Here is a 103,280-nt window from a genome sequence, read left to right as displayed (position 1 = left end):
GCCCAAATATTTGTCTGTTCCTTGTGCTGACTGAAAACTGTTGCCATGAATGTTTGTGTTATTTGAGTGGAGAACGGGGTATTAAACATTATTTTGGGCAATATTTATTGACAAATTCTTTAAAAAAGTACCTCTTTGTAATACGGCGAAGTGTATTAATTTTGTTCCTGTGCACAACTATATTGTTCATCCTAAAGAGGGTGGCCCAGTCGTCTAAGGCGCCGCGATTCGCTGTGCAGAGTTGCGTCCCTTGAGCACGCCAGAAACCTATGATTGTGGGTTCAAATCCCGGTTCGCCCCGATTATGTTTCTAGGTTTGTCAGTACCATACCCGTTCTCGTGGGTTTCACCGAAGTGGTAAACGTCTGAAACCTGCATCACTTCGGGCTTTCCTCCCACATTAAACTGACACGCCGCGATATAACTGGAATACTGTTAAAAGCGGCGTTAAACCCAACCCAACTTGGACGCAACTCTGCACAGCGAATCGCGGCGCCTTAGACTTCCCAATTCAAAAGGAAGAAGAACCATAAAAAAAGACTCTAAAATGCAACGATTTTCTGATATTTACACCATGACAGATACGGTGCTCCTTTGTAACATTGATGAGGCCAATAAAATTGCTTGTTTGTCGTTTAACGCCGCACTCAGCAATATTCCAGCTATATGACGGCGGTCTGAAAATAATCGAGTCTAGACTAGACAATCCAGTGACGGGACTCAACCCCAAAAATTCTAGAATCTATACTTTACTAAGGAAGTGTTATCCCAAATATAACATTTGTTACATTTGACCACTTTCTCAATGGCACACTGTTACCGTGAGCAGACATTGGGCTGACGCGCCCTCATAAAGCTGAAGTACTGAAACCGTTAAACCCAACACCCGCATAATAATATTATTAGTTATGGTGTCTTTATTTGCCGTGTACGGGGTCAAAGGGAGACTACTCTTCAAACCTCAGAGGCCAAACCTTGTTGATAATTTTAACTTTATAATCTTATTATGCGGGTGTTGGGTTGTTGGGTTGTTGGGTGTTGGAAAATCCAAAATGGCTGTGACTGACCGGATACGGTCTCATATTAGGTCAGTAACAACCATCTTTGATTTTTACTGACGGTATACGGGCTCATACAGGGTCAGTAGTTCTGCTCTCCGATTGGTCAATCTCACTTTGAGGCATACTAAAAAACGAAATGCAACACTGTACTTTGGCAGCATGAACCTATCTGTACAGTGAGTGAGTGAGTACGGTTTTACGCCGCTTTTAGCAATATTCCAGCAATATCACGGCGGGGGACACCAGAAATGGGCTTCACACATTTTACCCGTGTCGGGAATCGAACCCGAAGTCTTCGGCGTGACGAGCAAACGCTTCAATCACTAGGCTACCCGACCGCCCCTGTACAGCATAATGTCGTTGTGACACACACTAAATCAACAAGTATAATATCAACGCATTTAATAAAAATTTTATGAAAACATGAGCAGAAAGGGAAAGATTTCTTCTCACCGTTTGTACAATGTATTTAGATGTAGTTTGAGTGTGAACATTACACATATCTGTATTTAGAAGATGTCATTGGGGTAAAAAAAATATTGTTTGTTTGTTGTTTAGCAGACACCTCAGCAATAGTCCAGCTAAACGACAGCGTGCTGTAAATAATCAAGTGTAAACCAGATAATATAATCCAGTTATTGACACCATGAGCAACAGGGATGCGATGACATGCATATACGAAGTCAACATTCCCATGTTTTGGCCTCTTACGACAAGCATAGATGGCTGAGGGCCAAGCCCAACCCGGATGTTGACGGGTCGGTAAGGAAAAGTACAGGCGTAGGTACAAAAGGTATTCACCACTCCTACATGTAATTTCACATGAAAAGCCTAGTCGGAAAGAAACCTAATCTTACATATGGGAATATATAGTCTCTCGTCATAAAACTGCTCTCTTTAGGTTTTTCTATTTATTATCATAATTATTATTATTTTTATTATTATTATTATTTCTATTGTTGTTGTTGTTGTTGTTGTTATTATTATTATTATTATTATTATTATTATAACAATAACAATTATTATTATTATTATTATTATTATTATCAAACCATTACGATGATGTCACGATTTCGTTCTTCCCGTTGATTCTGACCCAGGAATCCACTGGCAATTCTGAACATACAGGGGCGGTCGGGTAGCCTAGTGGTTAAAGCGTTAGCTCCTCACGCCGAAGACCCGGGTTCGATTCCCGACATGGGTACAATGTGTGAAGCCCATTTCTGGTGTCCCCCGCCGTGATATTGCTGGAATATTGCTAAAAGCGGCGTAAAACCATGCTCACTCACTCACTCTGAACATACAACAAATGACGATCATTGTGCAAAGTTAGAGATAAATTTTTCATCAACCATATAACTTGTCTCAAGACAGAGAAATCACTCGAATCTGTTCATTCCGAAAGAAGATTCAACATATTTTTTTGATTCGCCACTATAATAGTGAGTGAGTGAGTGAGTATGGTTTTACGCCGCTTTTAGCAATATTCCAGCATTAACACAGTGGGGGACACCAGAAATGGGCTTCACATATTTTACCCATGTCGGGAATCGAACCAGGGTCTTCGGCGTGACGAGCGAACGCTTTAACCACTAGGCTACTCGACCACCCTACTATAATACAAGACAGGTTATCCAAGTGAGTGAGTGAGTGAGCAAGTCGGGTATAACATATGGTTTTATCTGATCGCCATTAAAAAGAGCGTTACATTCATTCACTAACTCATTCATTCCAATAAGCAATGTTGTATTATTCATGAATCATGTGTCATTTTGTTTGTTCTTGTGAATAACTGCGATCTGTCTTGGTGACCTGATCACATGGGCCTTCTGTCTGGATGAACTGATCATATGGGCCACATGCCCTAGTAAACTCACACATGGGCTAGTGATCTGATCACAAAGGCTATCTGTCCTAGTGAGTTGATCACAAAGGCCATCTGCCCTAGTAAACTGATCACATGGGCCATCTGTCTTAGTGAGCTGACAACATGAGCTGTCTGGTTTCATGAGCTGACCACAGAGCTATCTGTACTGGCGAGCTGAACACATGGTGTGCCTGTTCCAGTAAGATGATCACATGGGTTATTTGTCTTGGTGAGCTGACCACATGGTCTATCTGCCCCAGTAAGCTGACCACATGGTCCATCTGCCCCAGTAAGCTGACCACATGGTCTATCTGCCCCAGTAAGCTGACCACATGGTCTATCTGCCCCAGTAAGCTGACCACATGGGCTATCTGCCCCAGTAAGCTGACCACATGGTCTATCTGCCCCAGTAAGCTGACCACATGGTCTATCTGCCCAAGTAAGCTGACCACATGGTCCATCTGCCCCAGTAACCTGACCACATGGTCTATCTGCCCAAGTAAGCTGACCACATGGTCTATCTGCCCCAGTAAGCTGACCACATGGGCTATCTGTCTTGGTGAGCTGACCACCAAGACAAAACTACAAACTACACACTGTACAGCAATAAATAACAAACTGTTAATGAGATCATAGAAAAATTATTTTATTGATATCAGCTTTTAAATGAGACATTCCACGTACCTTTAAAACTTCAGTACATTAGTATGAGACAATATATATTACCGTGCACCGTACTTATGTTCCTATGTACAACATAATAACAATCAATAATGATAATACCATTTGGAAATATATGACACCTGCAAGAGCAGTTGCTTTTTTTACAAATAAAAGTCATGTAGAAGTCAACATCTTCTAAGCACCTTTTGATGGCCGAACAATCCCTCGTGTCCAACATAACAATGATGTTAAACAATAAGGGTTGAGTGAGAAATGATGACAGACCACTTGGCAAGAACTCTAGCTCTAACAAGCTATACACTAAAACGTCGCGATTATAATCTCAGAAGGTTTGACACCTGTGCCACTTCGGGTACGAGTCCCAGATTTATCTGATACGGACAACTGTAAATGAAATACTGTTCAAAACGGTGTATTAAACCAACTACCAGATATGCCAATACTAACAGGAATCGGTTCAAGTTCACTCTGGATTTCTAGTGCAATTTCTAGTGTAACAGGAAACGCGTTGCTATCCTCCCACAGTCTCTGACTACAGTTCCCAAGGGTACAGTTGCCACGGAATCGATTCAGCCAAATTGTCACTCACCCATTTACTCAATCTCTACAATCTCTCATTCAATGCAGTAAATGATCTGGAAGACGATGTTTGACAAACATGAAACCAAGTTTACCTTCTTGGCGATCACAGCACCCCGTCCGTGTGTTTAAGACCGGGCACTTATGGTTACAATATATCGAGTGAACAATGTACCCATCTTGAGTCAAAAGCCAAGTCTTGACATCAGCTATCAATATACCCGAAACCTGTACCTCGAAGGTCAAAATACACGAGTACACCAATACTCGATACATAATTGTGTATTCCAATGGAATGCACACGTGATTTGATGAATGAAACACAATGACATTTCCATTATCGAAGGTCGCATAACGATGGTCGAAATACACATGTTTCTCAAAGGTTGAAATGTAGATTTACATCTCGATATACACATGTTTCTCAAAGGTTGAATTGTAGATTTACATCTCGATATACACATGTTTCTCAAAGGTTGAAATGTAGATTTACATCTCGATATGCACATGTTTCTCAAAGGTTGAAATGTAGATTTACATCGCCTTATACACGTTTCTCAAAGGTTGAAATGTAGATTTACATCTCGATATACACATGTTTCTCAAAGGTTGAAATGTAGATATCGATATACACGTTTCTCAAAGGTTGAAATGTAGATTTACATCGCCATATACACGTTTCTCAAAGGTTGAAATGTAGATTTACATCTCGATATACACATGTTTCTCAAAGGTTGAAATGTAGATATCGATATACACGTTTCTCAAAGGTTGAAATGTAGATTTACATCGCCATATACACGTTTCTCAAAGGTTGAAATGTAGATTTACATCTCGATATACACATGTTTCTCAAAGGTTGAAATGTAGATTTACATCTCGCTATACACATGTTTCTCAAAGGTTGAAATGTAGATTTACAACTCGATATACACATGTTTCTCAAAGGTTGAAATGTAGATTTACATCTCAATATACGTGTAGAACGATATTCCATACACACGCGTATCTCAATGGTCGAAGTAAGCAAGTACAGAACAAGGACGAAAAGCAAAGAAAAATGGTCAAAAGGCATCTATAAAGTTGAAATAGGATATGAACTTGTATCCTATGAAAATTATTGACACTCATCTCGATAGCCGTTATACATACGAAACTTGATGGTCAATATGCACACAAAATCTTCAATTACCTATTGTATTATATCCCCATTCTATTACTATCGTCCCGTGAAGATCCGGCTTAGAATTGCCTTCAGAAACCCATGCTTGGCCACCGAGCAGATCTGGGTTAGGACTGGTCTTCAGCAACCCATGCTTGTCGTAAGAGGCGACTAACGGGATCGGGTGGTCAGGCTGACGTATTTGATCCATGTCATCGTATTCCAAATGCTTGGATGATGCTCATGATGTCAATCACTGGTTCCGACTCGTGTACTTACAGACCGCCGACATATAGATGGAATATTCCGGAGTGTGGCGTTAAATAAAGAGAGATGGGGATTCATCGTATCCAAGTAACGTAGATCGATGTTCGCGATTTTAGCCACGTGATTTATATATATCTGTAATATTGGAGTGCGGCGTTAAGCAACAACCAATGTATGCCTGTTCTTATAGATACCCAGGACCCATTCGCCCCGAAAGGGTTGTTTCAGAATTGAAGTGAAATCACTATCTTCTTCACCATCTCGCAACTAAGCTATGCATTTCTCTCGCTCATGGAGACAATATGACTGTATAGCTATTTAGCGCCCTTTAGCGTCATTCAAACCCAAGCAATGGTAATGCCAGGGTCGAAGGTATCTAATATAATAGAATGCAAATACAATATATTTGATAGTTGAGGGTGGATTGCCGATATCCGCGTACATTTTGTGATCATAACGTCCCTTCACTGTTCCCTCAACACGAAAAACCATTACGTCACGAAGGCCTCACTGATGACGTCAAGACGACCTTACTGATGACGTAACCAATGACCTCACTGATGACGTCATCGACAACCTCAAAATATCAAGAAAGCAACCGAATTAATAAAAACTATGAGATAGCTGAAGCACCACAAGCTTGACCTATGAGGCAGCTCTGATTCCACCACTGCCAGCTTGGCTCATCAACTTGGCCGCATACCTGTGTATCTGTCTCACATCTGCGTTAATATTATTGTCCATGTGATAGCGCAGCGCCCGTTCATAAAAATTGGCGTACGTGTACGGTTCCAACCAGCCATTGTTCTCTAAAACATAACGGCCTTGGTCATCAAATAACTTTGGCGCTGGACATCCATAATGGTCAAACTGGCCGGACCACCGAGTGACCGGTTGACCAGTTTGAACCTGGATTTTCATATCGTGAAGCTTGTTGCATAAAAAACATTGGAAGCCATGAAAATAAGAACGGATAGGTTTGCCATTCCCCCAGTCTCGTTTCCTCAGCTCCTCTTTCAATACTGGATTTGTGACACCTGTCTGTTTGAAGTCCAAGAACTTCATGTACTCCACATCATTGCTGTCAAGGGAAGTAATCAGATCTGCTACTTCTCGAACTGACTGATAGTCCCGGATATCGATGATTGCGTGGTCCGTAGGTGCCATGTCCTGGATACAAAATAGCATATCTTATAAAATTCAGAAACTCCATTTCGTTAATATTATGACCACTACTGAAAAACGCCCGCCATTTTAAAAATATTATCAAAGTAAATCCGTATATCGCGATCAATAATCTTGAATGTGATGTTAAACCACATTTCACCTCACCTCGACTCGCTTTGGTGAAATCTATGCGCACAGGTATGGTGCTGACACGCATTAAAACATAACCTTGATGCGAACTCACGGTTTAAAGGTTTCATGCACGCCTAAGCCTAGGGACGTAACTCAGCTGACTGCGGCGCCTTAATTTTAGACGACTGGGCTGAGAACGCATGAAGTTAGTAACACACAAAAGACACAAAGGCACTGTTCTTCGCCAGAATACTCTTTAGTACGGGAAGTGTATCTTTTAAAAAATGAGAGGAAAGTATAAACACAGTGAGGTCTATATCATTTTCAATAAATTTACAACCATCATTATGGTAACATAGCATTTGGTTAAGCACATGACGGTTATTCTGTTTACGAAATACACTCAACAATAGTTAAAACCAGATGATAGTGCCAGCAGAAACCATTTCTTTTTTATGATCTGCACGCATATCTGTCATAAGTTTTTTTCCACGACAAAAGCCCCGTTCCTTTTTAAATGACACGATAAAGCCTAAACCCCATATTTATGTCACTACCAATTCAAAAATATCAACATTCGAATATCTATTGTTTTCAGTTTCTTGTCATGGAAAAGGTCACATAATGATGATATGCATCTTCATAAAGTGTTTAATGACTGGTTTCACAGATGCAGTCTTTTCGCAAATATTTTGTTAACATTTTTTTTTAAATACTGAAATTTATTAACTCCGTGAGACGGATCTAGTTACGAACACAGCCTCCTAAAGTTTCATTATAGCTGGTTCGGACAAGGGGTCGAATATTAATGTTAACTGACGGACATCGGGCATTTCGCCATGCCATGAGCTCTTTTGGGCCATGGTGAGCTGAAAATATTATTTCACCTTAATTTTAGATGATCCAAAAGCAATGGGAACAACCCCGAGTCGTAGTGGTCTCCAGAACTTTTCTGTGATGTAATCGTCACAGACGGCGTTTTCAAAGGCGAAGGCAAACTTGTACTGCGCTATAAGTTTGAAGAAACCATCTGACATCATAGGTCCCATGCCCTTCAATGTTTTGAAAGTCAGGTTACTGCAACATACAATTACGACAGTGAAAGTCAGATTAATTAAACGTACAGTTACGACAGTAAAAGTCAGATTACTGCAGCATACAGTTACGACAGTAAAAGTCAGATTACTGCAGCATACAGTTACGACAGTAAAAGTCAGATTACTGCAGCATACAGTTACGACAGTAAAAGTCCGTTTACTGCAACTTACAGTTACGACAGGAAACGTCAGATTACTAAAACATACAGTTACAACAGTAAAAGTCAGATTACTTAAACATACAGTTACGACAGTAACAGTCAGTTTACTTAAACATACAGTTACAACAGTAACAGTCAGATTACTTAAACATACAGTTACGATAGTAAAAGTCAGATTACTTAAACATACAGTTACGACAGTAAAAGTCAGATTACTTAAACATACAGTTACAATAGTAAAAGTCAGATTACTTAAACATACAGTTACGACAGTGAAAGTCCGTTTACTGCAGCATACAGTTACGACAGTAAAAGTCCGTTTACTGCAACTTACAGTTACGACAGGAAACGTCAGATTACTAAAACATACAGTTACAACAGTAAAAGTCAGATTACTTAAACATACAGTTACGACAGTAACAGTCAGTTTACTTAAACATACAGTTACAACAGTAACAGTCAGATTACTTAAACATACAGTTACGATAGTAAAAGTCAGATTACTTAAACATACAGTTACGACAGTAAAAGTCATATTACTGCAGCATACAGTTACGACAGTAAAAGTCCGTTTACTGCAACTTACAGTTACGACAGGAAACGTCAGATTACTTAAACATACAGTTACAATAGTAAAAGTCAGATTACTTAAACATACAGTTACGACAGTGAAAGTCATATTACTTAAACATACAGTTACAATAGTAAAAGTCAGATTACTTAAACATACAGTTACGACAGTGAAAGTCAGATTACTGCAGCATACAGTTACGACAGTAAAAGTCATATTACTGTAACATACAGTTACGACAGTGAAAGTCCGTTTACTGCAACTTACAGTTACGACAGGAAACGTCAGATTACTAAAACATACAGTTACAACAGTAAAAGTCAGATTACTTAAACATACAGTTACAATAGTAAAAGTCAGATTACTTAAACATACAGTTACGACAGTGAAAGTCAGATTACTGCAGCATAGAGTTACGATAGTAAAAGTCATATTACTGTAACATACAGTTACGGCAGTGAAAGTCAGATTACTGCAGCATACAGTTACGACAGTAAAAGTCATATTACTGTAACATACAGTTACGACAGTGAAAGTCCGTTTACTGCAACTTACAGTTACGACAGGAAACGTCAGATTACTAAAACATACAGTTACGACAGTAAAAGTCAGATTACTTAAACATACAGTTACAATAGTAAAAGTCAGATTACTTAAACATACAGTTACGACAGTAAAAGTCAGATTACCTAAACATACAGTTACGACAGTAAAAGTCAGATTACTTAAACATACAGTTACGACAGTGAAATAACGGATGTCGACGCATCTCCAAGGCAGGACATGTTATCTTGACTGGAGATTCCATACAGGTTTCTTTTATTGTATCTGCAGCTGGTGGTCTTACTGCAGCTTCATAAAATCATGAAATACAATCACAGCTGCCCCAGGAACACGTGCCTGGCTGAAGGGTCGTTGATAGCTATGGTTCAATGAACGACAAAGAACGTTATGTTATATCATAAACTCTATGACTGAATGGACGTTGAAAACTATGACTGAATGGACGTTGAACACCATGACTGAATGGACGTTGAACACTATGACTTAATGGACGTTGAACACTATGACCGAATGGACGTTGAACACTATGACTGAATGGACGTTGAACACTATGACTGAATGGGCGTTGCACACTATGACCAAATGGACGTTGCACACTATGACTGAACGGACGTTGAACACTGTGACTGAATGGACGTTGAACACTATGACTGATTTCACGTTAAATACTATGACTACAAGGACATTAAACACTATGACTACAAGGACGTTATACACTATGACCACAAGGACGTTGAACACTATGACTGAATGGACGTTGAACACTATGACTACATGGACGTTGCACACTATGACTGAATGGCCGTTGAACACCATGACTGAATGGACGTTGCACACTATGACTGAATGGACGTTGCACACTGTGACTGAATGGACGTTGAACACCATGACTGAATGGACGTTGAACACTATGACTAAATAGACGTTGAACACTATGACTGAATGGACGTTGAACACTATGACTGAATGGACGTTGAACACTATGACTGAATGGACGTTAAACACTATGACTACAAGTACGTAAACACTATGACTGAATTGGCGTTGCACACTATGACTACAAGGACGTAAACTATGACCACAAGGACGTTAAACACTATGACCAAAAGGACGTTAAACACTATGACTACATGGACGTTGCACACTATGACTGAATGGCCGTTGAACACCATGACTGAATGGACGTTGCACACTATGACTGAATGGACGTTGCACACTGTGACTGAATGGACGTTGAACACCATGACTGAATGGACGTTGAACACTATGACTAAATAGACGTTGAACACTATGACTGAATGGACGTTGAACACTATGACTGAATGGACGTTGAACACTATGACTGAATGGACGTTAAACACTATGACTACAAGTACGTAAACACTATGACTGAATTGGCGTTGCACACTATGACTACAAGGACGTAAACACTATGACCACAAGGACGTTAAACACTATGACCAAAAGGACGTTAAACACTATGACTGAATTCACGTTAAACACTATGACTACGAGGACATTAAACACTATGACTACAAGGACGTTATACACTATGACCACAAGGACGTTGAGCACGATGACTGAATGGACGTTGAACACTATGACAGGATGGAGTGCAAAATCTGAAAGGACGTTGGATGTGACAATTAGTTGACGTTGAATACCTACTTTGAAGGGAAATCCTTGTTATGCTCACAGTCACTGTAGGAGTCTATTTTTATGAACTGATTCAGCAGTCTCATGTAGTGGCTGCGGTCGGAGGCTGTGTGGCAGTCCATGTGGACGAACACCACAGGAGCCAGACCTTCCCTTCTCAGGCGGTTCTTCTCTGCGATGGACACCATGTACTGGGTGTCGGTCAAAGCCCGCTCATCCTGCAAGTTACGATGATTATTGAACATGAAAAGAGATTGAACACTTTACTGATAGCAACTTTATTGTTGGTCATAACGTTTCCAGGATGCTTCCTGTCCTCATTTAAGACTCCTATAATTCCGAAAATACCCAATATGTTAGGCCAGACAAACCAGTGCTTTGTAGCAAATACAGTGATCTGCGCCGTTGTCCCTGATTTTTGTAATCACGAACAAGACTTCAGTGAGTATAATTTTAATAAAGTGTATCATGGTTATTTTCGAATTACATATTATGGTGTGTTTTTCTGATTGCCCTCTTTTTCACCAGGGGCGGTCGGGTAGCCTAGTGGTTAAAGCGTTAGCTCCTCACGCCGAAGACCCGGGTTCGATTCCAGACATGGGTAAAATGTGTGAAGCCCATTTCTGGTGGCCCCCGCCGTGATATTGCTGGAATATTGCTAAAAGCGGCGTAAAACCATACTCACTCACTCACTCACTCACTCACTCTTATTCACCAAACTTAAATGGTCTCGGTTGACAAAAGTATCAGTTAGGTTCGTCAGAATAACAACAGGCCTGTGGTAAAAAATTATCTAGAAGTAACACGATTTTCGCAGCTTTACCCGGGTTTGACTTTTTCTATAGGAGACCGGGGCTATCGCCCATTTCCAGTGTTGATGAATCGGACAATTTGAGTGTAAAGTCGGACCAATCACTTAGGTACTTGAAATTGAACGTATCCACAGGCGGCAGAGTAAATTGACTTCATAGGTAAACTGGCATAGCCAAGCCTTTATATGAATCTGTGCTTTGGTTCAAGGGCTGTTTGTTGGTTTGTTCTTAAAGCTGCAATCAGCCATATTCCAGCTATATGGGGGCGATCTGTATGTGATGGAGTCTGGACCAGATAATCCAGTTACGGATATTAAGATTAGTGAGTGAGTGAGTATGGTTTTACGCCGCTTTGAGCAATATTCCAGCAATATCACGGCGGAGGACACCAGAAATGAGCTTCACACATTGTACCCATGTCGGGAATCGAACCCGGGTCATCGGCGTGACGAGCGAACGCTTTAACCACTAGGCTACCCGACCGCCCCGGATATTAAGAGTAACGTCCAACACCGGCAGGGTTCAAGTAGTCAACCAAATGCAAGTCATCGATCCATTTAGTCGCCTGTTAAGATAACCATTGCTGGGAGCCTATTCCAAACCGGAATCCCCACGTTGTGTTTGAAGGGAACGTTGATGCCAGCTGTGCTATTCGGCAACAAAGATGAATAATTGTTCTAGTGTCAATATTTTATCCAGAAACAGTTTGGTTCTCTTGTATACTTACGGGGAGCCACATGGTAGGGAAGGAGTAATGTGACTGTCGCTTGAAGGTTGCCGTCAGATTAAAAATAGACATGGCGGATTTAGCGGAAAACAACCAATCATTATTCTTTGGGGATTCTTCGTGTAGAACAGACCATAGATGCCCCGGCTTTCGGGGTACGGGTAGACCTTCGGAGCCAAAGTCAGTTCCATAAAAAAGGATGCCCTGGGAAAAGGAGATTCATGATGTGACCTTATATAAAATCTCATTCGTGTTATTTCACCTAATCACGACCCTAACAATCGTCTTGAAATTTCATTTCAGTCTAATTTTTTTTTATTCCTTTCTATTCAGGCGAGTTCCATTTCGAAGATGTGTTATTTATATGGAACTTGATTTTCAACTTTCGAATGCCTTAAAGAATATAACAATACTTATATAGATAGCACTACTTTAATTGTTGAGATGCCGACCGCGGTCTAGTCGATAGAGCGCGTCACAGCAAAAGACGTTAAACGTTGATATTTGTTGTTACCCTGCCTGCACTCGTCATTTAGAGGATAAAACAAGGACCTGCCGGCTGCGAGTCAGTATAATGTTTCTGAGTGGGTAATCGTGTTAAACTGTGGCATGGTATCTGAGTGGGCTAGTACTATGGTTTTGTTATAAATCAGAGAATAATAGTCCTGTTATATGAATTACAAATGAAATTACCATATAGTCGTGTTTTTTCCACTCTTCGTGATCTTTTACCATCAAACATTTGCGAAGCCCGCATATAATACTGACATCTTGGACTCCTCCTAGAGGATGCCACGAAAGTATCACTGGCACCTCATCGACAAAAGACGGCACACCTTGCTTCACCAGAGGTTGGGCAGGCTGAGATTCACCTTGACGCAGACCAGGATTAGATTCCTCAAGCCGCGGTATTATTTGGTTCATGATCACTTGTGGCAAAACGGGCTGTTTTTCCTCGTTTACTTGGCCAAGACCGGGAACTGCTTTAGGCTGAACAGGATTAAGATTCTGCCCATGTTGTTCAACTTGGTTCATTTGAGGCAGAGCTGGTTGAGGCGCAGCGTTCAGCTGGCCTATGTCTGGCACGGCATTAGGTTGACCAGGATTAACATTCTGTAGCAGGGCAGGTTGAGGTGCTGCGTTCAGCTGGCCTATATTAGCAGCTGCATTTGGTTGACCAGGATTAACATTCTGTGGCAGGGCAGGTTGAGGTGCCGCGTTCATCTGAACTATATTAGCAGCTGCATTAGGTTGACCAGGATTAACATTCTGTGGCAGGGCAGGTTGAGGTGCCGCGTTCATCTGAACTATATTAGCAGCTGCATTAGGTTGACCAGGATTAACATTCTGTGGCCGGAAAGGTTGAGGTGCCGCGTTCATCTGGCCTATATTAGCAGCTGCATTAAGTTGACCAGGATTAACATTCTGTGGCAGAGCAGGTTGAGGTGCCGCCTTCAGCTGGCCTAGGTCGTGTCCTGCTTGAGCCTGACCAGGATTAACATTCTGCTCCTGTGCCAGAGCAGGCTGAGGAGCCCCGTTTATCTGATCTTGTTTGGGTCCTGTCTTTAGTTCCAATTGGCTCATTTGAGGCAAGGCAGGTTCAGGTGCCCAATTTCGCTGGCCTTGATCGGCAATGGCTTGAGGTTGACCAGGATTAAAATTCTGCCCCTGTTGTTCAAAGTTATTCATCTGAGGCAGGACAGGTTGGAGTGCCTCGTCCATGTGGTCTTGGTCAGGGCGTTTATGCTTCCTAGGTAATCTCCAAGATGAATCTAGAAAGACAGTGGGACTGGTGACTGTAAAGATAGTTCATGCTTTGCCATTTTGCCATTAGTGTCATCTGTTGTCAGTTGTCGCATAGAATTGATAGATTGTTGTGCATCTTCTTCGAAGCATCAACGAACAATCGGTTCAAAGTGTTCATGACATCGCCTAAACGGACATCCAAGTAAGCCTGTGAACTGCTACGACAGTTTATGAGAAGAGTGAGTGAGTTGGTCTTAACGCCGCTTCGAACAGTAATCGAGTTATATCACGGCGTGTCAGCTTAATTTGGGAGGTGAGCCCGAAGTGATGCAGGTCTCAAACGGGTACCACTTTGGTGAAACTCACGAGCACGGGTATGGTGCTGACAAACCTTGAAACATAATCAGGGTGAGCCGGGATTCGAACCCACGGCGTCCCCAAGGGACGTAACTCTTAAAAAGCGTTGCGGCGCCTTAGACAACTGGGCTAACCGGTACCCCGTTTATGAGAAGATGCGCCAATACGTAGGGACAGTCACTCGTCGTACTGGCTGCACTTACTCCCACTAGGAATAACACTATTACACATGGACTTTTTTAGAGTACCATATCTACACGTACCTTGTTTCCAGCTCAGGAACTTGTATTTTAGCAGGCCGCTTTGTCTTTCCCCATGCTGTTTTAGAGATAACAGAGCTGAAACATAAACCCATTATATTTAAGTTAATTAATGTTGTTTGGTTTGGTACCGGGATTCGAACCCATGATCATAATGTTTCGGCACGCCTTAAAAACGCGACTCTGCGAAACGACTTATTGCGCCTCATGCGACTGGGCACCGAACGTTTTGTTTGTTTGTTTGTTTGTTTGTTGAATAAATGTTGTTCCCATGCCCCCCCCCCCCCCCCCTTCCGCACGACGGAATGTATATAGTCGGGATTCGAACCCATGATCATAATGTACCACTTCGATGAAACCCACAAGCACAGGTATGGTGCTGACAAACCTAGAAACATAATCAGGGCGAACCGGGATTCGAACACATGATGTAAATGGTTCGGCACGCCTTTAGAACGCAACTCTACACAGCGAATTATGGCGCCTTATGCGACTGGTCACCGTACGTTTTGTCTGTTTGTTGTGTAACACCCCGCTAGTCCAACTATGTGACGTCGGCCTGTGACTAATCGAGTCTGGAACAGACAATCCAGTGATTGACATCATGAGCATCGATCCCCGCAATGGGGATACGATGACACGCATCAACCAAGTCAGCGAGCCTGACCACCCGATCCCGTTTTGTCTTACGACGAGCATGGCTTGCTGAAGACCAATTCTGTCCCGGTTTATCACAAGGGCGGCTCTCGCGCCAATCATGGGTTACCTCGGAACCACCTCTTTGAGGGATCCACATTTGGATCGCCATTAGAATTGGTCATGATTCCATGTGCAAAGCTGGGATCTGTCTTGTCTTTGAACAGTTAGTGCTTCAAAACATACACTCCTTTTCCCTGGAAGATGAGCTAAACAATATGTTCCGACCCATAAAACAATATTATGGAACTGCGAGCATGTCCAGTGAACGAGTTACTGTTTTGTGAAAAGCCTGAATATATTTTTCAAGCATGTTCGGGGTTAGACTTTTTCCGTTTTTAAAATACCAGCCCCTGACCCCCTGGTATAAAATTATCGTCCTTCAGGGGGTAGCCTAGATATACATAGCTTTAAAAACATAGAAAATATAACACGAGTAATTTTGTCTTGGCCATAAATGACACACTTCATGATGCACCAATGGCAATTCTCACCCGAATGAAAAGTCCTGTTATCCTCTCTGAAGCTCCATACAGTGACGCACATGATAGCGAGCCCTACAAGGCAGAGGAACAACCTGAAAAAGAGGACAAAGAAGATGACCTGTCGTTCAGTTGTGACGTACGAATACTTTTCTAATACCTATAGCGTATTGCCCGTTCGCACTTAAATCACCATATACTACCGTTAATACCTTATTGCGGCCTGTGCACTAATATTATTAGTTAATGTCCAAATATTTCGCTGAATATTGAATATTGACAGTTGACGTTAAGACACAACATGATTTATTACCATATATAGATTTTGGACTCTGTATACATAATAACGTCATACTAATGCGTTTCAAAGCTTTAATGAGTTTGGTTCCGATCCCAGAATTGTGCTTAAGTTAGAACCTCCAATCAAAATTCACCGATTGAAACAGACAGAAGGATAACAAATATCATTTTTTGAAAAAAATGACCACTCTGAAAAAAAAGGTGACAAAGCAGGAGATAGATTTCACAATTTGTTTGTCTGTTCATTTGAATAAGAAATAAGACAACTGCTTAATAAATATTACTACATTAAATAAATAATTAAGAGCATATTTAAAATGAATTTGATTTTTAATAGCTCAACATTTGGAACATTACGAAATGGTCTGTAAATAATGATTATGATAAAGAATATTTCTAAATATTTCTAACAAATATGTTCAAATTTCTAAAATTGCAGGTTTCAGACGTTTAACACTTCGGTGAAACCCACGAGCACGGGTATGGTGCTGACAAACCTAGAAACATAATTGGGGCGAAACAGGATTCGAACCCACAATCATAGGTTTCTGGCGTGCCCAAGAGACGCAACTCTGCACAGCGAATCGCGGCGCCTTAGACGACTGGGCCACCCGTGCCCCCTTCAACGACTGAGAAAGTCCTATTGTATGATAATAAACTTCACGGTGATGCGGCCGTTTCATTCAAAGTGAGTGAGTGAGTGAGTGAATATTGCTTAACGCCGCATCAGCAATTTTGCAGCTATTCGCGGCGATTCATTCAAAGTAGACTATTTCCAAATTCATGACAGAATAGTTTTTGACATATTTTTATTTTATTTTGTTATTGATGGGTGTGTTATGGTGTTGAGGAGGAGTGAGTGAGTATGGTATACGCCGCTCTTACCAATATTCCAGCAATATCACACGGGGGACACCAGAGTGAGTGAGTGAGTTTGGTTTAACGCCGCTTTTAGCCATATTCCAGCAATATCACGGCGGGGGACACCATAAATTGGCTTCACACATTGTACCCATGTCGGGAATCGAACCAGGGTCTTCGGTGTGACGAGCGAACGCTTTAACCACTAGACTACTCGACCGCCCCGTGTTGGGGAGTAGATATGGATGGGTGGTGGAAATGAAGGAGAGAGAGAGAGAGAGAGAGAGAGGGGGGGAGGGAGAGAGGGGGGGGGGGGAGAGAGAGAGAGAGAGAGAGAGAGAGAGAGAGAGAGAGAGAGAGGGAGGAGGGGCAGATCCGGATATTCAATTCCACAAGAGCGTATCAATGTCAAGTTGACAACCTTCTATAAGCAATACTAATTCAGGCCCGATAAGGCGTCGGAACAACATGTCATCAACTGTGTGTTCGGATAGGCAGGCTGTTGTTTGGGTCTGCTATCACCTATAGACGCCAGAGCGCCCCCTCCCCCCCAAACGCAAGTCAAGTAACGCAATGTTGATAAAGGCTCGTGTGACTCTCATGTCTGTATGTGACACTTTCAGCTTCAGCGGTCACACACAAATGACTTGTCATAAAATACACCACACTGCTGTGCTTTTGTGATTTAAAAGCCTATGTCATGTTGCGCATGACTGACCATAGCGGCTCTTTATAGACACAGATGTTCAAGTGCAGCTTAATCACCTACAGCTGGTTGTGCAACTTCTCCTGATATACCAAAACTAAAGGATGCACTAAAGAGGCGACCCGGGGGTATTTCGGGCTAGAGTAAAGGTCCCCAGCAGACCTAAGCTTGTCGTAAGAGGCGAACAAAATAGCCCGGATGGTCGCGCTCGGTGCCGTGCAGGTTGATAGCGATATCATACAATCTATATGCATCTCATTTGCGTAGATCGATGTTAATGATGTCAGTCATTGTATTATCTTGTTCAGATTCGATAATTGACACACCGCCGTCTGTCAAGGTGTATTTTCACTCACGACACTGAAACAGTGTGAAAGACTGAGAAAGTTGAGCAAAGTGATATTTTCATTGCAGTGAGTGAGTTGGGTTTAACGCCGCATTTAACAGTATTCCAGTTATATCACGGCGTGTCAGTTAAATGTGGGAGGAAAGCCCCAAGTGATGCAGGTCTCAGGCGTTTACCCCTTCGGTGAAATCCACGAGCACGGGTGTGGTGCTGACAAACCTAGAAACATAATCCGGGCGAACCGGGATTCGAACCCACAATCATAGGTTTTGGGCGTGCCCAAGGGACGCAACTCTGCACAGCGAATTGCGGTGCCTTAGACGACTGGGCCACCCGTGCCCCCTTCATTGCAGTGAACATAACAAGTCTTTGAAAGGCATTTAGAAGTGATACACATAAGGAAAAGTATATGCTAACTCCATCAGATGAATTAAGATGAAGGAGTTACCATATACTCTGAAACGTTGTGTTCCTGATAACAAAGACGGTAACATCCATAAATTATTTTCCTTATGTGAACATAACACTTGATATTTCACTGCAGTAAACATAACACTGTGACGGAGCTATTGTTCACTCCGAGATATGTTCACTCGTCGACCCCTATTTCCCCAATTAGTATCACGGGCTTCCTCATAGAATCGGGGCCGGGCAAACCAGACACGATGACACGCCATCAGTCGTGTGACGCGGTCCGTACCTCCCGATCCAATTTAAAACAAGTCTCCAAAAAGCAATAGGGTGCTGGGGACCTCATAGTCTGTCTTACAGACCCCAAGGGGCGGTCGGGTACTCTAGTGGTTAAAGCGTTCGCTCGTTACGCCGAAGACCCGGGTTCGATTCCCGACATGGGTACAATGTGTGAAGCCCATTTCTGGTGTCCCCCGCCGTAATATTGCTGGAATATTGCTAAAAGCGGCGTAAAACCATACTCACTCACTCACTCACTCTTACAGACCCTGATACAAATATATCAAATACAGCCCATGCAAGTCTATAATGTTTGGCAAGTCTAGATTACTGCAATATCTGAACATGAAGAGAGTCTCTGGGCTACTTTTTATCATATTTTTATTAAGATAATTTAACTACTGTTTTTACTGTACGATATGTTTATTTTAGAGACAAGATGTTAGTCTAGGGGCCTCTCCACAAAGTATTGACCGACTCCAGTGAAGCCAACCCTGCAAGGGACGCTTGCTAACCAGTCAACCGGTGAATGTTGGTGACTCCAGCGGGATTGCATTCCTGGCCACTGGTGTCATCTCTCACTCGTCTCACACATTCGTGACCAACTCGTGTTAATCCGGGACAAGCCGAATAGCGACTCGTGCCCCTCTCATATCCATTTTTGCAACCGGGTCCCGTCTTAGCGCAAACGGGCATACCTAAAACAGTTGTCAACTCGTTGCGTAATGGTTCACATATATATTTCCCCATATATCATATATATTTCAGATGCAATTTAAAGCACATCTGGACATGCGGAATTATATAGTATGATTGAACACATTTAACTGTGTCTTGGGTATATTTTAGATGCAAGACATATGTAAAATCAAAAAAATATTTCTGAGGGATTCTTTGATGAACAACTTGAAATCAAACGCGCATTCTGATTGGTTTGTCGTATTTTCGCACATAACCTTCATCGATAGGGGGCGAGTCTTCTTGCAGGTTACGGAAAGGGGCGAGTGGTGACGAATGTCGTCTTACAGTGAAGTCAGTGCTATGCTGTTTATTCTCAGTACATACCAGCGTAGGACGATTGAGCAGACTGCTGATGAGTCTGACTTGTCCGGTCGGTACTGGTCCCGACCTTATTTAAAGGACACTTAGTTCCACGTGGACGATTTCATTGTGAACTCCAGATAGCTGCGTTTTATGGTGAAGAATATGCACGCAACGGTTGAACGAGGAGGTGAGTGATGCTTTTAAAATCTACTCAGCCATGAGGGGCGGAATTCTGACGCTGACAATAAACTCGAGATACAAGTTCACACACGGGTGCACGATCTGGTTTTATAAAACGGAACCATTGAAATCCCACGGAATAGGAATTTTGATGTCTAGGGACCGACATTCACATGTGGGCGTAGGGTGGCGGTGGGATGGCGGAGTTGTTTTGTTTTCTATGAAGATAATTTTTAGACCGTCTAATGAAGGCACGGGTTTAATCATTCTTCACATGGCTACACTGTGTAAAGACCCTGTCTGGTGTCCCTCGACGTGATATTGCAGGCATATTACTAAAAGCGGCGTAAAATTACACTCACTCCCTCTGCCATTTCATGTAATCAATTAAACAGCTGATTTCAAGAACAGTGAGTGGGTGAGTTGGCATGGTTTGACGCGGCATTTAGCAATATTACAGCCATATCACAGCTGGGGACGCCAGAAATAGGCTGCACACAATGTACCCATGTGGAGAATCAAACCCGGGTCTTTGGTGTGACGAGCGAACGCCTCAACCACGAAGCTACCCCACCGCCCCGATTTCAAGAGAAACACCATACTCCAGCTCAACAACCGTACTTCATACTAGTAATAAGATAACTCCAAGCGGAATACATATCAAATAGTGCCATTAACCGCATATTAAGGTCAGATAGTATAAGCTAACACGTCAAACCATTTGAAAGTTTATCAGAAACTGTTGCCGAAATCCTTTGTTCGCGTCACGTTCGTAGCAAAGTTGTATTTACTTTATGTCGGTGAATGTGCCGCACTCTGACGATCATGTTCTACAGGGAAAGGCGCTTGAATTGGATGTTCACAATGTTCAAGCCAGTTTGTTGTGACACCAGATTTTGTTGTCGATGTAAACATGAATGGAATAATTACAATAATGTCAGTTACGGAATTGGATGTAGCTTCAAGTATTGATATAAATAAACGGATTGCTTTGTTGCTGCATGGACCAGCCAAACACAACTAATGGGAGGCAGCTGTTTTTCACAACGCCGATCTATATGTGTCTATGCAGCATGAGCATCGAAGCATTGGTGAGTGAGTGAGTGAGTTTGTTTTAACGCCGCTTTTAACAGTAATTCAGTTATATCGCGGCGTGTCAGCTTAATTTTGGAGGAAAGCACGAAGTGATGCAGGTCTCAGACGTTTACCACTTCGGTGAAACCCACGAGCACGGGTATGGTGCTGACAAACCTAGAAACATAATCGGGGCGAACCGGGATTCGAACACATGTCACAATCATTGGTTTCTGGCGTGCCCAAGGGACGCAACTCTGCACGGCGAATCGCGGCGCCTTGAACGACTTGGCCACCCGTGCCCCCGCATCGAAGCATCGAACTGGTTTGGGGCATGATGAGCCAACGTTTTAATCACTGGGCTACCTCGATCTTGAACAACGTTAAGCGATTACGTTTATAAGAACATAAGATCCGGATTTGATTTATTTTATTTATATATATATATATATCGAAATCCGAAGGTCTTCGGCTTGACGAGCTAAGACTTTAATCAGGATATGGTACTAAAAATAATGTAGATTCCCAATTTAACGCCAGTTTTGTCTTTTAGTTTTCCTTACATGTCAGGCGACAAACACTTTTTTAATGCAAATTGTGAGTCGGGGTGCTACCGGTAGGGCATGCCATACTTGCTCTTTTCGCGAACACTCGGTGTCTTCATTGATTTTCAGGTATCCATTCATATAAGTTTCACCGCTGTTTTGCCTTTTGCGCCGAATGGAGTCTGCTTCGGTGGATAATCGAGACTGGTTATTCTCAGGCGTTGGCTATTTATATTTAATTCTACATATTACATATAGGGATACTTCGAATAACCACGGGGCTATATGGGTTTACAATAAATTGACGAACTAGGTCAGCACCGAACAAGTATACATATTCAACAACGTTGACACATATTCAGCAAATTGACCTATATTTTTTTATGTCATGTAACGAGTATAATACAATCATTTGTTTATATCGATGTTCGGTTATTGTTTCTCAATATGCAGTTTTGAAAAATATTCCATCTCCGCCGCTTTTTAAAGGTGCCTATTGTGGCGTGTATCACATTGCGCTATACAAGGGCTATCCTAGTAATACAATCATTCGGGGCCGACCAGAGTAATGCAAACATACCCCACACCCTTTTCTGAACACCAAGCGACGGGCAGGCGCAATTCACAGATTTGAAACGACACGCTCAGTAGTTTGAAACGAAGACTCGACTTACTGCTATGACACTGCAATGACATTTAATGAAAACATTGGGCGATGGAAATGTGTTCGACGTACCGCCCCCTGTTATTATCCAGGGTGTTTACGCAGAGGGTGTTGATTAACAACTACTACATATATCGCTGCTGTGTATGTATGAATGAGAGATATGTGACTGGACGTGTTTTTGTGCGCTTATTGTTACAAAATACGAGGACGCTGATTTCATTTAGGTTTATGATTGCATAATTCGTAAATTATATTTCATAACGATAAGCAAAAATATAGCTCGGAAAAGCCTTTTTTGACATTTAAATATATATCCAAATGTACTCTTGATGTAACTCTTGTACATGTATACTTAATACCCCAACTGTAATTCAATTTGTATGCAAACTATTCTAATCTTACAGACAGATATGTCATTGTATTGGAATATAATGCATTCTCGTACATATTTTCTATGGTCCAATAAAATCCTTTAACAATTACGTGTTGAAGTTTATGCAGTAAATATATATAATTATTTATATTTACTCGGTGACGGTCGGTAATAGGGAATGTAAATTTATGTTTATCTGGAATATCTTGAAATTACGTTATTATAAGTCCGGATTGCCTCCGTCAAGTTTGAGATTACAAAAAATCGATTATTAAATGTTATTACAGTAAATCATTCCCATTTGCATATCGATCTAGAACACGTGATCTCTAGTGATCTTGATATATATTCCAGTTATATCACAGCAAGTCAGCTTAATGTGGAGGAAAGAACGAAGTGATACAGGTCTCAGACGTTACCTGATCTTGAAACACCTTTAGTAAATAGTGTGTAAATTCTGTCTGTAATTTAATTACCGGTTAAAATGAAGCTAGGAAGATTGACTCTGTTTTGAAAGCTTGCAGTGATTTTAACCAAATGAATATAGCTGAGTTGTGGGTGTTTCAAATCTACTGGTATATATTGGCGTATATCACCATACAATATATGTAAATATAAGTATTGATGATATTATATCTATTATCGCAGCAGCGAATAAGGAAACAACCCTTATATTATATATTCAGAGTTCAGGCTCCAAATAACATACGAGGTCAGAGCTTCAGATAAGTTGCGCATTTGCGTAAAATACCCCCAGAACATATTCAAAACCCAATTTCTTTCAATCAACTTGCGTACAGAAACGCATGCATTGAATGCTAAACTCAAATGTATAAAAGACACCTCGCGTAAATTACCAATGAAGCTTTTTCAGCATACGTACAAAGGAGCTAATTTCCGAAACACAATTACGAGCTAATTCACTTTCCGGGTCAAGCCTATCTATTTATACATCTACAACATTATTTCATTTCTTTTTTTAAATCTTAAACTGTTCACTAATTCTAGGAAAAACACAATAGATTGATGAATAGATGAGTGAAAAAATATTGGTTACCCAAAGAAAAATGTAATAACCCAATAAAAATTGAAACCCTAGGGGGTAAAAACTCAATTGCTCAAAATGTTATCTGGAGCTCTGTACACATCCTACGCTAATTTTTCTCTTTAAGCGACGGGAATTCCATACGAATGCCGAGACGGCTCTTTTATGGAGTGAACACGACGTATAATACCGACCAACGTACGTATTAACTTCTTTTAGCCTGTTTTTTGTACAAAACAGGTTTTTCCACTTCCGTGTAACTACATCCCAATCTAATCAACTGTATACCATTGCCTCATATATATGCCTGTCAACAATATCCCGTACATCACATCACGCTTGATAATGGTGTTGAAACCTACACCGAAACGTGGCTCCCACTGTTGCTCAAAGTTGTTCATCCATATATCTTTTCCTTACTTACGACGTACGCATTGTCAAATATGTAATGCAAACTTGGCAATTGTATACACGCTCCAAACATTATCACGACGTAGAATACATCATGCATGAGGCACGTGTGAGATGTTATAAAATGATAATGCTCTCGCGTATAGATAGTCTTATGGTTAGGGTGCTCGGTTCGAGTGTCTTCTGTCTGCAGGGACAGAATTTGTATTATCATTCAGCATAGCACTGCGCTACCTAAGGAGGCTCCTGTTCACAGCGAGGCGAGAATTTCAATCTTAAAAAATAGATTCTTGTACACAGCATTATATCTAAATTTGGGACGCAACGTAACAAGCTCGTTATGGGCGTGGCAAGCATACACGGAAGCTGTGACAGAGTGTGTATGAGATGGAGCGAGAGGGGTGGGAATTGTGAAGTGGTTGGACCACATTACATAAAAGATACAGGACTATACTTTTTCTCAAAGAAATAAATCCAATCCGTCTTTAGATCCGCGTTAGCTACTATGTCCATAATTCTGTCATATCGTTTGCGTTTGAATATGAGCGATATTTGAATTAGAATCACCATGTGGTTTAAAGGTTTTGTGTTTGCATAATCAAATATTGATTGATGATAAGCAAGCTGCTTAGCATCAGACTGAGTTATCGATTGTAGAGAAGACACCCCAACAAAAGAATCGTCCACAAATACACGTCTTATGTAATAACGACAGGATCCGTGTCGCGTTACTAAGGCGTTCCATGACGAGTTGTACAGATCAAACTCATAGAATGACTTACCTGCTCTTGAAGAAGCGAGAGTATCTCGCCATACACCTGTAGGCCATCCTCTGGCATCCCGCCATGCCCTTATGTTCGGCTAAAACTAAACGTGTTTTCCCAGGTCGCTGCCTTGCCTACCTTCCCTCCTCGGTATACCGCGCCTACCACGATATGTCAACGCAACCTGTCGCGTTATGACGAATCAGTGTACTTTATCGCTTTTTTTCAATAGCCTTACTGGACAGAAGGCATACTGTCGGGTGACTTTTATGTATCTCTTCTTTTATATCGTATGAATGCGTAGACGGGAAGAAAAACTTTCGGCGTTTGATAATAATGAGAACTATGGACGATTTTGAATAGATGGTAGGGGGTCCACATAAAGCGCATGTTCCCGCTCACCGATATAAAACGAGTCACAGTCCAACGAGGTTGATGATTACCCTGGCTTCGTTAAGTAAAATGGGGGTAGGAACTTTACTTTCATAGAAATAAACTATTGACTTCGAACGACTCCTAAGTTAAGATGAAAACGTGTTCACACTGGGTGAAAATGTGGGACTGTGTGGCAAGACATTGTTCATCCATCTGTGGCGAAGTCCACATAATATAATTCGTGTTTCTCATCACCGACCAACCTTGAACAACGCCCCCAACCTGAAGTTTTACATATGTTCTGGGTGCTGAAGTCGGTTCCGGTTACAAATTCGTCGTTATTTTCCTTTCCGAAGTTGCACTTTTGATGAAACCCGCCCTGACCACTAATACCAACGAAGGCCTCCCTTCTTCATTACTGTCAATTAATACAATTGTCAAGTGTGGTAGTGTAATACACACCAGACCTACCTACCCATGTACTTTAAGTGTTGAGAAACGAGTAGGTGACCTTAACATGGGCTGCTCTTATTAAGGTTATTTGTTTGTTTGTTTGTTGTTTAATGCCGCACTCAGCAATATTCCAGCTATATGAGGGCGGTCTGTAAATAATCGAGTCTGGATTAGACAATCCAGTTATTGAGATCATGAGCATCGATCCACGCCATTGGGACACGATGACATGAATCAACCAAGTCAGCGAGCCTGACCACCCAAACCCTTTAGTCGCCTCTTACGACAAGCATAGTCGCCTTTTACGGCAAGCGCGAGTTGCTAAACACCTATTCAACACTGGAATTTATTTAAGATGGCCTAGATTGTATGGCATTATTTCCCACGGGGTATGGATAGTCTCTACCGTTCCAAATGGTTATCCCATTGAAGCGAGATATAGAAAATTATTTTGATTTGTCGTACAGCCCGAAGCTGTCATTCGGAAAAACCCGTGTTAAACTTTTCGAGGTCGCATGATAAGAAAAACACATTCCGACTGATCTGGGGCCCGTTCCACAAAGCGATCTTAGCGCTAGGATGATCGTAACTCCCGTACTTTAACACAGGCTTACGACAGTCGTAGCACTAAGATCGCTTTGTGTAACAGGCCCCTGGTAATCGGCGCTGATTGGTCGGATGAAAGGTCGTTCTGACCAGACCCGTAAGGGGATGTCCTCAGATCCTTGATTAGCGGGAGCGAGAACTAACATCTGATCATAATGAGACTGGGTGCAATGGGGTTCAATGTTGCGCTCTAGATTATTGCACTGATATAGCGACGTGCTATGAGATACCATGCCACAGTTGACCATGGACACTCCACTTCGACACAGTCCTTGTCCCAACCTCTTAATTCCCTAGCGCCGGCAGGGTAACAAGTATTATTTTCAACGACTTTTGGTTTGACGCAAACCACCGACCTTCATTCTCCGGGCCACTCTAAACCCACAAGACCAAGGAGGCGGTCTCGCTGCAAGCCAGACCCAGGTCGAATTATGGTTGGTAAGCATGGTCTACATCTATCACAGTATTGGTTCCAATGGGAGTTATTCATCTGTGGATGTTCGTATATGTTATCATAGTTGCACAAGAAGGAAAATAAAAACAGCTTCTAACCTTACAACCTGGAAACGAAAAAAACAAAGTTTTTAACTATTTATGCAGTTTAAACAAATATACCGAAACGTTATTAATAATCTCTACGCCCAGTTGTATCATGTAGCTTAACATGTCAATAACGTATGTTACAACTGTCAGATATTTTAGATTTGTGTGTCAGGATCCATAAGCGAGGATTTAATTCGGCCATAAAGAATTGATCATCCCCACATCCAAAACTCGCCGAGGACTTGTTTTGTTAAGAATTCGAATATTTTATAACATGTATGTATCTAACAGCCCCCTGCTTGTTCTATGTAATTGAAACACAAAATATCTTAGTTCTTCCTAATCAATTGGTATAGTAGTGAGTTAGTGAGTTTCGTTTAACGCCGCTTTTAACAGTATTCCAGTTATATCGCGGCGTATCAGCTTAATGTGGGAGTAAAGCCCGACGTGAGCAGGTGGTAGTCGTTTACCACTTCAGTGAAACCCACGAGTACGGGTATAGTGCTGACAAACCTAGAAAAATAATCGGTGCGAACCGGGATTCGAACCCACAATCATAGGTTTCTGGCGTGCCCAAGGGACGCAACTCTGCACAGCTAATCGCGGCGCCTTAGACAACTGGGCAACCGTGCCCACAATTGGTATAGTAGCCATTTCTTATCGACCGTCCGTTGGACCCGTGAAGCCCCAGGTTAGAATTGGTCTTCATGCAACCCATGCTTGTCGAAAGAGGTGACTTACAGGATCGGGTATTCAGACTGACGCGGTTGATGCATGTCAGCGTATTCCAAATGCGTGGATGATGTTCATGATGGCAATCACTGGCTCATACTCGAGTATTTACAGATCGCCGACATATAGATGGAATGTTCCTGAGTGTTGCGGTTAAAAAAAGAGAGGGGGATAACCCTGAGAATTATGTTATATTTGTCTAATCCAGCAAACAAGAATGTCCCCAAGCTGTATCAAGTAGTATCTACATAAACAATACTATAATGTTTGTTCATAAGAGCCCACAGCTCCAGATAAAATTTTGAGCAATTGAGTTTTTACTCTAGGGTTTCTATTTTTATTGGGTTATAACATTTTTCATTGGGTAACCAATATTTTTTCACTCATCTATTCATCAATCTATTGTTTTTTCCCCAAAATTAGTGAACATTTTAAGATTTAAAAAAAAATGAAATATTATTTTAGATGTATAAATAAATAGGCTTGACCCGGAAAGTAAATAAGCTTGTTATTGTGTTTCGGAAATTAACTCCTTTGTACGTATGCTGAAAAAGCTTCATTGGTAATTTACTCGACGTGTTTATATAATTTGAGTTTTGCATTGAACGCATGCGTTTCTGTACGCAAGTTAATTGAAAACAATTGGGTTTTGAATATGTTCTGGGGGTATTTTACGCAAATACGCAGCTTATCTGTAGCTCTGAAGAGCTCCTTTTATTTAACAAATTTGTTATTTCCAAAATCAATACAACATGGTATTATTCTTATATCTCAAAAAGAGATTAAGTATGCGGGACCTTCACCTGAAACACCGCAACCGGTTCATTCAAATGGTTGTCCGTCTTGAACCGGTTTAGTTGGAAGTGGCCTCTCGATCGGTCCGAGTTGTGGAGCACCGGTCTCTGATTGGATGTCCAGCGAAAGACATAAAACTGGTACCGGTGTGTGCCTCTTGGTGGATGTGGGCCACGGTAATCTGGATGTGCAACAAAAATATTTCTGTACATCAATCAGGCTATTATACTTTATGTCTTGTGTGAACATTACCTTGTATAAACATCAATTAATCACATGTGTATATATATAACCTTCCTACTTCAAATTTCTGTTCGACTCCTGAATATCCGGAGTAGAACAGTTCTTCAGCAACCCATGCATGCCGTAAGAGGCGACTATGCTTGTCGTAAGAGGCGACTAACAGGATCGGTTGGTCAGGCTCGCTGACTTGGTTGATGCATGTCATCGTATCCCAAGCTCATGGTATCAATCGCTGGGATCTCTGGTCCAGACTCGATTATTTACCGTCTATATAGGAATATTGTCGAGTGCGGTGTCAAACAAACCTCTGCCTTTGTTCATGATGATATTTATGGTAACGTGACTATTAACATTCTGGCGCCTCATACGGCAGGTTTGGTTGTATATTCTCAAGGAGGCTGAGAATTAAATTAAAACGCGCGGTGATCCATAGACCCGTGCGATAATGTAGAGTTTTGTGCACGTTTTAAAGGGCGGATCTGGCATTAAAAACAATCATTATTATTATTACTGTTATTAGTAGAGCGATACGTATATAGGTTTCAAAAATACTTACGAACGAGTTCTTGCGACGGCTTCAAAACGCCATTCGTCTGCGAAACATAATAAGTGAAATGTGGATTAATTTTTCAACTTCTGGTTACCAGATACTTGACCCGTGAAGATCCGGGGTAGAATAGATCTTCAGCAACTCAACTGCTTGCTATAAAAGGCGACTATGCTTGTCATAAGAAGCGACTAAAGGGATCGGGTGGTCAGGCTAGCTGACTTGGTTGATGCATGTCATCGTATGCTCATGAGGTCAATCACAGGATTGTCGATTATTTACAGACCGCCGTCATATAGCTGGAATATTGCTTAATGCGGCGTTAAACAACAAATAAACAAACAAATCAGATACTGCTGGGCTGCATTCAAAGTCTTTGTAAATATTACACAGACGCATTTTCACATCCAGATACTACAGGCATAGACGTCCATGGAGGAGATAATATACGAGAAACACTGTGCATGGTCAAGAACGAACGTGTATAAAATCGCCTAACTTAAATTCTTCAATTTTGTAGTAAAGTTTGTAACCAAAGCAAATAGGAGCCATATTCATCTGTCGGAGTGAGGTTTATCTATTTGATTTCAGTAAAGATATTACGGACTACGAATTCATAAACCTTATATTATTGCGTAACTGACATGTGAGGTGTAAAACAAACTTCCACTTAGTAACCTACACCGAAACGTTGCTCTTAATTGTAATAAAGAAGTTGTTCATCCATAAATCTTATCCTTACTTAGTAGTCCAACTTCTAAATGCCTATCAAAGAAGAAACTTTCACTTACCTGTTTAACGACAGCGGCGTAGTGGAGGTAGTTGCTGCCGTCGGAGCTGGCGCACGGGTAGGGAGCATCTGGGTCCGCGAACACAAGGACGTAACTTTCACCCTGACAACAAACGGATACATAAAGCACGTAAATACATAAAGGTGGGGTGGGGGCCGAATAAATGTGGTTTGGTTCCGATAAGGTGCTGACCAACCCCGTGAGGATCCCGGGTGACAATATAGGTCCCCAGCAACCTATGCTTGTCTGGCCTTGAAGATCCCGGTTAGAATAGAACTGTAGCAACCCATGCTTATCGTAAGAGCCGACTGAATGGATCAGGTGGTCAGGCTCGGTGACTTGTTTGACAGCATTTCTTTGTATCCCAATTGTGTGGAATGCGGTATGGTTAGGATCACATCAAGTACAGTAAACTACGGTTATAACGAACACGCTTATAACGAACTGACGGATATAACGAACTTACTTTTTGGGTCCCGACTATTAGCTGTTATTATACTGTATATATGCTTATAACGAACTACGGTTATAACGAACTAAAATAAGTAGTCCCTTTGAGTTCGTTATAACCGTACTTTACTGTATGTGTTAAATACCACAAAATTTTCACAAAGAAATATTAATTGCCAAGTCAAATCACTACACGTGCACCGTTGTAATCGTTATTGCCTCATGTGTCAGATACCCTTTAATCTGGGAGCCATATTAAAATATAACCGACAACAGCATACAAATCCAACAGTGATTCACATGGTAGATCAAAAGGTCAATACTCACTTCCCTCCCTTGTTTGAACTCTATACGTGGCACACTGGTAACGTCTCCGATATGCAGAAGAGTGTTACATGCGATCTGCTGCCCGGAGTAGTAAACATCCAACTTGGGGGGTGATGGGTTTGTGCAGAGGATATTGTCAACGTTACAGTCCGCGATGAGGCCTTCCGACCCGTCAAGCAGCTGCAGGAAGCAGACGACAAGAAGTCCTGTCGCGTACATATTGGAAGCCCAGGACAATGTTCCCACGTGGACTTTATCTGTTGAGGTAGATTTCTTATCAGTATCAGGAAAAGGAGCGACTTCGGACGTATTCATAAATATAACTTATATTAAGTAATTATTCACGTCAGCTGTCGTTTTCACCAATTTGTATTAGCTTCAAAATCGGATAATTTTCTTATTCACTTATGTATTGTACGTACATTCGTTAAACAATCACCGATTTTTCATACAATGACTATGCTTCAAGGAATCCGTGAAGATCCGGGTTACAATACTCTTTCAGCAAGCCATGCTTGCCGTAAATGGCGACTACGCTTGTCGTAAGAGACGAGTAATGAGATTGGGTGCTCCGTCTCGCTGACTTAGCACTTGCATGCTATCGTATCCCAGTAGTGGGGATCGATGCTCATGATATCAATCACTGGATTGTCTGGGCCAGACATCCGTCGAATAGCCGAGTGCCGCGTTAAACAACAAACAAACAAACTATGCTTCAACGTGTGGGGTGCGTACACCCCCTTCTGGATCAGCGCAGTGCCTGAAGTAATGAGGACACACATATGAATAACAAATATACGATATTCCTATTTTATGTCAGAACATTTTCTGATTTTTTTCACAATTATCAAATGTGACAACTTGCCTCAATTTTTCGTTCTCAAGATCAAACTGCCAGGGTCTTCACCGGGTGTTGGCGAAGTTATGACGTAATAGGTCCACGTGCTGCACGTGATGATTGTGCACGACGTGTTAAAAAGATTGCGGTTTCTTTCACCTGAGGCATTTTCCGTAATACATCATTAAGTTTAACTTGGTAACTAAACTCCTCCTTAGAATAGGTCATCACCAATCCATGTTTTCCGTTAGAAGCGGCTAACGGGACCGGTTGGTCAGGCTCGCTGACAAGGTTGATGCATGTCATCGTATCCCATTTGCCTGGATCGATGCTCATGATACCAATCACTGGAATTTCTGGTCCAGACTCGATCATTTACAGACCGCCGTCTACATTGGAATATTGCTGGGTGCGGCGTTAAACAACAAACAAACAAACAAACAAACAAAACATGGGGTTCATGGGGTTAAAAATACTTCCTTTCCTCCCTTGCTTGAACTTTATACGTGGCACATCTCCGATACGGAGACGAGTGTAGCGTTGATCTTGTGACCGGAGTAGTGAATGCCCAACTTGGGAGGGGATCGGTTGGTGCAGAGGGTATTGTCCATTTTACAAACCTGTACTTCTTTTATCTCCTCAATGCCGAGAGCCAGGCAGGGTAACGTCTTTTTGTATGACGCGGACAGGGAATCGAACCACCGACCTTCCGCTCTCCCAACTAAACCGACCCGTGAAGATCGGGGGTAGAATAGGTCTTCAGCAACCCATTCTTGCGGTAAAGTGCGACTGTGCTTGTCGTAAAAGGCGACTAACGGGATCGGGTGGTCAGGCCCGCTGACTTGGTTGATGCATATCATCGATCACAATTGCGTGGATCGATGCTCATGATATCAACCACTGGATTGACTGGTCCAGGCTCGATTATTTACAGACCGCCGTCATAAAGCTGGAATATTGCTGAGTGCGGCGTAAAACAACAAACGTAGGACTTCGGCCAGTTCTATATAGTTGTTGATATGTGGTTTGTTTCTTTGTTGTTTAACGCCGCACTCAACAATAGTCCAACTGTATGACGGCGGTCTGTAAATCATGTGCATCGATATGATGACATGAATCAACCAAATCAGCGAGCCTGACCACCCGATCCCGTTAGTCGACTCTTACGGCAAGCATGGGTGGCTGGAGACCTATTCTAACCTGATCTTCACGGATCTTGATCTGTGGTTATTCGAATACAAAAACTAAATGTTTCATCTGTTTATTCATGTATTGCTAAAACACATAGACCGATATTTAAGATTTGTGTGACAGGATACATAAGACAGGATTAATTGTGCACAGATCCCAAACTTTATTAAGAATTACGATTACATAACTTTGAAGTTTACAATAGCCAACTGTGCAGAGTTGCGCCCCTTGTGCATGCCAGAAACCTATGATCGCCCTGATTATGTTTCTAGGTTTGTCGGCACCATACCCGTGCTCGTGGGTTTCACCGAAGTGGTAAACGTCTGAGACCTGCAACACTTTGGGCTTTCCTCCCACATTAAGCTGACACGCCGTGAAATGACTGGAATACTGTTAAAAGCTGCGTTAAACTTAACTCACCCACTACAATATCCAACTGCTTGTGCTACTTATTTTAGTACAATACATCTTAATTCGTCCAAATCAGTTGGTATAGTAGCCATTAGCTGACTGAGAATTGTTTTACTGCTTGACTGCTGCAATACTGCTACTATATTCTTCCCAGTCAATGGGTATAGTAGCTATTTCTTATCCACCGTTAGCCATTTTATTATCCTGAAGCTCCGGGTTATAAATGGTCTTCATCAACCCATGCTTGGCAGCTAACGGGTAGATGGTCAGGCTGACTTGGTTGACGCATGTCATCGTACCGAAATTGAGTAGATCGATGCTCATGATGTTAATCACTGGACTGTCTGGACCAGACTCGATTATTTACAGATCGCCTTCATATAGCTGAAATATTGTTGTGTGGGGCGTTAAATAACAGAGAGGGGATCACCCTGAGAGCTATGTACATTTGCCTAATCCAGCAAACAGAAATGTCCCCAAACAGTATCTACAAAAACAATAATATTATGTATGTTCGTAAGGGAGCTTTTTATTTGTGCTTTCCATAATCAATACAACATGGAAATAGCCCAACATGGTGTTAAGTGTGCGGGACCTTCAGCTGAAACACCGCAACCGGTTTTTTCAAATGGTTTTCCTTCTTGAACCGCTTCAAATTGAAGTGGCCTCTCGACTTGTCCGAATTGTGGAGCACTGGTTTCTTGCAGGATTTCCAGCGAAATACATAAAACTGGTACCGGTGTGTGCCTTTTGGTGGATGTGGGCCACGGTAATCTAGATGTGCGACACAAATATTGTATTTCAGTTACAAGCATATCAACCATCTTCCCGAGGCAAGGGCTTTAACTGACTATACAAGTCCACCCTTGCCGAACTAGGCTGGAGTTCCGGAGTTACACTTTAACTTGACTATGTATAGTCCAATCAAAACCGCGTAAAAGAACTAGACATCCGGTTCGTAAACAACATAGATTTCTGTCGGTTGAAGGATTTGCAAAGCATGTGAACCGCCAACTGGGTGTCGACAGATATTTGGCAAATCAAGGTGCTCAAGTTATCTGATGCACTCCGCGAGGTAAGACCCGTTTTATTTCTAGATAGATCTTGACTCTAGATCTGATGGTCTTGACAGGGCGCTGCCTTTTTGTTTGAAGCAATTTGAAATCTGATTGGTCAATATGATCGACATGGAAGGGACATCACTCGTAAGAGCCACTTGTAGTGCTACGATCGAGCCAGGAAATTCCAGCCTAGTTCGGAAAGGGTGGAAACTGGTCTTTTATAGACAGTTAACGCCCTTGCCTCGGGAAGATAATAACAACACGTCTTTATAACATTTGACAACAAGTGCGCGATACACACGCTTATGTTCATTATTATATATACCAGTCAAAAGAAGTTAAGGCCACCCGATTATTTCATATTACTGTGATTAATCCGTCATGAAAATATCGGGTGGTCCTTCACTTCTTTTAAGTAGGATAAAATGCAATTATCACTGTTGATAGTTAAATGCGCATCTTTGCACGAAATATGCCTCTGTTCATGCTGAAATGGTGACTGTTAACCATCTAGCGCCTCATAAGGCAGATTTGGTGTTGAGCGAGTGAGTTGGATTTAACGCCGCTTTTAACAGTAATCCGGCCCCGTCATGTCACAGGGCTACTGTTTGTTTGGTTTGGTTTGTTTGTTGTTTAACGCCGCACTCAGCAATATTCCAGCTATATGACGGCGGTCTGTAAATAATCGAGTCTGGACCAGACAATCCAGTGATTGACATTACGAGCATCGATCCACGCATTTGGGATCGATGACATGCATCAACCAAGTCAGCGAGCCTGACCACCCGATCCCGTTAGTCGCCTTTTACAACAAGCAAAGTCGCATTTTACGGCAAGCATGGGTTGCTGAAGACCTATTCTACCCCGGAATCTTCACGGGTCCACAGGGCTACTGCTTAATGTAGGAAGAAAGCCCTAAGTGATGCAGGTCTCAGACATTTACCACGCTACCGAAACCCGCGAGCACAGGTACGGTGCCGACAAACCTAGAAACATAATCGGGTCGAAACGGGAACAAACAATTTCAGGTTTCTGGCGTGCCCAAGCGACGCAACTCTGCACAGCGAATTGCGGTGCCTTTGAAGACAGGGCCACCCGTGCCCCCATTGGTTGTATTTTCCCCATGAGGTTGAGAATTAAATTCGAGCGCACGCTGAGCAGATCCATTCATGGGCGATATTAAAGCAATATGTATACTAGTATATATCTCATTAATACTTACGAACTAGTACTTTCGAAGGCTTCAATTCGCCATTCCTCTGAAAACAATTAAGTGAAGCGTGGATAAAATCTCAACTACTAGTTACTATCGTCTGTTAGTCTGCATTCATGGTCATACATAACATTACACAGACGTAGTATGACACTCGGATGCTGCAGCAACAGATCTAGATTGCCATGGAGGAGAGGAGAGAATCGTCACGCCTTGGTTAAGGACGAACGTTTAAAAAATTCCTAATCAGAAGTAAAAGCACACCCTTTATTGGAAATTGTACTTAACATACACCATGAAGCCCAAGGCAGCTATGAGTCAAAGTCACTTGTTGCAGTGGAGTTTCTTCACAAATTGATTTTTTTCAACACGGTTACCTATTTCAATAACGAAAAAACGGTATACAGGTCCTTGAATTCATTTTTTTTTTATTTCACTGTGCCAAATTTTAACGAGATGTCTAAAAACAAACTTCTACTTACCTTTTTAACCACAGCGGCGTAGTGGAGGTAGTTGCTATCGTGGGATTTGGCGCCCGGGTGGGGAGCATCTGGGTCAACGAACACAAGGACGTAACGTCTCCCCTGACAACAAACATATTCATGAAAGTGTCAATTCTCTCATATGGTGCGTTTAGTTAGAATACAAGACAATATGAACACAGTTAACCAACACCATTACTTACACTACCGCTGCCATGAGTGTGTGACGTTCACGTATTGTAACCAAACTATTTGACCAACATGTTGCTAATGGATTTACGTTTTCAGGATTTTTAGTTGTCGACGTGCCTCGAGGGGTATTAGGTGTGACGTCATGGCTGTGCGCGAGTCTATGTTCCCCTACCCGTAACATGATCATCCGAGTTCAGTGTTCACTCCTTAAATTCATTCAAATTATGACCCCTAGGTATGTTTAGCACAGGGACATGATCTTACCCAAAAGGAAAATAACTATGCCATGTAGAGGAAAACGGAGTGAGTAGGGTTTTACATCGTCGTTTGGAACCGACAATGGCCATTTGATATTCTCTACAGCTACAAAAGCAGATATTTTTTATGCGATTTTTGTGGTAGGCAATTTCCTTTTTGTAAATGTCTGAAGCATTGATTTTTAATTATTTTAAAAGAAATTTGCGGGGTTGACCAACCAACAAACAAACACAGACTAAATGATAATGGGAATATCTCAGTGTCAAGTCTAGACTGGGTCTAGAAGGAGATTTTAGGACGCTTCATGTGGTTTGGTTAGGATCAAATCTTGAATGAGGCTTTACATACATATATATATATATATATATATATATATATATATACCATAAGAAACATTCTCACAGAAATAATGGTTGCCAAGTGAAATCGATCAAAACGAAACGGGAGCAATATTGAAATACAACCACTACAGCGTTAAAAAACAAAATTCATTCACCCACACGTGTCCATGGCATATTTTTGTATGGTAGTTCATTAGATAAATACTCACTTTCCTTCCCTGCTTGAACTTTATACGTGGCACCTTGGAAACGTCTCCGATATGTAGACGAGCGTTACAAGCAAGCTTGTGCCCGGAGTAGTAAATGCCCAACTTGGGAGGGGATCGTTTGGTGCAGAGGGTATTGTCAACTTTACGATGGGCGTCCGACCCGCCAACTAGCTGCAGGAAGCAGACGACAAGAAGTCCTGTTGCGTACATCTCAGAAGTCCGGGCCAATGACCTCACGTGGACATGATCTGTTGACGAAAATGTCATCAGTACCAGACAAAGACGCAGTGGTAAATGCCACTGTACGTGAACGTACTATTCATAAATATGATTTATATATAGTTACTGTAATTTTTCTAGTCAGCTGTCGCTTTCACCAATTTGTATAATATATGATTGTCTATTAGCTTCAAGATAACTTTTATTTACTGATATAGAGTATCCCCGTGTTATGGGCTTTCGGACGCTTAAGAAACATTCGTAGTTTGCTCTTTAATCACGTTAACAACTGTTAAACATCTCAACCACTTATAAAAGACAATTTTCTCTTAAAAAAACAAGCCATCGTCTGAGTATTTACAAAATCTGTGTGATGCTACATCCCCCGTTATAGCGCGAGTAATAATGACGTCCGAAAACCCATGATCCGACGATACGTACATTCCTTAACTCTCTGGATGCCGAGTTTTTAACTGAAAAGTTAGGGTTGTGCGAGAATTGCACTCACGCGGCACTGGATCTACCGCCGGTTATAACATTACGCAGAGATGTAAAATATTAAATTTCCTATCTGATGGTGGAAATTTAACTTCAAATTTTAAATCGGTTCGAAAAAAAGACATTGCTAAGTGTTGTCCGAGAATTTATTCAGTTCGCCGCTTTTTATTGTACACTGAAATACTGTGCGACGATTTTTTTTTAAATTAGCTGTTTTACAGAAACTGAGCGAAAAAATACTGCCTTATATCTGAATGCCATAAATATATATCCAAAGGATTCATATGCTTATGTATAACGTAATACATTCAATGTCAGAGAGGTTACACACGTACAAAGACAAGGGGGCATAACTCCGCTATACTTAGCACTAGTTTATTGTAACTCAGGTCACTTGGTAAGAATTAGCCGTGGATAAGGACAATATACTTTCGTGGTGATTTGTTCACGAGGAAGCAAACTATTCCAATACAAATATCTATATTGAAACTACATACGTTTAGGTATAAACAAACCCATCAGAAATGATGAAATCGTTCTTCATAAAAGAGGAAGTAAAAGCAAAACGGATGGCCCTATCTAAACCTCAACTCTAACCCTAATTCCAACATTCTCCTGATTGTGCAAGTGTAATTTGACTAATGTTGCACCATTCTATTTGACATTATGGCATTGACCACGTCGGAGAAGGATGACAATGGTATTTTGATTAATAATCTCCCCTACTTTTCGTTCATGGTATGGAAAATCTCAATGTATAAAACGGAATTTGACGCTTTTTGGACACCATAAAATGACTGCTATACAATGTAAAATAATTCTTGAATATATAAACAATTAGACAGTTTACCGTGTACCTTAATTGGACAAGACACGCACCTGTTTTGTATCAATTTTACGCAATCAAATACCAAACAGAATATTTAAAAACAACCAAAATTATATTCAATGTTGGAAATGTATTTGTTCATGATTATGTAATTTATTCTCTTCATCTCGTCTGAGAATCACACAATAAAAGATGCGAAGACTGTTCCTTTGGTATAGTTTTATCAGGAGCATCGTATGTGGCTCGACCAACGGGGTAATGACACGGTTTATATTTTTTTAAATTTTCAAAATTCTTGGAAAAATGAAGTAAACAGTTCAAAATCCTGGGATCACAATATTTGAATAAAAGGTTCACCCACTGATTATATAATACCAAACGAGAGGAATTATTCGAAATTTGTTTGTGACTATAACGCGCACCTGGCGTACGTGTCGTTATAGGTATCACCTTTCTCTATATGAATAACGCAATAAAAAACAATTCCAAGACCAAGACAATTCTTCTAACATTGTGGACATATTTTAACAAAATATATTATCCATTTTGTTAAAGTAATATATTCAGTTGTAGTTATAAAATAAAATGAAACGGCCGTTCATGAACCTGTTTTGTTCTTTTTATGAAATTACAATACCGTATTGACTATTACACTCCAAAAGAATAGGTACATGCTGCAGTTACATTTACATTTCAACTTCTAACACTCGTCTAAAGGAAACAATATCGTATACGACACTATCAACTTATCAATTTCTTATGTTAACAATGTTCAAACAAACAGGTGATTATCTCAGAGGTTCATACATTTTGTGGTCAAAATCTACGTATGATATCACATTGAGCACTGATAAATATCCATAGTGAAGTTAATGGTGTGAAAAAGTGGATAAAAATTTTATGCAAAATCAACATCATGATTGAAACTGTCCACAGCAGGATACAATGATCGTGTGTACTTTCATTCAAGGACCTTTACCTCAAAGGTACAAATATGTACAACAATGTTGACGCATGACATCACTACCGACTTTTACAAAATGGCGTGTTCACTGACAACAGTTCGCGGGAATTTGCGAGGGGACTTTCGTTGATTGAGGGATCTTATTTACATAAATGTGACATGTAAGTAATCAAAAACATTCCGACAATGTGTGTACTGTTATTTGTTGTTATATTGTTCACGGAAACCAAGAGAAATAGTCAGAAATTCCGATAAATACCGTTGTCGTTGTGCGTGATTTTGCGTCAGTCATGGCGTCACGCAGTACGAAAACTTTGTCTATTTCTGTTCAATTTGTCAAGTCATTGCAATGTTTCTATTTTTTAATGCCTTAGTTCTTCCTACGATTCTCTGCCTATGCATATTCTGAAAATGTTGAGCCAATGTATGCAACAAATAGACAAATGGATAGATCTAGCTCAAAATAGGAAAAAATGCTACACTGTGTAAAATCTGAATTTTGCATCGTTTACATTTCAAACAAGTGCAGTTTCCGAGAACAGCGTTCGTTTTCAAACCTCATAAATTTTGCTTGATTTCATCTAAACACTTTGTATTGGTGACAAAGACCATTTGTCATTTGATTCTAAAACGTATGAGGAATTCACGGATGTATGTATCGCAGCTGAGTTTGATATATAGATAGATATCTACGTGATGTTACAGGCGTTTCATAACCGGTGTGCGGAAACGTGATTTTGTAAACACTATCCAATATAGCGGAAAGTTCACTTCGGCGTTCCTGTTTGCGTATTTTCCAAAACATTCTAAACGATTCTAGGGTTATCGGCTACGTTTTGGAATGATCATTGGTGATTTCATAAAAGACAGATACCCGTGATCACTAATATGCTATTTTTGAAAATCATTTCTCCGAGTAAATATCCGAAATTTAGATTTCAAAACATGCTGTAAATAACGCCGTGATTGGTGATTCAGTAATGTGTAAAAAATGGCGACATTTACGATGTACCTAATGTTCAGAGGTCATTTTCAGATATTGCTTAGCCTAAAATGCCAGTCGACGATATCACAAAAAAGGAAATTTCCAACATCTTTAAAAAATGTGAAGTGTATCTGTGTACGTGATGTATTTTGAATGTTATTAGACTTCAAAGTGAGGGTTGAAGAGGAGGTACATATATATGTCCCTCTGGCATCCAGGGGGTAAACAATCACCAGTATTTCACACAAGCACTATGCTTCAACGAAAGAGGGGTGGGGTGGGAGTTGGCATCCTTGCACGTACGAGGCCATATCTACGAGGTTTTTGCGAGTTTGTTTATTATTATAAATAGTTACATGCTCTTGTGGTTCACATTATTTCATTATTCCTTTTCACCATGACACGGGCACCAAACCTGAACAATTCTGAATGACGACGGATGTTTTGATACTTCACACGAACCCATTGTTGACAGCTCCGAGCCTCGGATGTGTGCACGACATATCCCACCCCTCTCTATAACGCGACAAATCACGATCAATATGGCTCCTCGAAAACGTAGATACTTGACGACTGGTCATAACATTTCACTGTACATGTTTCTGTACGTGTAACTTTATATCCCATACAATGAATGTATTAAACACGAACCGGCGGCGGACGGACAATTATTGCAATACGAACAATGATACATGTACAAACCTACCCGTCAGGTAATATGGCGCACTGTAGATACAGTGAAACCAGAGTGATCTCCCTTATTTCGGGGACTCTTAAATGCGACGGAATATTTAGCGAAATAAAGTTGGGCTTTTCTTAATAAGAGACCCGTGAAGATCCTGGGTAGAATAGGTCTTCAGCAACCTATACTTGCCGTAAAAGGCGACTTTGCTTGTCTATGAGTTTCGAACGTGACCACCCAAATAGCGAGATCTGATGTGTTTCTAACCATGGGGAAAACACGAATACCATCTAACTACTATATCCATACTATCTATCCAAATAAGGCCCTGAACATAAGCTGTCCAACGACAGAGGTCACTAGACTGCGTCACAAACAAAACTACATCCTTCAGTAGTGAAAGGCTTTCTATCTTGAAATTATTGTATGAAATGAATACAATCATATTTTTTTCGCATTGAGTAGTGGTCTCCGACCAGCATCAAAAACTGAGATTGAGAATCCTCCAGATTCACACCTGGAAGAACCTCTTCCATCGTACCTTTTATCATCATGTTCCCAATATCCTTGTCCAGTACAGCCTGGTTCACCCGAGAAAGAGTCAACGGTGGAGATGGTTGACTCTGGGTAGGAATCCTATTTGAAAGCCCTGAACGGCGTGAAGATTTCAATGGTCTAGAGTAATCTTTGCCCAGTTGCTGTAGTAATGTGCTATCCTGCAAAAGCTCAATATGGCATCCCTGCATCTGACTATGTCAAGATTTCCCCATAAATGGGACACGGGATCCATGACATTCAAAGTTCTCTTTTGAATAAACTGCAATGAGATTTTTTTCTCAAATGTACTGTCCCGTATCTTAATATCTAGTTGGGGAGCTCATCAGGTATGGGATGATCATCACGAATGTTTTCATTCAGAACAGTATCATTTTTCAAGGTGAGGTGAGGTGAGGTGAAATTGAAATTGGGTTTATCGTCGCGTCCAAGATTATAGCGACCTGCATGCACGTGTGTGTGTGGCTGCTTGTACTTGTCCGGACTGATGCCGATTTATAGTCCTAGCTCACTGAGATACCATGCCGCAGTTTAACATGAATACCCCTCTCAGACACGGTATACTGACTCCGAGCCGACCAGTCCTTGTTTTAGCCCCTTTACACCGAGCGCCAGACAGGGTACAACAAGTACCATCTTTTGGGGATCGAACCTCGGACCTTCCGCTCTCCGGCGGTCTCATTTTTCAAGGTAGAAAGAGATGATTAGATAGATGACTTGGCAATGACCAAGAATCTCAATCTGCCTGTTTGATTGAAAATGGGACATACTCGTCTACTGATTCTACTCATTCACTCTGCTACTCAGAGTTCCACGCGGCCATCATAGTCCCAGCCCCTTCGTCACATCTTACACAGTCCATTCGAGATACTTCATGTTATTCGTGTGTTTTGTTTTCGACACATATTGAGTAAATATCCTAAAACGTGAAACATATTTCCATTTGCGTAGTTAACCTTTGTTTACATTGGTTGTACAGCTCCACGTGCTGTCATCGAAGACCTATGTGTGGTAGGATGGGTACAGTGTTTGGATCCCGTGGAAGTTTTTTGATGAAAGCAAGACATTGTTATTTTTTATTTTCAACAGACGTCCTTGACTTCCACGGAGAGCTAGCGATACGGTCACTTTGATGTATAAAATCTCATTGCACCTCACTGTCGGAGCTGTAGTAGCATATCTATATAATCATGCAAAAGAATATGTAAAGCGCCCCAAAAGGCTTGCATTAGGCCAATCTGTTCTGATGTATGAATAAGCGCGTTTGTTTTCAAAACAGAAAAGTCCGCAAAGTAGCAGTGGTGTTTTGCAAAGTCACCATTGCGCCTGAGTGTGCCATCCATTGGGTCACTGCATTACAATGTAAACGGCAACATAAAGCGCCTGAACGCAAATTGTATGTAAAATTTGGATCCTTTTAAACTTCAAAATACCAATTTATAAGAAATGAATTTCATATTGCGTTGGTTTACTGGACTATGAACTCTGGCGTTTACACGATATTAACATGCACTGTCCGGGTGGTCAGGCTCGCTGACTTGGTTGATGCATGTCATCGTATCTCAACTGCCTGGATCGATGCTCAAGATGTCAATCACTGGATTGTCTGGTCCGTACTCGATTATCTACAGACTGCCGCCATATAGATGGAATATTGCTGAGTGCGGGGTTAAACAACAAATAAACAAACAATGTCATTATGATAAGTCAACACGATCTGAATAATTTATTTTAACACCCCGCCTGGATAATTATGCTTGGAACTTTGCTGACGGTGACTTTAACATACCAAACAACAAAAACAAAGGTCAACAACTTGCGTGATGTTTGGATTTCCTCCAACACACCTCGATATAACCGTGATACTGTTAAAAACCGCGTAAAGCACAACTGGCTTATTCAAACACTCACTCATTTTATTATGATAGAATTTTCCTCCCGTGAAGATCCGGGTTAGAGTAGATCTTCAGCAATCCGTAAGATGCGACTATAACGGGATCGGGTGGTGAGGCTCGATGCATATCATCATATATATCCCAATTGCGTGGATCGATGCTCATGATATCAAACACTGGATTGCCTGGTCCAGACTTGATTATTTACAGATTGCCGTCATATAGCTGGAATATTGCTGAGTGTGGCGTTAAACAACAAACAAAAAAACATTATGATAATTCAACAGGATCTGAATAATTTATTCAAATGATGAAAAATTGAAAAGGGAATTGTCTCGAATTGTTTCAGTTACTGGAAACACGAAACTGGAACAGGGCTACCGGTTCGTTGAGGTTGTTGTCTTCCTCTAATTTAGCAACGTCGAAGGGTAGGCGCTCGTACACGACGCTGTCGTCAACACTCGGCCACGTGTACAAGTACATCTGGTATCGGTGTGTGCCGCTTGGTGGCGATGGCTGTATATAATCCACCAGGCGTTTCTGGAACGCCAGTTGACCATTCTGCAAGAATTCCATAATATTACCCGGATATAATGCATTCCATGTTACCATGCAGGACTATTAATTGAACATTTAACAAGACATATATTGCCATGGGAAAATTGTTTACGCACTATTTTTCATACTAATAAACTGTAGTATTTCAAATCTTAAATGGTGTTTATTTCGAAGAGAACGTTTTCCATGATGCCACTTTTAAACGCGGATATAAATCCTGAAAAGCTCATCATTTATATAACTTAACTTGAAGTTTAGTGGCTGCGTGTTTATAATGTGTATACGTTCCAGACATAATTATTGACACCTAAATCCCGCGAATATCTGGGTTAGAATTAATCTTCATGATCAGCAAACCATGCACGTGGTGAGAGGCGACTATGCTTGACGTAAAAGGCGACTAACGGCATCGGGTGGTCAGCTGCAGGCTCGCTGACTTGGTTGATGCATGTGTCATCGTATCGCAGATGCGCAGATCTATATTACCCATATGTACAGATGTGGATATTTTCTAACCGCCGTCATATAGCTGGAATATTCTGAGTGCGGCGTTAAGGCCAGGTTCACACAGTGCAGATTATGGCTCCCGTTTGAGATCAGACAACGCTACGACACGAAATTTGAAAAAGTGGGATTACTATCTGCGGAATGGTCTGGAATGTCCTATCATTGTCTGAACGTAGTCGTATACGTTCGTTACAGAGTCCTGCGGATCGGGAGAGGTCCAGAGAGTTCGGCTAAGCACTCCCGACAGTATGGTGCGTCCCGTAACATTCGGGAAACTCAGCCGATTTTGTCTAGTCGGATTACAACCGTGACTATGTCGTGGCAGATTCTGCTGTATCGGATCAAAATCGTAACAATGTCCTGTGTTGTCTGGACGGTGTCGGGACGCTGTCGTGATGAACGGGCATGAATTGGTTCATTACCGTTTCTTGTCGATTGAGTCCAGATTACGTCCAGATCTTGCCGTTGCATTCGGGAGAATCGGGAAGCTGTCGGGACAGATTCGGTCGTTTTTTTACCATGCGGAAGATAGAAATCGGATCAGATTCGGATTGAGAACGGGTGAATCGGGACGAATTCGCCTGGAAACAGCTCAATCGGGACGATTCCTGAACAATATCTGATTGTTTGTGAATTACCCGCCACGAATCCCTTTTGATTAATTTTACCCGTGAACGGTGTATCAAGGACGACTGTAAAAATCCTGAAGGTGTGACTGAGTCCTTTTTAGGGCGAGGGTCGACAAGCTCTCTCTCTCTCTCTCTCTCTCTCTCTCTCTCTCTCTCTCTCTCTCTCTCTCTCTCTCTCTCTCTCTCTGTATATATATATAGTGCCCCCTAAATGTACCTGGAAGTCGACAATCGCAATGGCGTGGAGATATGAGCAGCCAGAAGGCACATCCGGATCCAGCATTACAAATAGGTAGTTCTGTCCCTGTAAGATGAATATATACTTAGGGACAGACCAGTTGATATTCGGGGGCGGGGGATTTCGGCTCTCTCTTTTAAAGCTAGGCGAAGAAGCTCTTGCGATTTAGTGTGCACTGCTGTTTAATATGCTTTCCATGAGCTTTCTTAAAATTTTACACGCAAGTAATTGCAACAAATTCGAAATGCAACATTTCATCATGTTTTCATTGATATTGATCCAATCTAAATGTGGATTTTAAGATCTTGATCAAGCATTAACCTGTACCGTGGTTGAGTGAGTGAGTGAGTTGGGTTTAACGCCGCTTTTAACAGTATTCCAGTTATATCGCGGCGTGTCAGCTTAATGTGGAAGGAAAGCAGGTCTCAGACGTTTACCACTTCGGCGAAACCTACCAGCACGGATATGGTGCTGACAAACCTCGAAACATAACCGGGGCGAACCGGGATTCAAACCCATAAATCATAGGTTTCTGGCGTGCCCAAGGGACGCAACTCTGCACAACGAATCGCGGCACCTAAGACGACTGGGCCACCCGTGACCCCATACCGTGGTTGAAGTGTTACATTATATGTTGTCAACATGTATCATTAAGTGTCAATCAAATTCAGTGTACATATATTATTTGAAAAATTACAACTTCATATGCCGCAAACAAATCCACTTACATCAGCGGTTCAGGACATAATTACCAAATGTGACAACACCCTCGGTTATTCTACCCGTCAACTTACCCTTTCTGCCTCTGCAAACTCAACAGTTGGCATGGCCTCTGTCTGGTGACGAACCAGTAATTCGTTACATCGCACGGTTGAACTCGAAGGAAATGAGATCTTCAATAGGGAGTTTCTGTAAGAAAAAGCTTTATATATAAAATATTACAGTATTATACTCCTCTTTATGCGACCCGTGAAGATCCGGGGTAGAACAGGTCTTCAGCAACCCATGCTTGCCGTAAAAGGCGACTATGCTTGTCGCAAGAGGCGACTAACGGGATCGGGTGGTCAGGCTCGCTGACTTGGTTGATGCATGTCATCGATCCCAATTGCGTGGACCGATGCTCATGATATTAATCACTGGATTGTCTGGTCCAGACTCGATTATCTACAAAGCTGGGATATTGCTGAGTGCGGCGTTAAACAACAAACCAACCTCTTTATGCCTCTCTTTTGATAAGATGGTCTACTGACAGTGACTACTTATTTTCAAAGCCTTCGTTCGGTTGTCGAAATGATAATAAAAATACGATCCGTGAAACTTAAAGTTGTTAAAACGTATGGTCAGTAGGATGAGTGAGTGAGTGAGTATGGTTTTACGCCGCTTTTAGCACTATTCCAGCAATATCATGGCGGGGGACACCACAAATGGGCTTCACACATCGTCAGTAGGATGAGACGAATAATCTTCATCATAGACCTGGCAACTAGAGCAACCTGTTCCGGAACTTGGAAGCCTATTTTTAATGGTACCCGGTTTGCATAATAATGCAAGTATGAAGGCCTCGCGGTAGGGTGGTTGATGCATCAGCCAGTAGAGGCCTGTTTAGCTGTAGTTTGATGCATGGGACAAATGCATATACATGATATTTGCCTGACATCATTTTAAGTACCTTGTCCTTCGACCCTTGTAACTCTTTTCTGGGTCGTAGATATATCTATCAGACTCGTGTTAATAAAGAAAACGCTTTATACTGGAAGTATGATATAATACTTTCCCACATACCATATTGTTTATGGTTGACTGGTCTGTAAGCCGTCTTATACAGTATATAACGACTTAGGGTATGGAAGACCACTGTCACCATCAGAGGGTCTCGACACGCGGAAGTTCTCCTGACATTATAACGACTTAGGGTATGGAAGACCACTGTCACCATCAGAGGGAATCGACACGCGGAAGTTCTCCTGACATTATGTTGCGACAGAAAAGGCGGCGAAACTCGTGCAATGGATAATAAATTCTAGATGTTGTTAATTGATATTATTCTGTGCTGAACACATACTTTAACACAATTGATTTTTTTTTTCATTTCCATTGAACTTGGGGCAGTTGAGTATCCTGGTTAATAAGAACGTGTGTTGGTTACGCTGACGCCCCAAGTTCGATCCCCACATGGGTAAATGTGTTGGGGCCCATTCCTGCCGTATTGTTGCTGGAACATGGGAATATTGCTCAAAGCGGCGTTAAACTCTATTCACCCACTCCGCTGATACTGACTGACATTTAGTAAGGTTAGCTTGATTACTATAATGTTCGACAAGCTGCTTAAATAACTGTTGCAGCATTCATCATGCAGATTGTATGTGCACTGATTAGAAGATATATGCAAGGAGTCAGATGTGGGGACTCCACTCAAAACTAAAGGATGCCTTTAAACATTGTTATATTAATTATCGCTCCCAATTTCAAATTCCATCTCTATAACAGATCAAGTCAACAAAAATTCAGTTTTCAATTCATTAGCTTGACATGTACTTTTTTTCAGGCAGTAGAAACATTAAAATTCACTGAGTACAGTGTGCTGCTTTCGCAGGACAATTATGCATAAATGTCAAAGACATTTCTGAGGCTGCCAACCTCCTTTTGGTAGGCGGGATTCGGGGGTCTATTTAGATGGTATTTGGGACTCGCCAGTGTTGTACGCGGGACGCAAATATAATGGTATTTGGTACGCAGATTCAACATTTAAATAATACGGTGTAAGTATTCGATATCTGTTTCAGTAATTTAACTTCAAATCCCACCCTTTTCTCAATGTTAGTATTGGGGCTTCTGTGGTGAGCAATGAAAGAGTGAAATATTAGCTGGTATTCGGGATTCTGGGGAACAGGGGATTGGCACTTTAATTTATTTACGCACCACGTGGTAATTGTATCGTTATCACCTACAGATCGACCCTTGAAACACCCGCAGATCGACCCTTGAAACACCCGCAGATCGACCCTTGAAACACCCACAGATCGACCCTTGAAACACCCACAGATCGACCCTTGAAACACCCGCAGATCGACCCTTGAAACACCCGCAGATCGACCTTTTAAACACCCCAAGCAGCATCCCGTATAATCATAACCCATGCTCTGATGGTAGAACCATGAACTCGTGTCGGGTGTTATCTCTTACAGAAGATGAGGGGACGATAGTAAGCGCATGCCATCTCAAGCGCACCATCTCTCCTATGTTCGAACGCACATACACTGCTTTCATAACACACACACTGATCAACGTATTATGAATTCATATATGTATTGCAGCTGAACATGGCCTACCTCTGGCAGATATCTCCGTCTACTCTGCATGGCAGTGACACGTGAATCACTGACGTCACTAGCATCAGGAGGACGCACATGCACCATGCCGTACTGTGGTGCATGTTCGATGACATAGTTGAACAGATGAACCTCGGTTTTAGGACTAAACACGGTGCCTTAGTTATTTCTTCAAATGACACCACGTCGCCCAATCCACAGCCTGAATAAGTGCAAGTCGGTAATATTGACTTTGTGCAAATTTCTATGAAAAGGTAGATAACTGCCGTATATGTTTTTTTATGGAAAGTCGATTCAACATGTTGCCCGCATGAAAGAGAAGCGGCTGGCTCATGTTTAACACATATGACCCAATTGATCCGAATCTCCAATATCAGACTGCAATCATAGTAATTAAGAAAGTAATATGTTTTAGTTTCAAATATGAAATGTGTCCATACTCCGTGCCGGAGGGGGTTGGGGTCGGGGGTAGTGAGGCTTGGGTACGTTATAGAGGTGGCTGCCACTATGCAACGTTTCAGATCATTTTGCACCTCAACTAATAAGTATATATGGGCCGGTAGAGTAGCCCAGTGGTCAAAGCATCAGGTGTTATTCCCCATATGGGTACAATTGTTCTAAAAGCGGCTCATAGCAATACTGTTATATATTGAGGCTAATATTTCTTATATTATTTATAATATATACAGTCTGGTTTATACCCATACAGTCTTGATAAATTACTTCCAGACAATCATGCGGTCAGGGGCTAACAGAAATCATTACAATATATTAAACTATATTATTAAATTCGTGGTCCTTTGGCACAGATGTTCTTTTTTAGAAAGTATCATTTGTTGTGATCTGTGCAATACTATCTACTTTATAAGGAAATTATTCCAACAGGACAATGCACATGTTCACAAGTCTGTTTTTGCCATGGTTGCAATGCACGAATGTGCCTTTAAACTCATTGATCATCCTTCGTATTCACCAAACTTGTCACCGTCAAATTTCCACTTCTTCCCAAACTCATCTTCCCGAGGCAAGGGTGTTACCTGTCTGTAAAAGTCCAGTTTCCACCCTTGCCGAACTAGTTCTGAGTTTCTGGGTTCTGGTGGCTATTACGAGTTATGTCCCTCCTATGTCCCTCCTATTGACCAATCAGATTCCACCTCTGATATCACTTGCATTTGCTTCAAACAAAATGGTGGCGCCAGTGAAGACGATCTGATCGTTAATCAATATTTATATTGAAAAAAAACCGGGTCTTACTTCATGAAGTGCTTCAAATTACGTGAGCACCTTGATTTAAAACATGAAAAGATATTTAAAGTATCTTTTCATGCTATGTTTTTGATTGGACTATGCATAAACACGTTAGTCCAGCCAATATATAACTCCATAATTCCAACCTAGTTCAGCATGGGTGGAAACTCGACTTCTATAGTCAGTTAACTCCCTTGCATCGGGAAGATGTCCCAAACTTGAAGAAAGAGGTGTCTGGCAAGCATTATGCAAATGATGATGAAGTCATGTCTGCTGTTGGAGACTTTTTACACCACCAAGAGGAAGCCAGTCACACCAGCATCGTTGGCTGAAGTGTGTGGAAATTATGTTGACAAATCGACCGCAGTTAGGCTCAGAACTATTTTGCCCAACTCTCGTATTTTCTGACAGATGCGAACGTGGGAAAGAATGGCAATTAGGTAACCGTTCTTCATTCAATCATGTATCCATGTATTCCGGTGAAGGAGTGTGAGAGAGAGAGAGAGAGAGAGAGAGAGAGAGAGAGAGAGAGAGAGAGAGAGAGAGAGAGAGAGAGAGAGAGAGAGCTTTATTTCAGTAAAGGGGCCACCGGCCCATTATACAATACATGATATCAGAGTTAGACAATTTCAGCGCCAATGAGAAAGTTATTACGCTTTTTAAAAGCAAGAAATATAAATTTAGCTAAAGTATTAATTATGCATGGGGTTTTAGATGTACAGAGTGTTACAAATTTATCAAAAGTTACATTTGTGTAAAAATAATAAGGTAGAACCTTACGTCTCAAACTGTCATAGTATGGACATTGTAAACAAAAATGATATTCAGATTCCACTTCAGGTCTTGGACAAAATGGACAAAGTCTCTTAGTGCCAAGCAATTTATTCCTTTTTCTGCCAGATTGTATTGATATGAATAAGCATGGCTAAGGATTATATTAGTTTTTTGAGAAACAAGTCGGAGCCAATATTTGACAATATGAACATGTTGATTGACTTTAAGTGAATAACGTCCAAGCTCACCATGAGCAACTACACTGGGGACGAATCTCCCATATTGTAAAATATTCTTACAGAATCTATCATGTACATTGATGCCATCTTGAGACGGGTGAAAGCCCCATATCTCTGAGCAGTAGAGAAGAACAGGTAGTATTTTGAGATCAAATATCTGTAAAAGTACATTATAAGGTGCATGGCGTGGTATGTCCAATTGTTTTAAATAGTGTGTTGCGAAATGCAAGAAACATAAATTTACACTTGGCGGTGCTCTAGGATTATACATAACTTTATTTTAAAACATGGGCTCTTGTGAAGGTGAAGTCAATGCTGTTTTCCGAAAGTCAGTAATATTACAGCTATATCAGGACAGCCTATAACCAGTCTAGCAATGTCAATATTTATATACTAAACATTTGCTATAATATATGTGAATGTTGTTTTACACCACGGTCGGCATATTTCCATGTCCCAGCTATATCATGACAGCATATGTCTGTCTGTTGAACCAAGGATTTAGGTCTTTTTCAAAAAGCGGATATCATAAGTCTATTTAGAAATAGGAGCACTGACAGACACATTGGAGCAATGTGTAAGACGACGATCGCTTTGTGAAACGATCGAAATGTCATGGGAATGAAACCCGTGAAGATCCGGGGTAGAATAGGTCTTCAGAAACCCATGCTTGTCGTAAGAGGTAACCAACGGGATAGGGTTGATGCATGTCATCGTATCCCCATTGCGTGGATCGATGCTCATGATGTCAACCACTGGATTGTCTGGTACAGACTCGAATATTTACAGACCGCCGTCATATAGCTGGAATATAACTGAGTGCGGCGAATTGGAATACGATGACATGCATCAACCAAGTCAGCGAGTCTGACCACCCGATCCCGTTAGTCGCCTCTTACTTGAGCAACGCTCCACGACTGCAGGCAACAGACAAAGTCACCACCCTGTCCACACGACGCTTAACGTTGCTTCTCACGACCAGCTAAGGTCTGCGGGCACCAGTTCTAACCAGGAATCCTCACGGGGAAGAATGAATACGATGATCTCAAGTGTCATCAACTAATTATGCACGAAACAATTTTAGAGCACTTTATTTATTTAAAACAAGTACATACATCTGGTACTATTGCACAATGCAAATGGTTGACCAAATGTCATCAATTTCTGGAATGAGTAAACTTTGTTCAACTTTTCAATTTATTGGACTCGCCCGTAATTCAATCTCTGAGTATGGGGGCGGTGGAGACGTTGGATAGAGTGAGCCATAACCCGGAAGAGCTTCATTCGGGTTACTATAAAATATGGAATCGCCAGCGGACGTTTGACCTCGTGGTGCGTTGTAAGGGAAGTGCATAGGGTGATGCCTCCCCCTCGTGGTATTGTCCCAGGAAACATGAGTCGCAGGCCGCACTTGTCTGTTCGTCCCGTGTTTCTTGGAGCAACAGTGGTACCAAATGAGTACGAAGCCGAAGACGACTACAGCCCCAACTACGACTCCGGCGGTTATAAGAATCGGAAGAGAACTGAATGGACTCGGAGAAGTCAGTTTGACACTGCCTGATAAAGAGAACAAACAGTTATCTTTTGTATCTATTCATAATTATCATGATCGTGTAGTCTTAGCATGGTTTTAACAAAGCTTACTCTAAATACGCTTGCGAAAAAACAAGAAACATTCAAATTATTCGAAAGCTCATCTGCAGTCGCTTAATGACAACATAGATGCAAATTTGTTAAGCATGGGTTTCCGCTGAATCTTAAGAAAGCTTGCTTGCATGGGTGTAACGTGTAATCGAACAACCCATGTGTTTCAACTGTTAATAAAGCCGCTGTCTTGTAGCTGGTATATTGCACAGTGCAGCGTTAAACACAAAAACACGACCATTATATCTGGATGACAATTGCCTGTTAATAAGCTGCATATCGATAGTTTACATTGACAGAAATAAACTAAGTAAATGATTAGAATTGCTTACGTTACCGTTTGTTTTATAAAGACAGTCACGTGGATATGTATTAAAATTCATTCAAAACGTTATTTCGGACAAGTGAGGTGAGCGAGTTGGATTTTTACACTTTTCGGTTTACCATCTTAGTCTGTGAGAAAGACCCAGGATCCATGGCGAACGTAATGTTGGAAGTTGTTGATGTTCTTCAAACACGAGTTGGGAATTTCATAAAGTAAGTAAATGGTTCTAGAAAAGTATCTGCTCCTCGTTTATGAGAAATAAATGGTATCTTTTGAAAATATTCTGTCAAAAGGCCCCTAGCTAATCTTGCTATCACTTATTCGATTCTAAATGACCTTGACCACGCACTCCAGTATCTGATGTTGAATCCACGTCTATTCACGGTGCCGTCAGTGTTGAATTTGACGTGCACGTGCTGGGAACTACTGGTAACCGTGGGCTCGCTGGTGCCGCAAAACCTCTTGAGTACTGGACTTAGAGAGCTGGGACCTGCAGAAAAGAAACACCAGTAGAATGATAATTCCCATCATTATAATATACAGCCATGAATGACTTTTCTTCTTTCAGTGCGACGTTCCAGCACCTACACTAGGATGTCGCTTGATAAATGTACACGTTTCTGAAAAGATGCCTCTTTGAAAGAATGAAAGACATTGATATCCAATCCTTTCTTCTTACAACGCTTGAGTGCGACTAAAAGTAATAGTATTCATGTACATGTCTAGCAATGAAAAGGAGCTTGGTTATAACAAATCAAGATTATTCATATACACATGTAAATTTGACAACCAAATTAACAATTAACAGACCCGATGCATTTCAGATAATCGCAAAAGCCATGCGTCGTAACATCTTCGTTGTGCGAAGACAGACACTGTCGGAGTTAACAGTCCAGATTTATTTACAAAGTAATGTGTACCAGAAGTAACTAGTAAAATCAGTAGAAATTATATTTTCGCAGAACATGCTTGGTCCTACAAAAAATATGTTGTGAAATGTGTTTTGTTAGATTCCCCCCAAAATGCGTCTTCCAGGCCCATCCCCTAGAATATCACACAGTGCGTCTTATTAAGGCGACATCTACTTACCTCCACTCGCTGATGGCTGTATTGTGCATTAAACACAAATGAGGTTTGGTTTGGTTTGTTTGTTGTTTAACGCCGCACTCAGCAATATGACGGCGGTCTGTAAATAATCGAGTCTGGACCAGACAATCCAGTGATTGACATCATGAGCATCGGTCCACGCAATTGGGATCGATGACATGCATCAAGCAAGTCAGCGAGCCTGACCACCCGATTCCGTTAGTCGCCCTTTACTACAAGCAAGGGTTGCTGAAGATCTGTTCTACCTCGGATCTTCACGGGTAACACAATTGAGAAGTGAATGTTGAATGTGACCTTACGACAGATATGTTACAGTTATATCACTGGACCCGTAAATAACCTTTTCCATAACCAGAAGAAATCTCTGCTTAAAGTAAAGTCCATTGTATGATCTTGACTATAACATTAGCACCTGAAGGCAAGTCAAAATAGGATATTGTATCAATTTTTTCGCTGATGCGTCAGATTTGGAAATTTCTCAACCACAAAACTGTTTGAATGTGTTTATGCGAGACAAATCAATAGTTGACAACGAGCTACTGTACACGACTTTGTGTGCGTACGTACGTCGATACACAACCAGCAGGTCAAACATAAAACCATCCGATCCACATTGTAACCGACTCTTATGGCAGACCACCATCATATATTGCGTCGTCAAACAACATTCACTCACTTACGGCAGGCGTGGTACACTGGGGCCCCAGTCAGCCCAATGACCGCACATGGGTCATTCCAGAGATGACGTCACCTACCGTCGAATAGGATGACGTAGTCGTACGCACATGTACTGGAGTACTCTAAGTCGGCGTCCTCGACCTCAAGTGTGATGACGTCACTTGAATCGTTCGCCGTCAAATACCAGCTTTCGTCTTCATATCTAAATAAACGCGACAAAATCCTTTGAACGACTATATTATCAGCATGTGTTTATAAACAACTATCTAATAGTGATGATACCAGGTATTCGCGATAAGGTAAGCGTATCCTGCCCCAGCAGTGTTGCCTGTCACAAACACAAGCAGAGGCAAGTCAAGTGTTTAACTGAAGAAAACAATACACGGCACATTGCATGACTGTGGTCATCAATGGGTCACAGCAGTCAACATCAGCTGGTGGAATGTTCCAGAGTTATCTGCCCTTGTTGTAAACATGAAGACGGCAGACTTTCTAGAAGTTTCTGGATGGGACAGTTAATAGCAGGCTGGCTGTATAAAAGCGACAGAGGGGCGATTCGTAGGCTTTTCGACATGATTTGCTTCTAAATTACTTGCCAAGTGCAATTTTGATACCAGCCTATAAACAACCACACCCTGCCCGCTTCCAACACTGGACTTCCGATTTCTGGATTCAAGAATTGAGAGGGGTCTTTCAGAACATTCAACCATGACAATATTCTGAATATTCTAGAGTGCACTAAAATTAAGGCCTGTTTCTCGTTGCTGCTGCCACTCACTTGACCAATTGAATTGCCTTTTTGAGTTTTCTATGTTTGTCAGCACTCCCGTCCTCGTGGGTTTCACCAAAGTGGCAAATGCCTAATACCTGCATCACATTGGGCTTTCCTCCCACATCAAGCTGTCACACCGTCATCATAACAGAAATACTGTTCAAAGCGACGTTTAACGTAACTCACTCACTCACTCACTGGAACGCCGTAAAACGGATTCGGGAAGTGTTTACCTTCATGGAAATATTTACAGTTTAACACCGCTTTAATGAGTATTTCACTCAAATCACGATGTGTCTGAATAACGTGATGGGAAAGCTCAAATGAAAGTATATTCCACGTTTATATTGAACGTGATGTTAATAATGGTTTCTGAAGAGAACAAGAACAACAATTGGACCACTACCTTCAAGATATGTTTCATGTTACAGCATTATCAATTCTGTTTGTTTTTGAAAGAAAATATGAAAATACATTATCATGTATTACAGTTAGCCAAGAAACATATTCATATATCAAGTATTAAAAGCGCACAGCCATTTATTGAAAGCAATCTCATTAAAATCAGATCTAAGTTCGAGAACTTAGATTTCATTATAATGAGATTGCTATTGAAAGCTTCAAGGGGTAAATATCATCTTTATGCAAAGTCGAAACATCTATTGCAATTATAAGAAACATATATCTTTAGTGCTTACAGAAATATAACATTTAATAATATATCATAAGTAGTATAATGCGTGTCTTTTTTCATATGGCCTAATCTAATAGCTATTGCCCCCTTTCAAACTTATTTGTAAAAAACCCGTACATGTATCATCTATTGTGTCATCTTGCATAACAGTCTTGGGAAAGTGAAAGAAATGTGAGGTGCAGGCCGATCGTGTGCAGATGGTAGACGTTTCCCTTTCAGAGAACACAGATATAGTTACCAAGGATCATAATCAACAGGAATCTAGGATTCGAAACAACGGTCTTAGGATCCTGACACACATAAGGGACGCAACTATGTGGTGCCCTGAGACAACTGCGTCACGTAGGCACACCGAGTAGTATTGGAACTATGCTTAGAGTTTTGTAAAAATCACTGTTGAATGTTTTTACCTTCCATAGTTGCTGGGGTACGCAGGTGAGGTGAAGTACTGAGGCGTTCTGCTCACTGTCAGAGACGTACTGCCCCCCTTGCATACCTGGAATACTGATGTGCAATTGACATTAATAACACGTCATGCTGTACATATGAAGGTATATGATATGTGCAGTTGACATCAATGTAACGTCATGCTGTACATATGAAGGTATAAGATATGTGCAGTTGACATCAATGTAACGTCATGCTGTACATATGAAGGTATATGATATGTGCAGTTGACATTAATGTAACGTCATGCTGTACATATGAAGGTATATGATATGTGCAGTTGACATCAATAACACGTCATGCTGTACATATGAAGGTATATGATATGTGCAGTTGACATCAATAACACGTCATGCTGTACATATGAAGATATATGATACATGCAATTCATTTAAGAATTGACCTTCACTTTGTGTGAGTTCATTGGAGTATGAACCTTCATAGAGTGAGGGCCAAACTGTATGAACGTCGGAGCTTGCGACCTCGTGAAAAAAGTATGAACGTCAAATTGTGTCGTTCATACACCTATGAACGTCAGTTTCGCGGTCATGTGACCGATCTCTCGTCCAATGGAAAAGCCGCATATCGTGTAAACGATAAATTAAAAAATTATATCAATAACATGTCATGCTGTATATATGAAGATATATGATATATATAATTGACATCAATAACATGTCATGCTGTGAAGATGAGGGTATATGATATATGCAATCAATATCAATAACATGTCATGCTGTATATATAAGGATACATTATGATTCGTTTGACGCAGAAACATTAAGAAAAGTACCAAACTACAAAATGACATTTTTGTAAGAAATGCGTTTATCATAACATTACATAAATATTATCTAGCATACTCATATAAACAACGTGTGACATGAAAAATTAGTGTTTAAGCTTATGTGTGATTTGTTTAAGATACTAGTAGCTAAGTTAGAGTGATACAAACGAGTGAGTAAGTGAGTTGGGTATAACGCCGCTTTGAACAGTATTCCAGTTACATCACGGCGTATGTCAGCTTAATGGGAGTGGAAAGCCCAAAGTGATGCAGGTCTCAGACGTCCACCACTTTGGTGAAACCCATGAGCACAGGTATGGTGCTGACAAACCTAGGAACATAATCGGGGCGAACCGGGATTCGAACCCATTACCATAGGTTTCTGGCGTCTCCAAGGGACGCAACTCTGCACAGCCAATTGCGGCGCCTTACACGACTTGGCTTCCCGTGCTCCCTGATATAAACCAAAGTGAACACTAAATGTATAACATGTATGAACATGTATGAACAGAATGACTTCATTTTCATTCGATATATCATACGACATTACAAAAGAACATATAATATGTATTCATTGATGAAATACAATATTAAATTATTTTTTCACTCGAGTGAAATAGCACATTACGTTGGAACTACATTCAGTCTTCCTCAAAGACATAATGGTTTTCGGAATAGGAATATATAAAACACTTATATGTTCGTCGTCTTGTCACCTGGCAGAAATCTTCAACTTTTGGCGGGCTCCAGGTGACATAGGCCTGTTTTTTACATAGAAATAGTCTTACATTATGATTTAAGAACTTGTTCTGGCTATCTATGAAGACTTACCCGTTGAAAGGAAAATAGTCACCCGCAGACAATCCATGTCAAGATCTACTCCTAGTACAATTGTCTAGGTTCCAGTTATCTATTCCTTCACATAACGGTTTTCATTAACTCTGCTGGCTGTACAATTTTCCATTTCACGACAGGTTACCATCTAATCGAGTTCCTGTGACTTTTTCTGAGCAATACCCTGCGTAGTGAGTTAATCACTAATACCCTGCCAATAATCCTGTGCGGATTATCTGGACTTTCATTTAGTCTCAAGTTGGTTGCGAAGCTGAAGGCTAATACCCCAGCATTCTACCATATGCATGTATGGCATTCTTCTGTGAGCTTGTGCGTATACTTTGAAGCATAAATGGCCAGATAATAGGATTTGACAACATCAGTTGGTTGTTATTAACGTGGATTTGTTCTATCGATTTGCTTCTCGTATCAACGTTCACCTTGCCTAATGACGTAAGTATGTATTACTATTTATTTTCTTACAGATCTTCAGTATGTCACTATTACAACCATTGTGATATTGACACAGACTGAAAGTAGTTCCAGAATAATGTTTTTTTCACTTGAGTAAAATATGGATTTTATATTTCATTAATATATTTAGTATTTCATCACTTATTACTTTATAAATATATGTCTTTATTAGACGATATATATATATATCCTCATCTATTTGGCTACATGTGAATACGCAAAACATAATATACTGTACATACATATGTTTATACAGTAAACTACGTTTACAACGAAAACGCTTATAAGGAACTGACGGATATAACTAACTGTTTTTTGGTCCCGTCTATTTGCTATATATATGCTGTAAATGTGCTTATAGCGAACTACGGTTATGACGAACTAAATTTAGTGGTCCCTTTGAGTTCGTTATAACCATAGTTTGCTGTATATCTAACCGATTATTCAATTACTCTTTTCGTTAATTATGAAAGGCCTTAGCTATAGCTAGGTAGCTAATGAATGTAAGGTACCCTTCAACTAGAATATTGATCTTCTCATGTTCACTCACATTGGTATATGTTTACATTTAAAGTAAACTACGGTTATAACGAACACTCTTATAACGAACTGACGGATATAACGAACTTACTTTTTTGTCCCGACTATTTGCTGTAGTTATGCTGTATGTATGCATATAACGAACCACGGCTACAACGAACTAAAATTAGTGGTCCCTTTGAGTTCGTAGTTTACTGTATCTGTATGTCCTTTGGTGCAAAGCTCACACGTCACAAATCAGGTCAAGTTATGATCGCGGAGAGTAGTTGAATGGGTGCCTCTTCAGCAGCTCCTGAGAGTTTCTAGGGTCCTGTCGCACACTGAAGCACATGCAACATATCCGGTGTCTCTTTGGGCAGGGGGGAGGTGGGATAGCCTAGTGGTTAAGACGTTCGCTCGTCACGTTCGATTCTCACATAAGTACAATGTGTAAAGCACATTTCTGGTGTGACCCCACCGTGATATTGCCGGTATATTGCTAAAAGCTCTGTAAAACAAAACTCACTCACCAGTTTGGGCAGGTGACTTTGTTCGAAATGTGCCTCTGTTTACCCATTAGTGAATGGGTACCCGGTAGGATGAGATGACAATGTGGTTGATAACCTTTAAGCGCCTCAGAGGCAGCATGGGTTGTATACTGCCCAGGGAGCTGAGAATGTTTATTGAGTGGACGTTGATACATTGACCGACGTAATAATGGTGTAGCGCTTTGAGCATGGGCCTGTGTTGAAATATAATTATGTCTTTCAGTTTATAGTAAACACATCCAACAAAATCTTCGGAACCATTACCAATCCATCTACCATTGCGTTTACCTATACTACTCACATTTTGATAGGGATAATCAGATATGTCATTTATAAGGTTAGAAATAACCGAGATCATAAAAATCGCATGTGCACTCCTGCAAATAACACTTCACGCGCACCAGTGTATTGTTTACGTCTTGTGGACGGCATTGTTGGCGTCCTTCGAATCTTATTGTGACGTAAGGTCGGAATGACGTCATAGCTGAAGATTGTTGATGTTTTTCGACAAGTGTGGTTTTTCTAAGATGGCAGTCGTGATCGGTGCATTTTTCTAAAGGGGGCTAAAAAATAATGAAGAATTAATGGCAAATAAAGAAATTATTATACTCGCATGTGTGTTACACTGGTTTTGTGAAAGAATGCTTGCATTAACCGCGCTCTCGCTCGGGAAATACACAAATTCTGACACTCGTTTCGTAAAATCAGTGTAACACATATGCTTGTATAATAATCTCTATATATTTTAATATACACTTGACATATGAGAATCAGTTTTGTGTAGCATGGAAAAAAACATATCCCTATCAAAAGCAGATTCCCAGCCACACATGCCAGTCGAAAGAGATGACCCCCGTTTACAAAGCGATCGTAGCGCTACGGCTAACACCTAACTTTAACATAGACTCACGACAGTCGAATCGTGACGGTCGCTTTGTGAAACGGGCTTCGACATGGATCCTAATATCACTTAGTGGTTTGTTTTGTCCAGACACCATTATTTACAGTTGCCGTCATATTTCGTGCAATTGAATATTGCCGATTGCGGGGTTCAACAATCAAACAAACAAAATTACATACATTAATTTGCTCATTCATAGTGAACCTAGTTATGTACAAATTGATTCAGTTGTGTTTTCTGTGTACAGTAAACTACGGTTATAACGAACTCAAAGGGACCACTAATTTTAGTTCGTTATAACCGTAGTTATAAGCTTATATACAGCATAACTACAGCAAATAGTCGGGACAAAAAAGTAAGTTCGTTATATCCGTCAGTTCGTTATAAGCGTGTTCGTTATAAACTTAGTTTACTGTATGTATTCCTTCGCGTGTAAAATATATGTCTAGACGTCGCTATAGAACATATAAATCTAATTAACGTCTACCACACTAAACCCATTGGTAAAACGCTCGCTGGTCATGCAAAGGTCGGGGGTTCGACCCCCCACATTGGTACTGTGTGAAGCCAATATTCGGTGTACCCCGACGTATTAATTTTTGCTACCGTACTATAACACGCATCGACAAAAATAATTATTCATGCTCTGCTTAATGCTGATACCAAAGGACCACCTTGAAAACCACAAACATGTCTTTAACAGTCATAGTTGTAACAAACATGACTATTTGGTCTATTCATCAAAGCCCCTTGGTCAGTTTCACCACGTGGGGTCACCGCAGGGTTTTTGCGCCGGGGGGTCAGCTTCCGTAAACACAGGGTTTTTTTTATAGTGGGCCTGACCATTGAACATACTTCCTGTAAAGTCACCACATACTCGCACAGAAAGGAAGACCTATAACACAGATCAATTGGCCCCTGCCCTTAACCAGTCAATGGTGAATAATCAAAGGGAGGTAACTGAACAGGGAAGGAATCGGCTGATCGTGAACGACACTAATTTTGACTAAAGCGTTTGCTTTTATTTGTCACTTACAATTAGCATGTCACTACCAAATGTTAGCGCGACTGGCTGTTGGGGACTTGATACTGTCTATTCGGTGTCGCTTCCTCCGTGTTCTAATACTGACGCTATTCCTACCCCGAGGGTGCCTGCAGAATGTCAGCGTGTCGCCTCACCCCCGGGATCAGTGCTTCCAAGATAACGAGCTATGTGATCTTCCCGCCCCTACAAAACTGGTCGTATCGTTCGGGGGTCGAAGACTACAATGTAATGAAGTTGTTTCTCGTGATGACGCCATGGACGTCCCCGAAGTGTGCTACGTGGATGCAAAAGAGGTATTATTATCGTGTTCGTGGTAGATATACTAGGCTTTACACTTTGCCCATTTTTCATTTTAGTCTGTATTTAAAACTTGGACTCAATCCTAATGCACGTCGATATTCACCAAGAATTCAATTTATTGAAGCTAAGAATTGTCATTTTAATGAAACAGATATATACTGAGGAGCAGCAGAAACTATACTCCTCAGTCCATTTTATTTTTTATTTTTATTGAAAATATTATCAAATCACAAGTTAGGAATATTATATCCAAAATTCCAGTGATTGACATCACGAGCATCGATTAACACAACTGGGATACGATGACATGCATCAGTCAAGTAAGCGAGCCTCAAGCATAGTCACCTTTTACGACAAGCATGAAGGCCTATTCCAGTGTTCGAAATACCTGCCTGCCCGACCGTCCGAGACGGGTTGATTTCAACTCGGGCTGCCAGATTTTCAAATCCCCCTGCCCGACGGTCGGGTTATATTTCATATGTGACAATATTCTAAATATTTCCCGATGATAATCATTAACTCACATGTAAAGATGAATGATAAAAAGGTAACCAAAAAGAAATCCCGTTAGCTTATCCTGAGAAACATATGATTATAGTGGGCAGGCAGGTTTTGGTCAGGGCTGGCAAGTATTTCAGCTAGCCAGTCCTGTAGTCTGGCTGAAATTTTTGGGAGTTTCATACCCTGCCTATTCTTACCCGGATCGTCACGGATTTCTTGCTAGCTTGTTGGCATCATACTTAATTACATGCAGGTATCCAAATCTCAGATATAATTTGTCCCTGCTTTCAGAAAAAAATGCTTTTAAAAACTTTACTTTTTTTAAAGAAAAAACAACCAAACAAAAATTAAGTTTATGGCCTATTGCTGTCTGAAACAGAAAACAAGGTTTGTAAGTTGCTGGTAAAAATGTTGAAACGGTGCCTAAAACAATGTTAGAATCAGCTGTACATATAGAAGACGATCATTCATTTTTCTTTGTTGGTTTTCCCTTGTAGAGCCAGCCTTACCTGTTGATCATGATTGACCCTGATGCACCTTTCCCCTGCGCACCGCCCGACGTAACAATGGAGCATATTCTACATTACGTTGTCATTGTGACTGGCGTAAGTTTCCTAAGACTTGTGCCAATGATGTGCAAATTGTAAACTGTCGCCAGACCGCATTGCTTAGGATTAAGCTGACCAATTTATTCACAGGTCATTGTGTCAGAAAATCACGATCCTCTAGTAATTATCTTTTTCTGATATTAATTTATCTGGAAATATATCAGCAACGAAACAAGGGCCTGTGGTTTATTCTGGAATGGAGCTTGATTGCCCTGTGCAAACTTTTATTCCACTGGGGGTCGCAAATCATGCAATTCACGTGGTTTCTACTCAACTACATGTATATACAGTTTGGGTGGCTCTTTACACACTCACATAATCTTCCTTTTAAACTATCATTATTTTTTTTAATTTATTTATTTTTATGTTTTTTTAAAGTATTTGATCAATAACATTTAAATCTGATATTTAAGGAGATTTGGCCGAGAGAGGTATCGGGGCAAAATAAAGATCTCATTTTATAGCGACTGTTTATTCCATTAACCTAAACTTACGTTCAGGTGGACAGTTTTTTTTAACTAATTACAACCTAGTTTATACACTATATCTTATATGTCTTACGTCTTCAGAAAACAACCGAATATTTGAATTTACACACACAAAAACCTGATGTCGGACATGAAGTGGATATTTATCTCTCCCGCTCCGCGTGAAAATAAGATATTTTATGGCGGCATTCATCATTAAAATCAGATCTCTGAAAAGCCATGTTAAGGGCATTTAGGTCCGCTTCCTTTACTCGAAAATCAACTCGCGCTTTTTACATTTTTTTGTTTGTGTGTTGTTTAACGCCGCACTCAGTAATATTCCAGCTATATGAGTGCAGTTTGTAAATAATCGAATCTGGACCAGACAATTCAGTGACTGACATCATGAGCATCGATCCACGCAATTGGTATACGATGACATGCATCTACCAAGTCAGCGAGCCTGACCACCCGATCTCTTACGACAAGCTTAGATGCCTTTTATGGCAAGCATGGGGTGTACATATGACGACTGTAATATCCGTCGATTCGTGTAGATATCTTGATAGTTCATCACGTAAAACATCAATAATTTAAAATGTTGTTTGCATATTTTGCAGATCAAAGGTGTATTGGTTCCGGAAAGAAATATGCTCAGTAAGTCGGTTGCCTGGCTCGTGAAATAACGGTTAATGTTTTCTTCTGGTGGTGATTTCATTCAAGTGAAACCTCGTTCCAAACATAAATGACTCTTCCGCCACACAAAACCCAACTAAACGTTTGACTTGTACACACTATTTTAATTTACTAACATGTGTTTATGTAAGTCCAGTTTTGCTTCCTTACTTACAGTGAAAACTTGTTAACTCGAACGCCATTGGGGGCGGTCGGGTAGACTAGTGGTTAAAGCGTTCGCTCGTCACGCCGAAGACCCGGGTTCGATTCCCGACATAGGAACATTGTGTGAAGCGGCGTAAAACCATACTCACTCGCTCACTCGAACGCCATTGTCTCGATATATCGTTTAAGACTATGCAACTGTATCGTCCCGGCAGATATCATATCGACACTATGGTCACGTATAGGCAATATGCCTTTCTGAAACTTTAGGTTACTCGACATATGTACAAAACCCCTTGTCTATGAGTTGAGGTTTCCCTGTAATTATATATAGATAAATGACACATACGCCTGTGATTATAATTTATAATACGACAATATATAAAATGCTAACAATGTAATTTGTTCATGGACATTTTTACCCCCCTCCCCCCCCCCCCCCCCCGTAAAACCGTGAACGATTTTACACCCAAACTTGTTACTTGTATAAACCAGGGGCTTAAGATGAACCAGGAGGATTTGTCATCTTCAGATGACACTTGTTATTAAGTTATAGTGTTATTAGTGCCATAAACCAATCAGATAAACGTACAAATGAATATGTAGATGAGGTTAGCTTGCAGGAACCACTTTTAATAAACTCAATACATCGATGAAATGTCTCCTTGCAGAAGTGAGTGGGTATAGTTTTACGCTGCTTTTAGCAATATTCCAACAATATCAGTGGGGGTACACCATAAATGGGCTTCACACATTGTTCCCATGTGGGAAATCGAACCCGGATCTTCGGCATGAACGCTTTAACCACAAGGCTGACCCACCGCCCCTCTCCTTAGATTAAGAAACGTTTGTCTGACGTTTCCCATTATGTGAGTGAGTGAGTGAGTGAGTATGGTTTTACGCCGCTTTTAGCAATATCCCAGCAATATCACGGCGGGGGACACCAGAAATGGGCTTCACACATTGTACCCATGTCGGGAATCGAACCCGGGTCTTCGGCGTGACGAGCGAACGCTTTAACCACTAGGCTACCCGACCGCCCTTCCCATTATGTAAGGAAGGTGGTTCTAAATGTGTGTGAGTTTCTGTACACAACCATGGCTTCGAATCATGTACACTACATCGGGCTGTTTGCTGTATTGGATTTACAAAGTCTGAGTGACATTATGGTTTGTTTGTTTGTTTGTTTGTTGTTTAACGCCGTACTCAGCAATATTCCAGCTGTATGACGGCGGTCTATAAATAATCGAGTCTGGTCCAGACAATCCATGCAGTGATTGATATCATAAGCATCGATCTACGCAAATGGGATACGATGACATTCATCAACCAAGTGGGCGAGCCCAACCATCCGATCCCCTTAATCGCCTCTTACGACAAGCATAGTCGCCTTTTACGGCAAGCATGGGTTGCTGAAGACCTATTCTACCCCGGATCTTCACGGGTTAGCTTCAACGTCGATTATTTAAGTCATAAAGAGATTACTACCCGTGTTTCCGCATCGTAATTGTTGCATATCACGAATAGAAAATATTATTATACTTGCCAATTAAAATTTACATGATACCACATTTTCCTCATATAGACCTTGTACGATACGGAAAGACTCTCGGCGAATATAGGAGTCACGCTGAAGGCGAGACGTTGTTAGTGAATATACTGTAATCTATACACTGATCCGCTTTCAGATTATCATCCCCCAGCGCCACCTAGAGGAATACACCGGTACCAGTTCTACCTGTTCCCATGGGAAGAGTCACATATTCCGGATCTGGATTATAACTCCCCGTCTCAAAGATCTGGCTTTAACCTAACGGTTTTTGAAAACGCAAACAAGTTACGGCAACCGGTTGCAGTATTCCAGTTCCGGAGTCTACATCATGTCTCAATATACCTGTACAGTCTGCTGTTACTAGTGTCCTTTCTTCTGTTTGAAGCCATTGTCGGACTCACGGGATACGTAGCTTCTTGCATTCAATAAAATCCTGATTTCGAAATGTCGAGTCTCGCAAACAATGAGTGAGTGAGTGAGTTCGGTTTAACGCCGCTTTTTACATTATTCAAGTTATATCGTGGCGTGTCAGCTTAATGTGGGAGGAAAACCCGAAGTGATGCAGGTCTTAGCCGTTTACCCCTTCGGTGAAACCCACGAGCACGGGGATTGTGCTGACAAACCTAGAAACATAATCGGGGCGGACCGGGATTCGAACCCACAATCATAGGTTTCTGTCGTGTCCAAGGGACGCGACTTGCGGCGCCTTAGACGACTGGGACCCGTGAAGATCCGGGATAGAATAGGTCTTCAGTAACCCATGGCGACTATGCTTGTCGTAACGGGATCGGGTGGTCAGGCTCGCTGACTTGGTTGATACATGTCATCCATCCCAATTGAGTCAATCGATGCTCATGATATCAATCACTGGATTGTCTGGTCCAGACTCGATTATTTACAGACCGCCGTCATATAGCTGGAATATTGCTGAGTGCGGCGTAAAACAACAAACCAACCAAACCAACCAGCAATGAGTAACGGATCTGAGAATTAATGGTGAAACCAAAGAGGGTATGGTGTTGAATACATTGTCAGGACGAATCTGGGATTCGAACCTGCGAGCATACGTTCCTGGCATGTTCTGTGATGATATCTGTATATGTTTCCGTATCGTGGAGTTGGGTTCAACGACCAAAGGTTGATGGTTCGACCCCAAGACCCTGACGTTGATCCCTTAATTGAACCTTCCAACTTTAGCTATCGCCCCGATGTTCAAAGCGGCATGGAACCGGAAACAATCCAGGCCTACCAAAGAACACCAATAGAGAACTACCAAACTATGGAATATGTACACACTTAAAATTGAAATAGCCACACTTCCAATGTTACCACGCACAGCAAGTTAAGTTTAAAACAACTGTACATATTCCAGCTCTGGTGGTTTTCTTTGGTAGGCCTGCAGTCGCTCACTCAAAAAGAGATTAATGTGAAATGTTTTCACACGTTGGTCGATTTATTTGTCAGATTAGACATACAAACTGAGAGATTTGATTTTGTTTAACGCCGCACTCAGCAATATTCCACCTTTATGACGGCGGTCTGTAAATAATCGAGTCTGAGCCAGACAATCTAGTGATTGACATCTTGAGCATCGATCTACATGATAGGGATACGATATGACATGCATCAACCAAGTCAGCGAGCCTGACCACCAGATCCCGTTAGTCGCCCCTTTTACTACGAATTTTAAAGCTTAGTCGTCTTTTACGGCATGTATGGGTGCGGGAGATTTGAACGAAATGGAGCCCTATATTGCAACCGAGTACGACATGTTTGGTATCAGAAGTCAAGTGCAAGCAGGACATGAGTCGTAACGGATCGATTGTGACTCTGAAACGTAATTATGTTTTATTGATTTAGAAATAGCGGTTCCTTGATTACCGATTGGCTAGATAACATAACTAGTTGACAGAACGAGAAGCGTGTGCGGTCACATCTTCCCTGACGTGCAGTGCGGTAGGACACGGTGGAAATGTAAGTATATGTCATTCTTTATATATTCCTTGTTTCTCCAATGCAAGGCGTCATCTTGGCTGATTATTAGTTTTCTTTTATTTGTTTGTTGTTTAATGCGCATAGCAATATTCGCATATATATGGAGGTGGTCTATGAATAATCGAGTCTGGACCAGACAATCCGTTGATTGAATACATAATGCCACTTAGAAAGGAAGTGTTATCCCAAATATAACATTTGTTCAATTTGACCACTTTCTAAATGGCAATTTGTATTCATAGCTTTCGGCCATGGAAGTCGTGTGAACACGTGCCAATTTACACTTCTCAGAGGGGTACACGAGGTACGTCATCTACATGTAAACTACAGGTGTCGAACGTTCATTTTTGTGGAAGCCTCGGCGGCTGAGTGGGTTAGATTGCTGACTGTGTGCTGGCGATTAGGTGCCTCACTCTGAGTGTGTGGGTCCGAATCCCGGACGGGACTCATCCACAATTTAAGAAGTACTAGAACTTGTACTTTACTAAGGAAGGGTTATCCCAAATATAGCATTTGTTAGATCGAACAAGACGTATTTTGATTGTATATACGTCTTTGGATCTAGTGATTGGCATCATATGAGCATCGATCCACGCATTTGGGATATGATATATCAAGTCACCGAGTCTGACAACCCGATCTATTTAGTCGCCTTTTTCGTCAAGCATGGGTTGCTGGGGACCTTTAGATATGCCTTCCCGGAATCCACACGGTGTTGACTAACTATCAGGCTAATTAGAAGTTCGCCACTGTTATAAAATTTGAGCAAGGCATCAAAAGATGGATTGAAATGCGAAATTATAATATTTCTTTAATGATCGCTGGTACTAAAGGGGCACTGATCTAAAGCAATTCCCCGGGACTGGTTGTTGCCTTTGTTATTGTTTTTTCCCGTGAGTACCCGGACGATACAGTAGAAATCTAGACTAGTTCGCGACCTGTGCTGCGCAATTCGTAAGCGCATTTGCCACTTTTATTGATAGTATAACGGCGTATGGTCACATTGATCAATAAAATGAAATACAGTTTTGGAAATGATAAGGAAATGTAGGTATCTTTGTGGGTAGCATCGATAATGATGACGAAGTTTTGATAAGTCACTTGCTTGGTAATTGTGCGATTTTCGTTTACACTATTTTGACTTGCAACACCAAGTAAATATTTCTCTTGAGTATTGCTTATTTTATCGTGTATATATTTTTACAGTCAAAATGTGAAAAATTGTCACTAAGGAAATTTATTAAACGCCTAAATATTCAGTTATTTTACAAAGTGACTGAAAAATATGTCCATCTGTATTATTTATATAAAACGAATTCCAAAGATTTTTATGTTTAATATCATCACCAAGAGACTGTAAATGTTACGATGAAAAGTACATTTCTATATTGTTTGGCTTCTAATCCAATCTACATAATAATCTATTGAGTTGTTTTTAGGCCCTTTTGATCGTCCTAATCAATTTTAGTCAATCTGTTAAAGAAATGGACAGATTTACACATTTTTCAAATTGCCTGAGAGAATAACATTTTACAAATTGACTGTAATATTATACACGCTTACAAAAAAAAAAGACTTGTGAAAACAACGTCTATCGCGCATCGAAGAATTTCCCAACCAAGAGGAACAAGAATGAATCTGTTCAATGCTACAGCAAATGAAGGAAAACAAAAAGCAAATATCATAATAATAACCTAACAAATTTATGTGCATAATTTTAGGCAGTTTCCTTCTTCGAGGAATGTATCCGTGAATATCCACACAAAGGAACAATATCCCACACGTCTGCAGCTGTACAAAGAAACTTATTCCATGTCACGTGGCTCTGTAACAATCAAGTATTTTAAAATATATATATCGTTTCGGGATATTATAACCCGTGTTCGTTTCTCAACTGATCACTTAGATTGTTTCAGGTGTTTCACATTGGTGTCAAGTCTCAAAGGTCGGCTGAGAAAGCCCACGTGACAACTATTTTCATAACGTCCACGGTTCCTAAAAAAACCCATTGCGTTAGATAACAGTTTCAGTTTCAGTTTCAGTTTATTTCTCTGAAAAAACACCAACGGTAGTACAAGAGTATATATATATATATATATATATATATATATATATATATATATATATATATATATATATATATATATAAAACATATAATATACAATGCAGATCAAGATGGTAACAAGCCTAAAATAAATAAAAATTAAGCAAATAAAGTAATAAAAATAATCATCATCATCATCATCAAAAGAAATAAAATTAGACACCTTAACGCAATAATGAGTTCAAATTTATGATGAATCTGGACAGATGTTTCAAAGTGGATATATTTTTAGGTGATATCGTTTTACGCAATTTACACATATTTGGCCAGATATAACAATTCTGTGGGATGTAGAGAAGTCGTTGTTGGAGAAGTACTTCACACCTAAAAAGATAGTGAAATTCGTCTCCAACAGCAGATGAATTGCATAGTGTACAGACACGGTCTTCTCTCAGTAACCCTCTCCATCGGCCGGTTTCAATGGGCAAATGATTATTAGATGTGCGAAATTGTAAAATTGGCAAGTAGATAGTTTTGGGAAGTAATAGACATTTTTCGAATTTTGGTAATTCTTTTAAATGTTGGTAGTATAAACCTTTTGAACTTGATAAAATAGATTCTCGCCACTGTTGAATAAATTGGTCTTTAAGAGTTCTCTCGACCTTTGAAACCAGCCATGAAGTAGAGCAAATAGACGGGTTTATGAATATTTCTGACAGTCCGACATCATTTAGTATTTTTTTTTATTTTTTTTTGAGCAATTAATCAACGTATTATCGGTTAACCCTTTGAACAAAGCATGTTGTTTTTACATCGGCACTTCACGCCATGATATGAGTGTATTCCGTCTGCTTTAGTAAACCTTGACATGTAAACACTCACTTTTGACATATCAATTGTGCAAGATAACTGTGATTAATCAATCAACGTATTTTCTGTTAATCCGTTGATGACAAGGAACGTTCCGTTGATTCACAAAAAAGTAAATCAACTGATCATTCATCTCTTGATTGGCTGCACCGTGCATATTACATAACACACATTTCACCTCACACCTGTCCATCCATTAATTAGGTGTGACCAGCATGGCGAAAATTAATTAGTGAGCTTATTTTAACTGGGAAACAATAACAAAGGCAACAACCAGTCCCGGGGAATTGCTTTAGATTAGTGCCCCTTCAATGTTGTGGGTTAAGGCATGCTATAACCCCCCAAAATTAAATTAGACCAGATAGGCGGAGGGGCTTCATTTATCATCAGCGAAGATAAATAAATCCTCGCATATTCAAAAGACAACAAGACACTGGAATGGTTTATTATTACGAAGTAAGAGGAAATAACTGACAAAGACAAAATAGATCATTAAATGATTGTCCCCAAGACAGCTGAGATTTGAACTCGTGCAACTGCGCTGAGCACGCTCAGTGTTCAAATCAACTGACATTTGATATCCTCGTGACAGTCATGTGACAAAAACAATATGGCGGCAGGCACGAAGTGTTAGCAGGGAGCGTTTACTTTGAGGAAAAGCTGTCTGTGAGTGGAAAGAAACTGCAACGTCTTTTGGATTAAGTTTATTAGGTTGTTTTTATATGACAATAATCATGTAGCGAAAGTCACTATGCTTGTTTTGCAACGAACAGCTACTCGCCTAGTAGGGTCAGGTTTGTGTTGTGTAAGGTAAGGTATAAAAATAGACGCACTATATCCTGTGACTGTCACTGTTAAGTCGCCTATTTATGAGTAATATAAGAAAAAATTGATATTTGAACCGACGAGTGTAGTAACAGCAGGTTGATACCTGTTTTTTATCATCAGGCCCGCGCCCATATACCGTAAGTCGCAGTAATTCATCGGATGTTTCCGTTTTCGTTATATAATTTGTAAATGTGATTTCAGAGTTGTCTCTTTAAAATGCCCACAAATGACACCACAGTATGACTCACTGAATCACAGTTTATATGGTCGTCTAAATACGTCATGACTGCATTGGACCTGTCAAGTTCTTGATTAGAAAAGGTCTTCAAGTTAGCAACCCATGCTTTGCGTACACGGCAACTATTCTTGTCGTAAGAGGTGAGGCTCTCTGACCTGTTTGTTGGATGACATCGTATCCCAATTGCGTATATCGATGTTCATGATATCAATCTCTGGATTGACTGGTCCAGACTCAATTAAGTACAGACCGCCGTCATACAGCTGGATTTATTGCTGAGTGTGGTGTAAACAACAAACAAACATGACTGCATATGTTTTCATGAATTTAATAACTTTTCATTTTACATTTTTCTATATCATTATCGATAAGAACAATGAGTATTATTGATAACAATTTCTTTATTTTACATACTTGCATGGGCTGGGCTGGGTAACTTTGGTACTCAGGATAGATAGCTCCTGGGCTGGCCAGACCTGGGTACCCACACGACTGGTTAGCCACATAGCCTATCTTTTTCATCATAATAACATTATTACAATGAAACTTCATGGTTACAATATAAGTTACTAGTATTAACATTTCTTTCTGTTCACCCATTCCTTCTGACTTTTACATGTTTGAGTAAAGATAAGGCTTCGGTCAACTTTATCTGTGCATTATCATTTCGTTTTATCATGCGTTTATACATGTAGCTGAATAGTTTTGGCCAGGGCTCTGGTAAAACAATTCCCAATCAGACATTTGGTATCCAACTCTTGAGACTTACAGCAGGTGCCGGGGTAGGGTCAGGTACCTGGGTAGTTAATTTGAACTTGTCCCAGCCCTAGTATATGCACATGTTCAATTCTGCTGTCATTGATTGGTTAGATTCAATTGCCATTCAATTTCCATCAAGAAACTAAACATTAAATTTGTGATCCAGGGGATGTGTATGTGTAACAAGGAAACTGTTATTCATACATGCCTTGTCATACTATATCCCATTTCTAAGTGCCTTTAAGTTTAAGGGGGCGGTCAGGTAGCCTACTGGTCAAAGCGTTCGCTCGTCACGCCGAATACCCAGGTTCGAATTCCAACATGGGTTCAAACTTCAATGTGTGAAGCCCATTTCTGGTGTCCCCCGCCGTGATATTGCTGGAATATTGCTAAAAGCAGCGTAAAACCAAACTCACTCACTCTAAGTGCCTTTAAGACTCTAGTCAAGTTCCTATATCCAGCTCCAAGGGAAGGGTATGCCTCACTACCCAGTCAAAGCATAATGTGTATTATCCTTCTGTCTCAGAGTCCCAGAACCATACTATTTTCCCTTTCGCCCAGCCCTTCTTTAATCAGGGTATGATACTCCCAAAATTTTCAGCCAGACCACAGGACTGGCTAGCTGAAATACTTGCCAGCCCTGACCAAAACCTGCCTGCCCACTATAATCATATGTTTCTCAGGATAATTTAAACAAACACTTTTTAGGTCAGATTTGTATTTAATATCCTAGAATACATCATGTAAATAATGCTTATCATCGGGAAATATTTAGAATATTTTTACATATGAAATATAACCGGACTGTCGGGCAGGGGGATTTGAAAATCTGGCAGCCCGAGTTGAAATCAACCCGTCTCGGACGGTCGGGCAGGCAGGTATTTCGAACACTGCTTTAATGCAAAAGGCCGAAATGAAGCAAGTCAAGAATCTCCCATCTCACTGGGGCTCCATTTCAATTTCAATGGAGTTATTTGTTTCTATCAATATTATTTGCAGTTTCCATCAAGAAACTCTACATTAAATTTATGATACCCAGATGGACATGTTAGTCACTCCCCTCCTGGCACAAGGCAGTCAACTTTTTCTTTGTTATGGATCCTTTGGGCTTGTACGGTAGAACTATTTGTTTGTTGTTTAATGTCGCACTCAGCAATATAACAGCTATATGAAGGTGGTCTGTAAACAATCAAGTCTATACCAGACAATCCAGTTATTGACATCACCATCTTTGATTTAATCTACACAATTTGGATACGATTTCATGCATCATCAAAGTCAAGAAGCTGGCCACCCGATCCCTTACGACAAGAATGGGTTGTTGAAGAATTCTTACCCTGATCTTCAAAGGTCCAATAATGTTAAAGGACCAGCCATTTATTATAAGGGTCATATATAAAAGAACAGAGGAGGGTCACCTAAATATATGACAGTCTGACCCACCCCTGTGATAAATGACCGGTCCCTTACATGTACCAAAAATACTGGACATTGCTGACTGTGGCTTTAAACAACAAACAAAGACATTACATTGCTAATATCCTAATATCCAATAGGTTATATATGGTACACAATGAAGGTAATGTTTCCACAACTAGTGTGCATATAACTTCACCAGTTGCCAAGGTTACTAACATGTAACATGATGAGACACAAGTTATGTACATAAATTCTCTTTCTTATGCACTCATTATCATGTTTATTGCCAGGTGTCATGACACACTTCCCTCTTGTATTGATATATATACCATTGTAATTGAGGAATGTGTCACAGTGCTTAGTGTTGAATGTTTTTGCACGAAATTCCCCTCGTTTATTATTGATAATGATAAAATTATTAATATCATTGATAAGTCGATTTACTTTGTGCCAGATTCCATTTACCAAATGAATGCTTATGGTGTTGAAAACATTATTATCCGGGTCAATGGATAGGTGTGTGCTTGATTTTCATTCTCAGCTCACTGGGGAGTACACAACCCAAGCAGCTTTTAAGGTTGAAGTTTAAGAGTCACAGTACCATCTCTCCCCTGTGGGGTACCCAATCATTGAACAGAGGCATAGTTCTAACAAAGTTTCTTGCATGAGGGTCAGGACCGAAGACCAAAAAACACTCAGGCACAAAGCTGCCGAACACGGTCACCCATCCACCATCTGCAGCCAACATTGCTATCTTTGCCGCGAGTTGTGACCTGTGCATTGTACTAGGGCTGAAACGATTCACTGATACCTACGATATCATCGATACTTAGGTACAAACGATACTTGAATCATCAGTTTGTGAGATCATGATACGTTATAAATAGAACAGGAACTAATAGAGTTACCTCCCTCAATGGCATAGCGCCACCTGTAAGAATGGCAGAACATGAGGATGTGGTAACTGAGGACACACTGACAAACTGTTACATTTAATAACCATCACTTCATTTAAAACTGTTTTGTTCTTTTGGTTTTCTTTGTAAAAGTTTTTCAGATAACAATAAATAAATATATGAAGAAAGAGGTTTTAGAGCCGTATTTCAGTGATTTCATCATTTCTTACTATTTGATGTGGTGTATCGCGATACCAGTAGTATCGTCAGTCTGTATCGTGGTACGAAACATAGCGCAAGATACCAGGTGATACTCAGCTGTACACAGGACCGTGTACCACCACTTGCTCCATGTGGTCTGGCTGTCAATCATGGTCCATCAACGGGTGGCCCAGTCGTCTAAGGCGCCGCGATTCGCTGTGCAGAGTTGCGTCCCTTGGGCACGCCAGAAACCTATGATTGTGGGTTCGAATCCCGGTTCGCCCCGATTATGTTTCTAGGTTTGTCAGCACCATACCCGTGCTCGTGGGTTTCACCGAAGTGGTAAACGTCTGAGACCTGCATCACTTCGGGCTTTCCTCCCATATTAAGCTGACACGCCGTGATATAACTGGAATACTGTTAAAAGCGGCGTTAAACCCAACTCACTTACTCATGGTCCATCAAACAGTTTCTGTTCAATGTGCAGATGTGCATGACAGGTTTATTCAGGTTTGTTCTAATGCTATTGGGCGAAAGGCTAGCTTAGTGGATAAGCTAGTCACACCGAAGACCTAGGCTCGATTTCCCACATGGGTACAATGTGTGAAGCCTAATTCTGGTGTCACGGAATTGCTGAAATATTGCTAATAGCGACGTAAAACAATACTCATTCATACTCATGCAATTACTATAATGCAATCAGATTTAGCATTTGGTGTCATGATAGCCGTGGTAGAGTGTCTGCCCGGAGGGAGGATGGACCAGGATTCAGACCCCGCCGCGTCATACCAAAAGACGTTAAAAGATGATACTTTTGTTATCCTGCCTGGCGCTCGGCATTAATGGGCTAAAACAAGGACTGGTCAGCTCGGAGTGTGTATTCTGTGTCTGAGTGGGGTATTCATGTTAAACTACGGTATGGTATCTCAGTGGGCTAGCTCTATAAATCGGCATCAGTCAGGACTAGTACAAGCAGCAACGCACACACAAACACATGTGCATGCACATCGCTATATAAGTGCAATAATCTTGGACCCAAAGTTATACCCCATTTCACCTCACTCATGATAGCCACTAGGGCAATAAGGTCATGCTAGCCCCAGTAGATATCAGGCTGGGTTATTGTAAATTTTGTAAATATCACTTTTTGAACATTGATACAGAATTAAAACATGAATCACTACATGGGTTGTTGTATCATGTATTGTATAGCAACTGTAAATTCAAGACACAAATGTTTATAAATGGGGATATTTATAATTTATTCAGTATGTTATTTTATACATTAAAAGGATTAAAAGGGGGTACGGGTAGCCCAGTCATCTAAGGCGCCGCAATTCACTGTACAGAGTTGCGTCCCTTGGGCACACCAGAAACTTATGATTGTAGGTTCGAATCCTGTTTCACCCCGATTTCTAGGTTTGTCAGCACCATACCCATGCTCATGGGTTTCACCGAAATGGTAAACATCTGAGACCTGCATCACTTTGGGCTTTCCTCCCACATTAAGCTGACATGCAGCGATATAACTGGAATACTGTTAAAAGTGGTGTTAAACCCAACTCACTAAATCACTGATTCACTGATTCACTGTACAATAAGCATACGTGTGATTTGGTAGCTGTTCGGTTACTATTACTGTTTTCTTGATCACTGCATAATGTATGGTAATAGGCCCATCGACAAGGGCATGTAATAATTAGCATTTATTCACTGATAAATTTGATCAAGTTAGTGCTTACATAATTCTTCAAAGAGCAAGGTGCATGTGCAATGTAATATTTTTACAAGTGTGTCTTTGTGTACAACTAGTGACACATTGGGGACTGGCCATTTATCATAGGTAGGTGGGGTGGGGTGAGATTGAGGGGGTCATGAAAAAAACGACACAGTAAAAGATGGGTGTCACCAAAATTGTGATAAATTTTGATGTTGATGATGCTGAGATTGATGATCACTTTGTGGGATGTTGTCTGATTCGTATCCCAGAATTCCTGCCATATTTGAAATAATCTTAAAACCCAGCAAGATAGTCGGGCAGGTGACATGTAAGTGTTGCCTGCCCATCTTCAAAGTTCCCTTCCCGATTTCAGACATTATCAATATTGAAAATCGCAAAAGACACAAGAGACAAATCGCGTCTTGATTCAGTTGAAATAATGCAAACAATCACTAGCAAGGAGTTATAATTAATCTTAATTGTAAGTAGTCTTAAAATTATCTGCCAGACAGTGGGGCAGGTGGAGACAAATTTCTTGCATCCTGTCAGAAAAGTTACCAGCCACAGTCAGTTATTTCGAACACTGCTTGCTGCAGTAATTAGTAGATATGAAGCCTGTAACATTGTATTCTTTTTATTTTCAGATCAGCTCCACATCTACACAACGAGGAACAGATTTTGATCTTCTAAAATGATAGTTTTAGGAAAATACATTCTATTGCTATGTGGTACTGTGTTTCTGCTGTCTAGCTGTCAAGCCAGTCCACTATGGTACCAAAGACATGATCCACATATACCATCAAAAAGACTCTTTAGAGAATTTCTTCCGAAGTTTAGCGAAACTTTCACCCAAAAGTTGCCTATAGGCATGATAGGTACTGAGCATAGCTCACTGCTACATTCGACTGAATGTGAAATATGCAAGTTGTCAGTCGGCTGGGCGCAAGTCTACTTTAAGCAGGGACACACTAAGGCACAAGTTGCAGATTTATTGACAAAAGTTTGCATCGACCTTGGTCTGCAGGATGACAGAGTGTGTATTGCAATTGTACAGGAGTTTCAGGTGAGTCAGATAGTCTCATCCTTGATTATTCAGTGTATTATATCTTCATTCTATCTTGATAAATATCCTTGACCCTTTTGATGAGAGTACCTCGAGGGGTGGGGGAGGGGATGATGATGATGATGATGATGATGATGGTAACTATTTTGTAATTGTTTGCCTGAGTACTATTGTTGATAAGCGTTAGAAACTACTTTCAATTAACTTGCGTACAGAAACACATGCATTGAATGAAAAACTCAAATGTATGAAAAAAGCTTGATTAAATATCCAATGAAGCTTTTTCAGCATGCGTTTAATGGAGCGAATTTCCGAAACACAATAACAAGCTATTTTACTTTTCGAGTCAATCCTATACATCTAAAATATTTTTTCATTGTTTTTTAATCTTAAAATGTTCACTAATTTGGGGAAAAACCCAATGGAGTGATGAATAGATCAGTGAAAAAATATTGGTTACCCAATGACTAATGTAATAACCCAATTGAAATAGAAAACCCTAGCGTAAAAACTCAATTGTTCAAAAAAGTTATCTGGAGCTCTGAACTAACATTTTTATTCCACTGGTCCTGATAATGATAACATACAACAAAACCCTTAAGAATGGCATATATCCTCTAGTCCATATGATACTTTAACTATTGGTCAGTTTTGCAAGGACTATAGGACTAGTGCCAATTTCCATCACTGTTGGTGCATAGAATAGCATTAACATACTCTCAAATGACTTGATTTCAGAATGAAGTCTTGACAGTCATAGATAAGTTGGTGTTAAAACCTGACGAAATTTGTGGAACACTCTTTGGTTCAACATGTGGAACCCCTTACAATCCCCTGGAGAACTGGAATGTGACACTACCGAGTACCCCAAAACCACCAGTAGTACCTCCCAAACCACCGTCTGTAAGTATGCAAGTATTTTGTGTTTCTCTGGTTTCTTTTCATGTATTTTGTCACTATGTAAGTGCAATTGTCTTAAACGTGCTGTTAAACCCCATTTTACCTCACCATTTTTTCATGTATTATACTCCAAAAGAAAACACACAATTAAATTAAAGCTTTGTATGGATGATGCTACAAGGTGATTCTTTTTAAAAAAAATCTGATTTTTGATATCCTTCATGTTTACTTCATATTTTGACTTATAATATCTGTCAATATGTCTGTCCTTTTGACTTGTTTGAACTTTTGTTTGATGATCCCTTTAAGCATTTGTAAATCATTTGAAGATCCAACCATACAAATATCTCAGCATATGCTCGGCATGCTCAAATTTTTACAAATTACCCAGTATCCTGAGTGAGTGAGTATGGTTTTGGCTGGGGGACACCAGAAATGGGCTTCACACATTGTACCCATGTCGGGAATCGAATCCCAGGTCTTCGGCGTTACGAGCGAACGCTTTAACCACTAGGCTACCCAACCAACCCCCCAGAATCCTGAACTGACTCTAACTGGCCACCAAATTAAAAAATAACAGTGCGTGCGTGCGTGCGTGCGTGCGTGTGTGTGTGCGTGCGTGCGTGTTTGTGGCTGCTTGCACTCGTCCTGACTGATGCTGATTTATAGTGCTAGCCAACTGAGATACCATAGCGCAGTTTAACATGAATACCCAACTCAGTTTAGGGGCGGTCGGGTAGCCTAGTGGTTAAAGCGTTCACTCGTCGCGCCGAAGACCCGGGTTCGATTCCCGACATGAGTACAATGTGTGAAGCCCATTTCTGGTGTCCCCCGCCGTGATATTGCTGGAATATTGCTAAAAGCGGCGTAAAACCATACTCACTCACTCACTCAACTCAGTTTAATACTGTACTCAGCAGTATTCCAGCTATGAGACTTCAGACTGTGAATAACAGAGTGTGGACAATCCTGTGATTGATTTTATGAACAATGACCCATGTCATCAAGTCATTGAGCCTAACCACCCTGTCAATTAAATCGCTTCTTATGATGAGCATAGGCCTCTAGGGACCATTTCTAAAATGGCATCACCACACGTTCCCAGTATAGTCGCCTCTTACAACTAGCAATAGTGTGCTGGCGACACCCTTCGAGCTAACACTAGTTGGACATTTGCATAAACGTCAGTATATGCAGTTATGTGTCTGTGCTCATTTTGGTATTGTGTCTATGTGACATGGTTCGGAACATGTGTTAAGCTTTTTTCAATATTTTGACTTTTAACCATGTTAACCCATTGACCATTTTGACTTCCATTAGACCATGTAGACATGTGGAACATGTTTGTTTGTTTGCTTGTTGTTTGACGCCTTACTCAGCAATATTCCAGCTGTATGACGGCGGTCTGTAAATAATCGAGTCTGGACCAGGCAGTCCAGTGATTGACATCATGAGCATCGATCCTCGCCATCTGGATCGATGACATGCATCAACCAAGTCAGCAAGCCTGACCACCAGATCCCGTTACTCGCCTCTTACGACAAGCATAGTCGCCTTTTACTGGAAGCATTGTTTGCGAAAGAACTATTCTACCCCGGGTCTTCACGGGTCTGGAACATGTTAAATCTAGTGTTATCACCTTACTGAGATAACTGCAAATTCATCAACATTCATCGGATGCTAATTGCATTGTAGTGAGGATTTTTTGTTTCATAGTTTGTGGAATTGTTTTTGTTACGGTAAATGTCCTGGTTGGTAGGCATGGTCATAAGATGGGGAAAATGTTATTTGGAAATATTGCCATGTGTATAGTTAAGCTCAGTTATCTCGTCCGTCTTGCCGTTTGGCTAAACGTTTGGGGTGACTATTGGTCTGGAAATCACTATTGCGATAACTATTGATATTGAAACAAACTATTGCGATAACTTTTGGTATTGCAAGCAACTATTGTGATAAATATCGATAGTTTTCAGTGTATCATTTTAGATGGATTTTAGAGTTGGATTGAACCTTGGAACTGAAGTTTCCTTTGAATGTGATAACCATAACAACAACAACAACAAAAAGTAAAGTTTGAGATATGACTGATTTGTTTTTTCTTTACCCTAATAATTTAAGAAAAAGAAACTTTACATTACCATGTGTAAATTACTTGATCAAAAGAAAAACAAATGTGAACAGCATTGCATGTATTTTATTGATATGGTAAATACAATCGAAACTATCGATATTCCTAACAACAATCGATACTATTGATCGGAAACTGATTTAACAATCGATTTATTGACTTTATGTGCTTACCAGAAGCAATATATCGATATTTCGATTTATTGTGACACCCCTACTAAACGTCAAGACCGACGAGATAACTGAGCTTATAGTACACAGAGCATTTCTTTGGTGAATGTTTAAATGACAAGGTATCATAAGGACCCTTTATGAACATGTTGAATATGCATAAATATATTTTTTAGCGTATGTTTTCGGAGGAATGAAAATTAACTTTGTTCCTTTCAACAATTGCATGTTTCCACTTCTTAATGCCTAGTTAAGGCTGAAATGTATCGAATGTGTTGATTTTAGAGTTTTCATGAAGTATTTTGCTGTTATTTGACCAAAGCAAAAATAGTGTTTTTCAGATTTTAATTATTTACACTTAAAATATCAGTTCAAGTCGGCTTTTGGTGTGACATGTAGTCAGTGGTCCCCTGTCCATCCATTCATCTGTCTGTGGTAAACTTAGACATCTTTATCATCATCTCAATATGCTCTGAAACCACAAGGCCGTCAAAGCAGTCACTTTCAATTTTGGTGGCTCTGAGTTGCTCATCTACCTGATTTAAGACATGGCCAACATATTGAAAATTGCCAGTTACTCCTCCATGTATTGTAAGGAAAACTGATAAGCAGTAAGGATGTGGCATGAGAAATAACCTAAAAATTGTACTACATGTTTTGGTGCATATTAAGTAGAAATATATTAAATGTTTTAAGATATGCGGGTTTTATGTGGTATTTAATCCCTGGAAATCAAATATTCTATGATGCCTTACCAATCGAAAAACACTTCATCTTTATCGACATTGTAAATGCAAAATTATCAATCATTTTATGAAGCACTCTATTTGAACTCTGACAGTTGTAAGAGATTGTTTGTTTGTTTGATGTTTAACACACTCAGCAATATTCCAGCTATATGACGCGGTCTGTAAAATATTCGAGTCTGGACCAGACAATCCAGTGATTGACATCATCAGCATTGATCTACGCAATTGGGATTGATGACATGTATCAACCAAGTCAGCGAGCCTGACGATCCCGTTAGTCGCTTTTTACGACAAGCAGAGTCGCTTTTTACGGCAAGTAGGGGTTGCTGAAGACTTATTCTAACCCGGAATCTTCATGGGTCTGTAAGAGATTGAGTAAGTTGGGTTTTAACTCTGCTTTGAACATTACTCCAGGGTGTCAGTTTAATGTGGGCGGAAATCCCAAAGTGATGCAAGTCTCAGACTTTTACCATTTCGGTGAAATCCATGGTGCTAACAAACCTAGAAATGTAATCAGCATTCGAAAACCAGGATCATAGGTTTCTGGCACGCCTAAGGGACAAAACTCTGCACAGTGAATTTCGATGCAACCTGTGCCAATGACGTTACTCTGAAATGCTATGTCTTCACCCTGGAGAGCGTTGACATCTTGATACATTGGATTCCATGGTAACTGAACTCACTTGGTTAGCCAAATGTGAAAAAAACGAACTAATTCAAAGTTGTTCTGATGAATATTAATTGAACTTATACATTTTGCCAGTTGATTGAAAAAAAAGTAGATACTTATCAAGAAAAGTATTCCTACGCAGTGAAAAGTCTCAAAGATTTCCAAGTTTAAAATACCATTCAACAAGTTTTGCAACCAGATTAATTCAGATTGCAGCATACATTCCAAGTCCTTTTACAGTGATGCATGACTAATGAACAGCATTCAAATCTTCACATTCACCGCTTGAAAACCTGTCTATTTATGAAGCTGAAACTTTGTGTATATAATGCCAGCAATGATATCTCAGGGCTCCACATAAAGGCCGTATTGGCATATGTACAGATACAAATATGCGAGATCATATACGCATCAGAACATATATATATGGTTTAAGATTCATTTATTTTGCAAAATAACATTCTGATTTCAAGCAGCATCTTCTTTGAAAACTACTTTGTGTTCGCAATAAAATGGCTTTCCCCTTTTCATTTTCACTGTGTGCGAAAACCCAATTGCTAAGGAAACAGCATACTGCAGCTAAATCTAATTGGTCAAAAATGTGTATTTTGCATATAAACATGGCGATTCAGAAATCAATCACAAGTTTCTTTCCCAAACAAGACTGTGTGCTGGCGACTCCTAAACAGTCAAGTCATGAAATTGTTGCACAAAAATTGAACGTACTGCTTACTAGTGGCACTTGTTAGTCACACAGGTGGTTCTAAGCTACAAAGTTCAACTGAGTAAACTTTATTTATTGTTTATTGACCTGTTATATGACCTGGTACATATCCAAAATTAGTCCACTAAAATCCATGCAGTACTCTAAGGGTGCTCTTTAGTTTTGCCATGAAGATCCGGGTTAGAATAGGTCTTCAGCAACCCATGCTTGCCGTGAAAGGCGACTATGCTTGTCGTAAAAGGCGACTAACAGGATCTGGTGGTCAGGCTCGCTAACTTGGTTGATGCATGTCATCGTTCCCAATTGCGTGGATCGATGCTCATGATGTCAATCACTGGATTGTCTGGTCCAGACTCGATTATTTTAAAACCGCCGTCATATAGCTGGAATATTGCTGAGTGCAGTGTGAAACAACAAATCAACAAACAAACGTTAGTTTTGCCAGTACTCCTATATTGAAATAAGGAGAACGTACTTGTGATGCTAAAATTATCTAAACTCTGATGTCTCTAAAATTTGCTCACAGAAATTGTCATGGCTACCAGTTTGACAGTCTTTTTTTCTCTTTTCTCTGCCTTTTCAAAATGTTCTGCATGAATCGTACAAAATGATTAGAGGTTCGCAGGATTACCAGTGTACCAGTATACTAGATTTGAAATGCTGATCAATATGTATCACAATATGTTTGGAAAATTAAGGAACATGATGGTATCTTGTGATTTTCAAAATTATGCATATTGTCATCTTGTTGGCAAAGTTTATACCAGTGACAAGTCAAAATGAAATTAGGATATTTAGAAAGTATTTAGAAAGTAGCAACTTTCCTGTGATTGAAGGGGCGGTGGGGTAGCCTAGTTGTTATAGCGTCCGCTCATCATGCAGATGACCTGGGTTCGATTCCCCACATGGTTACAATGTGTTAAGCCCATTTGTGGTGTCCCCCGCCATGATATTGATGGAATACTGCTAAAAGCGGCGTAAAACCATACTCACTCACTCACACACTCCTGTTTAAAATGTGTCTATTGCTCCCGCCTTGTGACCATAGTAACACCTAACAATATGACGTGAAGTTGTCAAAACTGTGCAGGGGAAGTCCGATATATGGGTCCGTTTGTTTTATCAGGTTTGCAACAAATTATAGATGAAAGAAAGTAAGCAATATATGTTGGTCAGTGTCAGTCTGTACGAAAACCAGCACTATACCATGTATACCCATCACAAAGAGGGAATAAAGGAAGTGACATAGTGCAAGCAGGAAACACTGACAGGATGTATCAAAGATTTCACTTCTGGGTAGACAAATACAACATGTGTGCTAATATGACAATGAACGTGCGTGCATAGTGAAACTCTTGCAGGAAGGAGATTTTATTGGATTTACCTTGTTGGCAATTCATTTTATGGATAAGGAAAATATTTGAAGATTAAGGAGAAAATGTGCTATTTTTAAAGGACTTTGTATTTCATGAAGTTGTAAGCAAGTGACAGTTTAAATAGCTAGGTATATTTTTATTATACCCCCGACAAAATGTCGGGGGTATATAGTTATACCAAGATTCCGTCTGTCCGTCTGTCCGTCCATCCGTCCAAAAACTTTGTCTGCACGATTTCTCTTAAACTATTCAGTGGATTCATCTCAAACTTAGTACATATAATCTGTGTCATATGAAGGGTGCAGTCAAAAGAAAAATTATTTTTTTATGAATTTTCTATTTTTTAATTAATTTTTCAATCCCTAACATCCGTCCAAAAACTTTGTCCGCGCGATTTCTCTTAAACTATTCAGGGGATTCATCTCAAACTTAGTACATATAATCTGTGTCATGTGGAGGGGAGCAGTCAAACGAAAAAAAATGTTTTTATTACCATGATTACCGGTAATTTAAAAAAAATAAATTTCAAACCCTAATTTGTTACTACTGACACACAGGCGGGTTGGTGGTATTATTTAGCCACGCTCACTTTTGCACTTGTTTATAATTGAATCTATTTGATTATAAGCTTGGTCACATGGACCTAAGCATGACAAACAAGGCCTGATTATATTGTTGTCTGGCTCATGGCTCATGATGGTCAGGCTCGCTGACTTGGTTAATGCATGTCATCGTATCCCAAATGCGTGGATTGATGCCCATGACCTCAATCACTGGATTGTCTGGTCCATTCTTAATTATTTACAGACTGCCGTCATGTAGCTGGAATATTGCTGTGTGCTGCGTTAACAACAAACCAACAAACAAATCATGTTGACTTATGTAGTTTTATCATTGAAAAGTACTTACATTATTAAAAATATTGTGTAAATATAAAATGTTGACAGCCGGGATCCCCCAAACTGCGAGTACTGCATATCTCCGACATCCACTTTGACTCCCTCTACCAGCCTGGAGCCAGGGCAGAGTGTAAGGAGCCACTCTGTTGCCGTGCCGACGATGGAAAACTGGGTTAGTGACATATAGTAAAACGATTGAATTAGTTTTAAAATATCCATAACATTTTTGTATTTCTATCAAACACATTATAAGTTGTACCAGGATCACAAGGTTTTTTTTTTGCGAATTAAACCAACTGAGGGATGCATAAAATGTACCTATGTACCCCAAGTGATCCTGCTACAATAAATTTATTTTACCATCAATGTGACATTGTAGATGAATTAACACAAATTAAAAATTGATTGAGCTGAGGTTAACTTGTGCTATGTCACGTGACTTCCACTGACTCAGAAAAAGCGTGCAACTCTTTGCTTTGAAGCGGGGTATAAGAGATTTGTTCTGTCTCTCAGAAATGCAAATGCAGCCTTTATTGCTCGTGGTGGGGTTTAAGAGATTTATTCCCCGCTGATAAATTTATTACACTCCAAGGCGGGTTACACAGTATTTTGTCAAGATCACGTGGACCAATCAGATCTCATCATTCTGACATGGAGGTATGATAAATCACTATATTCCAAAGTTGGGGCTATATGGTTTTCTGTAACAACATGAACAAGGAAGAAAGTCATTTCAAATAATATTTTCCTGGTTTTACACTACATTGATCCCTCGCTACAACGCTACCTATGGGGTCCAAATAATTGGTGGGCGTTATAGACGATGAGCCGTTTAACCGAGGCCGAGGCAGGGGAGCGCACTCGGCCAATCTCACGATCTTCGCCTTGTCTCGCACATTGCAATGATACAAGTTGTTTACCGTTCATAGTGTAAAAATATATATCCATTATGTTTTCGCCGTTTGTTATTATTTACAAGCTTTAACTGTCACATTCAATGTGAATGTAGTCTACTTACATGAAAATATTGATCTATATCTATATACACTAGAACAGTTCATAGGACAGTGAGATATTTGTTTTGTTTGTCTGTTGTGTAATGCCGCACTCAGCAATATTCCAGCTATGTGACAGCAGTCTGTAAATGATTGAGCCTGGACCAGACAAACCAGTGATTGACATCATGAGCATCGATCCACACAATTGGGATACGATGATATGCATCAAGTAAGTCGGCGAGCCTGACCACTCGATCCCGTTAGTCACCTCTTACGACAAACATGGGTTTCTGAATACCTATTCTACCCTGTATCCTCAACGGGTTGACAATGAGATACTGTGATCAGTTGACCCATTTATTCAAGACCCATTTATGACAATATTTGTTCAATACCCAGATCTATATTTCTTAAGCTATTAGACTTTACTGTTATATTTGTCTAGATCCAGGAGAGATGGGGGCAGGGCAGTGGGGAGACAATACAGTTATGCCTGACTGCCTGTTATATGTGTCTAGATCCAGGAGAGATGGGGGCGGGGCAGTGGGGAGACAATACAGTAATGCCTGATATATGTGTCTAGATCCAGGAGAGATGGGAGCAGGGCTGTGGGGAGACAATACAGTAATGCCTGATATATGTGTCTAGATCCAGGAGAGATGGGGGCGGGGCAGTGGGGAGACAATACAGTAATGCCTGATATATGTGTCTAGATCCAGGAGAGATGGGAGCAGGGCTGTGGGGAGACTGTAGTGTAATATCCGACTGCCTGTTATATGTGTCTAGATCCAGGAGAGATGGGGGCGGGGCAGTGGGGAGACAATACAGTAATGCCTGACTGCCTGTTATATGTGTCTAGATCCAGGAGAGATGGGAGCAGGCCTGTGGGGAGACTGTAGTGTAATATCTGACTCCCTGTTATATGTGTCTAGATCCAGGAGAGATGGAAGCAGGGCTGTGGGGAGACTGTAGTGTAATATCTGCCTGCCTGTTATATGTGTCTAGATCCAGGAGAGATGGGGGCGGGGCAGTGGGGAGACAATACAGTAATGCCTGACTGCCTGTTATATGTGTCTAGATCCAGGAGAGATGGGAGCAGGCCTGTGGGGAGACTGTAGTGTAATATCTGACTCCCTGTTATATGTGTCTAGATCCAGGAGAGATGGGAGCAGGGCTGTGGGGAGACTGTAGTGTAATATCTGCCTGCCTGTTATATGTGTCTAGATCCAGGAGAGATGGGGCGGGGCAATGGGGAGACAATACAGTAATGCCTGACTCCCTGTTATATGTGTCTAGATCCAGGAGAGATGGGGACAGGGCCGTGGGGAGACTGTAGTGTAATATCTCTCTCCCTGTTGTATGTGTCTAGATCCAGGAGAGATGGGGGCGGGGCAGTGGGGAGACTACAGGAACTGTGACACACCCTTGTCGACCCTAGAGAACCTGTTTGAGCATCTGCAGAACAAGTCTACAGAGGTACAGTTATTTTTGTTATTTCTCCATGGTTGTGCAACGAAAGGTTTAGTGAAGAAAGGATGGCTACAATGTGTCACCTAGCTGTTTATGCATCATCCTTTGGCATGGGTCTTTACTCATGCTGTAAAGTTGCCTCTTACAACAAGCATAATTGCCTTTTCAAGCAAACAGGAGTTGCTGAAGACCTGTTCTAACCCGGATCTTCATGGGCCTTGAGTTTATTGAGTAAATATCAATTTAACATCTGTCTAATGTGATTGTAAATGACATGGTTGTCTGTGTTCTAGTACGACTATGTCATGTGGACAGGCGACCTCCCAGCTCATGACATCTGGAACCAATCTAGAGATGATCAGTTGTCTGCCATTGACAGACTCACCAAGCTCTTCAAGAAGTACTTCCCGAAGAAAACCATCTACTCATCACTGGGTAACCATGAGAGTTCTCCAGTCAACAGGTAGGCCTGTATGAGGAATATACCTTCATTGCTGTTGTAGATAGAAAATATGTGCAATCTAAGCAACATGTATGCACAAATAACAAGATCGATTTAACAGTGAATTTCAAAATAAATTTTCTTCTTTTAAGCAACATGTGTCTTTGACAAATCAGACTTTGAGGCGCAGAGCTTCATGAGTGGACATTGTTAGTCCTGACTGAGTCTTGTGGAACGCCATATTTGATCAAAGGGACATTACCGGTACTCTAATTCATTTTCTAAACTAGGCTTTAATTTCAATGGGCATTACTATGTCCCATTACTCAACTATGACTGATTAAAAAATATGGAAACCAAAATGTTCCTTTCAGAGCCTTATGATTATTTTAAACAACTTTAGACAAATATGATACTTTTGTGTCTGAAAAAGTCCTTCATATGAACTGATATTAAATACATAATCATGTGAACAAACACAATGAGGACATCTTGCACTTTTTACATTCAACAGTTTTCCTCCTCCGTTCATTACCAACAACAACTCCATCTCCTGGTTGTACGACGCCATCGCCGACAGCTGGCTCAACTGGTTACCTCAGGATACCAAGGCAACCATCAAACTGTGAGAACATAGCTGATTATTTCATGGGTGCTAAGGACTCATTTTGTAGATTTTCTCAGAAACTTGTTGCAGTAATGCTGTATTTGGCACATTACAGGCTTCTGGGTATTGCAACTCAGCCTTCCAATTGTCTGTTCCTAAACTTGTTTTGAGTAGTATATATGATGTATATTATGTAAATGTTCATAGTTGCTGGGGCGGTCTGGTAGCCTAGTGGTTAAAGCGTTCGCTCATCACGCCGAAGACCCAGGTTGGATTCCCGACATGGGTACAATGTGTGAAGCCCATATCTGGTGTCCCCTGCCATGATATTGCTGGAATATTGCTAAAAGCGGCGTAAAAACATACTTACTTACTCACTCATATTTGCTTATCTTTAAACATCCTTTAAAAAAAGTTCTAATTTTCCCTATTTGATCTTAAATGTTGCAAATTTGAAATAGCCTTGTTCCGTGAGTTGTTAAAGCAATCGCCCTTCATGCCAAAAGCCTCGGGTTGATTTCAATTATATGAGTTGGGGTGGTCGGGTAGCCTTGCAGTTAAAACGTTCGCTCGTCACGCCGAAGACCCGGGTTCGATTCCCGACATGGGTAATATGTGTGAAGCCCATTTCTGGTGTCCCATGTCGTGATATTGCTGGAATGTTGCTAAAAGTGATGTAAAACGTACTCACCTAGTTACTATAAGCTGGCTGGTCTGCCTAAGATGGACATTTTTTTTGTTTTAACAGAGGCAGCTTCTATGAGGTGTCCCCCTATCCAGGCTTGCGCATCGTGTCCGTCAATACCAACTACTGCAACAACCAGAACTGGTAAGAATCACATGGCACACAAGGGAACAATGTATACATTTTGGGATTCAGAATTCCTGGTGAATGAGTAGTTAAACCTATGTCTTCTGTTTTCCTATCTTTGATTCTGGAACAATGAGATGAAAAATGTGGGTTGCCAGCATGGCCAGACAGTCGTACCTACAACATCTGCACAGTAAAATAATGATTGTTGCAGAGCTATAGATAAGCTGCATATCTGCGTTAAATACCCCCCAAAATATTCAAAACATAATTACTTTCAATTAACTTGCGTACAGAATTGCATGCATTAAATGAAAAACTCAAATGTATAAAAACAGTATGCCTAAATAATGGAGCTAATTTACTTTCCGAGTCAAGCCTATAGATAGAACCCTCATATACATCTGAAAGATTATTATGGGTTTTTTTAAATCTCAAAATGTTTACTCTTTTTTGGAAAAAAGCAATAGAATGATGAATAGATGAGTGAAAAACTATTGGTTACTCAATGAAAAATGTAATAACCCAATTAAAATAGAAACCTCCAAATAAAAACTCAATTGCTCAGAAAGTTATCTGGAGCTCTCTGTTGTCTTCTGCATAGCCTCATGGCAGAAATTCAGTGCAATACATTATTCAATATTTACTATCATCAAGACCAACATGAGTGACAGTTAATATGAGTATGTTATTCTAGTCATTGAATATGCATGTTATTTGGTAGTTTATTATTAAAAGAAACACAGGGCTTTCTTTTCTCATATTAGGCCCTTCAACATCAGCAAGTTATGTGTACTTAATTGATACATATGCGCTAGTTGGTCCTATTTGAATAGTATCCTTTCCCTGGTACGACCATTTATGTAGAGGTTAGAATACTCAGAATCCTGGTGTATAATCTTGGAGATGGTTTGTTAAACCATTCTGCACCTCTGTCTTTATCTAACGATTTTAGTGGTAAGACACTGGGTCCTCATGCTCTAATCTTTACACAAAGGCTTATCCCTAAATCTTCAGGTGGCTGCTACTAAACACGACTGACCCAGCCGGCCAGCTACAGTGGCTGGTAGATGTGCTGCAGGATGCTGAGAAGAAGAAGGAGAAGGTAAGTGCTGGGCATCACGCTCTTCAGAAAATAGACATTTCAGTAAATGGTCCTTGTGTTATGCCAATAATTATAATATCCAAGTTGTAAAGTTGGCAAAATTTAAAATATTGTTCTGACAACTAGCCGTAATCCTAATGCATGTATACCTCTTGGACTTGATATTGTTACATTGTGAAGAGTTGTGTCCCTTGGTGTGCCAGAACTCTATGATCCTGGGTTTGAATCCCAGAGTCACCCAGATTATGCCTGTTGGTTTGTCAGCACCACCCTTCCTTGTATTACCAAAGTGGTACATGTCAAAGTCCTGTATCACTTCGGGCTTTCCCCCCACACCAAACTGACACACTGTCATATAACTGAAATACTGTTTAAAGCAGTATAAACCAAACTATCAACTCACTTGAATGGAAAGATGACAATTACTGCAGAGAAAATATACTTGTCAGTAACTAAATGATCACTTTCAAAACAATTTGTCATTTCAAAAGGAAGGCCTTACAATATAGTATCCTGATTAAAGAAGTCTGGATGTGGTAATACCTTGTCATTGTGAGAAAGATGTGTTAACATGCATATACCAGTAAATACTTCATGCTTGACTCGTGATGAAACGTGGCAGGCAGAAATGGTATATTTACATTGAAGAGGAATGTGGTTTGTGGTGTTACATAATAACTACATGATATATAAATAATGCAAATGTATTAGTATGGTTTGATTGTATGATTGTGTGACTGTAGGTACATATTCTGGGTCACATGCCTCCTGGTATCAAGGAATGTTTGAAGGCTTGGAGCTGGAACTACTACAACATTGTAAACAGGTGATGATGAAGTTTATTTACAGTGTTGTTAGATTTACTGCTATGACCTCTCAGTGGAGATTAAGAAGTACTTGTAGCATCATATCAAGAAGTACTTGTAGCATCAGATTAAGAAGTACTTGCAGCATCACATTAAGAAGTACTTGTAGCATCATATCAAGAAGGACTTGTAGCATCAGATTAAGAAGTACTTGCAGCATCACATTAAGAAGTACTTGTAGCATCATATCAAGAAGGACTTGTAGCATCAGATTAAGAAGTACTTGTAGCATCATATTAAGAAATACTTGTAGCATCATATCAAGAAGTACTTGTAGCATCATATCAAGAAGTACTTGTAGCATCACATTAAGAAGTACTTGTAGCATCATATCAAGAAGTACTTGTAGCATCATATCAAGAAGTACTTGTAGCATCACATTAAGAAGTACTTGTAGCATCACATTAAGAAGTACTTGTAGCATCATATTAAGAAGTACTTGTAGCATCATATCAAGAAGTACTTGTAGCATCACATTAAGAAGTACTTGTAGCATCAGATTAAGAAGTACTTGTAGCATCATATCAAGAAGTACTTGTAGCATCAGATTAAGAAGTAATTGTAGCATCATATCAAGAAGTACTTGTAGCATCATATCAAGAATAACTTGTAGCATCACATTAAGAAGTACTTGTAGCATCATATCAAGAAGTACTTGTAGCATCATATCAAGAAGTACTTGTAGCATCACATTAAGAAGTACTTGTAGCATCACATTAAGAAGTACTTGTAGCATCAGATTAAGAAGTACTTGTAGCATCATATTAAGAAGTACTTGTAGCATCATATCAAGAAGTACTTGTAGCATCATATCAAGAATAACTTGTAGCATCAGGTTAAGCACATGAAGCATCATTTTAAGAAGCACATGTAGCATGTATTATTTATAAGCAGATAAATGTCACTCAATGTAAAATACTTGAGACATGTTTTTAGGAAATAACCGTGATTAATTTTCACTTTGACACAACTTACAGAGAAGAGGTGTTCATTGTTTTTACTTTGATCATAGCTATATAAAATTTTTATTTGTTAATAAGAAATTAGTTTAGTGTTAATTTCATTGCCATTTTTCTTATTTCAGATTTGAAAGTACTATTGCTGCCCAGTTTTTTGGGCACACTCACCGAGATGAATTTGAAGTGTTTTATGACAATGTGAACTTCACTCGCCCAGTCAGCATGGCATACATCGTGCCAAGCATCACACCATACCCCGACTTGAACCTGGGCTACAGGATCTATGAGCTGGATGCAAACTACTCCGGATGTTCCTGGGTAGGAGTTACCTTCCCTTGATTCTAGTCCTTGGTGATGTTCCTTGCATCCTTCTAAGAATATCACTCTTTGAATACTATGGGTCTTTACGCTGATAAAACAGTGTAAATAATCAGAAGTTCCTAGCAAGCATGACTGTTATCAATTGTGTTAAATTCTGAAAACATGCTGAAAACAAACAGGGCATGGAAATCATTCAAACCAGCCAGAATAAGCCTTTTAAATGTTTATCTGTTTGATGCTTTTTAACAGTTCACTGTACGCAAATCTTAGCCTGTTAGTATCCCTTTTTATTAAAGTGTACTCATACGGTGATATAAGTACATATATTTAAAAAAACCTATGACGTGGGTTAAAAGTTGGATAATAAAGTCTTATCTTTTCTCAACTTAAGCTATGACAACACTCATATTTCTCATAATACATGTCGTACAAAACATTTGATGCAGTTAATTTCTTATTTTTAATTGTGTCACTTTATCAAATTGCAAATCATAATTGTTTTTTCTTATTTTTCAAAAGTATTCTTTAATAAGTTATTAATGCATATTTCGCAATATATGGAACGTGTAATTGTTATTATATTTTATCATACCTTGATTTAAGATTCTGATAGATGTATGTATTCAAGTTTCATATACAACCTGAGAAATGCCCAATTTCTTCCCCATGTGACTAATAATATCTTATTGGTTCATCGAACTGTAAACAGACACATGCACATTTAGTGTTACTTACTTTTCTGACCCGTGAAGATACAGGGTAGAATAGGTCTTCAGCAACCCATGCTTGCTGTAAAAGGTGACTATGCTTGTCGTTAAGGCGACTAAAGGGATTGGATGGTCAGGCTCACTGACTTGGTTTATGCATGTCATTGTTTCCCAATTCCGTGGATCGTCTGGATTGTCTGGATTGTCTGGTCCAGACTCGATTATTTATAGACCATTGTCATATAGTTGGAATATTGCTGAGTGCGGCGTTAAACAACAAACAAACAAACAAACAAACAAACAAACCTTCTCTTCTACTCATACCTTGTTTGGACACTGTTGGGATTCGGGCCCAGAAAAGTACATGTACCTCATGATTTTCGTAAGATGTCATCAATGGTATGATAATTCATGCTGATGCTCTCGGTCACTAACTTACGTGGTTCAAACTTGATTATTTACAGTCTACCAGGACATATCAGGAATTCTGGGTAAAACAACATTCAATCACTCACTTTTGTTGGACACTGAAACTTGATGCTTTCTCTTTGATATTTTGTTATCAATGCTTCTGTTGTGTTTATTCCAGAGTGTGTTGGATCATGAGACATATATCCTGAACTTGACCCAGGCTAACACAGCAAGCAGTCCACCCCAGTGGCAGCTGGAATACACAGCCAAGGTATCGTAATGCATTCCGCCACCTCAAGATAGATGTGTGTTCATTTGATTAGTCCAGTGTAGAAGGCTATCTCTTTCGGTCATTGTAAGACTTTTTTGCACGTGCAAACCCAGCCTTTGGAATTGTGAAGCAAGGTAGGAGTTTAACCATGGCACTTGCAATAATGTTAGGCCCCTCGAAATGACGTCATAGCTGAAGATTGTTGACGCCATTCGACAAATTGTGGTTCTGCTGCTGTTGTGACTTAAATAGACAGAACATTATATTTGTAGTAAGTATAGGATTTATGGATGAACAACTTCTTTATTACAATTAAGAGCGACGTTTTGGTGTAGGTTCTAACACCCTTATGAAGCAAGTGTTGAAACCTACAACGAAACGTCGCTCTTAATTGTAATAAAGAAGTTGTTCATCCATAAATCCTATACTTACTTAGTACTCCAATTTCTAAATGCAACATTATATTCGTGTTCATGGCACACTATGTTTGCAATACTTGTGCCTAAATTCCGGTATTTAGACACTCATGTCTTAAACATGGTATGACATGAACACAACTATAGTATCCCCTTTGTGCTACACGCATAGAAATTGAGAATGGATGCAAATAATGTGCATCAAGTCCAATGGGAGGCAACATTACATCTGTTTCAATCACGGAAACCAGTTCACTTGTAGCATGAACATTGTTTTTAACTGACATTTTCTTCAGAAATACAAAGTTCAGATTGTCATTTTCTGATTTTTGTCACTCAATCATCTTTGATAATTAGCTCAGGGCTTCCGAGAATATTAGTGCACAAGAACTTTACAGTCAAACCTCGTGTCGTACTTGGATGTGTCAAATTCCCTGTTGTATCAAACTCACCTTCCAGTCCCTGCGAATTCCTTGTTTAGTTTACAATCATTTACACTCGGATCTATCAAACTTGATGGAACAAATTCTTGGTCATCTCAAATAATATGAGGGTCCCAAGTATCCATATTAAGCATGAAATCCCCCTGATGACTCGAACAGTTCAAAATAACAAATAATGCCACATACCCACATTTGCGAAACATTAAACTTTCAACTCAGTTCACATAATGGTGCAAGCTGATTACTGTATACACATCGGCGGCAAGTATACAGTAAAATATTCTCACGGGACTGTTGATGGCATGTGAATGTTGTATGACAAGTATGACGGATTAAGATTATGTCAGTGAATCTATTATTCAAGATGTGACTTAAACAATGAACCCAAGCCGGATGGGGATAGTGCAATAGATACGCCAGAGTTGCCGACCATGTCACTACCAGCAGCCTTGGTACTGAACTTTATGTACGCCTTGAAATCTATTGTTGTGTCAGGACCTGATTAAATCTCTCATAACATGATGTCAGGTTTTTGAAAATTCACAGTGTTGAATGTCTCAAACCCCAGGTAGTCAGACTTTTTTCCCACAAGTTTGACACAACGAGGTTCAACTGTAGATGTTATTAATGTTCAATGTGCAACATGATGTTGCTGTTGAGTATATCACAGTGGTCAGGCTTGGACCAACCGTATTGCTGAGACTTGCCAGGTCTCAAATATAGATAGGCCCAGCTGTGTATGATGAGTTTTGTAGTTTATCCTGTTACATTATACTGCAGAGCACATACAACATGGAGTCACTGTATCCCAAAGATTGGAATAAGCTCATCTATCAAATGAGAGACAACGCCACACTGTTCCAGACTTATTACAGGTAGGTGAGCTTACTCGGTTAGTCAGATGGTTGCTTGGTCAGCTTACTCATATTATTCGAGGGGCGGTCGGGTAGCCTAGTGGTTAAAGCGTTCGCTCGTCACGCCGAAGACCCGGGTTCGATTTCCGACATGGGTACAATGTGTGAAGCCCATTTCTGGTGTCCCCCGCTGCGATATTGCTGGAATATTGCTAAAAGCAGCATAAAACCATACTCACTCACTCACTCACTCACTTACTCATATTATTTGATTTGATTATGGCTTATGGCTCAGATGTTATCAGGGAATAACAGATCAGCATCCGATATGTCAGTGGACACATTCTCATGTCACACCAAAACGTGTTTTTAAGGTTAAAACAAATCAGAAATTTAATGAATTAAAGTATTTTGACAAATTTAATTTTTCTTTTGTCAATGATGCTTTGTCATCGTACCATTCGCATTTGCATTTTTTGTTCGATCAATCAAAGATTTTGCATATTTATTCATAGATATCATTTGTTATTTTCAAGTATGTTGATTAATTTATTCCCTTTATGTCATCTAGCTGTTCTGGTGTGTGTGAGAGTATTTCATTCCTAAAAGCAATGGGATTATAACAAGAGATTGTTTGGTAATTCAACAAGTTCTGGGTAAAACAATACCATTCTTTAATATCCATCATGTCATTATTTAAAACTACCATATTCGACGTAATAATCGCCCTGCTCTAACAAGCGCCCACGGCGATATTTACTAATATATTTGCTGGTGAACAATCCCAATTAGCACTCCTTCTGATTGATCAATATACAAAAGACTTAATAATTCGCGTGTAATACGCAATTAAATTCTGGAAAAATATATCTGACGTATATAAACATTTCAGGCTGTCAGCATAAACCACGAAATTTATCTTTCAAGACTGTTTCTTTTTCACATAAATAACATTCTATTAAAAGCCCCCCATTTCTAATGTTGAGAGCGCCCTAGGCGCTTTTTACGTCGAATACGGTATGTGTAATTCAGGATGAGCATTGATAGGAGAAATCTGATTGGCCTAAGACTGGGGAATGCCACTTTCAAGGATTCAGGGATTTGCTAAGTAGTAATTCAACCATTTATATCAGACTAGAGCTGTCGTTAATGTACATTTCTGTAGACTGGCATATGGGCCTACACAAAACAAAATGGAGAACATTCACCAGAATGATTTTTTCCCCATTTCAGCCTGTACTACAAATCTCATCCCACTGATGCCTGTGATGACAAATGTCGCAGAGACTTGCTGTGTGCCCTCAAGTCTGGACGGTCATCTGACCAACAGTTGTGTTCTGACCTCTAGATGCTGACCACTCAATGTCTCAGGAAGGTCAAGGTCACCAGTGGTTCAAGCAGTCACATACACATACATACAAAAAAAAGTATAAAAATTGAAAAATCTATCAGAATCTTTCTAATAATCAAATCAGCACTGATTACACGTAACACAATCAGACGACAAATCTATTGCTGTTTGAGTTTCTCAGAAGGATTACCAACCTGAAAAGCTAGTTAATTTAGCCTGGGGAGAGGGTTGAAAGCCCTTATAGTTGCTCAATCGATTTTGATTTCCATTCGTGAAAAGTTTGCTTCCAGAAAACATGTCATGAAAGAAAGGGATCATGCATTCCTGTTATTTGGAGCACATTAAAATAGTTTGTTACCTACTCTTTTGAGCAGGGTGGTCGGCTAGCCTAGTGGTTAAAGCGTTCGCTCGTCACGCCGAAGAGTCGGGTTCGATTCCCGACATGGGTACAATGTGTGAAGCAAAAAGCGACATAAAACCATACTCACTCACTCACTACTCTCTTGAGCTCCATTTAATGTTAATGCCCTCATGGCAGTCAAGGATTAGGATACGCCACCATCTTATATCAATAACAAATACAAGGGCTTGTAGGTTTGATCCAGAGAACAATTGTTTTCAAATAATTCATGTAAATTATTTATTCAAATTAAATTATTTAAGTGAACAAGGATACTCATCTGCTGAAAGTCATTTTGAAGGAACCAGTTTCTGTTTATGACAGACTCTTTGTAGTCAGAACTATGTGCCTGAATGTGATAGCAATGGTGTATATGTGATAATGTACATAAAGCTATACACATTTGTTCAAAGAACCTCCACATAAACATTTAGTTTGTATTTATAGAACTTGCATGAAAGCTATGAATTAGGGTGTTGTTTCAGTTTCTTCAGAGCTCCAGATAAGCTTTTGGTGTTGTGGGTATTTTACCCATGCATTTTAAAATCATTGAGTATCAGTAATTCTATCTGGGTATTCAAATTTCTATTACCCACTAGTTTTTACACATGTGGGTATTTAAGTTAAATATTTAAAAACACTATTCATCTAGTCCCTGCAAACTGGTGTCGTGTTGGTTTGAGAGCTTTATAGGACTCAAAAATAGAACGATACTTCCACAAGAAAGTGTGCTGGCAAATGATCATGATGTAACTGTCATCGTGGAGTTTGGCAAGGTTGACGGAATGTCCGTTTATAATTTCAAAATAAGTTGCTGATTTGCTAATCGAATACGCAGGGTTACTTCACAATATTTTGATGATACGCACAAGTTTTTTTTGGTAGCGAATCTGTAATGTTCTTTGCGTATTTGATACGCTTGGATTTTATTTTACTGCATTTTTTATGTGTATTTTACGCAGATATGCAGCTTATCTGGAGCTCTGGATTCTTATTAATCTTCATGTTTAGTATGTGGTAGAATTCTTGCCCCCAGCTTCACAATCCTATGGAACATACATGCAATGTTAGGAATCAAAGCAACACTGGTTGTGCTTGGTGCCTTTTTATACCTGTTTCTTGTCTGGTCATTTGTTAAAAGACTGGTTTAGTAACAGTGGACTATTGATTTAGGATATTACCTGACCCTTCTTTCTACCCCTCTTGGCTTGTTAATATACTCAGTATATTTGTTTGTACACATATTCATGTTTTGAAGTGGCAAAATATCCTATTAAGACTTTGTGTGAACAAAATGCCATATACATGTAATCAATTTGCCTTGTTAATGAAGACATGAATATTCTGGGATATCTATTCTGTAATCCTTGGGCCCTGGAATAGGACGTAATCATCAAGTTCTAACCATTGTAATTATGGATAATTATGATTTGTACTCTAGTCACGCTTTTGAGGGGCACGGGTAGCCATGTCGTCTAAGGCGCCACAATTCACTTTGCAGAGTTGTGTCTCTCAGGTCCGACAGAAACCTATGGTTGTGACATCGGATCCTTGTTCACCCCGATTATATCTTTAGGTCTGTCAGCTTGTGGGTTTCACCAAAGTGGTAAACGTCTGAGACCTGCATCACTTCAGGCTTTCCTCCCACATTAGGCTGACACACCTTGATATAACTGGGATACTGTTCAAAGCAGCATTAAACCCAACTCCCTCACTCACCTTTATGATTTCTGTTAACTTAACAATATAACAATATTAAATAACAATATAGTAAGAAGTATTCAATGTGTGTATAAAAATCTGAGAACATTGTGATACCCATGAATCAGTTTTGTTTGAACTCATGAATTATATGTATCTTTTGCATGTATTCTTCCATTCCTTTCATTATGCTATTGTCACAGTTTGAAATGTTTGCTGCAAGTAATACTCATTAACTGAACTCCAGAAGTGTACATTCCTAACAATGTATAGATAGTAGTTTGGACCCTGCTGTGTACCAGCCATGATGCCTTGTATAGTGTATGGACACTAAGTATATCATATTAATTCTCCATGCATACACTCATGGTGATGAGGATGGAGATTTAGAGTTTGCCCAGTTTCCTGTTTACCATCACTTTCAGGAAATAGCTGTCAGTGTGTGGATGAGGTTTGAAATCATAATTTGTTTCCCGTTTACCATCAGTTTCAATAATATCAGCCAGTGTTCTGTGCAGGACATATAATACAATGCCCACCAGTTTTTGATGCTGTGCAACTATGCTCAACTATTTTTTATAAAAATTAAGTAAAGTAAGATTCAGCAATTGTCAGTATCATATGCTTTTTACATAAAGAAATTAATCCCATGCCTCAAACATGCTCAATAATTTGTCCGTGGCCTTAGTCACTCTCATACTGGAACATGGACTTCTGACAATCATAACTCCAATATTGCTTTGTAGAAGTTATTTAGCTTGTGCCAGTTGTCTAAGGCATCGCGATTCGCTGTGCAGAGTTGCATCCCTTGGGCACGCCAGAAACCTATGATTGTGGGTTTGAGTCTCGGTTCGCCCCGATTATGTTTCTAGGTTTGTCAGCACCATACCCGTGCTCGTGGGTTTCACCGAAGTGGTAAACGTCTGAGACCTTCATCACTTCGGGCTTTCCTCCCACATTAAGCTGACAAGCCGTGATATAACTGTAATACTGTTAAAAGCGGCGTTAAACCCAACTCACTCACTAACTCACTATTTAGCTTGTGTAAGTTGAATCCAAATCAAAAAGCTATGGTAGTGAATGGGTCAAGTCTATTTATCACTGAAGATGATGAACAATCTAATGCTGTATCTTTATTTTTTCTGTTACTACAAAGTATGTTTGATCAAATGCAGAACACATCCACCTTTATGTAATGGTATGTCACAAACTCATTCTTGATATCCAGTGTAATACATCTCCATTCTATTATGATCAATACTCTGGACCCATTTTCCATCAAAAGCTTCGTTTCAGACATGACGTCACTATCTCTGTCTCACTTTTGACAAACTCAGAAGTTCTCTTGCTCATGAGCGAAAGCTCAACCAATCAAAATCAACGACCAATCAAAATGTCTCTTCTGCATGAGAGTTGGCAAAGTTCATTCAAATTGCAGTTCAAATTTGCAGTATGCCACATGTGAGTCCCAGATGTATTCAGTTGACTGTCATCAAGAAGGGAAGCTCTGGTGCTGAATTTGTCCAGGGTATTTATGATAATAGTTTGGAAATGTGATGCACTAGCAACTTCCTGAGGGAAGAGAGTCAACTGACTATAAAAGTCCAGCTTCCACCCTTGCTGAACTAGGCTGGAATTATGGAGTTCCATTTTGGCTGGCAGCAAAATCGACATCCGGTTCGTAAACTGCCTTGCAGATTTCGGTCGATTACAAGATTTACAAAAGTTTTGGTTCGGCCATCTCAAAGATATTTTCCAAAACTTTTCATGGTTTTTATCAAGGAGCTCGAGGTGATTTGATGCACTTTGTGCAGTAGGATCCATTTTTATTACAATGTAGATTTTGATTATCGATCAGATCATCTTGACTAGGCGTGCCATTTTGTTTCAAGCAAATGCAAGTGATATGAGAGATGGAATCTGATTGGTCAATAGGAGTCACATAGAAGGGACATAACTCTTAATTGCCACTGATGGCGCTACAATTGAGCCTGGAAATTCCAGCCTATTTGGGAAAGGGTGGAAACTGGACTTTTACAGTCAATTAACTACCTTCCTCAGGAAGATGGATACACTAGATAATTGAGGATAGTTGATAACCTCTGATATCATAGTTTGAGTGCACATATATCTCATGTTATATCATGTTTCCTATGTGCAAAGAGCATAATCAAGTGTCTTGTGCTGCATCTGGGGTCTTTTGAGCATGTTCAAGGCTGCAGTTGTTCTTGTGAAAGCCCTATTAGACTGACTGTATCAAGGAATCCATTTTTACTTGATATTTATGCTGAGAACAGTAATACCCTTTATTTAGATCCAGTATTTTCCCTAAATGCAGAATACTGTCACAGGTTGTTATACCAAGTACACGTTTAATGTGTCGCAGCTCTGACCTTGCCTAGTATGCAGAAATAACTATAATGTACCAATAGCTATAGTCATTAGTGAAGTAATTCTGCTACACATACTGTCTTTCTCTAACAGTTTGTTCATGACAATCATGACAATGTATTGTAAATGTACATATTAATGAAGCCATTTTGAGATTTTCTTAGGGCATTTTTTAGGTGAAGATTTTGTCTAATCCTGTGTCAGTCTATCAGTCAATGTCAGTGTACTGTTAACACTGGCCGTTGGTATTGAGCTAACTATCTAGAACATAGGCCAAATATCTTATTTCAATATTAGACATGTGTTTGTGTTAGTGTTGTAAATACAATAGAAGCTGTGGGACCAGTGATTAATATCACATCAAAGATGAAAGAAAGGGAGGTATCGATTTAAAGGTAAGGGAAGTTAAGGTGGGGGGGGGGGGGGGGGGCAGCTGCATCAGTTACAGGAGATGTTATAGAATGACTCAAACTGTTGGTCATGTTTCAGGAATGTAACTAAAAACTTTAAAAAAATAATTTTGTTTCCCGGTGAATAGTTTGAGAGTTTATGATATTCAAAACACATCATGAATATTATTTGATTATTTGGACCAATTCACAGATTGAATGGTGGTAGGGAGTGTCTGTGTTCATGGGTTATGGCCTTGTTTTCCTGTGCTGTTGATATTAATGCCACTCATACATTCCGGCACATGTAGCCATTTGGTGGTAGGAATTTTGTGATTTGTTTTATTGTATTGAGAGCCAGTCCAGGGTTTAAAATCGTTTCATGACATCACCATTTCAATATTTCCTCTCACTAA

At 40.2% G+C, this 103,280-nt stretch overlaps 7 protein-coding genes across 9 annotated transcripts; 2 read left to right on the top strand and 5 right to left on the bottom strand.

Moving 5' to 3' along the window:
• Nucleotides 1-5,340: 5,340 nt before the first annotated feature.
• Nucleotides 5,341-25,405, bottom strand: LOC124120578 (alpha-(1,3)-fucosyltransferase 10-like). Of its 2 annotated transcripts, XM_048394683.1 has the most exons (9): nucleotides 25,073-25,405; nucleotides 16,061-16,143; nucleotides 14,874-14,948; nucleotides 13,971-14,279; nucleotides 13,201-13,658; nucleotides 12,508-12,711; nucleotides 10,981-11,186; nucleotides 7,807-7,996; nucleotides 5,341-6,790 (listed from the first exon to the last, which is right to left on the bottom strand). In XM_048394683.1, exons 1-9 carry the CDS (start codon nucleotides 25,135-25,137, stop codon nucleotides 6,266-6,268), a joined length of 2,115 nt encoding a protein of 704 aa, XP_048250640.1. In that variant the 5' UTR covers nucleotides 25,138-25,405; the 3' UTR covers nucleotides 5,341-6,265. The 2 variants fall into 2 exon arrangements, with proteins under 2 accessions (XP_048250640.1, XP_046339393.2); XM_046483437.2 differs by having other exon boundaries at nucleotides 13,201-14,279.
• A 3,046-nt stretch (nucleotides 25,406-28,451) lies between these two features.
• Nucleotides 28,452-31,908, bottom strand: LOC124120586 (protein TERMINAL FLOWER 1-like). The gene is made up of 5 exons (XM_046483444.2): nucleotides 31,782-31,908; nucleotides 30,917-31,173; nucleotides 30,140-30,241; nucleotides 29,358-29,394; nucleotides 28,452-28,739 (listed from the first exon to the last, which is right to left on the bottom strand). Exons 2-5 carry the CDS (start codon nucleotides 31,133-31,135, stop codon nucleotides 28,546-28,548), a joined length of 552 nt encoding a protein of 183 aa, XP_046339400.2. The 5' UTR covers nucleotides 31,136-31,173; nucleotides 31,782-31,908; the 3' UTR covers nucleotides 28,452-28,545.
• Nucleotides 31,909-33,865: 1,957 nt separating this feature from the next.
• Nucleotides 33,866-41,385, bottom strand: LOC124120587 (phosphatidylethanolamine-binding protein 4-like). Its single transcript, XM_046483445.2, has 5 exons — nucleotides 41,314-41,385; nucleotides 37,113-37,360; nucleotides 36,113-36,214; nucleotides 35,640-35,676; nucleotides 33,866-34,130 (listed from the first exon to the last, which is right to left on the bottom strand). The coding sequence occupies exons 2-5, from the start codon at nucleotides 37,320-37,322 to the stop codon at nucleotides 33,937-33,939; spliced, it is 543 nt and encodes a 180-aa protein (XP_046339401.1). The 5' UTR covers nucleotides 37,323-37,360; nucleotides 41,314-41,385; the 3' UTR covers nucleotides 33,866-33,936.
• Nucleotides 41,386-44,021: 2,636 nt separating this feature from the next.
• LOC124120581 (phosphatidylethanolamine-binding protein 4-like) lies at nucleotides 44,022-49,195 on the bottom strand. Its single transcript, XM_046483440.2, has 4 exons — nucleotides 49,001-49,195; nucleotides 46,466-46,580; nucleotides 45,651-45,737; nucleotides 44,022-44,300 (listed from the first exon to the last, which is right to left on the bottom strand). Exons 1-4 carry the CDS (start codon nucleotides 49,114-49,116, stop codon nucleotides 44,085-44,087), a joined length of 534 nt encoding a protein of 177 aa, XP_046339396.2. The 5' UTR covers nucleotides 49,117-49,195; the 3' UTR covers nucleotides 44,022-44,084.
• Nucleotides 49,196-52,056: 2,861 nt separating this feature from the next.
• On the bottom strand, nucleotides 52,057-58,722 carry LOC124120588 (neuropilin-2-like). The gene is made up of 5 exons (XM_046483446.2): nucleotides 58,544-58,722; nucleotides 56,892-56,985; nucleotides 55,093-55,217; nucleotides 53,580-53,720; nucleotides 52,057-52,818 (listed from the first exon to the last, which is right to left on the bottom strand). The coding sequence occupies exons 1-5, from the start codon at nucleotides 58,578-58,580 to the stop codon at nucleotides 52,454-52,456; spliced, it is 762 nt and encodes a 253-aa protein (XP_046339402.1). The 5' UTR covers nucleotides 58,581-58,722; the 3' UTR covers nucleotides 52,057-52,453.
• A 3,244-nt stretch (nucleotides 58,723-61,966) lies between these two features.
• LOC124120577 (protein MOTHER of FT and TFL1 homolog 2-like) lies at nucleotides 61,967-66,730 on the top strand. Its single transcript, XM_046483436.2, has 4 exons — nucleotides 61,967-62,326; nucleotides 63,332-63,439; nucleotides 64,530-64,566; nucleotides 66,438-66,730. The coding sequence occupies exons 1-4, from the start codon at nucleotides 62,045-62,047 to the stop codon at nucleotides 66,728-66,730; spliced, it is 720 nt and encodes a 239-aa protein (XP_046339392.2). The 5' UTR covers nucleotides 61,967-62,044.
• Nucleotides 66,731-68,257: 1,527 nt separating this feature from the next.
• On the top strand, nucleotides 68,258-98,996 carry LOC124120575 (sphingomyelin phosphodiesterase-like). Of its 2 annotated transcripts, none has more exons than XM_048394672.1 (14): nucleotides 68,258-68,275; nucleotides 77,917-78,335; nucleotides 79,074-79,238; nucleotides 86,000-86,123; nucleotides 88,319-88,425; nucleotides 88,713-88,882; nucleotides 89,376-89,486; nucleotides 90,217-90,297; nucleotides 91,297-91,384; nucleotides 92,128-92,210; nucleotides 93,335-93,527; nucleotides 94,827-94,919; nucleotides 96,559-96,653; nucleotides 97,866-98,996. In XM_048394672.1, exons 2-14 carry the CDS (start codon nucleotides 77,964-77,966, stop codon nucleotides 97,978-97,980), a joined length of 1,797 nt encoding a protein of 598 aa, XP_048250629.1. In that variant the 5' UTR covers nucleotides 68,258-68,275; nucleotides 77,917-77,963; the 3' UTR covers nucleotides 97,981-98,996. The 2 variants fall into 2 exon arrangements, with proteins under 2 accessions (XP_048250629.1, XP_046339390.2); XM_046483434.2 differs by lacking the exon at nucleotides 68,258-68,275 and adding an exon at nucleotides 71,807-71,877.
• The last annotated feature ends 4,284 nt before the right edge of the window (nucleotides 98,997-103,280 follow it).

This window comes from Haliotis rufescens, unplaced genomic scaffold, assembly GCF_023055435.1.
Source record: "Haliotis rufescens isolate VD_foot unplaced genomic scaffold, xgHalRufe1.0.p SCAF_1, whole genome shotgun sequence".
Taxonomy (NCBI): domain Eukaryota; kingdom Metazoa; phylum Mollusca; class Gastropoda; order Lepetellida; family Haliotidae; genus Haliotis; species Haliotis rufescens.
This window is presented reverse-complemented; position numbering and strand designations above follow the sequence as displayed.

What these genes read in the sequence shown, in the direction of transcription:
- LOC124120578 (XM_046483437.2), bottom strand. Translation starts at nt 25,137, where the DNA reads ATGGCGGGATGCCAGAGGATGGCCTACAGGTGTATGGCGAGATACTCT. An exon ending in TAACAGGACTTTTCATTCGG is followed by an intron (nt 14,949 to 16,060) that starts GTGAGAATTGCC and finishes TTTATGTTTCAG; the next exon opens with CTCTGTTATCTCTAAAACAG. An exon ending in AACAAGGATTTCCCTTCAAA is followed by an intron (nt 7,997 to 10,980) that starts GTAGGTATTCAA and finishes TGTATGTTGCAG; the next exon opens with TAACCTGACTTTCAAAACAT.
- LOC124120586 (XM_046483444.2), bottom strand. Translation starts at nt 31,135, where the DNA reads ATGTACGCGACAGGACTTCTTGTCGTCTGCTTCCTGCAGCTGCTTGAC. An exon ending in AGTTCAAACAAGGGAGGGAA is followed by an intron (nt 30,242 to 30,916) that starts GTGAGTATTGAC and finishes GTTTGTTGTCAG; the next exon opens with GGTGAAAGTTACGTCCTTGT. An exon ending in ACGCCGCTGTCGTTAAACAG is followed by an intron (nt 29,395 to 30,139) that starts GTAAGTGAAAGT and finishes TATGTTTCGCAG; the next exon opens with ACGAATGGCGTTTTGAAGCC.
- LOC124120587 (XM_046483445.2), bottom strand. Translation starts at nt 37,322, where the DNA reads ATGTACGCAACAGGACTTCTTGTCGTCTGCTTCCTGCAGCTAGTTGGC. An exon ending in AGTTCAAGCAGGGAAGGAAA is followed by an intron (nt 36,215 to 37,112) that starts GTGAGTATTTAT and finishes GTTTGTTGTCAG; the next exon opens with GGGAGACGTTACGTCCTTGT. An exon ending in GCCTTCGAAAGTACTAGTTC is followed by an intron (nt 34,131 to 35,639) that starts GTAAGTATTAAT and finishes TCGCACATCTAG; the next exon opens with ATTACCGTGGCCCACATCCA.
- LOC124120581 (XM_046483440.2), bottom strand. Translation starts at nt 49,116, where the DNA reads ATGTCATCGAACATGCACCACAGTACGGCATGGTGCATGTGCGTCCTC. An exon ending in GACGGAGATATCTGCCAGAG is followed by an intron (nt 46,581 to 49,000) that starts GTAGGCCATGTT and finishes TTTTTCTTACAG; the next exon opens with AAACTCCCTATTGAAGATCT. An exon ending in TTGCGATTGTCGACTTCCAG is followed by an intron (nt 44,301 to 45,650) that starts GTACATTTAGGG and finishes GAATTCTTGCAG; the next exon opens with AATGGTCAACTGGCGTTCCA.
- LOC124120588 (XM_046483446.2), bottom strand. Translation starts at nt 58,580, where the DNA reads ATGGATTGTCTGCGGGTGACTATTTTCCTTTCAACGG. An exon ending in GACTATTTTCCTTTCAACGG is followed by an intron (nt 56,986 to 58,543) that starts GTAAGTCTTCAT and finishes ATTGCACATCAG; the next exon opens with TATTCCAGGTATGCAAGGGG. An exon ending in ATTCAACATCAGATACTGGA is followed by an intron (nt 52,819 to 53,579) that starts GTGCGTGGTCAA and finishes TCTCTTTATCAG; the next exon opens with GCAGTGTCAAACTGACTTCT.
- LOC124120577 (XM_046483436.2), top strand. Translation starts at nt 62,045, where the DNA reads ATGTTAGCGCGACTGGCTGTTGGGGACTTGATACTGTCTATTCGGTGT. An exon ending in GCTACGTGGATGCAAAAGAG is followed by an intron (nt 62,327 to 63,331) that starts GTATTATTATCG and finishes TTTCCCTTGTAG; the next exon opens with AGCCAGCCTTACCTGTTGAT. An exon ending in TCCGGAAAGAAATATGCTCA is followed by an intron (nt 64,567 to 66,437) that starts GTAAGTCGGTTG and finishes ATCCGCTTTCAG; the next exon opens with ATTATCATCCCCCAGCGCCA.
- LOC124120575 (XM_048394672.1), top strand. Translation starts at nt 77,964, where the DNA reads ATGATAGTTTTAGGAAAATACATTCTATTGCTATGTGGTACTGTGTTT. An exon ending in TACTACAACATTGTAAACAG is followed by an intron (nt 92,211 to 93,334) that starts GTGATGATGAAG and finishes TTCTTATTTCAG; the next exon opens with ATTTGAAAGTACTATTGCTG. An exon ending in CTGTTCCAGACTTATTACAG is followed by an intron (nt 96,654 to 97,865) that starts GTAGGTGAGCTT and finishes TCCCCATTTCAG; the next exon opens with CCTGTACTACAAATCTCATC.